This window comes from Maylandia zebra, linkage group LG6, assembly GCF_041146795.1.
Source record: "Maylandia zebra isolate NMK-2024a linkage group LG6, Mzebra_GT3a, whole genome shotgun sequence".
NCBI lineage: Eukaryota > Metazoa > Chordata > Actinopteri > Cichliformes > Cichlidae > Maylandia > Maylandia zebra.
In genome coordinates this window covers 17,339,889-17,484,067 of record NC_135172.1, presented here as the reverse complement: position 1 = coordinate 17,484,067, position 144,179 = coordinate 17,339,889, and the positions used below count along the sequence as shown (strand labels likewise).

Here is a 144,179-nt window from a genome sequence, read left to right as displayed (position 1 = left end):
TTCAAAGATGTGGGCTGTTCTCCAGTGATAACAGATATTGGTGGAATAATATTATCTCTCCCCTTTGTATTTGAATTTAAATGTATTTGAATCACAATGGAAAGTATGAAATCCTGTTTCCAAAAGATATAAAGTGCATTTCAAAACATTCAGATTTGTGTTTGTTAGCTTCATCTAATTTATGCACGTATTTCAGTGAGTGATTGAACTTTTTTAAATGGTTGGCTTCAATTCGTCTGTCACTCACTTTTTGTATTTTCAATAACACATTTTTTTTTATCAGTCATGTCTTTTTTTTTCCTTTTACAGTGCCTCAAATTCTTTCAAGCCAAACAATTGTGAATTTAATTAAGTTCTTGTTATCATACTGCTTTTAATGTTGTCTTTGAGGTTTTGCACTATTTTTATTGGAGGAATAGCCTGCTGCGAAAGCTGATGATCACTAGGCTAAGCTTGCATAGCGTTAAACTTACCCATCAAAGCCTACTCAGTGTAAAAAGATGGGCTCTAGGGTCACTTTTAAAGCATAATAACAACTTTCTAAGAGAATCAAGCTTTAGTGTTAAGTGTATGGAGGGATATTGCATCTATAGGACAACAAAATAAATACATTGTATATTTAAAGGAAAGGTTTAGTGCACTTTCTGTTGAACTGTTTGCATTGCAGTACTTGGAAGTTCCTGGTCTCAACTCAGAATCGAGTTCAATCCAGTTCTGTCGTTCAGATCCATCCATTATCAGTGTTGACTGGTTGCTGTCCTGAACTGAGCTGCATGAGTACGAGAACAAAGGGGAAATGTTACATGCAAAATGGTGTACAGAAGTAAACAAACAGGTAGTCATGTGCAGAGATAATAATGAGTATAAGGATAAGGTGTAAGAGAGCCAGCCTATTCATTTATGGTCTTTTGGGAAGAAATGGCGGCTTCATATGGACGTGTGTACGGATGCAGAACAAGAGCTGTGACATAGATTGAATCCAAAATTTCAGGATGTCAAGGGCTATTTTTAGTCGCAGCTGCCAACATCACAATTCTTGTGATAAGGCACGTGAGTGACATTGACTTGACCATTCAGACTGAGGTAGCATTGCAAAAAACAAGACCTGAAGTCTTGTCTTTAAAAAAGAAAAAATCTGGGACTGTTTCACCTAGCACCATTTATGTGACTGCATCTAACACAGTCTTCAGTAAATGCATAACTTCACTCGTTTTTTATTTGTTTTCTGCTGTAAATGTTCTAAGCCTGTCTACAAAAAAGTGAACGTGGACGAGAGAAAAAGAAGCTGTCTGGAAGGGGATGTCAGCCAAATCTGCTGTAATAAAAGTCTAAACCACACAGACTGTATCTGCAAACCATTGTTCAAAAGAACACAAGACGCAATATGTAATTTCTTAACACTTACATCACTTAATCAGCTTTCAGCAAATACCGTCAAACCTTTATAGCCACTTATAAATAAAAAATACTGTTAAGTGTGAGAGATGGTGAAAAAAAAAACTAGTTAGAAATTGCTATCTATCTACAGTTCTGGTCAAAGGTTTTCATCCACTCATCGTGGGCACGAATGTAATGGTAATTTTTGAGATTTTAATGATTTCCAGGGTGGAATTAAATGTCTCTTAGCAAGTTGCATCTCATGCTTTTGGTAGCCATCAACAAGTGTCTGGCATTATTCTGGCTGGATTTTTCAATGCTTATCTTGGCACAACTGGTAGAGTTCATTTTAAATTTGCTAGTTTTCTGCCATAAACCTAGCTTTTAAACATATTCATAAAATCCCTAAATTACCATTACGTTCATTCCATCATGACTGTATGAAAATTTCTGACCATAACTGTATCTCTGCACCAAAACTCTTCTAACAACTTTTGGCCTTCAGTCAAAGAGAATTAGAAAATATCAGCCAAACTACCAAGAGTATATTTTGTATATATAGTAGCGCTTTCTATTTTTTTAGGTGTCTACGTGCATGAACTATCTAATAAAGATCAAATATATCAAGCAATGTTAAACGCAATACTGAATTTGTGAGTGGGTACGAGGGAGTGTGGTGAACAATACCTAGTTTTTTGGGTTCTGTTTTCTTATTGTTGTTTTTTAGGTATTGTTTTTGTTGGCTTGTTTGTTTGCTTATGATACAGTATAACAAGACACATCACTTATGTAAAATGTTTCTGTGGTCGCCAGCTAAGTTAGTTGAATTAAACCCAGTCACCTTTAGCTGCTGCTTGTTTGCAGTCTTTGTGCATTCAGTGTTAAATTTAATAACAAAAAATCATGCTGTGTTGAGTTGAGATCAGGTGACTGGTTTAGTTATTGAAGATTATCCCATTTATTTGCCTTGAGAAACTCTTGGGTTGCTTTTGCAGTATGCTTTGGGTCAGTATTCATTTGTACTGTGAAGCACCATCAGATCAGTTATGCAGCACTGAATTTGAGGAGGGAGAATTCATCCTGCTGCTTCTATCAGACATCATATCATCAATAAACTATGGTGACCTTATTCCTCTGATAGTCATACATGCTATAACATTGCCTCCACCATGTTTGACTGATAATGTGGTATGCTTGGGATCATTGTTCACCAAGAAGATGTGCCAACATAACATATGATTGACTTAAACCTTTAAAGATGCCTTACATTATTGACACCAGCCCCCAAAATTCAGAATGTGTATGTGTATGCTTCTGTGTAGGTGTGGGCTTTAAATCCTATATGTGGACATATTTTATTCCACCCAAATAAAGTCCATACTGATGCTGCTACATGTGTTCCAGCTGTGGACAACAAAAGTGATTGCCTGCGAAGGTTACATTTAACCAACACTAAAACTTCAAAGAAAAAAGGCAGGCAGGAAACAAGCAGCTATCTGTGAGGCAGTCAGCGCAATGAGTTTCTAACTATGTAGCCAGCTTTTTTTATGAGCTGGAGTGAAAAATAGAGTAGGAAGAGGGAGGTAAAAAGCACCAGCACTTGGACAGACTGAAGGAAATAAATGAGAAAGTAGAGCAAAGAACGAAGGTACACACGAAGAAGAGAACCCGATAATGCCTTATCTCACTGCAGTCAAGGGTACTTTGACCACGAAAACACATACACTGCAAATAATCCCAGCTGGTGACTTTTAAAGTTTCAGTTCTTATCCATGAAACTTTATTTTACAGTCTATGTTATTTACATAGACATTCTTGAAACTGACCTTGCAGTTTTGGCTGTGAGCTCTGTGATGAAATTGGAATTGATTTTATCGATCTGCGGTCCATATGCATCTTGGTTTCACTCTGTTGGAGTTAATATGGACTGCGTTGCAGTTTCTGATTCAGACTGCAGAGCATTTTGCAGGTAATGATCATAATATAGATCTACTGATGAGCATGGGGCTTACAGTAAATGGCCTGTATTTGTATAGCGCTTTACTAGTCCCTAAGGACCCCAAAGTGCTTTACACAACCAGTCATCCACCCATTCACACACTGGTGATGGCAAGCTACATTGTAGCCACAGCCACCCTGGGGCGCACTGACAGAGGCGAGGCTGCCGGACACTGGCTCCACCGGGCCCTCTGACCACCACCAGTGGTCCCCAAGGACACAACGACAGAGACTGTCCAAGCCGGGGCTCAAACCAGCAACCTTCCAATTACAAGCCGAACTCCCAACTTTTGAGCCACGATCGCCCCAGTAATTGAAGACATTACCCTTTCAGTGGTTTAATATGCTGTGCAACAAAAATCTTGTTCCCCTTTTTATAAGGCGATGCTTGTAATGCGATGTGGCTTGTGCAGCAACGTTAGTCTAACAGAGAAACTTTGAAGACATTTCAGCTTGTATCCATATGTGTTATTACATAGGAGAAGCATGTTCATCATTCTCCTCGCTATTAAAAAACGCACTATTTGATCATCAGCAAGACTGACCATCTCTTCTACTTTTCTTAAAGCCTTCACCTCTTCTAAAAACAGAAGTTTGCCCAGTTTGCTGGTCTGGAGCATTCAGGTGTGTGTTAGTTAACACAACTCTACAATCTTCCCAAGAGTGGAAGCCCCAGCAAATTCATCCCAAGGTCAGGCCATGCAAAGCTCAAAGAAAGCATAAAACTGCAAGAGGAACAAACTCTAAGTGCCTCAGTTCAGTCCAGATAATACTTTCCGTGTTCGGGAGTTCGCTAGAGTCCATTCTGGTATCCTCAGGTGGGAGTGATGTAAATTTTGAATTTATCTTAGTCTAACAGGAATGTCTACTTAGCCGCCAGGTCTCCAGCTGTCTATGTCTATGTCTGCAATAGAGTATAATCTAGGCCTAGCATGTATGCGATATAGTTTTAAAAAGGCTGAATGAGTATGGCTGGTTTGGAGAAGTTGCCAGGAGACACGCAGCAACACAGCATAGATTTGCAAAGTTGCAACGTATAAGTAAACCACAAGACTTCTTTTAGACATTCAAGACCAAACTGGAGATGTTGGCCGTAATGCACTGCACTAAATTCGGTCAAAACAAAACACAGCATATCAGCACAAACACCTCAAACCAACTGTTAACCACAGTGGTGGAGAAGTGATGATTTGGGCTTGTTTTACAGCCACAGGACCTGGCTACCTTGTAGTCATTAAGTCAAATAGGAAATCTTCTGCATATAGAAGCATTTTACAATCAAATGTCAGTTTATCTGTCCAATAGCTAAAGTTTAGCTGATACAGGGCCTTGCAACTGGACAATGACTCCAAGCACAGCAGCAGACCTGCAGCAGAATGATTGAAAAAGAAGAAAATCAAGGTGCTGCAACAGCCCAGTCAAAGTCCAAGCCTAACTGACTGAAATGATGTGAAGGAACTTTAAGAGAGCTGTGCATAAATGAATGCCTAGAAACCTCAATGAACTGAAGCAATGTTGTAAAGAAGAAAGGAACAAAATTCCTCCACAACAATGTGAGAGACTGTAAAAGTCACAAAGACAACAATTACTTCAAGTTATTGCCCCTAAAGGTGGTTCTACAAGTCACTGAATCATGGGACGCACTTAGCTTTTCACAGGACTGCACAGAGTCCCTCTTTTTTCACATGAATGTGAGTCCAGGAGACATATGTATGAATGAAGGAATCACAATTGATTGTTCTCTTCACAGACCATCTATCCATCTTTAATGAGACTTAAATGAATCAGCTGTAATGAAGATCCCACTTTACTGAAGAGCCATTCTTTATCTACTTCTGTACTCCTTGAATTTAAATGAATTTACGGCCCAATATTCAGCCCAGCTAGTCTTGTACATTATTGAGGAAAACTGAGGGGGGGAATGAATGAAAAAAAGAACAAAATTTTACTCCCTAATTAAAGTCTGGTTTGTTCTGAAATCTGAGTGTTATCTATTATTAATTTTCAAAAGATCTGTAGGATTTTTATACAGTATTTTAACTGCATGTCACAGAAGAGCTTCTAAAAATAGATTTTTATTTTTTATATACATTAAAGTGAATATTTCCCATATTACCATAGCCCTCATGCCTGACTAGGTCTTTGCTTTGGTGCCCAGGAATGCTTCACAAATCAGTTGAATCTGTCTGTTCATCTGCCTGTATGCCCCTACCCAAACCGTTTGCATGTCCTCACACCCACACACTCACTTTTTTTCCATCAGCTATGAGATACCAAGATCACATATAAGAGGCTCTCTGCACCCCCTCATCCCTAATAACAGCTTGCTCTGTCTCCACTTGATTCGAGTAGTCGGTGGCTGGCAGCGAGGATATTTTCTCTCAGACTGGGCTCGTGCCAGAGAATCTTTGCGGTGGGTATACCAGGCAGCCCATTAGGTCACATATTTATTACTTATGACAGACCATGAAGAGAAGAGAGACAGAAAGAGATGAAATACTTAAAAGTTCAAATTTCAAAAGTTCAAACACAGTAAAAAAGGGAAAAAACCTCAAGCGTGCTGCATCTCTACCCGGATAAACATTTCTGCTTTCTTACCAGGATGATCTGCGTGCGATTCAGCGACATCAAACCCAGTAAGATCAGTACAGGTCACGGCAAAGTTCTGCATCAAATGACATTTATGTTCCACATTGCACATTTTGCGCGCAGACACTCGCTTATTTATACATCCTGCGACACGCAGAGCAACATTAGCTTTTACAGGGAGCCGCGTCTCTGCCCATCTGCTGAAAACTGCTTCCAGCTGTTCAAAATACCAATGATGCAGGCAGCGAGTGTGAATTAAAAACAGTAAAGTTCTTGATCTTAAAAAATCAAGAGAAATGCTTTTTTTTAAAAATGCAAAAAGAAGTCTTCCCTAAAGCTGAGAGGATCCTCGGAGGTGGTAATCATTTTTTGAGGTTTCGTCAGTTGTAACACTATCCCATTGTTAACAGAAAAGGATTCATTTGAGCTTCTTTTAAGATGATGTTGAACTTTGGGCCCGCTGTGTGCTATCAGTAGTTTACAAGGCTACAATGGCTTCAACCCACACAACTCATTATTTTTAATTAGCCTTTCCTCTTTTGGTCATTAGAGCTGACCTTTGCCAATGCCTGTGTCAGCAACTGTTTGTGCTGCCAATAATATGACATCCATGGTTTCATAATCACAGCAGTGGCCTGTTTTGATGTAATAGGCCCAGCCTTTAACTTTTGTTATAAGATATAATGGTTCATAGTAATCTGACTGAAAACTACTGTGGACTGCTATCAGGGTAAATTTGGTTTGCCACCTATAACTTAACTTTTAATGTGTAGTCCAGGATATCCCCCAAGAGTACTTATACTAATATAAATTCTAATTTGCTCTATATGTTGCATGTTTCATGTTTTTAAAATATTAAAATGTGGTACAATGTACGTATCATTTTAACTTGTTCATCCAGCTGTCCACTCACACAAACCAAACATTACATCTACTTGTGAAGATTACATCCATGGACTACAACAATATAAACATGAATAGTAGTGATTAGAGGAATTTTGCTGTGGGTATACCAGGTATACAAGCCAAAAACTGGTTGAAGTACCATTGTTTTTAATTCCAATATATTTGGTGTCCATTACCACAAATGATATGTCAAGAGTGTCAGAGGTTGTCTGGAACAAATACGCAGCAGCAGAGATTATAGTGCAATCAGTGTAATGACAAGGTTTATTTTCCCCAAAGTTTTGTTTGGTCTGTTGTATGACATTGACTCATGCAATGGGACGATGACCCCAAGAAGAACTGTAAATCTACACTGAATAGCTGAATTAGAAAAGAGTCAAAGGTATAGGAGTAGATGTTTGAATGATAAAGCAGTACAGATAGAGGTTAGGATAAACAACCTTTGAATTTGTGAAGTTTGATTTGACCACAATAGAAAATTTGCTATGTAAGTTTGAAACATCAAAAACTTCTCAGTTGATATTTATTTTCAAAAAAAAGAAAGAAAAATAGAGAACACAACACATAGTGAAAAATGGCATTTTGACAAATGTTTTGCTGTTCTAATTTGTCCTCAGACATGGTGCTATACAGTGGACTCGACAGCTTCCTGTCGAGCCACTTGGCCATTTGATACACCAGTGAGGAGTTCAAACATTCCTAAATGTTTATGGAGGCAGAGAGGAAATGTGAAGAACTCATTAGGTTTAAACCCAGGGCAGGGAGCAAGGGAGAGAAAAAGAAGAAAAGAACAGGAGAAAGTGGAGGAGGAATGGGGGGGCAGGGAGGGGGGACAGACTTTATAGTTTCCCTGTGACAGGAAAAAATGATCCAAGAGGGAGTGGGAATGGAGAAGCAGGCAGTGAAACTTCCTAGGGGGGAGAGAGATGATTATGGTAAATGATAGACAGCTGCAGGGGTTGGATGAGCTGAAATGATAAACGATACATAATCCGAGGCACATGAAAATCATGGGGCCAATTGATTGACAGATAGGCCAATTGGTGGCGGACGAGTGGGGAAGGCAAGCTACAAGTCATGACTAAGTCAGAGTCCATCATTACGGTTCCAGATTTATTTGTCAGAGATAAATCTGTGTGCTCAGTATGACAGACAGAGTGGGCTGTGTGCAGCTCTCAGAGTGGATAGAGATGGAGGGCACTGACTCGGAAATGTCCACACAGGAGTCTAATTCATAGGTGTAAGTGGGAATTATAGTGATAAACACTTTCCTTGGCAGCCTGTGCCTCTTTTATCAGTAAAGCGGGCCTTTAAGACACATATAATACAGCCATTTCAAATAGTGCTAAAACAAAGATTACTTGTACTAAACACAGACCTGTTTTAGAGATGAAGTGCCTTTTAAGTCATGTAATACAATAAGTGAATGTTATTACAGCTGCTGAATAAAACTAAACATATCATACTTCTAGGGATTAATGGAAGCACTTCAGGTCTGATGTTCCCGATAAAGCCTTTATTAACACAGTGACTCTAAATGTTTTTCATATTAAACTGGGCCAACAGATGCAAGGTGTGCACTTCACACTCCATTCACACGTCCCAGCGTTTTAAGCTTTTATTTTGAATCCATTCACTAAAGGTTTGCACATTAAAAAAAGAAACATTCAATTTGCAGTGGGATGCTGGGGAATTAATCACAAGCTACAGCAATGTCAGCTATATACTTACTCACCACTTTATTAGGTATGCCTGTTCAGCTGCTTGTTAACACAAATATCTAATCAGCCAATCACATGGCAGCAAACCAATTCATTTAGGCATATAGACATGGTCAAGACGATCCCTTGAAGTTCAAACTGAGGATCAGAATGGAGAAGAAAGGCGTGGTTGTTAGCATAACAATGGCTGGTCTGAGTATTTCAGAAAACTCAAAGGTCTAACCCAGTACTAGCAAGTTGTGCCTAATAGCGTTTCCAGTGAGTGTACATACACATAAACAATCCATTCATTGACAGTAGTATACTAGTGATTGTTCCAAGGATGCTTTCTTTGTCAGTATGCCTGATTACTTTGGGGTTGCTTTTTGATGTTCTTAATTTATGTATTTGGCAAGCTGGAAGTGCATTACATGCTGAATGCATCAGTGATATATTCATTAATTACATTTTACAAAATATCTTTTTCTGCCCTACAGTTATTATTGCAGCATTGCTACCATTTCAACATTAGGTTTAAGCTCACAGTGTTTGTCAGAGATCATGGTCTGATTTAAAAGTCCTCACACACAGCATGCTTATTCAAATTTAATCAAAACACAAATCTTTCCCTAACATTAACCTGGTGTGAAAGTTGTGTGCCATCCATTCCAATCACTGCCTGAAAACTCCAATTCACCTCATAAATATGAAGCTGCTTTTTGTTTAAAGGAAATGTTGCCTATGAACATTACACAGCCAGAATTTACACTGCGATCGCAGCTGTGATCAAGAGAGCAGTTTAGATATGAGTATAATTGTAATCATCAATTGTAACTGAGGCAGTGGTCATTTTATTTCTATGGGTCATTTAAACACTATTTAAAATGATTTATGCTTTTTGGTTTCGTCTCTCTAATGGGGGTTGGAATTTTTTTTTTCACATGTTGGAAATGTTTAACAGTGTGTTGCTGTGAGCTGTTAATACGGACCTTATGAAATGGATTACATGTCCAATGACAAAGTGTGCTTAAAAGGTACCTGTCGTTTACCTCTGTTTTTTCCAAGAGTAGGTCCTGGCTTCAATAGTCTGCAAATAGTGGCACACTATTGATCAACAGATGCTCGAACACATTAACAAATGCAGTAAGGCACCAACAAAGACAGCCAAGACAAAGCAGACTGCTACTCAGTGGTTTTAAAATACTAATAACGCTTTAAAAACAGCTTTGATGTTCATAGGAATGTAGAAACAGAGCACAGGTTCATATGAGGTTCAGAAGAAAATGAAGTCTGAAGAGGCTAAAGCTCCTGCAACACTTGTTTTTTGCTTGACCGATTTTACAGATAACACTCTAATTCACATATGCGTGCTAATTATTGGCCTTATAATGCATCACCATCCAGTCATGCATTATAAAGCCAATAATTGTCCCTGGACATGAGAAATGCCCAGCAGAAAATGTGTGTGATAGTATAGTGGAATGAGGATAAGGCCTATGTGGCCCAGACGCGAACAGGGAACTGTTGGAAGGCTACTATACATGTAACCCCAGTGAAAGTGGTCACATCTAGACTAACAAACAAACAACTAGTTGCTCTGTGAGTCTATGGAATGGGAAAAACAACATCTGGGCAATCAACACCCAAGCACTGCCGGTCATCAAATACCCTGCTGGGATAATAAGCTTGCCAAAGGAGGAGATAGAAGCCACTGACTGAGGCAGAAGCACTTCAGGACAAGCTTATCATGGGTTTCACCCCAAAGCAGCAGCCTGAGACTTTATGCTATACAGAAGAAGGGAGGCCAAGGATTTGTGAGTGTTAGAACCACTGTCCAGGAAGAAACAACAAAGATCTGTGAGTACATCAGGAAGATGGCCACAACTGATCGTGTGCTTACTGAATCTCTCAGGCAGCAAAAATCCAAGAAAAACCAAGGAGCAAAAAGAGGAACTGTGCACGGCACATACCACCGGCAGATGGAAGGAGAAAAAAATCCTACCAATGGCTGGACAAAGCTGGACTGAAAAACAGCACTAATCATGGCAGCACATGAACATCAATAGACAATATCAGTAGAGACTGTGGTCTACCACACCAGGAAAGACCCAAGGTGGAGGCTGTGCAAAGATGCCCCTGAGGCAATCCAGCAGAGTGCATGATGCTAGCAAGTAGGGCATACAAGGAACACCATAGTCAAGTGGCTGGCATAGTAAACAGGAACATCAGGGCTAAATATTGCAGTATGACCAAGCTAAGATTCTTTGGGACTTCTAAATATATACGGAATAACTGTGGTTGGAAAAGCAGAGGAAGAAGGCCATTGTATTACATGCAGCTATACCAAGTGATAGCAACAACAGAAGGAACATAAGAAGCTTAACAAATACCAAAGGCTGAGAGAGGATCTACAGAAGATGTGGAAGGTAAAGGGAACAGGGGTCGCTGTGATCCCAGCAGATCCCAGGAACGAAATCTGAGATGTCTGTCCAGAAGAGCGAAGTCCTAGGAACAGCAAAGACTTTGTGCAGAACTCTCAAGTTCCCAGGCCTCTGATAGAGGACCAGAACTTGAAGGATAAACTGTCCGCAGGATGAGTGGGGTTTTATACACAAACGATAGATAGATAGATAGATAGATAGATAGATAGATAGATAGATAGATAGATAGATAGATAGATAGATAGATAGATAGATAGATAGATAGATAGATAGATAGATAGATAGATAGATAGATAGATAGATAGATAGATAGATAGATAGATACATACATACATACATACATACATACATACATACATACATACATACATAGACATAAATTTAAAAAAATGCTAAGCTCAAGGATTAACACAGTGAATAAAACTGAAAATAACTATAACTTCTTTACAAGAAAATGGGACAGAGAGCCTTTAACTTGTAATTTTTAATTAACTACCTCCTGTGAATGATGAATGTGTGTCTTGCTTTTCAACCTACGGCTTACAAAAGTTTTAATGTTGAACATATTGTGAAAACTCTGTAAGAACAAAAGAAGGATTAACAAGAAAAACATTGCTATTGTTTAATATCCTAAATATTTGTCTGCAATATAATCTTTCAATTAATCCTTATGACCTGGGATTATAAGGTGGTTATAGATCACTCCAAACCACAAAAATAAATCAATGTGCTTGCCAACTGTGCTCCAGGAAACTAATCCAGCATTGTTAGTACTTTACTCCAGAACTTAAAATAATTAAAATACTTGTTTAAAATATATATTAATTTTAATAAGTCTTGTTACCATAAGAATTTATATTCCTGTCCACCAACACTGGTGGTAATACAAATAAAGAGACCGACAATGTCCTTATGTTGATAAAACCAACTACTGCTGCTCCTGCTATACTATCAGTGCTGTACTGTGGTACAGTAGTGGAAATGGGCCTTTCCTTGCTTTTTTAGGTGCTGAGTAAACCTTTAACCCTTCCCGTAGTGTGAAAGCAGCTGTGGTCACTGCTGTACAAACAAAACACCCAAAGTCATTAATCAAGCGAAGCATAGTGTAGCAGTGTGATGTCACTGATCATAAATGCGCTTCCTACTATGTTACTGGGTAACACCATAGTCATGCATAGTTAACATGCAAAAGAATAATCCATACTTGTGATGTCAGAGCATTAATTAAGCTACTGATACTGGGAAGTGTGGAATCTCTTTGAGTAAGACATCAAACATCTACACAAAAAAAAATCCATTGTACTCCTGATTTTTTTTTTTTTTAAAGGCTATTGCCTCTGTAAGTAATAGCCTCACCTCTTCAAATTGTCCCTGCCCAAAAGGTGAGGCCCGATTCTTATCAGAGAAGAGAAGAAACTCTAAAGCCTTTCTTACGGGTGACTTGTACTGTTATTTGATTTCTGTGGAAGACTAAATGAACTGTGAAGGTGAGGTAAGAAAAGAGAAGGATTGACACCTTTCTGACCATGGAGATGTGTTTACACTACCCCCCAGCCCCCACTCGTCCAATTCCCCCTCCCCTACCTCCCCGTACATAAGTCAGCAACTGGGCAGGCCACGCAACACACACCCGAGCACGCGCACACTCCTTAGCAGATGGAGACTTCATTATTCTAGAGGAGAAGCAAGGCTTTGTTTCGAGCACAAGCACAGCAATTTCAGGTTACAGTGTAGAGCTGGCAGTCAATTTCCAACAGTAAATTAAGTCAGTACACGCCATGCAGGCTCCCTTTTGTGACATAGATGTGATCAATAGAATGCAAAATTATTATTTTATAGCGGGGGTTTTTTGTTAGTTTGTTTTGTCATTTTGGAAGAAAATGAAACATTTGCATGTGATAGAAACATATCATAGCTTTCTCTGCTTGCAGTGGTATTGTTTGCTAAAAAGAAATCACAAAACGGCTTGAAAAGCATGTGTTTGTGTATTTCCCAGCCTATCCACAGCTACACTATCACGTACAGCTGACAGTCCCTTGGCAGGTGGAGTAGCATGCAGCTCTGGGATTCTGTTGAGATGTTGTTAACTGGAAATCGGTGCCTACAAGCAAGAAACAGCAAGGAAATAGATTTGCTCCTCGTTCAGCACACCGGGATATACAGCGCTGGTGGCTGTGTGTGACCATATAGATCATATTTTAGTAGAGCCATACAGGTTCTGTTGCAGCGCCTCGGTGTAGCCAGACCTGAATTCAGACGTTCAGTATTCAGGAGCAGCTTAGAAATGCAGTGGCGCAGGTGTAAATTAGGTGTAATTATCAGTTAGTTCAGCACAACGTCAGGAATAAATTAACTACTATATAATATAAGCTTTTATCATGCAATGTAATGAGCATGGGTGCGATCAAACCTGTGATTAAGCATTAATGTGTTGTCTGTAATTCTCAAAATTAAGGGAAAAAAATCTTCAAAGTGTAGTTTGTCATTCATTTACTTTGACGTGAACAAGGAAACCTTTGGTGAGATCTAAAAAGATCTAAGCTCAAAAAGGAGAGAACTCCTCGCATTCATCACGCGCATCAGCATTGTTTACATGTTCTCACCCTCTGCATGTCGGAATCTGCACCAGCCGCCTCCACGAGCCTACAAAGGAATGAATGTGGAGGGAATAATGCATAATAATATCCCTTTCTCAGCATATTCATAATCATTCAAATACAGCCAGTCGTGGCATGGCAAGAAGAGACAAGCATATTTATGAATTACAGGCAAATTTAAACCCAAAGTGCATTAAAATACTAAACATGAAACCAAGCGTTAAAGGGATAGAGCAACAAAAAAGAAAAACGGAGCAAATTATCAAAAGCGAAGGGTTAAGAAGACAGCGAGGAGCACAAATAGATTTTATTTTTAGTTAAGATTCAAAGCTCCGTGAAGGCATCTTCATTATTTTTCCATGAACTTGGAGTAGTAAATAAAACTCCTCTTCATCTCCTTTGGTACTAAAAATGCTTATTTCAGCTTGACGTTTCGCTGGAGGCATATAAGAATATTCATTTGTTCAATTCACTTGAGATAAAAGGCAATGGGGTTGTTGACATTGCTGTAGAGCAGTTGCAAATGCAATATAAATATACTGTATGTATAGTAAGTATCATTGAAAAGCATGTGACAGTAGTTATACATCAGAGAGGAGCCCACAGGTTTTACACTCAATGACACCATACTGACCAAAATCCACCTTAAGTGAATCATACAGGGGAATGTCAATGTCTCTGTTAAACTGACTGAGATGCATAAGGGACATTTCCACATAGCGGCTGTATGACTCTGGCTCCTGTAAGTAATATAGTGGTGGTGATAAAGGCCAGAGACACCTGCCAGTAGAAACTTCCACACAACATATTTCTATCAGAGCCAAACAGCAGGAAACCTTCAGAGCTAAATGTTCCCCCTGAAAGTCTCACTTTAAGTCTGAAGTGAGGCGGTTTTTGCGCTGACGGTAAGTCTGATCCATTTACCCTTGGTATATTTTTAAGATTAGATTGCCAGAGTGTGGAAGCTACGCTAAAAATAATCCTCCTTTCTAGCCCAGTGATAAAATATGAAGCTGCTTTTTACCCAGTACACAAGGAATGGTCCCTACCCTCAGTAACCCTAACTAGGTATAAGAGGGAACGCGGATTGATGGATGGATGAACAAACAAAGAACACACAGCTAAACAGATGGAGACCAGAAATAGTTATGTTGGAGTTGACAGACAGAAGGATAGATACAGGTGGATATATATGAGTGGCTGGCTGGCTGGATAGACAGATGAATAGAAGGACGGATTGATGGGCAAGTAATGGAGGCATGGATGAATAGACAGAGGAATGAAGGGACAGTTGTACAAATAGATGAATGGGTGGATGGAAGGTGAACTGATGAATGAGTTAGTGAATGGAAGGATGGACCAATATAAATGGACTGGCAGACAGATGATGGACAGATTCGTGAGAGGTGCCTGTACAGGTGAATGAATAAATTGATGCAGTAATCCAATCTCAAATATCACTGTGGCTTTTTGCAGCAGGGATGCAGTGCCACGGGTGTGTGTACTGGGTGTGTTTAGCCCTCTCGAGAACCACTGTATCTTAACAAACCTCCCTTCAGAGGCAAACAAGTGATTATGCAGCTAACTAAGCTTACAGGCAGGATGAAGAAGAAGAGTCTCTGAGGATGTGCGTCTCAACACACAGAGCAAAGCTTTTGCGGTTTCAACACGAACGACACAAATGGAAGAGGGTTTTGTTATAATAGAACAGCGTAATAAAAGCTCGGAGAAAACGGCCACGCACATTTTTCTGATCACATTATTTTTAACAGATATGCTGGCGCACTTTTGTATAATACTGCCCGCTGAAGTATTTTGGATCTTCTGGGCTTTTTTTCTCATTTTTTAAAAAAATTTTTGCAATGGCAATAAACAAAAAAACAACAACCGATAACTATACACCGCAGTGTTGTTATCTATTTCTTCACATTTACTAGTGCAAGATAGATGCAGTGAGCTTAATGGTTCAGTGGAAGTAGAGATTCAAAGAGGTCACCAGCAATGCCCTCTGATTGTTTTTCAACCTCCTTCGCAGCATACACATGCCAACAAGCCACGCCAGCTGCTCTCTGCCAGGACTACTCGGGGATTCTTTTGTGTGAGAGTGTGTGCGTGTGTGTATATCTATAAGTGTGTGGGCAATGTGTGTAGTTTACTACTACATTCAAGGTAAACAACTGTATTTGATCTTAGCTTGATGTTGTAATATGCAGAATCTTTCCAGAATGGGATTGGTTTTAACAGCAAAAGCCTTAAAAGTGTGTATGAGTGTGTATGTGCATAAAGAGTCTACTGTGTGTGTTGCTGAAAAGCAACAATACATAAATCTTCTCATCCTAATTGGCTCTTTTACAAAAGGAAATTGGATAGTCTTGAAAACTGTTCGCAAAAGTAGTTGTTGAAATAAATTTACTACTCATGGAAAAAAAAAAAAGTCCGTCTGAATAACTGTGTTGTTTTTTTTTCGTTTTAATAAATTAAATGTTTCCAAGATGTGCAGCAACAAATATGTGACATATTGTTATACTAATAACAACAGCTAATAATTCCAAATGTTGCAAGGCAGCTGGCTAGTTCTGCGGATGAATAATATAAACAGACTGTCAAAGTCAACATGCATTAGGACTGTCCTTTGATGTTGTGCCCTTCAGCTGTGATTCTGTGGTCCCCGCGGCTCAGCCACAATCATAATTCATTACATTTTTTTTTTTTGTAAGTTGAACATGTTTTTGATCATATGATATTTATAACTTGTGAGTTGAAAGCACTGAAAATAAATTTCACCTTGCCTCCTTTTGAGTTTAAAAAGCCAAGATGAAATAGTCCTTTTGATTTAAAAGAGAAAAACACTTTAGTAAACAAACTCTGGCTATTTAATGGCAAGATCATATTCCAATAAAATCCAGAAATAAATTGATTTTACTAAGTCAGAAGGTTTTAGTCCCCTGTGCAACAGAGTCCTCACACACTGTTTCACTGGGTGGTATATTCCTAAATTAAGCTGAAGATCAGTTTTCCACAAACAACCTACAAACACCATAAAGAACTGGTGCTGACTGGTAAGTAAGCATCTATGAATGAAAATAGTCTTCAACAAGCTTCATCTGATTTGCTAAAAAACTACTTACATGTACACTTTTTGGTCTGTTTTTAAAACTTTGTCTTTTAAGTAAAAGAATACGCTTCTTACATCTGTGCCCACAAAGCAAACTGACTGACCTGGTTGGGTTAAAAAGAGAGTGTCCTGTTTAAATGGCAGTTTTGGTCATTGCACAGGTGTCTCATGAAACAATATTTTGTATGCAAATCTGAATTTCAAATGCACATCCAAGTCTTTTTTTGGATTTAAAAAGACTGTCTTACCACAGTAATGTATTCAGAACATTGTGTAGCCTTGATAGAGATATGCAGTGTTTCACATTCTGTGCTCATGGTCTTATTGGCTTAAAGGGGACCCATTATGCTCATTCTTGGACACTACTACAGTAGCCGTGTATGATTCACAGTTCATAAAATCCTTTGTTTATCCCATCCAGGTCTTATGGAGCCGCTGACTCCAATCTCCATTTGCAAGCTCTTTTTGCTGGGGTCTCATAGATCCACCCTGCCCATCAAAAGTCCACTTTTTATTCTGATTGAATGTCTCTAATCTGGCTTCTGTAAACAGGATCTGGTGGTTGTAGGCATTAGCTGCTCTGCTTGTTCTTGATGATGTTCTAAAAGTAGATTGAAAACCTATTTAAAAACACTAAAACACAGCAACTCCAGTACATTTTCAACCTGAATGAAAGATCCTATAGGCAAAACTGGGGTGCTTGAATGTGAGTTAAGCAAATATGGCCTCATTAGCTTGTTACACTTAAATACATTTACACAATGTTGCTAATGAAATGCATTAATACAAGACAAATTTCAGAGATATGTTACCTACAGTTGACTGGCCGTTTTTAACACCTCAGTATTGCTCTTCTTATCAATGGAATATTTATTTTAGCATTAACCTAGTTAATATTGTGATCATTGATTTATTTATTTTAGGGCATTCGGAGCCTTTTTAAACTTGCATATACTGACCTTATTATTTGAAACTTGCAAAATTATGATCGAAATTAATACAGTTTTTCTTTGAAAACTGTTAGGGAGTTTTTATTGTTTTATTTGCTTATGCTTCAAAAGTTATGTTATACAGTGGGGCAAAAAAGTATTTAGTCAGCCACCGATTGTGCAAGTTCCCCCACCTAAAATGATGACAGAGGTCAGTAATTTGCACCAGAGGTACACTTCAACTGTGAGAGACAGAATGTGAAAAAAAAATCCATGAATCCACATGGTAGGATTTGTAAAGAATTTATTCGTAAATCAGGGTGGAAAATAAGTATTTGGTCAATAACAAAAATACAACTCAATACTTTGTAACATAACCTTTGTTGGCAATAACAGAGATCAAACGTTTACTATAGGTCTTTACCAGGTTTGCACACACAGTAGCTGGTATTTTGGCCCATTCCTCCATGCAGATCTTCTCGAGAGCAGTGATGTTTTGGGGCTGTCGCCGAGCAACACGGACTTTCAACTCCCGCCACAGATTTTCTATGGGGTTGAGGTCTGGAGACTGGCTAGGCCACTCCAGGACTTTCAAATGCTTCTTACGGAGCCACTCCTTTGTTGCCCGGGCGGTGTGTTTTGGATCATTGTCATGTTGGAAGACCCAGCCTCGTTTCATCTTCAAAGTTCTCACTGATGGAAGGAGGTTTTGGCTCAAAATCTCACGATACATGGCCCCATTCATTCTGTCCTTAACACGGATCAGTCGTCCTGTCCCCTTGGCAGAAAAACAGCCCCATAGCATGATGTTTCCACCCCCATGCTTCACAGTAGGTATGGTGTTCTTGGGATGCAACTCAGTATTCTTCTTCCTCCAAACACGACGAGTTGAGTTTATACCAAAAAGTTCTACTTTGGTTTCATCTGACCACATGACATTCTCCCAATCCTCTGCTGTATCATCCATGTGCTCTCTGGCAAACTTCAGACGGGCCTGGACATGCACTGGCTTCAGCAGCGGAACACGTCTGGCACTGCGGGATTTGATTCCCTGCCGTTGTAGTGTGTTACTGATGGTGACCTTTGTTACTTTGGTCCCAGCTCTCTGCAGGTCATTCACCAGGTCCCCCCGTGTGGTTCTGGGATCTTTGCTCACCGTTCTCATGATCATTTTGACCCCACGGGATGAGATCTTGCGTGGAGCCCCAGATCGAGGGAGATTATCAGTGGTCTTGTATGTCTTCCATTTTCTGATGATTGCTCCCACAGTTGATTTTTTCACACCAAGCTGCTTGCCTATTGTAGATTCACTCTTCCCAGTCTGGTGCAGGTCTACAATACTTTTCCTGGTGTCCTTCGAAAGCTCTTTGGTCTTGGCCATGGCGGAGTTTGGAGTCTGACTGTTTGAGGCTGTGGACAGGTGTCTTTTATACAGATGATGAGTTCAAACAGGTGCCATTCATACAGGTAACGAGTGGGGGACAGAAAAGCTTCTTACAGAAGACGTTACAGGTCTGTGAGAGCCAGAGATTTTCCTTGTTTGAGGTGACCAAATACTTATTTTCCACCCTAATTTACGAATAAATTCTTTACAAATCCTACCATGTGGATTCATGGATTTTTTTTTCACATTCTGTCTCTCACAGTTGAAGTGTACCTCTGGTGCAAATTACTGACCTCTGTCATCATTTTAAGTGGGGCAACTTGCACAATCGGTGGCTGACTAAATACTTTTTTGCCCCACTGTACATATTTCACCAGACAGTTTTCTGTAGAAACAGGAAGCTGACCCTGTGACACTGACAAGAGACCAGCACAGAAATACATATCCGCAGAAGTTGACTTGCATTATATTATTCTTAGAAATTGACCTGCAACACACATACTCTGTGACACACACACACACACAGCTTGCATGCAGACAGACATCAGGACCTGCGTGACAGGAAATGTGATTATATTTGCATATTGACGATGTAACCTATAAAAATAAACGAATACTGCAGTTCGGTGTGATTTGCTCTGAGCTTTTCACCCGTGCAGCACGTTAACCTACACAAGTGTCTCATTGTTGTTTATTCACCTGACTGTTTGTTAACTGTATATCTCTGACAAAAACACAATGACAAACTACTACTGCACAATCCCATAATGGCCTTTAGCCAGAGAGCAACTCCTTGGGGAGATTAAGAATTAAGTTGCTATCAATATTCTGGCTGTGGGGTGCACTTGACAATCAAATATGATTACTGCTGCTCAGATTTAGAATCACTGTCCCACCCCTCTCATTTTTCCCATCATCCCCTGGCACCACCATCAACCCCATGCACTCAATACATATTATGTCCCTTAAGTCATAAACCACCAAGGCTAATTTAATGTCTCTGCATGGCGGTTTAAGATCAGGTCTATCAAGTCAAGTTGTAAAATAATGGCCTAAAGGAAAGTCCTGATGTGCATTCCCGTAAAAGATATGAATGTCCAGCTGATATATCTGTGGGATGTAAGATTATAGTACACGCATACACATGTAGGTAACCATGACCGGCACAATTACAGCAGCAATCAAGTGCAGTGGGGTGTAACACTGCGCTTCTCATAGTGTAATAGTGTACAGGATGCAGGATGCACCAAATGGCCAATGCTTAATTTTCTCTAATAATAACCAGCACGTGTGTGTCATAGTCCCAACCAGTCTGACTAAGCATGCATGCATGCATGCACACACATGCTCACATGCAAACACATGCACAAATACAGAACATACACTGAACAGCTGTCTTACGGTTTCACACTCCCTCCAGGCTTGTAGACTGATACATGTAAGCAGAATGTAGCCTTACTCAGAAAGCAAACACCATTATCTAGATGTGGAAAGTCTGACGTTTTCACACTCTTAACCTTAATCTTTTAATGTTTCTTTTAAGCATGATGTCAGCATCACTTTCAAGATGTATTACTAACACTGTCTAAACAATGGATATGAGGCTTGACACATTTTGTAAGAAACTGTGAGTATGTTTAGGTTAGTTTTTAGGGTTGATAAAACTAATTCTATCCTTTCATCTCACAAACCGGGTTTCACTGTGAGTTTACATTTTGGTGACAAAGAAGGATAAAATTAAAACCTTATGCTACATAAATGCTTTGCAAAAAAGAAGTGTTAAGGTTTTTTTGGGGGGGGGGGTTAAATTTCTGACAGAAAAGAACACAAATTAGAATTTAGCATCTTGATTTTGCTGGAAGAGAAACTCAAACCTGTCAATCAAACTAAAGTAAATCAAATCCCACATCACCACATGATGTGTGGAATCAAATTCAATCAAGCTTTACAGCACACCGAATGGATTTTTTTCCATAGATCCTTATTAATCTCCTTTAATTAAAATTTTTCTATCATGCATTTGGGTTTTTTTTACCTTTTTCTTCCATCTACTGTGTAGTCTTTTTGTGTCTGTAAGGCCAACATCCACACCAAAGGTAGGTCACTGCTGGTGAACTGTGTGAAAACTCCTTGTTTGTAGCCCATGCTTTGCTTTCCGTTTCATATCTAGGTCACTATGTAACACACTGGCATAATGCCCACGTCAAAGAACGACTGAGCAGCTGCCACAACTAAATCCAGATGCAGCCAGCTGCCTCAGAGTCGGCTTTTACTTTCCTTGCTAGCATTGACTCTAAAATGTCTCAGCTATGTGAAATGTTCTCTTATTAACTGGAAGAGCAACAAATAAAAATAAGTCAAAAGTTGATATTTTCTCGACTGAGATGTGGCCACAACAACAAATCTTTTTATGTTAAGTATTAGCACTACGCACAGCTAATGTAGCTAACATTAACTAATGTTGCTTCTTGACTACTCTCTGGGCTATTATATATATATATATATTTTTAATACTGCTGAATTTCTAATAAAGGAGTTCTTATTAATTTAAGTTTTTGTTACTTTTGTAAGACATCAAAACAATCTTGAAAAGTGACACAAACAGGCTAAGGCTATGGTAAACTAGATACTTTAGCCTTTTAGCTAATTTTCCACTCACTGTCCCGAATTGCCAAAACCCAGTGCACTGTTGATAGTTTTTCTAATTTTTTAATAGCTTTTCACAAGAATATTATAGTTTTTCATTTCATTTTTACCAATTATAATAGATATAACTTCTCAGGCAGGCCCATATGGCGCTAAAATACTCAGTTTTAGCTCCTGTTTCAGAGCACAGACAGATGGTGATTAGATGCGGGGCTGCAATGCACAATATAACATGATATAATAATATTACTAATAGCATTAGGGATCAAGCAGGAAAAATGTGGTGTTTTGAATTCTGAAACAGTATGATTTTCTTTAATTCATCTTTTTATCTGCACCTATTCCTTCAGTATTCTTGCTAATGGTTCTGCTATTAATGATAACTAGCAAGCCCACTGAGCTGATACTGCTGTATTCTTTATAGGATAGCTTTAAAGAGCTGATCAAGGGATCAGAGCACCGAGTACACATTAGAATGAATTGATAATTAATTACGTTTGTTTGTCATTGCCATGAATGTACTTGTTGAATTTGGTAGCTGCAGCTGTGGGGGTATCCGATTTCCCCAGAGTGTCCATGTGGTGCAGCCAGGCTGAGAAAAGAGTGAGTGTCTGGTGGCTGCGGCGCAGACAGACCCGGCCTGCTGACCTTTGAGCCAGTTGCTGATTCTGCGGGTGGCGGCATGAGGCCTGTCACCTCAGGGTACAACTGCTCAGAAGTTTTGGGGGGATGAAGTTGTCATAAATCCACCAGGGGCCAGATTGGGTGGTCTGTAGGCTCAGCTAAACAGCATTTACATTTGTTTGCAGTAGAAGCTTAATGAACTGAAAGCAATGACAGGAAAAGTACAGAGCATTTTTGTTCATTAAACATAGCTGCTGCGATAGCAAATAGATTGGCAGACTAAAGTCCAGTGGCCTCCAGGGAACTCACTTGAACAAACTGCATACGTTCTCATTTCATTTTTTTCTGTCATTATCTGAAGTTCAATGAACCAATATATTTTATATCAACTCTGGATTTCATTATTAGGGGTTAGTGGTGGAAAAACAAATAACACTCAGCTGTGCAGGTTTTGGAGGTTTTGCCTTTTTCAAGCTCATTGTTTTGCTTTTAGTGCATGGTTGGGTCACAATGTTATCATCAAATCCATTTTTCAGCAGCAACAGGCAGCTATTTTCAGTAAACAAGCTCCTATAAAGCCAAACTACAAGGTGGACAAGTAAGGCTGGAAGCTTGGTGCAGAAGGAGACATTAATCATATGTACAGTCATACAAATCATACAGCACACTGTGTACATCTAGAACATCTGCATTCTATCAAAGTGAAGAAAGACGGTCAGTTTGAGACCACCAAGGCAGACATTCAATATTGCAGGTTTTGCTCTATACCCTCCATAAATACCTGTTATTCGGAAAATCAATGTAGTTCATTTGTCTCGTTCTACTCTTAGAATGGTCCCAGCACCAAAATGCTACTTAGCAACTTAAGGGATCAATAGAAAATAAAAGCCTGACAAGGATTTATGGTGGAAGCACCATTTTCAGAATAAATGAGCCACAGGAAGGAAAAAAAATTAAAATGAACCGTGTGCCTTTTGTTCACAGATGTGACCAGTGTATGGGAAATATATCAGCTTCTGGTGACAATATAATTATATTGTGGCAAGCAAATAATTTATTTTTCTCATATCAGTGGAAACTCGAAGTTGTAATTTCAGATTCTTACCACTGAGATGGCTGAAGTGGTGTTTCTAATTATATGACTTTTATATATATATATATATATATATATATATATATATACTTTAGCTGATGTAATCTTAATAAACACTGATAAGAAAAAAATCAGTTCTCAGCATCCACAGCAGTTTACGTAAAAGGCACATTACTGGTGTGGAGTACAGCAAGATTTAGTGCTACTTATTTAGGGTGAGTGGGCTACTACGGTTTATTGCTGATAGAACAGCTGATGACCTCACCTTTTAGGGTGCTATTATTTCCCACAATGGGGGCTAGTAGACAAATATGTGGCTAGAAGCCAAACCTATTAATGGTTTCTGGACATTTTAACTTTTATTGTGCATAAATACTAACCTACTGAGAGTTTTAGTGGTATATGGTTACAGTCCTTTAAAAACCTGTTAAATCAAACCCCAGGTTGCATTGATGGTCTTGATTTACAAAAAAAAAAATGTAATTCCTTGTTCTATTTGGAAGGTTTTATTGAAAGTAAAAACTTATCCAAGGAAGCTTATCTAATTCAGGGTTGCAAAAGGACGGGGAACCTACCCAGCTATCATAGAGTTAGAGTTAGAGTTGAGGTATATCCAGCACAAGTCGTTATTACGGTTTAAGTTAACGCTATAATATTCTTCTTTTCCATACTGTATGTTGCTCTTGACAGTTTAACTTTACATTAAAATATTTCTGAAGAAACAAATGGAGTTTTTATTATTCAGTATTCACCAGATGTTAAACCAACTTTGATTAGCAATGACAGTGGTTGTTGGTTAAAAACACGCATCTATATTTTCCTTCTAAATGTGTTCCACATCATTTGATCAACAGTGAGCCAATTAATCAACTTTCTGAGGTCAAATATTTAGGTCTAAAGTGGGGATTTTAACTGACATTATATATATATATATATATATATATATATATATATATATATATATATATATATATAATAAAGATGTGTCATAATTTCAGCTAATGACATATCTGCTTTGCAAAAATGGATGACCATCAGTTAGAAAGGTTATAAAAGTATGTAATCGAACTAAAGTTTATGCAGGTTGTCCAACTGTCATGGCTGAGAAATGTGAACCTGAACTGTTTTATCTTAAAGGCCCTTTAAGGTGGAAAAACACAAAGAATTTGAATTAATGCTACGTCATTTATCTTCTTCAGAACTGCATTTGATGTGCAGTTATCAATTCATACTGCGTCTGCTCCTATCAAATAAAAATTAATTACCCTCCCACCATAAGTAATCTGCTGAGTTTGCGCTTCACAGTGCAAACGTGAAAATAAATAAATAAACATATCAAATTTATTGTGGCTCCGGAGGGAACCACCAGGCAAAATCTGAGAATGATTTAAGCGATGTCATTTGAGTCCGTTTAGCAATGAAAAACATCTGGGTGTGTGCAGTTGGGAATGAGTGAGATTACCAGTCCTTTATTAATGCATTTTATTAAATAGTCCCAGAGACGTGTAGCATTTAAATGTGCTGTTTTTGTATAAGGAACCCAAAGAAACATAATACCATATGGCCAAACATCGTGCCCTGATGTCATCACAGAAGCGTTCCCCTCCATTTGACTTATGGGTCACAACATCAGCATCTGCGAAATGAATAAATGTATAAATATGCTTTATGCGCAAAAGTGCGCATCATGTGACATGGCTTGGTGAATGAGACCCAGCTATGTCTGTAGTCTTTAGAAAAGACTGAAGACATTAATATGCCGGGGATGTTAAGAGGTTGAAGGCTGGACTGTATGTGTCATGGTCTCCGTGCCTGCCCGGTCGGCCCCACAAGGCTACAATTGCTGTTGCTGTTTTCTCCCTCTCTGCCTGGGCGGAGCTCACTGTGGGCTCCCGCCCTTGGCCCACACACACACCTGACAACACTCACCCATCATCACCGGGAGCACTATTTGAGGCTGGAACACAGATCCTCTCGTCGCTGGATGATTGTACCCCTAACGTTAGTGTTCTCACAGCTCTTGTGCTTCATATCCGTGACTTGTGATTTGTTGGTGACCTGCCTTCTCGTCTGCTTCAGATCTCCCCCCCGGACCTGCGACCTCCCTGCTACGGGAAAGTGTGTGAGTGTGAGCGGAGAAGACGTGAGCGAGTTACCCTGTGATTCCCCCCGGAGTTTTTGGATCCCTTCACTGTACATATATTGCACTGCACTGTAAATAAACCACACCTTGGAGATACCTTACCGCTCTGCGTTGAATCCCTGTACCAGATCGTGACAGAATCATCGAGCCACGGAAATGGATTCAGCAGACCCAGCGGTCTCGACTCCCACCCTCGCCACTTTGGCCGCGATGCTGGCACGCCACGAGCAGATGTTCATTCACCTTCGAGCAGAGCTCGCGAACCTCACACAGGCCGTGGCTCAGCTAACACCGCTACCGGCCGCTCCTCTGGTCGCCGCTCCTCCGTTGGAGGCGCCAGTTCCAGCTGTAAGTGTCGCGCCACCTGTTCCCTCACCTGTTCACGTTGACAGATTCCTCCCTACTCCCAGGGCTTTCACGGGAGAGATTGATAAATGTGCTGGTTTTCTCACTCAGTGTACCCTTCAGTTTCGCCAGCAACCGCAAGCCTTTTCTACTGATGGTGCTAAAATCGCTTATATCGTCCAGTTACTCCAGGACCGTGCTCTAACCTGGGCTCAAGCTGCGCTTCAGGCGGAGCCGGACATCACCTTTTCTGACTTTCTGACTAAGTTTAAAGGTGTGTTTGACAGGAAAGCCACAACTGCCACCGCCGGCCAGCGCTTGCTTGCGCTTAAACAAGGTAAACGCAGCATGGCTGATTTTTCTATTGACTTTTCTACCTTGGCTGAACAGGCGAAATGGGGGGAAGAGGCCCTTAAAAGTGCATTGCTCACTAATATTAATGAGGAAATAAGGAATGAACTTATGCTCCGAGAACTACCTTCCTCCCTGGATGCGCTTTTGGTTTTGTGTATGCGGGTGGACGATCAGGTGCGCGCACATCGGAGCGCACGCGCGCGTTCGGGGCATGCCCCGCTGGACTTTTGTGGGACCCCTACTGCGGCCCATGGGTTGTGTGACGCCGACGCCGGGGATGGGGAAAAGCCCATGCAGCTTGGGCGCTCGCGGCTGTCGCCCACGGAGCGCCAGCGCCGCCTTGCCTCCGGTGAGTGCGTTTACTGCAGCCGTAAAGGCCACTCTGTCTCCTCCTGCCCAACGCTGGCAAAAGGGCGCGCTCACCAGTGATCGTGAGGGTGCTGGTGGGCGATCTGTCGAGTGAAAGCCCTCTCCCCAGACTTCTTTTACCGGCTACTCTGCGTGTTCGGACTGTTTCTCATTCTCTCTCCGTTCTCATTGACTCTGGGGCTGAGCAGAACTTTATTGACACCTCACTCGCCGCCAAACTGAACATCGCCTTGGAGCCTCTGTCACGCCCCCTCCGCGTTCACGCACTGTCGGGCCAGCGCCTGCCTGACATCACTCATGTTTCTGAATTCCTTTCATTATCTCTCTCTGGCAATCACACAGAAAGGATTTGTTTTTTTTCGTTTAAGGCTCCTCTCGCTGGTTCTGGGTCACCCCTGGCTTGTCCTCCACAACCCGCATATCGACTGGGAGAAGGGTGCCGTACTAGGTTGGAGTGTGGCCTGCCATATGAACTGCCTCCGGGCTGCGGCTTCCCCCGTTTCGCTCCCACCCACGGCCTCGCCGTCGGACGCCCCGGACCTCTCGATGGTTCCGCGGGTTTATCATGATCTGCGGGATGTTTTTTGTAAGGATCGGGCGCGGTCCCTTCCCCCGCACCGCCCGTACGATTGTGCCGTCGATCTTCTTCCTGGAGCTCCGCTGCCGTCTAGCCGCCTGTACAGCCTCTCCCGGCCTGAGAGGGATGCTATGGAGCGCTACATCTCGGAGTCGCTGGCGGCGGGGTTGATTCGCCCCTCCTCTTCCCCTGTCGCGGCTGGGGTTTTTTTTGTGGATAAGAAGGATGGTTCGCTGCGGCCGTGTATTGACTTTCGGGGCCTTAATCAGATCACTGTTAAGAACAAATACCCTTTGCCGTTGCTTTTCTCCGCCTTTGAACTGCTTCAGGGCATGACCGTCTTTACCAAGCTGGATCTGCGCAACGCTTACCACCTGGTGCGCATCAGGGAGGGGGATGAGTGGAAGACCGCGTTCAATACGCATCGGGGCCACTTTGAGTATCTCGTGATGCCGTTTGGGCTGACTAACGCCCCCGCGGTGTTTCAGGCGATGGTTAATGATGTCCTTCGTGATTTTGTTAACCGTTGTGTGTTTGTGTACTTAGATGACATCTTGGTCTTTTCTAAGACGCTCGAGGAGCACAAGGTCCATGTCCGGCAGGTCCTGCTACGCCTTCTGGAGAACCGGCTCTTTGTGAAGGGGGAGAAGTGCGACTTCCACGTGTCGTCTGTGAGTTTTCTGGGCCACATTATCGAGAAGGGGGACTTGCGGACAGATCCGGAGAAAGTGCGAGCTGTGGTGGAATGGCCTACTCCTCCTGATCGCCGCCAAGTGCAACGTTTTTTGGGATTCGCCAACTTTTACAGACGGTTCATTCGTGATTTCAGCAGAATCGCTCTCCCTCTCACTAAACTCACCTCTCCCAAGGTTCCCTTCCAGTGGGATTCTGCCGCTCAGCGAGCCTTCGCCCTGCTCAAGGACAGGTTCACCACCGCTCCCATACTCCGGCAACCGGACCTTACACGGCAGTTCGTTGTGGAAGTGGACGCGTCGGACTCCGGGGTTGGGGCAGTTCTGTCGCAACAGATGGACGGTAAGCTGCACCCGTGTGCCTTTTATTCTCGCCGTCTCTCCCCAGCAGAGTGTAACTATGACATCGGGGACCGGGAGCTTCTGGCCGTCAAGCTGGCCCTGGAGGAGTGGAGACATTGGTTGGAGGGAGCAGCACAACCATTCATCGTCTGGACGGATCACAAGAATCTGGAGTACCTGCGCTCGGCTAGACGTCTCAATTCCCGGCAAGCCAGGTGGGCACTGTTTTTCGCTCGTTTTGACTTCACTATCACCTACAGGCCAGGAACACGGAACGTAAAGCCAGACGCCCTGTCCAGGCAATTCTCCATCACTGGGGAGGACTCGGACCCTGAGCCTGTCCTCCCGGCCGCCTGCGTAATTGGAGCCATCTCCTGGGAGATCGAGGGGCTCATCCAAGAGGCGCTGGAGACCGAACCGGATCCTGGCACTGGTCCACCTGGTCGCCTCTTCGTTCCTTCAGCCGTCCGCTCTCAGGTTCTCCAGTGGGCTCACACCGCCCGCTTTTCATGCCATCCTGGGGTCCTCCGCACCTGCTCGTTCCTCCGACGTTACTTCTGGTGGCCTGCTATGACTAGGGATGCCAAGGAGTATGTAGCCGCCTGTTCGACCTGCGCCCGGAATAAGCTTTCGAACCGCCCTCCACCGGGTCTTCTGCAGCCTCTCCCTACACCAGCTCGACCATGGTCCCATGTTTCTTTGGACTTTGTCACGGGCCTGCCGCCCTCCGCTGGTAACACCACCATACTTACCATTATCGATCGTTTCTCCAAAGCTGCACACTTCGTCGCCCTCCCGAAGCTCCCCTCGGCCTTGGAGACGGCCCGGCTCCTCACCTCCCATGTGTTCCGTCTTCACGGGATCCCCGAGGACATCGTCTCGGATAGGGGGCCGCAATTCACGTCCCGTGTTTGGAGGGAGTTCTGCTCCGCACTGGGGGCCAAGGTCAGTCTGTCTTCCGGTTTCCATCCACAGAGTAACGGGCAATCGGAGCGGGCCAACCAGGAGCTGGAAGCTGCCCTCCGCTGTGTCACTTCGCACAACCAATCGACCTGGAGTGAACAGCTTCCATGGATCGAATACGCCCACAACAGCCATACATCCTCTGCCACGGGCAAGTCTCCCTTCGAAGCGTCCCTGGGCTATCAACCACCTTTGCTCCCGGCCATCGAAGGTGAGCACTCCGTTCCTTCTGTACAGGCTCACCTCCGCGGGTGCCGTCGTGCCTGGCGGACGACTCGGGCTGCCCTGCTCCGTACTAAGGAGCGGAACAAGACCCTCGCTGACCGTCGCCGGACACCGGCCCCCGTGTACACCATCGGTCAACAAGTATGGCTGGCTACCCGTTTTGTGCCGCTACGGACTGAGTCGAAGAAGCTGTCTCCTCAGTTTATTGGCCCTTTTCCCGTTGAGGCCATTGTGAACCCTGTGTCTGTCCGCCTCAAGCTGCCGCGCAACATGCGCATTCACAATGTCTTTCATGTGTCTCAGGTCAAGCCGGTGCTCTCCAGCCCGTTGTGCCCTCCCTCCAGAGCCCCGCCGCCCCCCCGGCTCGTGGATGGTCAGCTGGTCTACAATATCACCCGCATCATGGACTCCCGGCGCCGGGGTCGGGGTTTTCAGTACCTGGTTGACTGGGAGGGCTACGGGATAGAGGAACGCTCCTGGGTGCCTCGAGCTGCTGTCCTGGATGTTGCCATGCTCCGGGACTTCCACCGCAGGCATCCAGGTAAGCCTGGTGGGTCACCGGGAGGCTCCCGTTGAGGGGGGGGTACTGTCATGGTCTCCGTGCCTGCCCGGTCGGCCCCACAAGGCTACAATTGCTATTGCTGTTTTCTCCCTCTCTGCCTGGGCGGAGCTCACTGTGGGCTCCCGCCCTTGGCCCACACACACACCTGACAACACTCACCCATCATCACCGGGAGCACTATTTGAGGCTGGAACACAGATCCTCTCGTCGCTGGATGATTGTACCCCTAACGTTAGTGTTCTCACAGCTCTTGTGCTTCATATCCGTGACTTGTGATTTGTTGGTGACCTGCCTTCTCGTCTCCTGCGACCTCCCTGCTACGGGAAAGTGTGTGAGTGTGAGCGGAGAAGACGTGAGCGAGTTACCCTGTGATTCCCCCCGGAGTTTTTGGATCCCTTCACTGTACATATATTGCACTGCACTGTAAATAAACCACACCTTGGAGATACCTTACCGCTCTGCGTTGAATCCCTGTACCAGATCGTGACAGTATGTCTCTCTAGCCAGGGGCAGTTTTCAGGCTGGAACAAAATGATGATGATAATATTGTTCCAGGTCATCCCCGGAGTTGCGTAAAATATTTCTGTCCTATCTAATGCATTTTTGATTCTCCGGTATCAGCCATGTCCACGGGCTCGTTAGTCACTGGTGCCCGGTTTACTTTATATTGTCAGGCTGTGATGAAATGTGATGAAATGAAAGAAGGGAATATTCACTTTAATTTCACTGACTTTGAAAAGATGGAGCAATTTTCATGATTTCTTTACTGCTTATGATAAAATAGTCATATTATTCTTTATCAATATTTTACTTCCTTCTGATGATTTTCCATGCTTTTTGCAAAGAGATTAAGATTCACATGCTGCACACATTATTTTAAGATTATTATTCCTTTAGGCTGAGCACATAGACGTTATTGCATTGTGTACTAATGACCGTGTGGGTGAAATAAAATCCATTCATTAATTCTGACAGTTTAATACAATATATAACTGCAATGATTCTGGACCGCACTACATTATGTGTGCACCCCATTATCCGAGTATAAAGATGACTTCTTGTCTCCCTCTTTTTGGTTCGGATCTCCTCAGTTTGTCTTCAGTCTCAGAGGAGTTGGGAGATAACTCGGACTGATCAAAGAATTTGAAAGAATCATTCTGTAGTCTGTGGGCCTTTAGCTCCATGGAGAGTCACAGCCTGATTGGATTTTCCACTTTCAGGAGCAATCCTATGTAATGTCACTGACACCTCACTAAAGCAACACTGTCATAGTGCGTTATCTGGTTCAATATTCTCCTATTGGCATTTTCCTGTCTGTGAAGATTGCGGAGCATACCAAGAAAATGAGACAAGTGATGGAATATTCTCCTTGTTATTTCCAGCTGGTAAGAAAGGAAGGAGAAGAAGGAGGAAAAGAAAAGTGTTTTTTAACCTTGACAGAAATACGAAGTGGCCTTTCTCTGCAGGGAACCGACTGTAACGGCATTTTGATACAGGGAACATTACTGAGAGCCATATAAAACAGTTAAATCCACAAATACAACAGCTCTTCATCAGTTATCCTCAGAGGCTAAGCATGTAGACTCACTGACTCATGGGAGAACTGCCTGTTCGGTTAGTTTGTGTATTTGTGCTTAAAGTAGAATATTATACAGTTGACTGCAGGTTCATGAGTATTTGGACAGTGGTGTAATGGCTGTAATCTTACTTTTGTATGTCTGTGGATTTTAACTTGTAACTGTAATTCAAGGGGTTTAACAAACAACTGCATGAGCTGTTTAGGAATTATAGTCATATTGCTACATAGTCCCTGTTATCAGTGGATCAAATTGGACAATTGATTGACAAGCAGTTTCGTGGCAGGTGGATTGCTCCACGACAAATTAAGCAGATAAAAGCTCTTAAGTCAGTTTGAAGTGTTGGACATGCATTGGCAGCATTTCATGGACCTCTCAATATGAGGCCCAAAGTCAAACCTATGAAAGAGATAGAAATCTCTAAGAGCAAAACACCAAAACAATAATCTAGTACATAAAAAAAAAAAATTACATTTTTTAGCACAGCAACACCAAAAGGCCAAAAAGACCACAAAAGTAAACTAAAGTGGATGATCGCAGAATTATTTCTGTGTTTAAGAAAAACTGCTTCATAACATTTAAGTCAAGGAGGTGCATATCATTTTTAAAGTTAACAATCAAGAGATGGGTTTCATCCAATTAGTAAAACCAAGCCTTAATTTTCCATAATGATCATAGCATATGCGTGTATATATTTCTGCCTTTGTTAATATATATATATATATATATATATATATATAAAACACCCAGCACGCCCCTGCGGGCGGTTTATCCTTCAAGCTCGGGTCCTCTACCAGAGGCCTGGGAGCTTGAGGGTCCTGCGCAGTTTCTTAGCTGTTCCCAGGACTGCGCTCTTCTGGACAGAGATCTCCGATGTTATTCCCGGGATCTGCTGGAGCCACTCACCTAGCTTGGGAGTCACCGCACCTAGTGCTCCGATTACCACGGGGACCACCGTTACCTTCACCCTCCACATCCTCTCGAGCTCTTCTCTGAGCCCTTGGTATTTCTCCAGCTTCTCGTGTTCCTTCTTCCTGATATTGCTGTCATTCGGAACCGCTACATCGATCACTACGGCCGTCTTCTTCTGTTTGTCTACCACCACTATGTCCGGTTGGTTAGCCACCACCATTTTGTCCGTCTGTATCGGGAAGTCCCACAGGCTCTTAGCTCGGTCATTCTCCACCACCCTTGGGGGCATCTCCCATTTTGACCTCGGGACTTCCAGGTTATACTCGGCACAGATGTTCCTGTACACTATGCCGGCCACTTGGTTATGGCGTTCCATGTATGCCTTGCCTGCTAGCATCTTGCACCCTGCTGTTATGTGCTGGATTGTCTCTGGGGCATCTTTACACAGCCTGCACCTGGGGTCTTGCCTGGTGTGATAGACCCCAGCCTCTATGGATCTTGTGCTCAGAGCTTGTTCTTGTGCTGCCATGATTAGTGCCTCTGTGCTGTCTTTCAGTCCAGCTTTGTCCAGCCACTGGTAGGATTTCTGGATATCAGCCACCTCCTCTATCTGCCGGTGGTACATACCGTGCAGGGGCCTGTCCTTCCATGATGGTTCCTCGTCTCCCTCCTCTTTCTTGGGTTTCTGCTGCCTGAGGTATTCACTGAGCACTCGGTCAGTTGGGGCCATCTTCCCAATGTATTCTTGGATGTTCGTTGTCTCATCCTGGACTGTGGTGCTGACACTCACCAGTCCCCGGCCCCCTTCCTTCCGCTTAGCCTATATATATATATATATATATAATCTAACTATATATACTATATCATTACATATGTTATAGAAAACTTGGCAAACTATGTCAATAGAGAAACACTTTGGGGTGGAGAATGGACAAACTACCAGATCATCTTTTGTCTCCAAAGCAGATGGTACTGTAAATAAGTTGTATTTTTCTCTTTCCTGAATTTGTTCATCTGAAATGTACTGCAAGTTTAATGAAAATAATAATGAAAATATTGAATTCTGCAATCTCAGAGGGCAACATCTCTTTGCTGTAGCTATGAGTGCACTTCTTGTGGGCGATTTTAGAATACAGTGAACATGGCTTTTTCATTTCCCAAGGAACATCACTGAAACTTATCAATGGAGGACAAAAGTGACTTTGTTTATATTTCAACCACACCAACAACAAAGTAAGTTCTTCATGTGTGATTGAATGGTATTTTTACTTCATTGCAGCACTGTGCAAAAGTCTTGAGCCACACTTCATTTCTTTATATTTTGCTAAGTGGGAAATGTGCAAACGTACTGGGAAATACAGCATATCAGGCAAAAGCAGACTCTGTACAACTTTAAAGAGCTTTAAACGCTATATTTGATATGACCACTATTATTCTTCAACACAGCCTGAACTCTCTTAGGAAAGCTATCCTCGAATTTTTTGTGGTAGTTTTCAGGAACAATTCTCACTCAATAGAACCTGTTGCAACTGATTTTCAGTCAAATTCCTATGTAGTCTAGCATTCCTCAGCCTCTTCTCCCAGTTTCCCTTCCTTAATGGATCAACTGAAGGGCCAGATGCAGCTCCAGTGTATTTGTTTTTGCTTTGAACTTCTTTTCCTATTTCTTAAGGATATTAGATTCTGTTCATCTGGTTTTTTTTACACCTTCTGCTTTTTTCCTCCACTTGTCCAGTCCCCCTCACACACCCCACCCACATCCCCATACTATGCCAAAAGATGCCAAGCTCTTTGTGAATCGTCTTATTGGTCCTAAAAAACTTCTATTTCTTTGTTGTCAAACTATCTTTGTCCTTTTGTTTTTGAAGATTCAACTAAACAAATGGGGAAAATTAGTTTTTGTGATTAGCTGCTAGTACAAAAAAGTGATCAAAGTAACCGTTTAAATGTGTTTCTTTGCTAATTTGTCTGTTATGCGTAGACACAACACTGCTTCTTCCCTTGAGTTAGGAGCATTTTTATGTTTGAATGATTCATTACGGTACAAGGAATGGACTTCGCTTTGGCTAAATTAAGTAGTTGGCCTTTGTTTGAGAAAGGGACTTCTCTGGATTGCTACATGGAGTCACAGCTAAGACAATGTTAGGTGTAAACATCGAATCACTGAATGTTTCTTAGTGAAACATAACCAAGATTCTGCATAAATTTTGTATCCTTTACAGATGTGTGATGAACAATGGTTGCTAAGCAATACCTGATAATGTCCAATGATATATAGAGAACGAGTAATTGACTGAATAGAAGCAGGCGTTTATGCTTATATTATCAGTCATAAAATTTGCTCTATTAGACATCTATATTAAGATGCTGAAATGATGTGAAAAGCACATTTAACAGCTTTATTTTTTATAATATCTTCTCAGCTTCTTGATATTACAAAGAGCAGGCTGGACTCTGGCAATTTCACAAAATGAGCATAATTTCTTATAATGTTATTTTTTTCCCCCTAAAAAAAAAGAATCACTTTTTCCAATCCTAATACGATGTCACAACAGTGCTGCATTTTGCAAAAAATCTGAAAGTGGAACAGAGTGGTACAAAGTAAGGATAACTGATGATTTCAGTAATACATTCTATACATATAGTTGAAAGAAAAAGTTTGAAAACCCTGAGGAATTTTCCCGTCTGCCTCGATTAATCATAGTATGCAGTCTGACTTCCATCTATATACGCAACAACCTCCAGATGTTTCCTGTAGCTCTTTGTGAGACTTGAATGATGATTAGGAGAAATTGTGGACCGTTTTTTCCTACAAAACTGTATTAGCTCATCAATATTGCTGGGATGTCTTGATTGAACAGCTCTTTAGGTCATGACATTAAATCTCAATTTAAGGTCAAGGTTTAAAGCTCTTCTTCCCGTTTGCTGGTAAGAAGAGCAGTGACAATTTCACACATGCTTGGTGGAGTTAATGGACATTAAAATGTGACTTGGGTCACCAAGACTAATTGTATAGGTAATGTAAACAGTCTCTTCCAAACATTTTTTCACAGAATATTGTTTCAAAAATGCGATGGACCAATGTTTGTTTGTATGTTGATTCATGATTCATGATGATTTGCTCTCTAACTCGTTCACTTCCTTTAGAAATGATTTTCAGTTTTTCTAACTTTCAGCTTCTCTATAATGCTTCACATCTGAGACAGAGTTGTGTTTCCTATTTTCAAGCATGGTGCACTTGCACAGAGCCCCACATACACGCCGAGGACAAAATTAGCAATGCTCAGACCCCTGCATATACAAAGACAGGAAGGCATGACACCTGTGGAAGTGTCCTGTGAACAAGGCATGGTTTACACCCACCTCACAGATTCATCTCTTTAGCCCTCTCAGGCTCAAATTAGGTTTATGTTGCTAATGCACAAAAGAATACCTGCAGTGGTACTTCTGAGTAAAAAACTCATAAAATATGCATGTGGAGTAATCAGGTTGTTAGCTTTTAACTGTTGCAAATCTGCAACGCCTGCCTTGAGAGGGTTAATTGGCACACCTGACTCCGAGTTAAGTTTGGAAAAGTTTTTACCTCAGAGGATAGTTACTTTGTCTCGTTTGCACAGACAGTAATAACTCACCGTGTTCATTGAAGTGAAAGTGCTCAGACCACATTTTGTGGCACACATACATTATTTAAACAGTACAGAAAAACAGAAGTTACAAAGTTTCTCAAGCTGCAGATATATATATTTTTCTTTTTAATTAATTCATGAAACTATTTTGTAATAACAGTTTCTTGTACATTTTGCAGTTTAGCTTCATTTCTCCTATTCTAATGAGACTTTGTGGACTCACAGTAGGCTACAGCTCCTGGACTCAGGAGAAACAGCACAGAACAGCCTGTTCCCAGGTGCAGTCATATCAAGGCTCACACAGGACAGCAATGTTTGAACACCCTAATCCTCAGCCTTCATTCTTCCCAAACTTCAATAGCTGCCGCTGTTGCCACTTCCCCCACAACAACTGCCTCTGTAATGTTTTGCACACAAACTCAAAGAGGGCCCCGACTGGAAGAAAAATTCGTTAGACCTTCAAAGGGGAGTCAAACCTGCTTGATGATAAAACACTGTTTTGACCTATCTCTTTGAAGAGTGTTTCAGTACATGAACTGTACCAAAATCCTGCGCACACAGACTTTGTACAAACTCTCCTGTCCATGCGCAGAAACACGCACACGGCTGCATGGCCTTACATACAGAACGACAGAGAGAAGATGGATAGCAGGAGCGAGTATAGTCCATTTTGTGGGAACCCTTCAGATCAATCCAAAAAGGAAAGGGCAGGGTTCTCGCCCCATCAGAATAACAGAGTCCGTTGACCTTTTTAAATGACTGAAAGATACGCTAAGGTAAAGTAAACAGTGGTTTGCTTGCAGCATCATGGCAAGCCGTATTGATCCCGCTTCTCAGAAAAGGTCATGCACATGAGAGGTGATTGTTATTAGATAAGCAAAAAACAGACTGTGAACTTTTCAGTTTTGCACGCACAAAGACAGACAATCCATGTAATTTTGTTAGCTCGGTATTATTTCAGCGCTGGAAGTTTGTTCATGCACAGAGCTGTGTTATGTGTGGCGCAGCACTTTAGCTTGGCTTTGGTTGGACATCTGTGCAGAATCAGCAGCCGAGCCGTGTGTGGCAGGTCATTAGCTAACGAGGGCCAGTCTAATGTCTGTTAAATAGCTAATAACTGCAGTTAGAGGGAAGGCAGCCAGAAGGCTTGCCTTGGATGTACTTTCAGCAGTCTCCATGAGAACCTTTTTTAAGTCTATCATTTTTTATAGTCCCTTTGGTGATCGGGTCAGGGTTTCATAAAATAAAATAAAATAAATAGTTGAGGGGGGTCTGAAAGTTCCTTTTCAAAAAAAAAAAAACTGTCAGCATCTTTCATCTATCTATATGGCATCTATCTACCCCCCTGCCTGCTTCTCTCTTTCATCTTGTCTTTTCTTTTCAGAAGTGGAGCTCAAAAACCATAAATAATTCATGAGTGCGAAATTGTTCAATAGACATGTTAAGGTACCCAGAGTTACGCTGTATCTTCTATTCAGCAGACGCCCTCAGGTCTTGCTCGGTCTTTGTACTAAAATGCAATTGGTGATCCTGTCTCAGGTGTATACGTCTATGCATACTTTTCAGTCATGTGACCTGCACAGTGTCCGGGACGGCAAAAAGACAGTTAAAACATATCAAACACTGGGAACTCCACATGTTGGGATTTGTGAAAAAATTCCAAGTTTGGGGACTTTCAATACACAGCTCCCACTACAGAATTTTATTTATTAAAAACTCCAAAATTCCCGCCAGAATTATATGCTTTCTTGGCAGTTCTGAACAGACTAAGCGAATGGTTCACAACTGCCTGAATAGATCTAATAAAAAAAAAACCTAGCATGCAGCAGAAGAAAGCCTCACCTCCCAGTCTGGTTAAGTGTTCTTATAATGGGAAATCAGTGTGTACAAACTCCTTGTATACAAAGCATCAAGAACTCGTATTCAATTACCTTGGGCTTCTATTACTTATTTTAACTTTAGGCGTGCTTATTATGTCAACTATTGCTCCAAAAAGAAGATAATATGATTTCCAAGTATCTCTCTCTCTATCACACATCGGTTTGGTACTTGTCCTTATTACTAAATTTTCATTTTCAGACTTTCACTGCCAAAATGATGGCAACTGCATCAACTTGAGTGCGAAGCATCTGTTCACAAAGATGCATTAGCTATCACAGATCCTGAGTTTTATCATGTGTTTGACATAAGACACATTGTCACACCACATGTGAGCAGCTGTCCCCGTCAGCTGGATCTGAGCATAATCTTGATACAAGCCGTGGGAGGGCCACCGTATATCTTCATATACGATTGTGCATTTCAGCAATGTTAAGGATATTGGTTTTCATCATCATATTATGACTCAAAGAACTTCTGCATTTGAAGAGGTCGAATTTCATTATTTTCCAGGCTTTAAAATTCTATTTGTTTTACCAACAAATCAAGAGCTTCAGATTAAAACTGGACTTTAAAAGCGACAAGTCATTTCTGCAACAGGTGTCAAAATATCAGCAAGTCTTGTATGTGAAGTCATTCTTCGAAGGACCAGAGGGTGGAAATTGATGTCTCAAAAATAACCCTGAGCATTGCAAGCAGGCACATTTTGCCCCATTATATTTAATTGAATGACAGACAGCAAAAAAAAAAGGGCTTTCACTCACAGAGGAGCAGACAGCTGCTTCCACGGCGACAAAGACATTTATGAAAATGGATTGATTTATTCTTTGCAGGTCTTTTTATTCTTTTAAATGTTTACTACATATGGAATATTGATTTAGATGGAACGGGATGTGATAATGAGCCTCTGTGTTGGGCTTCGACTGTGCACATTTGCCTCTTCTCGATTGCTCTGTGCCGCGTGAGATCACCAAACTGCCACTAAGACAGATAGAAGCCCATCAAACATTGATGGATGCCACTCTCTGCCTCGTTCTCCACAGCTTTGCATCTCTGGTCTGGCACTGATTGTAATCGCTTGGCCTTGCAGAGGGGACTTAAACACAGAAATGTATCCCATTTAGAACAAACTGAGCAGCTGATTCATATAAAGTGTTATCCTTTTAAAGCAACCCCCCCCCCACACACACACACACACACACACACACACACACACACACACAGACACACAGAGGAACATATTGCCTTATTATAATAGCAGCACAGCTAGGGCTAACTCTCCGTACATATCCTAAGGGCAGAATATTTGCCACAGAAGCACTTTACAATTTTCCTCCTGTGAGTCAGTGAGGACAGGCAGAACTGATGTCAATCTCACACTGTCAGTTTCAAGCACATAATACACCGTGAGCATACATCTTTCATGTCCCCTGAATGTTTGTAATTCTGGGGAGCAGGAGAAGCGAGCATGAAATAGCATTTTGCCTCTGTGGAAATCAAAAACCAACCACAAGTTAATGTAAAAATAACTGAATAACTGTGATGGTTCGCTTAACCCTGCCCCACTTAGCTACTGCTGCCACACCTGTCTAATCCCCGATCTCGCATGCAGAATGATAACGGGAACAGATTTGCCCATGAAACATTTATCAAAAATGGCTGGTTGATTTCAGGCCAGCAGCGGGGAGAATTATTCTTTTTGGCGGGCAGATTCATGATGATTTGCTCTCTAACTCGTTCACTTCCTATCTGCATAAGCAGTGTTAAGCAGTAAGATGAGTATCACCAGTAAGTCAAGTGAGGCGGCGGTCCCTCGTTTAGTGATGGCCACGAGCTGGAGGGCCCTTCTCTGAGTCTCTCCTTAACTCACTAACCGTACTTGGTCACTCACCAGGTGACTCCTTCAGCGCTGCTGTCTCATTAAAGTCTTGTTCAGCAGGCGTATATGCTCAATCCCAATTAGTTTCCAGCTAATCCACTTACAGCACGTCACCACATGTGCCACTGACTCACTGGCCTTCGTTGGGGAGAAAAACAGCTTTTAAAGTCTGATGAGACAAAGAGACTTGAAAGACATTCAAAGCTCTTCTTTGGATGCAGGCTGCCGTTTTTGTTCTGTTCTCTGTCAAAGATGATCCCACACTGCTTCAATAATCTTGAGGTTCAAGCTCTGGGGAGGCCAATCCACAACTGATTGTGTGTTTTTTCTATCCAAGTATGCTTTTACTCCATTGGCAGTGTGTTTGGAATTATTAATGAAGTTGTTGCCACACAGATACTTCCCAAATGGTTTTACACAGTGGATCAAAGTCTGACAGTACTGACAGTACTCTATATTTATGATTTGATTAATTCTGAAAAGATCCCCAACATCACACATGACAGACCCTCCACAGTGTTTTACAGATGGCTGTACAGACTCACTGTTGTACCTCTCTCTTGATTTAATCCGGACTTACTAATGACACTTTGGAACAAAAACTTTCAAATTTGGATTCATCACTCCACCGGACCTGTTGCTGCTGATTTTCAATCCAGTTCTTGTGTAAATATGCATACCTCAGCCTTTTTCCCAGTTTCCCTTGCTTAAGAATAGTTTTTTGACAGCCAACCTTCCACTGAGACCATTTCTGATGAGGCTTGAACTGCCAGTTGATCAGGTCCAGTGTCAAGTCTGTGCTCTACAGGAGTCTTCATATTTCTTAACGACATGACTTTCAGATACTGTTTGCCACAGATCGTTTTTTAGGCCTGTCCCATTTCCTCAATGTTCTGGCTCTACGACTCCACCCTCCCATTTCTGATGAGACTTCAGCTGATGGGCTAGATGCCTCGCTCAGGTCCTGTGTCTGGTCTTTGTGGATTATTGTCTTGTTTCTTAAAGAAAGCATGGAGAACTGTTGCTCAAGGCTGGTTGAATTTAATTACACTAAAGTCTGACTCTTTGGAAGGAAAATACAAATAAATGATAAGTGGATAAATACTATTGCATTAGATTATATATAGGACAAACACAGGCTACTCCAATGTACCCTAGGAAGGTGATAATTGTTTGCTAGCTAGCTGTCTACTTTTTTTTTCATTACAATTGTAGCTGTGTTTAACAAATGCTAACACTTGCTAAGGTAACAATAGATCTTGGGTGCCGACATCACCTTCCAAAATCCCAGCAGGAGCCCGAAAGGCTTCATTCCAAACCGCATGCCACATTCCGGGCATATTTTAGGTGGATGTACCATTCCTAAAATGTCTTTCCCAACTGAATAGTTTGAAAGTGTAAAAGTGACCCACAGTTTTGGGTTATATGCAACAAGGAACTGGTGATTCACAGATTTTAGCAACAAAACCTGTAATTACACGTTTAATTTGTACCCGCTGCGAAAAAGGATACGGTCTGAACATGGTGGGTTGCCTGTTTGCCACAGATGTGATTACTCAAAATAGTGTCTGCAGGCATAGACCAGGCACAGATTTTTGGCTCTGACTGTGCCAAGGCATACACACATTATTCCAGCACTTAGTCACACAAATGTTCTCTGTTTGGTACACAAGATGGGAGAAACAAGAACGGGAGAAACTTTGGTCGTTATATTGTTAAATATGGTCCTTTTATTTGCTCCCGGTAGTGATTTGACATCCCCCAAAACGTGGGATTATAAAGCAGCATGAGGACCTTAGAGCATTTCCTAAGCTGTATAAATCTGAGACACGATATGGCTCTTATTAGATAAGCAAATGTGTATGTAAATACATAATACATGACTGCCGGTGTCTTGTGGTGCCTAAATGAGTGTAAGCAGTAAGCACTTAATGGTTTTGTTTTATTTGCAATTTTCTGTTTTATGAACACCAGCTTGTTCAAGAGAAAATGGGGGCTGAGTGACAGTAAAAGGCAGCATCATCCTCAGGGGTTCAAAGCACTCCCAATCCTCTGTATCACTGTCTGAAAGCCCTTAGCTACAAATGAACACATAACATTTGGTGTCTGTTGTTTTGAGTGGCTTGTTGACGTGTGAAACTGTCCTTGTGAAGCCGAATATTTCTGACTTGGGCATCTGCTTCTTGCTGATACATACAAACTCCCAACTTTTACAGCAATGAGAAATTATCTGGTCTCCCAGGGCAGGAGATGAGTAATGTGTGTTAACATAAAGTGGAGCCCCGCATCGTTTTAATGTGCAACAGCAACACGAAGACGGAGGTTTCTCTACCAACACGAGCCTCCATTACAAGGCCTTACTAATCCATCCATGCAAATCCATGTCCAAAATGCGCCTTTTGTGTATAATCCCGACACAATTTCTGTGGGATTAGGATTTAGCAAGGAAAGGGGGGCAAAAAAACTGACTGGTGGAATGCAGTACATCAAAAATATCAGTGAGTTGTGTTCAGTTTGTTTATCCCTCGCTGCTTTTACATGTTACACCACATCAAAGACCTGGCGCCTTGGAGGAGGACATCTGCGTCAGACGTATTTCGACCAACTTCTGTTTGTTACTGTGCGGCTTGTCTGTGTGATAAATAACGTGTGCGCCGCAGAACCCGAGTGGTGTCCTGCGTTTACAGATTATTTTACTGACTGTATCGCAAGAGTTTACCCTACTTCAGCCCCCGCTCCGCCAATTCACTGCCTTGTTTAGTACCCTTCAAAGATTTTATCTTCAAAGCCATCTGTACTATAGTCGGTCAAAAAGCACACCCAAACTCGGCCTCTCTGGAGGAGAGGAGGTGAGGGGTTTTCAATAAAAAAAAAAAAGATGTTTCTGTGCATCTAAATGCAGCTTTGTCTTCAATTCGTCACCAAACAGTTGATTGTTTTTTGTGATAGACTTAAAGTGACCATTTGATATGGCATTTGCACTTTTTCTTAGTTTTCTGTTATGAATAGCTTTCTTTAAAATCTGCTGTTACTGCAGCCAATTAGCTTAGCTTAGCTTAGCTTAGCATAAAGGTATGACTGTCTCTCAGCATCCAAATAGCCCCTTTAGTGAAAATTAGGTTTTTCTACTTTCCTGTGGTTTTCAAGCTGATGTTACTGATATTTACAGCTGGAGTTTGGAAGCAGACTGATAGTATGACAAAAATGTAAGAAAATATTTTTGAAAGCACTTTTATTCATTCTCTTGTGGTGAGTTGGTTAAGCATGTAAAGACTCCTAACCACCTGTAAAACCACAACAGCATTTTTGTTTTTTATACAAAAACCTAGAGCCTATTACTTAAGAAAGATGTAAAGATTCTTGCAAGCTAATTGATGTGTTTTCAGAAAGCCAGACTAGCTGTTAACATCTTTCTGAGGGGTATAATACAAACAGATTAATGGATTTGCTTTTTTGAGTATAAAGTTAGGATTAGCTTTTCATCCAGGCTAAATCATCACAGTGATTCATGCCGAATTTATAACCTAGGTGGGAGCAGGTTATGTTCAGAGTTTCCGTTTGAAGGTGGAATCACCACATTTTCACTAATTTCACGTATTGTGCTTGTTTTACTGCATGGTACACTAAATCCTAAAATTAATTGTTTTCTGCAATATTGTTCGCTTGTTTTATTTGCAAAAGTGTTGCATTTTACTCTAAAAGTTTTTGGTTGTTTATGGATTTTTTAACATTTTATTATCCTTTTCTCAAATTGTCTCCAGTTGGAGTTGGTGGCACTCGTAGGGATCATTTTGTGTGGAAAAAGAGTTGTGTGATGCTTTTTGTGAGTCTGCACAGAGGCTGAAACAGAAACCCCAGCAAAGCAGAAAAAATTTGATAACTACCAGCATGAAAAGTGTTACCTTTGACTTACCTCAGACAGTTTTCTCAAGCCAGCTAACGCAGTGAAAGCCCAGTTGTGCTGAATTTCATTCATAGTATACTCCTCAGGTCTTTATGCTAAGCTACGCATGATGCTCATGGAAGATTTTCACTGTACATTTCTTCAATTACAACCAAAGATATATTATAACAAACTAACATTATTAAGATGTTTAGAATTGTTCTTCATTAAAATAACACATTGTTTTGATATGAAATACAGTTATTTTAAAACTCAGTCTGAATCAAAGGAGTGGTTCATTGTGTTCTGTGAGGATTTATAGCCAATCAGTCACATCAGACAGAAGGCAAGACCATCCCAACCCAACCCAACCATCAGCATCGCTCTGGCTTTCAGCTATGTTCTCAGTGCAGATGTGGCAGATAGCCTGTTTACAATACACCTAGAATATGATCCACCTGGTGACAACTCAAGGAATGACCATCTTCTTTGGATTATGACCCAGTGGATAACAAAAAGCTGCAAAGTGCAACACAGTCTGAAGTTTATAAGCAGGAAAAGCCAGCCTGTTGATTTCCCCAAGGACACGGTACAGCTCTTCCTGGTAGCCGTGCATGAGGAAAGAGGCACACTAATCTATTTCACACTTTCCATTTTATTTTTCACTTGCATGTTCTCCTGAAGCAACGACGCCAATAAATAATGCAGTAATGTTAACTCCCCAAACAGGTTGCCCCAGAAATAGCACAGTGTATTCTTGTGTCATTTTAGGTTATTAAGGAAGCTTCTACAACCAGTGGGCTTTGCTGAGATAATCTCCTGCTTTGCTTGAGGCAGCAGAAGACTTTATTTTCAGACCAAAGCCGTTTGTCTCTCGCTTCAGGGGAAATGTCAATTGTTTATTATTACTATTTCCCCTCATATCTCATGTAGTACTTTTTAAACTCCTTACATCACCATGTAACACAGCAAAGCTTAATAGGGGAGTTACTGCTCTTTGTGCATTAATAATGCAGTCTCTTGTTGCACAGAGGGTCATCTTAAGTACACCGGCACCAGCTGTGGGAGGGTCAATGCCTTTACTGGAGAACACTCTGGCAGGATTGATATTGAATTATTCTAATCTGTTTTACAGTTAAGCTGCGCCTCAGGATCCAGATTCTACACCGATTGGGTGGCAAGAGAAACAGATACCTGGGTGCTCTATTGCTGCAGGCGCACTACAAATCATCTGTATCTCTTCCTGATCTCGATCCAGTTTCAAGTTGCAGGGAACCACAGCTTAGGACATTAGTCACAGGAAAAGAAGAAGTAACTCGCTCAGCAAGCTACAGTGCGCCTGCTCCTAGCTCCTCTCTGAGACACGGGGAGAATCTGCGGCAGATTAGTGTGGTTTTAAAAGGAAATGGAGCCTGCAGTGTGCTACTCTGGAGAAAATATGTGGAATTTGGTGAAATCTGTCATAGTGAGGCATTGAGACAGAAGACTGTGTCTTTCATGCCGGTAGAGCACAGGATGCAGAGGCGCGAGTCACTCATCAAGCTTTCATACTGTATGCAGAGTGGCAAAGAAAGAAAGAACAAAAGTGCAGCGTCATTCCTTTGTGTACTTTAAAGCTAGTACTGTTTTTGGTGTATTTAAACAGATTAGCTTTATTAGGCCGTGTCATTTTTAAGTACTTAAAACTTGATACGTTCACTTTTTATATTTGTGTCATATTAAAATTCTGAAAGTTGTTATAAGCCTGAATTGGAACATAAATTGGATAAAAACGAGATGGATGAATGGATGCAAACATTCTAGGACACACTATTTATGACACAGGTTAGGATACTATACTATCTAATACAACATAAATTAGTCATAAATCATAATAATGTCCTATCGTTTGCATGAACAGGAAAATTAGCTAAAGAGGATAAAACCTTTATATATACCACACTGTAAACATGTTTGTTTCTGCATTTTATCACGAAGATTGTTGGAGATTGATTCTTTGAAACTGGTTCCTCAAGTGGTCTTGAGAAGAAGTGTGGAGTTTGGGATTTCAGCAGCCCATTCCTGCATGTGTCAAACATATAGTTAGCTAAGAATAAACAGCATACCTCTGCTGTACAGAGCTTTCAGCTACAGAGATAACAACCCTTTAAAAAAAACTTCAATCTATAATCTGCTCAGTTTTAAAAGTTAATCCCTTACATTAGCCTACTCATGTGCTTACTTGTGTGGGCTGCGCATAATTTTGTGTGGCTGTTTTTTCAAACATTCGTATGTTTACATTTGCATTTGTCTCATTTTTTACTTCCCAAGGCTCCTAATACCTGAACAATCGGATCAACTTCCTTGAAGCACAGGTGCGCGTGTCCTCTGCTGCATACTATCTGTATCGTCCAGTTACCCATAACGCCTCACTCTGCTTATGTTTGCAAAGATGTTTGTGTGTCTGGAGAGGCACAATCCCCTCCCTGCATGCCTACTGACTTCCAGTTTATCTAAAAGTCTCTATGTGTTTGTTATTTTGTTAGGGTTAAGGGTTAGAGAGCTCCACCAGTGCTAACACTGCATCTATAAGGTCTATAAGGCACGAATACCTGCCCCCAAGCAAGCCGGACTGCAAACAGTTTTGTGAGATCAAAGCAGAGGAACCAGGCCTGGACATCACCTGACCTGAATTCAATTAAAGCTTTACAGGCAGATGAGAGGGGAGGCTAAACGAGATGGGGCTGTTTCACAACATTGTTTCAGACAAAACCGATGGAGAGAGAGCGGAAAGACAAGCAGAAGGAAGTCAGATGACACTTGCTCTTTGGGGAGAAATCTCAATCTTTTTTCCTCCATTCTCTCTCTTTCTCTCTGTACACTGGCAGACACACACTAGGCCCATAGGTCTCATTCGTTTACTCAGCCTGTGGGCATATGCGACTTTAATGAGCCGGTGCTGAATGGACATTAGGCAGAGATTCTCATGCTGGACCGCTCTCTGCTCGGGCATTTTTTTTTTTTGGCAGCCACTTCACAGCATGGTGTCGAGTTCAGTTGTTAACCACATGTTCAGAGACATTTGCCTCGTTTTAAACGCGTGTTCGCGAAGGTCACGAGAACACAATTAATAAACAGGACGAGCTGAGGAGGTGGACGCTCACACTGTGGACAGAATAAACACCGCAACGCTCCGCTGTGCATGCACTGAATAGGAGAGGAGTCCATGACGTCAGAGCTGAAGGTGGCAAGGTCAGGTCCTGGGTGCCCTCGCGGAGAGCTGATGTCCTTACTGGAAATGCTTCAAATGCTATGTTTGTTTGTTTTTTATTGTAAGGAACTGTGCTCGATCAGGAAATCTGCAACAGACAATTTGAATTAAATCATTACGCTAAGTTGGATTTATGTGCGTAACAAATAACTAGATAAGCACAGAGCCCAAAACAAACAAACTGAGAATCACACAGACATCACTTTCACCGTCAGCTGTTGTTGGTGTGTGATCCCCCCACCCCACTCTCGTCTAGCTCGTACCGCTACTTTTCCGAAGGGGAGAGCAGCAGGCAAGAAAATCGCCAGTCATTTCTCTTCTCGTGCGCTCTTCTATAAGATTGCGATTTTTCCCGATATCACCTGAAGGCATCAGCAGCATGCCGGCACCTGAACCGTTGTGGAGTGGAGCAGCGAGGCAAACCATAGCCCATAGCTTTTTTCTTTTCTTTTCTCCTGCAATAAGCCACCATGTGTGATGCCTCCGAGCATATCGGAGCTGAAGGCAATAAAACTGTGAGAATAAGCTGAAGAGGAGAAAAGTAGCGGATTGCCATCAGCAGAAGCTCCCTCCCGCCTCATCTGAGAGATCCTCGCAAACGAGATTTAGAAAGAAAAAAAGGAAAAAAAACGAACAGATTTATGTGAAGGGAAGTTTGGGAACGACAACCAGCGCTGGTTAAGCTGGTCTGGTGAGTAGTCTCGAATCGTATTTCAAGAGCATGGCACATGGTTTGATTTGATTTTTTCTTTCTTTCAAGCGACTCTTGAAACTTTGGACTGAACTCAAAGCACTTTTCTTTTAGTAAGCGCTAAAAAAGTGAGTATTTTGTCTGACTTGTGCCAAAAAAAGAACCAAACGCGCAATTACGCACGCTCACAATCGCGCGCATTGGGTAGTAGTAGTAAGTAGGTTGCATGTTGACAAGTTGTCAAGCTCCATGCAGCACAGGCTTTTTTTTCCTGCAGGCGCACCAGCTGGAGCTCTGCAGTCCGGGCAAGAGCAGTGAGACAGCGCCATCAATCGCATGGCAGCCACACTCCTCTGTGCGTAAAGTGCAGCTTTGGTCTGAGAGGAGCAACGTGTGTGATGATGAGAGGGGTGGTGGTGGCGGGGGTGGGGGTGATAGGATCAGCGCCTTCGTAGCCAGTGTACCAACACTATCAGTCACCCTGCTCTAATGCCCAAACACAGACCCCGGGACGCACTGCTGGCCACTTTATTTCCAGCCGTACCCGGGATATTAAAAAAAACAATAACACTAGTGAGAGTAATGAGAAGATCATCTCAAGAACTGATGTTTAAAATGCAATAACACACGCGAGGATTATTATTATTATTTATTTATTTATATTTTTTGCATTTGCACGTTTTATTAGCTCATTTGTCATCATCTGGGAATACCTGAACTGAGATTTCATTACCAAAATAAGGTTTGTCCACATTCTTACGCTGACAGCTGGATTATGATATAAAGGCTAAGTCAGATTCTACAGCAGAAAGTGAATATGAAACATTTGTTTGTTAATCATTAGCCAGAAGGCCATGCACAAAATAACCTGTAACCTAATAAGGCTTGGTCCTTTATAAGGATGTCTCCCACCTCTTTAAAAAAAAAAAAGCAAAAAAAAGGGGGTGGGGGGCATTAATTTGTCTTGCTGTAAATAAAAGGAGAATACAGAAACGAGGGGGGTGGGATCCATTAGGACTCACACCTCATGAGCCCAGTAGCCTTAATGCTTCCAAACAGCAATTTGGGATAAATTATATAATTATACTGGGATTTGATTTTCTACTCGTGTAGCCACAATCAGAACACCGTGGAAAGTGAACGTTTGGGGGTTGGAAAGTTTTGAATAATTTTAGCTGAAAGGAATAAGAATACTACAAAAAAGGGGGGGGGGCAGGTTACCTTGGGGCTGAAGTGGTAGCTGCTGAATGAAAATTAAAGCGATTCCGCGGAAAGGACCAGGGTTCAGCCTTTCTGGAAATATTTCATATGAGAATACAAGGCGAACCGCATTAAATCAAATCAAATCAAAAGGGTCGCGGGTTCAGAGCGGAAAAGGTCCTATCCTGCTGCCAGCCCGGTAAGTAGATCCGGACGTGCGCAGCGCGGAGAGATACCAGGCAAGTGGAGTGTGGGAGAGAAAGGAAAGGAAAGCAGTGAGGGAAAAGAGTGAGCTTGCCTGCTGGTGGCAGATGGGGTAACGGAGAGGAGAAAAGTCCACGTAATACCATGCCGAGATTTGGACTACATAAACTACATGCAAAACCCCCAAATCTCCGAATTTAATATTAAAAGAGGTACGTAAGTTGTTGTGTTTTTACTCAGTGGGCTTTTTTTGATGGTCAGCGATGTTTAAGCGTCTGCATCTCTGTAACGTGGAAAAAAAAAGTTAGGTCTGCTATTGTGAGGTGCGAAAGAAAAGCAACCGCTGGCTACTTTGGGTGATTCTTTGGAGAACTTTTCGATACAAAGTGAATGTCGAACGTCGTTTTTGATGACGTACGCAGACACTTTGTGCTGTTTTGTGTTGGGAATACGTATCTTTTTTCCTACTAACCCCCCAGCAAATCTCTGCTAAGTGCACGTCTGCCATCGTTTCGAAGTGAATGGCTGTAGTTGGGGGATGGGGTTAGACGTGAAATAGTCTCGAGGCACCTAACTCATTTTTTTTGAAACATTTGAACTTTTTTTTTTTCAAAATGAAAAACGGCTCGCTGCCGAGAGCATTCAGAGAAACGGAATTTAAACAAATGGATACTCTTCTGTATCGTAAAGAAAAAGGGGAAAAAAGAGCCAGAATTTTAAGTTTTAGTTACAGTTTCTTTTTTTTTTTGCAGCAGTTGTCTGCAAGCAGATGGTTCTTTTGTACCTGCGGGTTATAGTTTTAGATTAAAGGTGATTGGGGCTCAAACCCTGTCATTTATTAACCCCGCATAAAACATTAATAATTAAACTAGTGGGGCTGTTTTGTCACGCCAAAAGTAAATATATATATATATATATTTGTTTTTTTACAACGTGCGCACACATAGCAGCGTCTTGCTTTTTATTTGTCTTTGTGGACTCCCACACGGAGCCGGGGACGTTGTAAAGCAGTTGTAAACGAATGAATGCGCAATTTGAAAGCACTTTCTCAGTCATCTGGCCTTCGAGTTTAATTCTGATTGTACTTCGACGAGATTATACAGAGATTATTTTATTTACCACACACCTTTGCCATCATCATCTTTTTTTGCTGCATTTCTGCACGAGTGAAAGTCCAGCATCATTTTGTAGTTACGAGATTGTTCGTAGTGCTCGTGTAGTAATATGTTAATGAGTATAATCAGATTTCTATATGTCTAATGTGCAACCCAAAAATGTAAATTATAGCACTGCAGTTTTCAAAGAAGCCCGAGCTTTTTTCTTTTTTCTTTAGCTCATTATGAGGAGGTTTTGTGACATTTGCGTGTTCAGAAGGGCACCCATGGAAGGCATCTGGCATTGTCACCTGACTGACTGATCTGCTTCATCTTATTTCCACATGAAACCTGTTTAGTCTTTGTCACACTTATCATCACTTGTCATGATATTTAAAGGAGTCTGGGAAAAAAATTGTGCCACAAATAATGTTGTTTTCAGCATTATAGCGGTTTTCCAGCCTACTTAGATGAAGACTGATGGTTGAAAATAAAAATTTCCCCTTAAATGTTATTGTAGGATCCCAATGAAATGTTTCTGCAGGATTATCGGTCTAAAATCCTTTTTTTCTCTCCCTCTCAGGTGGTTCGGTGAAGATCACGGTACGATAATGGGGAAGCACTGGGTTCCACTGCTTGTGCTGCTCCAGCAGCTCCTCTGTGGCTGTGCAGGGAACCAAAGGATGGCGAGGGCCACCTCCATGCAGTTCACACATTCTCTTTACAATGCCACCATATATGAGAACTCTGCTGCTAAGACTTACTTAGAAAGTCACACCAAAATGGGAATCTTTATCACAGACCCAGAGTGGGACATACGGTACAAAATCATCTCTGGAGACAATGAGAACCTATTCAAAGCAGAGGACTATCTGCTGGGAGATTTCAGTTTTTTGCGAATAAGGACCAAAGGAGGCAGCACTGCCATTCTGAACCGGGAGGTTAAAGACCACTACGTGCTGACTATTAAAGCTTCTGAGAGAAACACCAATTTGGAGTGTCGCACTCGAGTGAAGGTACAGGTACTGGACACCAATGACCTCAGGCCTCTCTTCTCACCCACGTCCTATAGCATCGCTCTGCCAGAGAACACGGCAATCCGCACAAGCGTGGCCAAAGTCACGGCAACTGATGCAGACATCGGTACAAATGGAGAATACTACTATAGTTTCCGGGAATGGACAGACATGTTTGCAGTACATCCAACCAGCGGTGTGGTGACACTGACGGGCAAACTAGATTACTCTGAGACGAAGCTGTACGAGTTGGAGATCCTTGCCGTGGACAGAGGGATGAAGCTGTACGGGAGCAGTGGTTTCAGTAGCATGGCCAGACTTACAGTCAGGGTGGAGCAGGCCAATGAGCACGCACCTGTAATTACTGCAGTAACCTTGGCCCCCTCTGATGCAGACCATGACCCCACTTATGCCATTGTGACAGTGGAGGACAAAGATCAAGGACCAAATGGAGAAATAGCATCACTGAGCATTGTGGCTGGTGACCCTCTTCAACAGTTCAAGGCTGTAAGAACCAACCCCGGGAGCAGGGAGTATAAAATAAAAGCAGTCAAAGATGTCGACTGGGATAGCCAACCTTTTGGATACAACCTCACTTTACAGGCAAAGGACAAAGGCAGCCCCCCTCAATTTTCATCAGCTAAATTGGTACATGTCACTTCTCCACAGTTCAAAGTGGGCCCTGCTGTATTTGAAAAGGCCATTTACAGAGTCAATCTGAGTGAATTCGCCCCCCTTCACACACCTGTCACTATGGTAACAGCTGTGCCAAAGTATCCACAACTAAAATATGCTTTTAGGCACAAATCTGACAAGAACAGATTCACCATCAATCCAGATACTGGCTTAATCAGCACCGCAGGGCCAATCAATGCTGATATTTCCTCACAATTTCAGTTGGATGTGATTACAAGTGACAAAAAAGCAACAACCAAAGTGATTGTTGATGTGATTGATGTAAATAACAATGCACCTGAATTCCAGCAGACATCTTACAAAGCCAGTGTTGATGAGAATGTACCCATAGGGACTAGTGTGGTGACTGTTAAAGCCACTGATCTAGACAAAGGGGAGAATGGCTATGTGACCTACAGCATTACCAATGTGAATCCTCAGCCGTTTGTCATTGACTACTTCTCTGGTGTCATCAGTACCTCGGAGGTCCTAGATTATGAGCTCATGCCCAGGATTTACAATCTTAAAGTCAGAGCATCAGACTGGGGATCCCCATTCCGGAGAGAGGTGGAAGCATCAGTCATTATAACGTTAAACAACCTGAATGACAATAAGCCTTTGTTTGAAAATGTGGACTGTGAAGTGACTGTGCCGAGAGATCACGGCGTGGGAGAGCAGATAACAACAGCATCTGCCATTGATGCTGATGAACTGCAGCTAGTACGGTACAATATTAAAGCTGGGAATGATCTTGACCTGTTTGAGCTGAACCCAAACTCTGGCATGCTTTCACTGAAGCACTCACTGAGCGAGGGAGAGGCAGCTAAGGTCTCGTTTCATAGTTTACAAATCGTTGCATCTGATGGCGAACATGAGACTCAGCCAATGATTATGAACATAACTGTCATCACGGCGCGCAAGCCCGTCCAGTTAAAGTGCGTGGAAACCGGAGTCGCTACTATGCTGGCTGAAAAGCTGCTTCAGGGCAGCAAAATCCACACGCAGAATGAGCCGGATGACAACTTCATGGACTTTCACTCAGTCAACCGGTACACTCCTCAGTTCTCAGAGTCTTTTCCAAGTGTTATTGAAGTCAAAGAAGATCTCCCTGTCGGGGCCCGGATTGTCCATTTAAATGCCACAGACTCAGATAGTGGCTTTAATGGGAAGCTAGTGTATGTTATTTCAGGAGGAGATGCAGAAAGCCACTTCATAGTAGATATGGAAACTGGTTGGCTTTTGGTTTACTCTCCTCTTGACCGGGAAACAGCAGATCACTACACCCTCAACATTACAGTTTATGATCTCGGGATACCACAGAAATCCTCATCGCGTCTCTTGGATGTTAAAATCTTAGACACCAATGACAATAGCCCCCAGTTTTTGCAAGAATCTTATTCTGTTGAAATAACTGAGAGTACACCTGTTGGGACTGAAATCATCCAGGTGGATTCAACAGATAAGGATCGAGGTGACAATGGAATCGTCAAGTACTCAATTTTGGGAGGCACAGATCATTTTGCAATCAATGAAAATACCGGTGTGGTGACAGTGACAAAGCCACTGGATCGCGAGCTCCATCCATTTTATGTCTTGAAGATTGCGGCACGTGACCAGGCAGGAAATGAGCCTCAGCTGGTGTCCACAGTTCCCCTCAAAATCACCTTGGAAGATGTGAATGATAATCCACCCAAATTCTTCCCTCCTAATTACCGTGTAAAAGTGAGGGAGGACCTTCCAATCGGTACAGTAATCATGTGGCTGGAGGCTCATGACCCCGATATTGGGCCTTCCAGTCAGGTACGATACAGCCTTATTGATAATGGAGACGGGAATTTCGAAGTAGACAAACTCAGCGGTGCGCTGCGAATTGTTCAGAATCTAGATTATGAGACAAAACAGGTGTATAATCTTACTGCAAAAGCTAAAGACAAAGGGAAGCCCATATCTTTGTCATCAACCTGCTTTATCGAGGTGGACGTGGTGGACGTGAATGAGAATCTTTACAGGCCTATGTTCCGATCGTTTGTGGAAAAGGGATTTATAAAAGAGGATGCGGTCATTGGGACTTCAGTGATGAGTGTAACAGCTGAAGATGAAGACAGAGGCCGAGATGGAGAGATTCGATACTCCATCCGAGATGGGTCTGGCCTGGGGGTATTCTCCATTGATGAGGAAACTGGTGAGTCTCTTTATTCGCTAGATCTATGTGAAGCTTGTGTTGAAAGACCTGCATAAGGAAAGTATTATGCAGCTACAGTTTATTCAGTCATGTTCCACTGTGTGGAATAATGAACTAAGGGAGTCTTCTAAGAGACGGGTGAAGTTCCCTTTTTCAGTCATTTTTCTTCTTTTGGAGATTTTATGGCAGGAACAGATGGACTAGCTCTCTCTTAGACCTGTGTGGACATTCAGAAGTAGGTGCTGGTGTACAAGGAACACACATGGATTCATAATAAAATGGGTTGCATTTGGAAAACGGTCAAATCTGTTTGACCCAAATCTAAAATGTTAAGCATATATATTTTCAGTATAGTACCAATGGCACGGATTTGCTTGTGGATTTCCTATCATGCTGCAGAAAATATGTTAATACACTCTCAGCTGCCCAGAATGAGTCCAACAGCTGACTCAAATTAGCACAAAATAAGCAGTCTGGGATTCTTGGAGTTCCTACCCCAAACACAGCAATCACCTGGGTTGGATGTTTGTGCCTGGCTTCTCTGCATTCCTTTTAAAAGTTAGTAACAACATTTTTGACTTGCTTAATGTGACTTAAATCCCCATTTGAAATTACATTTCTCTCTGCACTTTACATATTTAATGACTAAATGAGGCAGTGAAACGTAATGCATAATGCAGCGATTTTCCTTGGCACATGTAACCTCAAAAGTTTATAGGTTTCTTAAGAAAGCTGGAAACGTGATCTATCAGTCTGCTGCTGACTTTTACTGTTGAGAAAGAGGTTTATATCTTTAGGTTAATGTTTAGTAAGAATTAGATATATGTGAAGTATTCAGTGAGCTGACAGGAAGTCTCCACAGTGAACCTGTTGGGAAATACCTTCGTCTGCCTCGTAAATTTAGCATGAGAAGATGAGCCGTTATGAAGGATGCAACCTTCAGGGCAGTTTGTCAGTTGCTGTGTTTGCGATTGTTTCTGAGGTAGTGGTTGGATGTCTCATTTTAATAAGATTTTTCCTTTATGAAGACAGATGCTGGGATATTTAAAGCTTGAACTAGTGACTGTGCACTTTCATGGATGCATGAAGGAGTTTTCATTGAGTTACTTCCTGTTTTGGTACTTCTATATTAAATGAATCTGGATGCATATCATGGATTTTAAATGGGTTAATGCCTTACCAGCTTTTCACCAGAGTGTACGGTCTGTGAGAATATTTAACAAATATAGCAAGAAAAGTCATTCATGAGCATGCATACATTCTCTAATACCAATTACTTGGACATTTGTTTAGTGATTTCATGCTGTAAGAAAAAACATTGCACAATGATCAGGCCATCAGTCATTAGTACATCCAAATTACTCCTCTCCTATTGTAATAATGGTCATATAAAGGCAGTTTTGTGGGAATTTTGCAGGATCGTTTATATGATTTGAACTTTTTTTAGGTGTAAAATGTCATCACTTTATCATTATTCAGTTCGACATATGCATTGAATTTCATCACATTTATTGTATGAATTTTCTGAATATAGCAAAAAAAGTTTTTGTGAAGTTAAGGTAACATCAACTTTTAACCACCAGCTTTTAATCATTTCAGTACATTGAATTTAAATCTAAAACTGTGCGTCCATGAGTTGAGTCATGTTCTGAAACTTCAGAGATCACAGTGACCTTGACCTTTAACTGCTGGCATCTAATCTGTTCATTGCTGAGTCCAAGGCAGTTTTTGTGCCAAATCTGAAAGAAATCCCTCCATCCATCCCACCGAAAAGGCCCTACACCTTAGTACTGTGATACTACTAATATTACTGTTGATGGCGCCGCATGCAGACCTGTGACTGGCGTCTACGTCTGCCTTTAAAATCCCATGTAGGGCACAGATTCTGGGAGCCTGGTTTGATCTTCTACTTAATCCCTGAGGCCTATATTAAGTGATTATCAGGAGGTGCAATGATAGGATTGTCCTGGGCTGGGTCCTGTTATTATGGATTACATCTGAGGTCAGTAGACAACTAAATAGAGCCAAGGTGGTAATGCCGCTCCTATGATTTCACTAGATGAAGGGTGTGGTGTGCTAAAGCTACCATATGCGTTTAAAATATTGTGCCTCCAAAAGGAAAATATAAGCACGGGTGCGTCCCCACTATATACTCTTCTGCAGCTGCATGTTGTGAATTTTAACCAGGCTGTTTTAAAATCGTTTAAAATTAGAAAACAAGTGAAAAAGTGGTGTGGGGAAAACTGCCAGGAGCCGCACACCTCTAGTTTTGAAATTTGTTTTTCTCAGTGGGAAGTAGTGAAGGCAGAAGTGTTTTTGCGTTTTACTTGATGCTTGTGTTGCTGAACTTGGGCATGTGTTTGTTAAGAGTACATCAATCACAGTCTTGATCTGCATTGCATTGTTTTGCTCGTTCCATCACCACATGTGTAAAACCCAATGATTTTTTCTTATAGTAACATCCACAGGAAGACTGTTATGTGGGTCACATAGTGTTGCTGTGTAAAGCATAGCACTCTGTAGTGGTTGAGCTAGTCGACAGTGAGTGACTCTTGAAGAGTAGGAGTATCTAACAAATCCAAACAAAGGATGTATTGAGACTTTGAGAGTGACATTCATAAACCATCCAAGGAACAAACAAATTATTTGTTTCAGGCACAGATAAAGTAAAAAAAAAAAAGCTGTCCATTGTTGCTGTTTATTGAACACCATCTTGTCCTCATTTACATCAACTCAAAGTAGGAGGAAACCTCCCATGCAAGCCACGTCGTCTTCTTCTATTATGGTTGCTTTCCGTTGGACTGAGGGAGTCCATGGCAACTGTTTGTCCAGACATTCTCTGTGTTATTAAAAGCTCTGTGGTCACTGGATGAGTGCCATCTTAATTTAAACATACCCTCATGAAGGCTCATTCCTGGGTCTTTTCCCATTCTGCACAACAAATCCATTGCTCATCAGTTTAACTGGAAACTTTGCTGATAGTGACGTGATTTTTAACTAGAAAGGACTAAGAGCAAAATAACTCAGCTTTAGGGCTGTGGGATATGACCAAAATCTCATATACATATAGACATTTATCGTCCTGACAACGGTATCACAAAAATTTTACATTTTCTGTAAATTCTGTGAATCTTGGGCAGCTTGACTTGCGTGAAGTGTTTTCAGCTGTTGGAGTTTTCTTGAAAAAGGTGGCTAGCTACTGTTTTACATGTTGTGGCTCCAGAGGCCAGCTGGTATTACAATTTTGTGGCAAATGGCTCATGCAGTGACTTAGTTTTTTATGTATTTTACAGGTTTGTCTTTAAAAAGGCTTTGCAGTTAGTACTCTAAAAAGACTGAAAGCAATTTGAAGAGAGGCTGCCACTCCTGAGCTTTAATTCCTCAGCTGATAATATGGCTGTGGAGAAATCCACTGGGGAAGTGCGTGTGTGTCATAGGAATTTGTTAGGATTATACCTCTTCAAATTTCACACTCATCACAAATTGATGAGTTTCCAAATAAGCCTGTGCCTTTTATAGAGCAAACCTAGATGGCACTTCTGTCCTTAAGAAAGGCTAACAATCATTATAATCTTCATACAAGCAGCTGTAGAAACAGTTACATACTGTTGAGGTGAAAAGACATATAAATTCATATGAGGTCAACTTCCAGTCCTAGTTCAAACAGACTAGCAATAAAGCTATGCTTATCTTGATGAACCTGTGCAAGTCTCCACTCCTCCAAGCACACCTGACTCAACCTGACACACCTAGGCAAGGGTTTTTTTTTTATTGCCAGTGAGTAATCGTCTTAATTTTCCTCTGTCTGCAACAATCGAAGAAGAAGGCAGTTTCAGAAAAGACAGAGGTAAATGAGTAATGAGCAATCTTCACAGGAGTCCTTTTCCAGCACCTTTAATGAACCACTGTGTAACTGAGTCTCATGCTGTGGGATTCAGTATTTATTGGTGAAAGTCTTTATGATGGTTTGAATGTAAGAGTTTGGAAGAAGTGACTAGCACAACTTTGGAATCTGCAGTCACTTCTGTGAGCGCTAAGTCGACATCTGTGACATTTGTGCTATTTTGAAAACTCAGGGTTATGGTAGGCGTTTTGACTTCTGATAACTTAGGCCCTGGAGGGTAAAGGTTACCAAACAGGGTGAATAAAGTAGCCTGAGACAATTGAATTGAGTTAGTCTAATACGGAGAAAATTGTAACCTTTCAGAATAGATCTACTGATTCTGGCATTGGGAGCGACAGGCTACCTGTGGAAAACAGGGGGTTTTAAAAACACCCCTGCATTTTCATAACTTTGGCATTGCCCGGCTTAATGATGACTGCTAGCTTAATTAATGTTTACATTTACTGAACTCTCACTCAGAGCCGGCTCCAGACTGATTGACAGTATGCTGAAGAAGTTGTTCTTGTGCCTGCTTTTTGTTAAAACGGAGGCAATGACTTTAGTTCAGCAAAGTTTTCTGTTTTTTAATAGCTTATGCAGCAGGGAGGGATTATGTACCAGGTCAAGTCTAAATAATTGAAAAGGAACATGCTTGCAACAGGCTAAGACGGCTATAGTTAAAGCTATACTAAGAACCCTATATAATAATCACTATTTATCTCCTGTAGATAGCCAGTGTCTTTAGTGGTAGTATGTATTTTGGGCCATGTATTTTGGGAATATAGATGGAAGATGGAAGTGAACATTTTGATAGGGTAATATAGTTAATAATAACAAAAATTTAAATATTTTACTCCTTTCATTTAAAGTGGACTCTGTCACTGTATGCAGGCATGTAAGAGTTAAACTTTCTTTAAACATAACGCCTTTTTTTGTGCATTGTCAATGTGTTAGTAAACCAAACCATAACCCAAAAGGAACTGTGATTGAAGAGTGTGTCTTTGGTGGCTTTGATGAAGCTCTAGACAGGCCTTACCTTGAAAATCTACTCCAAGGAAGATGTGTCTCTGCTTGAAGTTAAATTGTGCAATGTACAAGTTAACCGAAGCAGTGTGTTGAGTCTACATGAGGCGCAGATGCTGATTGTATAATGTATGCATTGCCCTTTCTTGTTGGATAAAATATGCATTGCCCTTTCACTTGAAGCTGTTTGCAGCCTGTACTGTGAAAGGGTTCTTTGTGAAGGCAAATGAAACAGTTTGATGCATAATGACAAAGTCCTGTTCCATTAGCACAAAAAGTTGCCAGCGCTTCACTTCTTTTTCCATCATGATAAAATAAACAGGTCCTTAACCAGAATAAAAAGATCTACTCTTGTACGTGTTTATGCTCTGGATTTTGGCTTCTAGTTTAGTTTTAAAAGTGCAAACTGTTACCCTCTCACACCTTTAAAAAAAAAAACTTTTTAAAGCCTATATGTTTGAGATAAAAGTTAGACTGCTAAGTGGCACATGATCCCAAATAGTCTTTGCTTGAGTGCTGTTACTCTGGAGATGGGACCAAGAATGTGCAGCGGGACAAAGTTGATTGTAGGTTACTAAATGAAAAACACACTTTCCCTCGTTAAAAGTATGTTGTTCTCTCAGTCCATTAAATCTTTTTAAAGAAACCTTGAGCTGCCTTGCGCACAGGACATGCTTCATTGTGTGTTTATTCATGTCACGCTAAGACTCGTGAATTAGATCTTTACTTTAGACCTTTTGATGTATTTTAGTTTTCACATTTTGAGGCTTTGTCTTTAAATAGTGGCCCCCATGGTATACTTTGAAGTCCAGCACAACACCAGTATTGCATTTGTTCAATTTAATAAAAAGTAATGGATTTCCTTGTATGGGTATAGCTACTTTAAAGTCACAGATGCTGAACACAACCACTGTTCCAAAGATCAGTGTAAAGCATAAAGGACTACGAAAACGAGCGATATTTTGAAGCCGTTTGCATCCTTCCTGCAGACACATGTGAACATTTTCAGCATCAGGCTTGCTGTGCTAAATTATTCAAATGCTCTTAGACTTTTTTAAGTTTTAGTATCTGTTTTAGGCCTTTATAGCCAATTTGATTCTACCTGACAAGACCGACCATTAGGGCTGCACGATTAATCGTTAGAAAATTGCGATCTCGATTCATACTTATGTGCGATCTCATTTCCAAATGACAACGATTTTTAAAAAAAGGAAAAAAAAGATGACGATTGTACCGCATTTTGATCCGGGACGTGATCTGCATGAAAACAAGCTCTCACTCTTCCTGCTCAACAAATGACAAGGGCGGAGCCTTATACCACGTGATACAGAAGCTGTGCCGTGTGATGCTAAAATTAGCAGGGAAAAAACAACGGAGAGCACGTCAGGGATGACGAGAAAGTGACAGGAGAAAATCCGTCCCGGTCTCCACCCAAACATCAATAACGGGAACCTTATACAGCGCTTCCCTATACACGTCGAACTCCCGCAGGCACAAAGAAATTACGGAGGCTATCACTTATCACCTGACCAAAGATATGGCTCCCATCAACACTGAGCAAAACGAGGGATTTAGGAAAATGATCAACACCCTAGACAAACGCTACACAGTGCCGTTCCGCAACTATTTTTCTATTGTTGCACTACCTGCTCTATACACGCAGTGTCGAGCAACGGTGGAGACAGAATTTCAAGCAGTACAACATTTTGCGGCAACAACAAAACGTGAGACATTTGTTGTTTTTATGTTTATTTATTGTTTTTATGTTCAGTCTCAACTCTTACGAAGTTGATGTGCAGTTAATAAGTGCAATAAATATTTATACTGGAAAAGAAAATCGTGAGAGAATCGTGATCTCAATTCTAAGCAAGAAAATCGTGATTCTCATTTTATGCAAAATCGTGCAGCCCTACCGACCATTGATATACTTGAGTTTAGGGAATTGGGGCTTACAACAGGACTTTAACATTCTCAATAAAGTTTGTAAGGTCATTTTTTGGTCTGACAATTTATTTGACTATTACATATAATTATAGTGCTGACTATCATTTTTGTATTGATTGCCAGCACAGAAATGAGAAGAAATATATAACTGTAGGAGCTGCAGGCGTGAATCATCAGTCATTCTTTGAGGTGTAGTTACCAACACACAGATGCAGCCTTGCGAAGGGCGGCTGTTAAAAGGTATATGGATAGGAGGATGTGCTCATGTTTCACTCTAACAGCTATCCAAATAGGGCAGGGAGCCTTGTAGGAAAGGAAATAAAGGCTTGGTTCATGCAGTATTAGTACATTGTGTCTCTCAGATTTCCCATTATCACTGCAGAGTTGTTCCAAGCTAAAGATCCAGACATTTAGAAGGAAATGCAAGGAGACAGTGGCATAACTTTGTTGTTGTTAAAACCATAAGAAGGCACTGATTTTTCTTTTTAGGTTAGGTTATGTAAAATGAAAATATGGGAAACTAGTTGCTGTGATAGCATATACAATGATAATCTGGGTAGAAATAGATAAATACACCTCCACAGATGTAGATGTAGAGCCTCGTGATGTATAGAAATGAATGGAGATGGTGTCATTGTTATCAAAGGAACAGGCAGATAGCTAGTAGGTATAGTAGCTGATCCTAAACAATACTGTGATATTGAATCAAGGAATATTGCTCTGAGGTCTTTTTGAAAGGCCTTTGAAATAACAATGTTCCCACTAACAATGAAAGCTTTATATCATCTGCTACATCCCAAAAGCTATCTCAGCTGGAATTAATAGACATTTTTTTTAAATGGGAAGAGAAAAATCAATTCAGGTACATATTGCAGATATATAACAAAAGTATCAAAAGATTTTCCCCATCTTAAACATACAACTGAATGATTTTCATGTTTTCTTGATGATTTTTCTTTAGACAATGTTTTCTTTTTTTCTATTTTTACGTCTAAAGAAGTTCTGAAGTCATACCGTCTCCTATATAAAACCATATCCGTCTAACAAACTTCTCCTTAAGCCAGCTGTGGGCAGGAATTTTTCGAGTTCTACAAGTAATTGCACCTTCAGTGATGCATGAAGTAAAATGAATCGGTTCCTCAATAGGTTGTATTAGTTTGTCTGGTATGTTGAATGAGATAAAAAGCATATATTATTTATGTGATGATGTGACACCCTGATAAGCTGTGAGACATTTCGCAATTATGATGACTGAGAATCTTTGTGAGTCATGTCTGCTTATAACAATGTTATGTAAATGTATTTTATGTGTGCAATTATTGGAAAGATTAGCATGTCAAAGTTTTAACCACAGTCGCTTATTTCTTATTGAATTTAACTATGAACTGCAAGAAAAGTTAGTATTATTATAGTATACATGATAAAATTGTGATAAAATAGTTTAGTAGGTAATAGGTTACATCTTACTATGCAGTAATAATAGAATAGGTAATTTTAGTAAACCACAACTATGAACTATAAGTCAAACTAAACTCTGACTTACAGAACTTTGACGTTTTTCATATTTCAGGCATTTTTAGCATTAAGGCTTAGCATCCTTAAAACAGATCTTGACTACAGATGTCTGGGAACTTTGGGATGATCTGATATCAAGAGAAAGCTTAGTTTGGGACTCTTTTATTACTCTAGACCCAACAAGGAGGTAGTGGAATTTGAAGCATTTTGCCAGGACTGTGGAAAGAGAAGGGATGGTGGGGGTAGGGGGCACTGTGAAAGTTTATGTAAGCTTGGGAGCTCAAGGCCTGAGAAGGCTGAGGAATGTGGGGTAGAGGTGAGACAAATTAATGTATCTAGTTCAAAGCAAACCCCGACTTTTCAGCTGCAGAATAAACGAGGAAGTGGTTCCTGTTTGCTGTTCACAACAAACATTTCAGGTCGTTGATGGTCAAATGCAAACTACAAGAGTCAGGTCAAACATGTGCGAAGAAATCAGCAGTTTCCAACAGCTTTTCCAAAGCAGATTACTCCCCTCTTCATTCAGTGGCTAGCTCTGTCTTTTCAGAGAATTCTTATTGAATAGATTCATCGGGTATCTGCACAGGATGTTGATTTAGCAGTGATTTCGATACACAAAATACCCGCTGGTCTCGATAGCTGAAAGTCTTTTGGCTGTCTCAACACTCGACCACACTGCCACTGTGCTCAGATAGCTTTGAAGAACAAAGCCAGAGGTAAGAGAAAAGAGCAAGGGGAAAAAAAGCGGAAAGCAAATCTGGCAGAGGCTGTTGCACAGTCTGTTTTCTTTCTTGTGGCCCAAGGGCAGGTTTTACTTCTGCCTTACTGGGTATGTCAGGTATATGGAATGGGTGTGGCGACTAAATTCTTCAGATTCATTTTTCATGTGCTTTGTTTGAAGCTTTTCACCCAAGGCCATAGCAGAGAACGTTCTTTATCTGCTGTTTCAGAAATTAAAGGTCAAGCCTAGTCAGTTTTCTTTTTAAATAAATACGAAGAAAAACTGTTTACTGTTGCAGTAACTGTAAAAGTGTGGCCTCTAACCCTTGCAGGATCCTCTTTAAAGTTTGTTTATCTTCTAAATATGATGTTAGATTGTGTTTGCTGGTAACTACAAGGTGAAGATCTGGGAGCAAAATGTATGACCCGGGTGAAAGTGGAATTGCTCTGTTACTTTTTTGTCTGCCACTTGTATAGATAGGCAATCACCCATGGGCATCTCTTTGGCTCAAGTACAAAAGATGGCTCATACTTTCCCAATTGTCTGTTCTTTTCTCTGCTGCTTTGTCTTTTGATGTTCATGTGCATGTGCAAACATGACTACCTTTCCTCTGCCACACCTCCTCTCCTCACACCAACCTCTTTTTCATTTTACTCTTTAACATTTGCTTTGTAATGTTTTCCTTTCTATTACTGTCCTTAGCAGATGTCTAAAGCATGCATCCCACTATGCTTTGGCGTTTCTGCTCAGGATGCCTCACATAAGTGTTCGCATTTCTTATTTATGGCAAACATTTGCAATTTCCTGCATGTTTTCTTCAAGTAGCGGTGCATTGACATTTCTGAGCTTTAGTGCTCTTATAAATTAGTCATTCATGGTATTTTAATAAATTATGTACTAATTTATTATAATCATTTTACATCTGTTTTTAGGGTATTGTTTAATTTTTCAAAAAGTTTCCCTCCTCTGTGTTGTCAGCTTTAAGTCATTATATATGCTACAATGGGCTCATCTACTTTGCATTCTAGATTTGCTGCCCAAAGTTGTCTTTGCCTGGATTCTCAGCTTTGGGAGCTACCTATTTTCCCTTGCCTGAATACCCCTTCTTATTACAAGCCTTAAGCTGAGAGAGCTGTAATGATGACTAATGACAAGAGAGGATCCCAGAAGGAAAAGGCAGGGAAGCTAAAGTAAAGCGGGGCGTGAGAATAAATTAGCTGTACACCCCCAAACTCCCCGCCCATGGTAAATTTGGGAGTTTTTGTGACAAGTCATTTTGGGTATTATCTCTATTTGGAGGTATCTTATATTACCCAAGGTAAGAAATATGTCTGCTCTCAGTAACACTTACTTCACCAGCACATTGTGTGTGAAGAAAGGCAACAGCAGCACAGAGAGAGCCTATTTAAACTACTTCATAGCGCTGGGTGATGTTTACTTTAAGTTATAATGTGTACATTGAAGGCTTTCAGTAGAAAGCAACATTAGTGTGGTGTTAGTGAGATGTGGGAGGGGATTAATGATCAAGGCTCTGGCCTCAACATCTTGATGGGCATCCGGCAATGACCAAACCGTTTGAACCTTTGAAATTTGCATTTATGATTATATGGAGGCTTCTTATCGGGACCACCAGGAAGTGTAGTCCAAAATGAGTAACCAACCTGATAATGATACAGCCATGATTCACTTTTATTAGCTTCATATAACTGAATCAGAGAAGAACGATAAATCCTCATTGACGTTATCAAGGTTATTGCAAATAATACAGAGACTTAAATAGCTGCTGGTATAAAGGTTTCCATTGTTTGAAAAACATTCTGGTATTCTTTTGCCCTTCAAATATGGTGCTTGTTGATAATAATGGGAGTTCACATGTGCAAGATATCCAGATAATTTACTGTTGCAACATTATTGGCAGGCAGTGATTCATTCCCTGTGCTCTTTGTTTTGGATTTACGGTTCTTAAGAATGTTTGATGTTGATGAAGGAACAGAAAGGTGAAAAAATATCACAATGTAGCCTCAGGATGCATTTACATTGTGTGACTAACCAAAGTGTCTGCTATTAAATGGAATTCACAATGTTTGGAGTAAAGTGATTTGTTTGATTATAAGCGAGTAATCTAAAAAGATGCATTATGCTCACAAAGAACTGCATTACAAAAAACTAATGGTGAAAACTAATGGAAAATAAATTGAAAGCAAAAGCAGTAAGAAAATGGAAAAATTAGTTACACAATCGTTATTTGTAAATGCGGTCATGTTGCACTCGAGAGTCCGGTCATATGTTGGTGTATTAAGCAGGTGTTGTCAAAGATGCATTTAGATCCAGTCTCTGAGGCCACTTTCGGAGGTGCTATTGGCCACGCTTGGCTGCATTCTTCCAGGGGCATTATGTGTCCTGGGTCACACTTAGGACCACCTACTCACCTCGCTACCCTGATGTGCCCACCGCTGGCAAAAAAAAGTTGGATACCATTCATTGTATTAATTGCACAAGTCATTTTAAAGCACTTTTAAATGACTGTAGACTACCTGTGTGTTTTATTTTGTTCAGGTCGTGAGAATTATATGAACAGATTGAGTCGGTGTAGATTTAAATTTGAGGTTATTGTGGAAAACAGGTCAGTTCTGTTAGCCTGCTCAGCTATGTGGGCCTCTGGCATATGGGGCTGGCAAACAGAAATAATGTGGGCTACGTGTTTAATTGCGTATAATCCTAGGAAGTCAGATCTCACAAGGAGTTGACATATTTACAGCTAACTACTTGAGATAACCCAGGACATATGTTAATGCCAGGTGGAAACAGGGTCCATAATCTGTATTTCTTTTCACCAGTAAACTAACACTTAGTCACAAGCACATGTCCTCTCCCCCAAACTGAGACACCTGCCCATACTGAAAGGCTCACACAATAACTTATCCTTTGTTACGGTACATACTGAGAACTTGTGAAGTCAGATGGGGATGAAAAGCTCTGAAGTATATTCACTCATTTAAATGTTGCTGCTAGCATTTTCAGCAAGAACTTTCACACTGCCACTCTGTTTCAGGCATGTTAACATATTAAAACACATGAGGATTTATTGAGTCAAGCAGTTCATTGTTCAAAACATAAGAGATGCACTGTTTATGAAACCAGTGTCACGAAACTAGCTACATAGCATATACACTGTTAGCGTTTTCACAGTGCAGAATCTGTCGATCTGCCATTCTTCAATTAACAGTTGTAAACATGTATAACTCATACATGTCTCAAAGCTCTTTTGTGTTTGCTCAGCTGAAGGTTACAGCCTCCACATGGCAATGAAATGTAAACAGGAGAGCGCTGACTGTTGTAAATATGCCATCCTGACATGTGTCAGGCAGAGTCCTTTCAATCAGCCCTTACATTTGGCTGTTCAGGGGCAGCTGGTGTTTACGCTCCTGTTCTGTTCATCACCCCAAATCGCTTTCAGAGATCACTGATAGCGCCGACAGCAATGTGAGATTCAGGGTCATGTGTTGCATATAAAAATGTTCTGCAACATAATGAAGACTTACCAGTTTCCGTCTTTTTATTTTTGCAGGTATTATCCGAACGCAGGAACTGCTGGATCGTGAGACAACATCGCACTACTGGTTAACAGTCTACGCGATGGATCGCGGTGTGGTGCCCCTCTCTGCTTTTGTGGAGATCTACATTGAGGTGCAGGATGTCAACGACAACGCACCTCAAACCTCTGAGCCTGTCTACTACCCCTCTGTTATGGAGAACTCCGCTAAAGATGTGTCAATCATCCAGATCAATGCAGTCGATCCGGACGCCAAAGCCAGCGATAAACTCACCTACAAGATCACCAGCGGGAATCCCCAGGGTTTCTTTGCTATTAACACCAAGACAGGTAAGATTGCTTTTGCTGGGATAGAAATTCGAGCCACTACAGATTGCATTATTAGAGCAGGAGATCCCTGCTGTTGAGTCATGAGCTTATATTGTGTTTCAGAACAAATTATAACCCTGAATTACAGCTGCTAGCAGACTACTACAAGCGCATCAGCTCATAGGGTAAAAAATATAGACAGCAGCACTGTCTTACCTGGATTACAGTGAGATGATTTTCCTGTAAACGGTGAATGATAAGTGATGAACAGGAAATAGCCTAAAACGCCACGTGCATTTTCCTCATCTAAACACGTCTGCTTTAAAGGCCAACTATAAATGTAGCAAACACAAAGTATTAACTTATCCTTTGATTTTGAGACATACTGTGGTGTACTGCCGACAAGGTGGCGAGCTTCTGTGAGGTGTCCTGTTTCCTTTCTTGTGAAAAGGAAGAGCAGTGTGAACACACTCACCCAGAACAGGAGTGGGTTGAGCCTACTGGGGTTTTTCCACTCTAACACTCTAAAGTGTGTACTCATATGGCACTCTGGAAATGGTGTGATGATTAATATTTCATTGGGCTCTTTTAAAGTTGCCCGAGCAGGCTATGTTTAGTTGAATAGCACAAAATATACTTGTAATAGGTGCAAAGTGAAGCTCATGTACAGACAGGGCTCTTCTCTAAATCTGCATTTTTATTGATATTAATCAGACTCTGAATTCAAACACTCAGAAAGTGCGATCTAGGTTTGTGCTAATATGTTGATGCTGCCTTTAAAAAATGTCAAATTAATCAACTGACATCAGTGTAAAGTTTTAGTAATGGGATGGTTACTTCTGGATGTCTTGGAGAAAATGCTTTTTCTTTCTTGCTTAGTCTGCACACAAGTGTGCTATTGATCATTGCATGCTAATGATCATTAGACTGAAAGAGGAACGGATAGGGCAGCAGTTGCTCCAGTTTGTCCTCACTGACGTGTGTGGTCTTGTTTCCCAAGGTAGCCACATCAACAAACTGGAGGTATTTTTGTTGGAAGTGGCAATGTGAGTTTTCTGACCAAATAAGGATTCATCATGTAGCGTGCCTCCCAAACAAGCCTCACAGCAATATGCCGGGCACTCCCCGCTGCACAGGAAGAGAATGAAAAAATAAATGATGCAACAAAAGGATAACTTACGAACATATGGTCAGTGTTTTGTCTGCATGCATGACAGAAATCAGCTTACACCCGCTGATAAAAAGTCTGGGACGGTGAAATAGAAGTGCTGGGAGGCTGAATATTTATCTTGCAACAAAGTCTAACACTGTTTTTATAGTAGATTTTAGGCAGTAGAGAATTTTTTTTTAAAATCTGTTATGCCTTTGATATATTTTAACAAGGCAGCATGTTTTATTTATTTATTTCTTCCTCACTGAAGATGACCTTTCTTGATTCAAGCTTCGATATATTTTGGTTTCTGGATTTGTATAAATGCTCATGGTAAAACTTGCAGTGCATCACTTATTTAGCAGTTGAAAAGTCTTCTTAGCCCACATATCTGAACTAAATATTTCCTGCTCCGAGGATTACAGCGTGTTTATGAAGCTTATGGCCAAATCCACTGTGGACACAACGTTTTTTACAGTATAATTTGCAGCATCATTTTGTGGTTCGTTCTTGTGACTGTCAGAAGAGCTCCTGAAGAAGAAAAAAATGGTTACACTGAAGCAAAAGGATGAGACCCGTTCATGCATATCAAAGCATGTTAAAACTTTTATCAGTGGGACACCAGAGCTCTGTGCGTCAGGTTCAACACAGAGTGGTTTGGACACGGAAAACCTTGAATCACTGCTCTGTGTCTCTGATTTACTTCGTCCTCTCTGTATTTGAAGATGGCAGCACTCAGTGGAAGTGGCGCGGTAGGTGGGCAGTGAGAACATGAGAAAACAGGGAGCCCAGTATAGCTGAGTACTAGAGAGGAAAGCCGTTTTCCCACATGAATCGGATTTTTGTGACATTGTTCAGAGTTGCTTGTTCTCACATGTAGAAACAGGAGGCTGTCTGCATCAGGCGTGCTCTTGCTACTAGAAATCCTCCGTGGTTTAGGCTGAGGTGGCACCCGGTCAGAGTCTGCAAGAGGCAGGACACGTGATGCACACTCAGTTGCCATGAATTCTCCCGAGAATTACCTGCACTATTTATACATTTATACATTATCCAGACATTGCACTAGGGAGCTTGTGATGTGAGGTCCTTTCTTTGTCCGGTTTAACTGATTTGGACATTTGCATTCTCACTTGCAACTGCTCCAAGTAATGTCAGAAAAGCTCAGAGCTGTAGTGCATGTGTGAAAATGACTTGACTCATATAGGGTGCAATTTTAAGTGAAAGACTAGAATAACCGGGCATTCTTTGTAGAAAACCTGGAGCTGTTTTATTTATTTATGCCTGTGGTATTAAACAAAGATCCAAAATAGCCTGATATCGCTCTATATTATCAACTCAGTATGACATTCTAACCGCATATTACAGGTTTTTGAAAATGTTTAAATTTATGCATGCACGTCTCTGTAATTACATGTTCTAAACTTGCATTGGAAGCATAGGCCCTGTCTTGGCACATCTACAAAGCTCTACAAAGGGGAGGGAGAAAGGAAAAGACGTTAAGGCCTGTGTTTTTTGTGTGGGTTTCCAAACTTCATAGGCATGTGTTCCAAGCTAACTATCTAGCCTTCTATCATGGGCTAGGCCTTACGCTGCTTCCAAGCAGCCCTGTCGGATTCAAGCAAATATGATGGCCTCACTTGACGCCTTGTATGGCGTTGGTTGTCCTTTTTTCACACAGACCCACACTGGCTCAGCAAAGCTCAGGATGAAAGGCTTAGGTCTACTTTATTTCTGCCAAGTAAACAAGTCCTGCTGTTTTGGACAATCCCTGACTTTAGTTTGTCATTAAAGTGCAAGGCCAGCTCTTCTCTATAGCAGACAGTATTGCAGTCCCAACATCTGAAAGCTAAGAACTTAACCGCCTGACACAGGCTCACTTTTGAAAGGATTGAAAAAGAGAGAAAGCAGAAACGAGGCAGATCTGCATGGGGAGAAAATTGTGTCAGTCAGCTGGTTGTGAATTATGTCTTCTGTCTATGTCTAAATCAGTATGAGATCAGTGAATTTAAATAATGCTGTGCGGGTCTAAAATATTGAAAAGACGAACCAGCGCTCAGTTGTGTGGTGGCACAGATCTCATCCCTCCCACGGACATGACCACAGTTGTTCCAGGCTCTCCAGGCTTTATTTGGCAGCTAAGAAGAATTGAATTTCCAGGATGAAGACTGTGGGCTTGGAGTGCGCAGATCGCAGCAGAACGTGAGACACATACGTGTGCGCACACATGTTGTTTGTGTAGAATTCCACTTGGTTGTATTACACAGTCAAGCTGTTTATTACGTGGTTGTACATCTAGCATCGTGATAGTTTGTCTACGTATACTGCACTTGAGACAGCCAGCCCACTTGCTGTCTACTTTTATTTTCTCTGCTCAAAGGATTTGTCAGTACTGTGAGCTAGTTCATCAGAGGTTGTTGACACGAGTTGCCCACCTATTCTGTGGGAGAGTAAGCAGCGTTCATTACCTGGTGAATCACTCTCTCTCTTCTCTGAAATGCTGCTGCTGTGCTCTGACTTAGTGGACTTTGAATGAGGGTCTTATGCCAGAACATGCATTTGTTAGAAAAGGGCAGCCAAGCAGAACTTGTAGTCAGAACACACACTGCATGCTCATAAACACACACACAGGAAGATTTACATGTCTAAGCAGAGGAAAGAGTGCCGGAGTAAAGATTGCTATGATAGCCATCTTATCTTGCTGAATGCTCATTACTCCACTTCCTGTTGTACCCATGCAGCCTTTCTTTGTGTAGCCTTGGTACTTTCTAACACGTCCTTAATTGCCCTAGTGTTGTCATCGACATTTTAGAGTAGATTATTATCGGTGTGTGCTAACAGATAGCAAGGCTGCTATCTTGATATTTCTGGTTAATGTTGTAATTTCGATTAGTTAACACAAAGATTTTCTGACTGGGAGCCGAAAAATAAATGCGATTAAGAGGTGAGGGGTGTGTGGGACATAGGAGTTTTAACCTCAAACTAAGTGTGTGAGTGCAGACGGGTGAGAAGAGAGTCCCGGGGAGCAGGACTCTCACATGCCTTTGGGAGGCCTGCTTGGTAGGCACAGGGAGTGTGACAGAGAGCTGAAGCCAGCAGCCAGAGATCACGCGCTGCAAAAAGCTGACCGCATGAAAGAGCGCGCTGGAGAAAAAGGCAGCTTGCAGGCAGCCCTTAAAAATCCTTCCACGGGGTGACCGACAGAAGCTTTGTGAGTTTTACTGCTCTTGTTGACCAAAGACTGCCTTTGAGTTATCAGCTGCACTAAACAAGTTGAAACCTTTAAAGAAAGTACACTGGTGTAAAGAAATGAACGAGATTTATGACACATGAAAAACAGAGAGCTTTGTAGTGAAAATGAAGGGAAAAGTTTTAACCTTATGATTTTGTTTTCATAATCATTTGAAGTCAAAAAATTAATATATATGAGATTTATGGTCATCACGCTTAAACTTCAATCTATGATAATGGCATCTTATGCCTTGATTATACTCCGTTGCGGATACGGACAGCTGGAGACCCGCTGGCCAAATAGCGATTCCTGTTGTAATTCTTTGAAGTCCGCTTGAAGTCTGCTGCCTGGGGCACATGCATAGTTGGTGCATTGTAATGTAAATTCTCCATGGACAAGTCTGCACAGTCACAAAAAACAGGCAGGCACATGGATGTACACATGAACCCCTGCACTCACCGTCTGATGATGAAATTCACATCACTTGGACCTGAGTGGACTCGTGGATGCAGAAAGTAGAATTGAGGCTTAACAAAATTTGCCACCAGACGGTGGAAGCAACAGCTGACTGACAGCTAATATAATATGGCTACCTATGCATGACTGTTTTTACCCTTCATCCCAGTTGTTAAACCCCAATGAAGAGCGATACGCCCAGGTGAATTCTCATTATTGAAATTGTATTGAACAGTTCCAGCCCTTTTCTTCTTCTGAAGCTAGAAGCTCATTGCTAACAACTGAAAGATATACTATAGGTGATGCTTTGGCAAGCTTGGATGCCATGGACCCAGGGGATGAACTTAAAGGTCAGGGAAACAGTCGCTGAGATTTGCTGCTGTGTATCACTCACTTTTTGTGCCACTCATGTCAACTTTCAATAACGCCTGGGATGAGAAGAGAAAACACACATGATGTTATCTATTGTACTTTTTATATTTTACATTTATATTTATTATTTATCTTGCACCAAGGGAGTGGCACTCCAATTTCGTTGTACTCTGTACAATGATAATAAAGGCTATTCTATTCTATTCTTTTCTATTCTATTCTATTCTATTCTATTCTATTCCATTTTTTTCTATTCTATTCTATTCTATTCTATTCTATTCTATTCTATTCTATTCTGTGGTTTACCAAAGGCCCAACCACTATCAGGGGAAGTGAGATAGGAAATGGTTACTTCCAACAACTTCCTGATTATTTCCTGCGATTCGAGGTCAAACAATTGTCACTGCTTTCAAAGGACAATATGAGAAACAAATCGTGAAAAAGGAGATTTTCCACCTAAAGTGTTTTGGTGAGCTAAGATTTAGATATTTAAAATAAATCCAATCTGGAACCTTTGTGGTATATCTCTGTTCTCACTGTGAAAGTCATTGTCTTTTTTTTTTGCAAATAGTATCAAATGCCATAACCTTGGATTTTCAGAGAAAACAGATTTGAAAATGAAATTGGAAGAAAATTGACTTTGTATGGAAATTTTTGTGAAAGTAGAGCAGAAATGGATGGATGAAAACACCCGAAGAGAACTTCGATTGACTCGGTGCAAAGTGAATAAACAAACTAATGAATGCCAGATGAGCAACCCCATGACCTAAATGCAAGGGAAAAAAAACATGTCGCTGTAAAATGAAGCACACTAACTATCCTCCTGACTACCAGGAAAAAAAATGTTGTCCAATCAAAAAAATTTTTAAATCCCCCAATGTTTGTAAAGTAATTAGAAGACTGAAATAATTTTTGGGGGAAAAAAAGTTTACATTTTTTAGATATCACATGTCCACTGCAGAGGACATTGGAAGACCGAACGTGTAAAAATGAACTTTGATGGCAAACATTTGCTTCAACTCTTCACCAAGGAGAAGTTTGAACTCAAGGAACTGTAGTGGTTTCTTCCCCCAAAACTGCAAGTCACTGCTATACTGAAGCCACGAGTTGGTGATTGCCAGATCAAAAAGTAGAAAACTGCACATACTGTCAATTTCTGAGTGTGAGAGACCATCCTGTAGAAACTTAACATTCAATATGGTCCACGTCACCTATATTGGTAGTGTACTCAGCAATTGCCAGTGGACTTGGCACATGGACAAACCTTTTGTTTTTCTTAAACCATCTTGTGCGTCTGTCCTGAGGTTGATTGCCATAGGCAGAGGATGCCATGACAACTGTCCAACCACTTAATGACAGCAAGTTCAGGTCTGAGTACCATCCCTGATGCTCCTCCTTCTTTCTTCTTCAAGGGCTTATTCCCTATGATCTTCTTCATCAGACAACTCAAGATCTGAGTTTCCCTCATCAAACTGCAATAAATCTCTTTCTGCTTCTAAAAAGGACTCCTTTTCTGGTTATTTAAAAAAACAGAACAAAATGGAAGAAATGACTACAAATGTCCACTACGGAGGACATTTTTTTAAACACTTCAATACTATACTAAAATGAAGTTAGAATTAAGCATACTATGTTTTAATGTGTTATTAAGAGACTTATTTAAAATATGCTAACAACATTTATAGCTAAAAATTGCTCAATAAGAAGTTTTATGCACTTACTTTTCTTCTTCCCATAAAATGTGCTTGCAGCAAATTTGCATTGCTGGTAGTCAGGAGGCTATGACAACCACCCGTGTCATTAACACAGATCAGGTGATATCTTTGATTTAATCTTTGAGTGATTTGGGTTTGCAGAAGGCAGCTGAGTAGATAAAATGCTATTCCTGACATTACAGTCGCACAGTCAGCTTAATGTGCATTGTTTTGGTTTGTTGAGTTTGCTTCATTTATATCACATATTTCTTAAGTTAACTGTATAGATGTGGAAGTAAACTTGTAAAAAGCTTAGACATGTGTTACCTCGGGAAGCTCCTGTCCTGTCATAAGGTGATGTGATATAGGACTGCTTTACTTTCTCCCTACATGCATTCACTATCTCAGCTGTGATGTTAAACTGTAACAGCATCATCTTCACTGTTGGTGTGTTATCAGTGTTTTTGTTCAGAAAAACTGAACCTGGTCAGGCTGAATCTGGCTATACTTTATATTCGAACATGTTCTGCTGAACACAGTGTGCGTGTGTCTGTTGTTTGGTCGTAAATGTGAATAAAATGGTCGAGCTGTTAAGTCCTGTACTGCTAGCATCACCTTTATCCTGCTGCCGTCCTCTTTCCTCCTGTGACCTGTGTTTTCTATGCCGAAAACAGTCTTAAGAATCTTTTCATGACAGCAACCTCAGATGCTTCCTTTACTTAAAAGCATTCCTCCAAAGGCAGGGAAAAAATATTTGCCGGTGAGGTTTACCTCAGCCAGTTTGCTTTACAGGTTAAGTCATTGTGATTGGTGGCTACCGGCCCGAGCGGTTACCTGTATGTGTTCTGCCTTGCAGATCTAATTCTTATTAGCCTGAACATTGATTATGTCTATACATTTCACAATTGACCTGTCTTAGTTTCTCTGTTGCATCCTTGACAAAAATTTGGAAACCTTAACCGCCAAATTTTACACAATATGTTTTCAGATTAGAACTACGCCCTGCTGCTAAAAGGTGCTGAGAAATCGCAATCCACACCCTCTTAATCAATTTGACTAAATTAAACAAAGCTCTTATGTTTGTGTCAGTGTGCTTTCATTAGCTTACGTGGCTTCTCTTGGTTGTATTTGTTAAATTCTGCCTGGTGAGGAGATTTGTTGAACTATAGCTGCTTTTAAGGAGCATGCCTCGAGAAGAGAATTTTCAAGATATCTTATTCGGCAGCATTTTCCAGACTTTTCTATTAAAAGTGAACAAGGAGTTCCTGTTTTGATGTAACCTTCCTTTATAAACTCACAGTCTGGTTTTGGTTTTTAGTATCAGTGTACCCGAGTTTTCTGTCACGGGCTGCATGGCAGACCGTGGGGATGAGGAAAATAGGACCTAAAATGCAGGACTCTTCACTGCAAACAGTGTGTTTATTTACAGTGCGAAAACAGACAATAAATCCACATGCTCTCCCTTCACTCCCGTGTCGTGTCTTCTCTGAAAAGTCCGTGTCTTTGTGCTCTCGGCTCCCGTGTCTCAGCACTCCCCGTGCTGGCTGCTGTCTGGCGCTCCACACGTCTCCTGGGGAAACAACAGAAGCAGCCGTCAGGACACTTTACAACTGCGGGCATACACACACTAACTTAACTGAGCTGAAGACTAACGTGGAGTCTCACGCAATGATGCCACACCATTAAGTAACTCCCTCCGCCGACGCTGATCTGCTGCAGGTGTGTGGCATCCTCCTCGGGCGTGGCCCGTCATCCACAGGCCTGACGGTGCTGGTAGCCTCCTGGTTACAGCCACAACCACGCACACACATACACACACACACCTCCCTATACATAGACACGTGGAACAAAACCCCAGACAGCGAAACAGTGCACACCCATACACCAAATAATAATAATAATGATAGTAATAATAATAACAACAACGACAGTCCACACTGCTCACGGACCCCGAGTCCTCCAGAGCTGGGTCTGTGACATTTACACTGTTTTTCTTTTTTAGTAGTACTGATTGCCACATGAGTAGTGGAAACAGATGTGAAGTTTTAGGCTTAAATGACACACACTTAAATCTTAATGAAGTTGAGAATATTGATACGCTTGTCTGGGTTCTTACATTGAGTTTGTAGATAACCAATAATGCAGTCTCTGTTTGTTATTTTCTTCACAAGAGAAAAATTGTAAGCATTTAATTGAGGAAGCAGGCAGCTCACAAGTTTTTTTTCCCATCTCTTCATATCCAGATATAAAAATATTTTTTTTGGGGGGGGGGGGGGGGGGGGGGTGGGGGTGGTAGGGGTAACAGATCAATCTTCTTAACAACAACTTCTGGAGTGTATTTCTGTCACGCAAGAGAAACTAGTGCAACCCTAAATGAAAGAAAAACACGGTACACACACCAACAGTGAGCTAAAATGAAATAAGTGAGCATAAATTAGGCAAAAAGCACACAATGTTTTGTTTTTAAAATTAGTTTTTTCCCCTTTGCTTTGTTGGAAAGATGAGGGTCTCGTTAGGGAGGCAGCCACTGTGATGGTAAGGGAAACAATAATGTGCTACATGCCTTATGTGCACAAACGAAATTAGTAATGGCAGCAGGGGCGTGCATGCCTCATTGGCCACTGTCAGTCAGACATCGACAAACAAAAGGAGACCAAAATCATAACAACAAAAAGTTTATTAATAGAACTTCTAGGCATTTGTGACATGGCGGTGTCATATTACGCTCTTACCCTTTTTTATCCTTGGCTAGCTCTTTTTTTTCTCTTTCGGCCAGAGCTCAGCGTCAGTTCATCAGCGATACTAAATGTCTCCAGCCACTGCAGACACCCAGCACATTCCTGATTGTCTGGAGTCACGGCTAAATGGATGTCACATAAATATGTGTGTCACTCTCAAGACTGCTAATCTCAACAGCAATTAACCACCCTAACAATGCCCTGGACTCCTTTACTCCCTTCAGGCCACCATTTTGGAGCAGTGGTTGTAGAGCTCAAGGCCATGGTTGAGAGTGCCACTGCTGCCTTTCTGTTGTTTTTCTACCCCTCTCAAAACAGCATGGCTATAATTACTGTCGGCCCAGCTCAGCCCATGCCTGAGGATGGCTTTTCTGTGTGTAAGTGTGTATGAGAGTGTGTGTGTGTTGTGACAAAGGTTGCGGGTTGAACGTGCAGACGTCGTTGGTCAGCTCTGGCTTACTAACTAACCATTTTACAGTTCTTTAACATTTAAGTAGTGACAGAGTGGAGGTTTGTGGAGGTAAGGCCTGCATACAGGGACCACTCCTGGCAAACAGGTTGAGATTTACTGAACATTCAAAGTTTTTAGGGGAAAAAGTTAGAATTATTTTCTGCAAGTGATATCAGCAGCAGAGTATTAGAGTGGGCGGCAAGTCCCTCGGTCAGAGATCTGCCGGCACGCTGGCAGCATGTCAGACATAAATGGAACAGAAGCAAACAAAAGCTTTTTAAACCACAACACAACTTGCATCAAACAGCTTTTCTCGTCCGCACCAGATGCTACATATTTTTCACATTTAATGTTTGATTCCACTCTCAGACCTCAGAAAGAGCGCTGGTTTCACGCTCCATCAAAATTCTAAAATACTTAGACCTTAAACATTTGAGAAAGACCTGAAGTTTTTGGCTTAACCCAAAGCTTCAAGTCTGTCCACTTCATTGATTTACCAGATTTGTCTGGTATTGTGACACGGGAAAGTGGTTTCTAAACTGGTCCAGTGAACCGTGGAAGGATGAACAATTAGCCATTTAGCTTCCCGGGCGGGGCTAGCATTGTTGTTGAGCTGTTTTCAAGCTGTGTGCTAGAACTAAGGAGGAGTAATACAATAGAAGAAGACAAAGTAAAAGAAACAATGCTGACTGTATGCACCAACGGCACTGTAGTTTGGTTTTTGTGCTTTGCTTTGCTCTTAAACCCTGCTTCGCCAGCTCCTCTGCATGGCTACACATTATCGACTTAAAGTTAGATATAGCTAGTCCACTGTGATCGATCAGGAAAACCAAACACCCTCACACACAGAAATCTGTTACATTTAAGACCAAGTATTGACAGCTCAGGAAACTCGAGATGAGCTTGTAGTTTAAACACTTTCATTAAGATACATTGCCCTGAAACCGCCTTTGTATTGGAGAGCTGAATTCACTGATTACTCCATTAGCATTAAAAGTAAAGCATCTGCTTTGAGAGCAAATAGTTTCTTTAAAGTCATTTTACTGAAGAAAAAAAATGTAAAAGCATCTTTTCAATGTGACAGTTTTCTGATTTGCCTTTTGTTGACACTAAATTGAATGACTTTGAATTTGTGGCTCACACTGAGGTCTGAAAAACACGAGCATTTAATCAATTAACTGAAAAAAGATTGAATGTTAATAAAAATAATCATTAGGTAAAATCCTACGCACCAGAAAATCTTTGTAAAAGGGCACGAGGTCATACTAAATGATTAAGGGGATTTGTTTACTGTGTGAAAAGGCTTTTTCAATGCAACCTGCTACTGAATGTGTCACCCTGCAGTTCCAGCTTAGTTCAGAAAAGATTGACATTACAGATCATATAAGTTCTTTGTTTTATGTTGAGGTCGACAGAGTCTTTACCACGTGAACCATTTTAGCTCATTTTTTAAACAAAACTTCCATCCCCTCTTATTTTTTCAAAGCAGATTTGGCAGTGCTGCCGGAAAAAAAAGGAAGGGATTATAATAGAACAAAAATATGCACCATTTTTGAAAATGCGCTCGTACAAAAAAGGAAACCAGCAACTGTGCTAAATTTGTGTCATTAAGTTATCATCTTGTGTGCCCGCTGCTGCTGAGTCAATGTTTGTGAGACGGTAGCTCTGGACGGTCTCTACAAAGCAGGACTGAAACTCGGAGCGGGATTGGGATGAAGGCCAGGTCCTTGTTCTTTTCATTGTATTTGGTTTTGCTTTGTTTGTTGCGGCACCGACACATACGTTTACATCACAGGCTGGATTTTTTTGATACCTTGCTCTGGTTCGATCAGGCAGCTGATTTGCAGAGAAATTATAACTTACACATCCAGACGTAATGTGGTTAATGATGCCATCTGTATTCAGCGGTACAATACATACTTAGAGAGAATAGTTACCTAACTCAAGCACGCAGGGGAGCTTAAAAACATTACCATCCATCATCTCCGGCCTCGCCGAAGCACATGAATAATTAGTCAGCGTGGCCTGCTTTGATGATAATAATCTTACAGCATGCAAACCCATCTAACCCATGCTGATTCTGTGCTCTTTTGCAGAAGTCATGCAAGAGTAATCCCAGCAGCTCATATAAATTTACCAAACTTAATTTGTTTTGTCAGTGCTAGTGATGTCATATCTTACACTGGTGAGCAGAGGGGGGGGGGGGGGGGGGGGGTTAAAAGAGGTGTTAATTTAGAGCCCTCATTCATATGTGCATGTTCAAGATTTTGCTTTAAAGTAAAATCTAAATTGGTTGCCCATTAATATGTATCCACGTGAGGTAAGCAGAGCAAAATATGGGTTGCAGCTTGAGGAAAGGTGTTATTGCACTTACTTTTTTCCCTGACCAGATATCAGTAGACGTATATCTCTACAGCTCACTGTGAAGATTAAATAAAGCCTAAGAAGAAGAGGATAAAAAGAGGGAGCAGGAGCAGCACTCACTTATATCCACGAATCGCAGAGCTAGGGAGGGCTATTTCAGGAGCTGTAAGTTGTGGCCTGCTATTCTTGTTGCAGGCATATGTGCCATTGATGGGTTTGGGTTTCGGAAATCCTTTGCTTTATGCTAATCAGGCGCAGTGTGGCAAGCAGGCAGCTATGGTGCGGTCGAAGTTGGCATGTCTACTCTATACTCAGTGTCCTTACAAAGTTGCAATTACATTGGGAGTGAGAACAGAATGCTGCCTATAATGTAGCAATACCCTTCCCCCCTTCTTCCTCTTCTCTTTGCTTCTCTTGTTTGTGAACTTGATTGAAAATTGGATTCGTCAGGAACTCAAGATTCCAGCTTGTTTTATTTTTACTTTTGTCAAAGCTCGGCGTAACAAGGTTTCCCTCGTGTGATTGATGTCACACATCATCAATCGTCCTACTTAAACTGAGTGATAGTGCTCGACAAAACTGTTGAAAGGCTTTAAATAGCAGTAGGATCTCACTTTTGCCTCTTGTATAAAAGTGCTCAGACCTGCGGGTGATGTCTTACTGGCTGTCTATTATTCAGCTTGTGGAAAAACTAAAAGTAGGGTGTCAAGCCTGTGCTGCTGTTGGGGTACTATTTTCAGGTCAATGTGATATTTCCCATACACAAGACAGTATACTGGGCTGTCTGGCAACAGGATAGGCCAGGAACAAGGAAGACCACAGGGAAAGCACTTATCCAGACGCAGTCTTTACTCACGGGTGACTGATGACATATCACCAGGGTTCAGAGTATGTCACCCAACAATGAGTGGCAGGATTGTTTTTTTCTTTGGTCAGTCAAACGTTTGCTTTGCTGAGAACTTTGGCGTGTTTATAATTTAAAAAGCAGACATTGAGACCAATCTGGCTGATTAGCATGCGGCACATTTTGGACACGGCTCTGTTCATGGTTATTGGTTAAGAATATATATATATATATATATATATATGTATATGTATATGTATATATATATATATATATATATATATATATATATATATATATATATATATATATATATATATATATATATAAACACTTGCAATAACAGTAGTGATAATGATATTATCCTGACAGAATTTGAAGGGGTTTTTTTGTCTTTTTCTGACAAATGAATTAAACTCAATATGTTATCATAACTCCAAACAATATGAAGTTACACTCAGATCACAATGAAAAGTCCGCCAGATCAACTGGTTAACTTTACTTACTTTACTTCTGCTGTCATCATTAAGTTCCAGTGTTGAGCACCAACCAAATAATTGCAGGTGTTCGATTATTTGTGTGCACACTGCCATGCTGCTTTTTAAATGTCACAGTTGTGGTCTTATCTTATCTATGGCATAATCTTTAATTTTGTATTTAAAAAAAAAAAGTGGCAAAATCTGAGCAATGCTTGTTTTCCCTTAATTTTATCGTTATGTCGTTTATGTAGTTTTATGTATAATTAATGCTGTTTTTGCCGATTGTCTTTTCCAGGTTTGGTTACAACAACTTCCAGGAAACTCGACAGAGAGCAGCAGGACGAGCACATCCTCGAGGTGAGCACTGCATTTCAGCTCATTTTCAATTCTAAAGAAACCGTCTTTAATTCATGTGAAAATGAATGAGCAGCATGATAATTAGAAACCTTTAAGGTCAACGTGCTCCAGTTTAAAGAAAAAAAAATCACACTAGAGAGCTGGGCATTTTCCCTTCTCTGTGGTTTGGCATTTGCAGTCAACTTTGGCTGCCTGCCACATGTTGCCAACAAAAACGATCTTCTTGGATATGCAAGAGAGCTCTTTCAGAATAATTTCTCCTTGTAGTGATTTCCGGACGGGGTAGGAGGGAGAGGTAGGAGGCGTGTGGGAGATCCTGGTGACTGTTGCTTTGTTCCTTCCCACTGTTCCATCTCGTGGATGGAGCGAGCTGGAACAGGAAGCTGCTGTCAGACCAACAGGCCGACGTCTAAACTTGCGGGTTTTAATTGAGCGCGGCTCCATGCGCTCCCTCCCTCGCGCTCCCTCCCTCGCGCTCTCTCACCACAGAGCCGAGGCTGATAATAGCTCTTTTAATTGTGTTTCCGGTGGTGGCAGGGAGCAGATCTGACGCCTTTTAATTATTGTTAGAAGTTACACAATTCAGTGAGCTCTGGGTGACATTTAATGTGCTGGTGTATCTGGTGCCTAAGCAGTGTCGTATTTCATACTCCGATTGTACACTACACTGCACTAATTGCATTACATGACTGAGAGTAAATGATAGGGATAAAAGTGGGGGAATAAGGGAGGACTGTATTCCTTTAGGGAGCTGGCGAGTGAACTGAATGTAAGAGAAAAAAAATGCTTTGCACTATATTTGTTGAATGTGGGTGGACTATATGTTATCAAGGTCGAAAACACACAACTCCTGCAGCCATTGTTTTCCGGTAAAAGCTAAATTGCTGCTTCCAACATTTGGGTTTTGGAATTAGGAAGTTCGAGAACCTGTCTGGTGCAAAAAACAAACAAACCCAGAGCCGTGTAACTATAGCAACTTAAGAAGTTTGTGCATGTTGGTTGCAGGTTATTATGAATTCAGCAGGAAGCTCTTTATTGGTGCAGCAGCACAAACCCTTAAACCCTACAATTTGGCATCCGGGCGCAAGCAGAGCAAATCAAATTGAAGTCCTAACTAGTGAAGTTTTTTTGTGCTAGCCTGTTGTAGGAGAAGAAACCAAACATGTGGGACCATGTGGAACATGTGGAGCAATTAGGGTGGGGGCTGTGTCAGCATTGTTTGCTCCAAATGCCAAGAAGAGTTGGAGGGAGCACAGGGGGCCTTCAGCTTTTATGATGAGATGGATGGGGGTTGGTTGTTGTCGTGTGCCTGTGTGTGAAAGAGAGACAGAGAGAGAGAGAGAACTAAAAGCAGAAAGGCAGTGGGGGAATTTGAGAAAAGGCAAAGCTGCTCTTGATAGATCTGAGTGTGGGCTCTAGCGGCAGGATCACAGGCCTTCATCCTAGGAAGGAGGGGGTGGGTAAATAGCAAAAGTGGGACATGCCAGGACATGCCGAGGATTTAGGCCTGGGACTGTAGAGAGCACATTATAATGTAAAAGCAGAGGTGAATGGACTGCTTGCATCAGTTGTTTGTGGCATGTTTAACAAAGTTGTCAAACATGCCACAAACAACTGATGCAAAAAAACTTGTCCTGATTAATCTGTAAATGTATTAAATGTCAATGAAAGAACAAAAACAAAATTCACATCATATATTTTCAAAATACATTATTTATAAATAACCAGCTATTGTGGTGTTAAAATAGGTAATTTAAAGCTTAAATCCATCTTAAAGCAACAATGTGTAACATTAGTTGAGCAGTGGCAGTCACTGGGGTTCCATCTTCAAGGTGGCAAACTTACTAATACAGGACACGTCAGTGGCTCATCTCCATACAAAACATTAATCGTGGTACGTGTGGGTCAGCCAATTAGAACCTTAATCGTTTACATATGATCGCTTCACTTTTTGCCGTTTACTCTCTTCAGGAAATTGAATCCAGGCCACAAACTGTCAAAATGGACTGCCTTGGTCTATGATAAAAGTCACTAAGCTGTTTTCACATATGAGCTTCAGAAACCGTCGGGAGAATCAGCTCCAGACATTTTCTTAAGTTATGTTTTCTCAGATGTAGCACACAGCAGGAGATGGTTTTGTTCATTCCCATTCTCACTAATGGAACCATTTGGTTTTGGTGATGGTGGTGCCTGAGCAAAGAGTGCACAAAGGAGGTCAGATGACAGCCACTCACCAGCTGTGGATAGCTGGTACCTGCTTTATTCTCAAATCAGAGATCACACAAAATCCGAGAACACACAGCCTTGGGGGAAGAATAGGCAGATATGTAAAAAACTGTTTAATGTCAGATGTCTCCTCTCCTTTTTTGGCTCCATCTAAGCTAGAGCAGAGTTCTTTTCTATCCACCAACACAACTTGGAAAAGGAATAGCTGACCCGGTTGTAATAACCTTTAACTTAGCAGCCCGGCTCGCTTGCCCCTCGTGTGCTTTCTTGCACAGTGCTTACTCATGACTTTCTGCAAGATGGAGCTTGTTACACCAGATTCGTGCTGCAGCAGCTTGTGCCCCCTATAGCTGTAATCTGCTGAAGTCTGCTCTGAGTGTCTTTGGCAATTAGGTTTTCTCAGAAGATTGTATCACCCAAGTTACAAACTGTCAGAAGAGGCGTTAATGGGGTCGGGAGTGAGAATTTAAGGAAATGCTGATCTTTCTGCGATTTAAAGGATTTATTTAAATACTTCTAAGATGAAGACAATATACATCTTGTTTTCTACTTACTTTATTTTTATTTATGTAGCGCCAAAACGATGTGACCCTACTACAATACATAAAGAACCCCAAGAATCAAACAACCCTTTATGAGCGAGCATTTGGCAACAGTGGGGAGGAAGAACTTGCTTTTAACAGGAAGAAAGCTCCAGTAGCACCAGTCTCAGGGAGGGCAGATATCTGCTGCGATCGGTTGGGGGTGACGGGAGGAAGACAGGACAAAAGACACAGTAAAAGAGTGAGATTTAGAGAGAAGAGAGAACTTTAACTCATTGTGTACCGGTACATTGTCTTCTATGAATGCTTCAGTTTTTCAAGTTGCAGCTTCACAGCAGTGCTGGATTTGTGCTGTGAACAGACTGCCCCCGGTCTAACGTCTCAGTCTTTTGTCTGCTCGCCTAATTATCAGACAAAGGCTTTTCATGTAAATTTCCCAAAGAGATGCACATTGTGATGGATAGCTGGGTAGCTATAGCTATAGGGTAGCACTTCATTTGACTATTTGAAATGGCACTTAACATAAACAAAGCGCCTTGTTTATGTTTATCCATCACACTCTGGTATTCACGCTCTGGTATCTTGTCATCCACTTTCATAAATTCTGCTCATTTCAGTAGCACGGACAGCTGCAGACAGTGAGGGGAAAACAAAAACACATTTCTTTAGTAATTGAGTCTATGGTACCAAATGGTATGTCTCTGACCCTGGACTCCTGACTGCTCTTAGTAAAGTACTTAGCAGATGGTTTTAAATGACTGTGACATTTGTTCTGCCCTTCTACAGCGTTTTGCAGCTTGAAGACAGAAATGGTCACTTCTCCTCCAGTGCTCAGATGCAAAGCTCTCAAGCCCATTTTCTGGGACTTTCTAAAAATTGTGCTTGTTTAGGTCAGCCTGTTGCTGTTTGTTTTCAATTAAGCTCCTCAGACTGTGCGCATTAACGTCCAAAGTCATACTGATGTGTTAAGTCACGGCAGAAGTGACAAAGCCTTAGTGTGCCACCAGTAACACTTGATGCAGGGACTTAAATTAGAGCCATGTTAATGATGTAGTTGTTTAACACTGACTTTTATACTGAATGCTTCTGGGGTTTAATAAAACCTCCTGCCTTTAGTTGAGAGTATTTAGACTTAATGTTTATTAGCAGTTCAGAATCTTTGTGTGCATACTTGACACACAGCAGCAGAGTCGGTGCGGCGGGTGCTACCAGACTGAATAGGTGCAGCTAATTAAAAATAATTTTTATCTCACAAGCCAATCTTACCATGATTACAAGGACACATATGAATTTTTTTTTTTTTTTTTTTTAAGAAATCATGTTTATCTAAACCTAGTAACTCCACACAATAATTTCAAAAATGTTTCTCTGAAGTAATTTACGACCGGAGTGTTGGACTAACCCATCTCCAGCAATAGAAGAATGCCAAACAACTTGTTCCTGCTGGATAATTGGTTTCCTTTTTAGAATAGACTTTCTGACAGCGAATCACAGGGGGAATTGGTTTTAAAAGAATAGTTTGGTTTCTTTGAAATGTGGTTGTATGGGGGTATGTATTGGTAGTCAGCAGATGGTTGTCGCTACACCCACCCTAGTTTGGAGAAACAGACAGGAGTCCATGCACTCAGGCTGTACTGCTGTAGGCGAGGTTAGCAGAAACATATTTTAGCCACTTAGCCACAAATCAGTATGCATTTATCTTGTTTTTCACATTACTACTTTGCTGTCAACTGTCCTTTCCAGCTGGAAACTAAAGCGGCTGTAATCAGAGCCACCAGACTCAGCAGAACATGCGTATTTGTGATGCGCTGTGGTATGACTGAGGTATTTCAATACGCCACTTTGGGTCTAAAATAACCTTTTAAAGCACCGAAATCACAGAAAAACTCAAACATAACGGCTCAAGACAGGAGCAGACCAGCAACTGATTGTTTTGATTGTATTTGATCATAATAATATTTATTTTCTAGTGGTGAAAATTTGAAAACTATTTTTTAGGTCACTGCTGTTTGCTTCTCTAAACTGCAGGCTACTTTAGACGATTCACTGACTAAAAGTACCTCATAAAAGTCCACCTCAAAGAAACCAAAGTATCCCTTTAGTTCTGCTTGCCAGTTCACTCACTAAAAAGGAAGTGGAAGAAAAGGATAATAAAGTGAAAAAGCATGCCTCTTTCTTTTTTCTTTGTTAATTATTTGGGGCTGCAGTATGATTGTTTTGTAACAGAGTGTCTTAATCTTTACAAATTCCCAGGATACTTACTGTTCTGTTATTGATGCTGATATAATTCACTGCCTTCAGTTTGGGCTGTTGTGACTTGAAGAGATAAGCTCTGTTGGGGGTGATTTAAAGTTCACCTCATCAAATTATACTTTTTCTTTCCTTTCAGGTAACCATCACCGACCACGGCGTTCCTCCAAAATCCACCACTGTTCGCATCATCGTGCAGGTCCTCGACGAGAATGACAACAGGCCGTTGTTCCTGGAGAAAATCTACAAGATCCAACTCCCTGAGCGGGAGAGGCCTGAGAATGAGAGAGCCATGAAGAGGTACCCGGTGTATCGGGTGATTGCGTCAGACCGTGATGACGGACCTAATGCTGAGATCTCATACAGCATCGAGGATGGAGATGAACATGGAAAATTCTTCATCGAGCCCAAGACGGGCCTGGTGTCGTCCAAGAAGTTCTCCTCTGCAGGAGAATACGACATACTTACAGTGAGTATCTATAATCGCAGGCTACCTCTCCGTCCTCAGCTTCAGAGTCTCTCAGCGAGCACTGCGCTTTTACAACAGATGCTTGTTTGTTGCTTTATTGTTGTGCTCTCCTCATCCCCTCAAGTTTTATTTGTCTCCACGGTTCTTTAGTTGTTGTTTTGCGTCTTTGTGTTTAAAGCTGCAGTGTAGTATCTGTAAGAGACACTGAATGCTAATTGGTGCACACACTGCTGGATTTAACTCTTCTTAAAGAAAAAATAATTTATATATGCAATTTTTGGGAGCTTGTTCCATACACTAGCAATAACAGTGAGAAGATATTCTTAGGATTTATGTTTTCTTTTCTTTTTTTTGCTGTGATTCAACAGCTGTGTTTGTAAAGATCCAAATTTTTCAGCCACTGATGTGACATCGAACTTTGGCTGTTGACAGTTTTATCAGTGTCAGAGCATTATGACAGTTGTTTTGTTGAAGAGTATCTTAAGATTTGGTTGAAAAAAAGTGTTATGTGTTTGAAAATGAACGCTGCCTGTCAATCTTCCGCCTGCAAGGTAAACAAAAAAAACCCAAAACAGGATCTTCATGAACACTGTTAGCTGTAAACATTTCATTTGGTAGTGATACTAATTTTCTAATATGCAGACTCAAGTCTCCAAAAGTTGCTCACTGTAGCTTTATAGTACAAAACACAGAATCACCAAAGAAGTCCAGACACAAGGCGTTGCTTATCCTGATGCAGACATCTCAGTGAACTTTGAAGGGTTTCAGGGAGATGAACTCCTCTGGAGCTACACAGAAAGTAATTTGGAGGAAAACCATCACATAACAGTTTGTAACACAGACTTCGATTGTCTGCCTCTCTTAGATTAAAGCTGTCGACAATGGACGACCTCAGAAATCCTCCACTTGTCGTCTGCACATTGAGTGGATTCCCAAACCACAACTGCCAGCCGACGCAGCTTCCCTGGCTTTTGAGGAGTCCCCCTTCACCTTTTCTGTCATGGAAAGCGATCCTGTGGCACACATGGTGGGCGTCGTGGCCACTGAATCCTCCGATGTTCCCGTGTGGTTTGAAATCACAGGTAGGGTCTCCTTTACATTCATATTTCATGTTGAGTGCATGCATGCTGTATAAATGCTCAATTACTGCTTTATAGATAGAGAAACACTTTAGTACTAACACAGTGTATGTGTGTAGTGTGGCTGAGCGGATGATTAGAAACAGTAACTTTAAATAGAGATATTTTATAGTGCATTAAGGCTTTAAGTTGTTTCTTATATAAGATTGCATTTGATAACTCATTTGAGCAGCCGGCATTAATCCTTTCGTAGCGATGTTAGCTGTCTTACACACCCAAAATGCAAATAAATAAACTTTTTAAAAATCTTTCTCTATATTTTTCTCCATATTAAAGACACTTTTCCATTAAATGTACACCATATAAAGATGCAACCATCAGGTACATTATGACAGAGAATTCCGGTGTAAATGGTCAGTCATAATAGCGAATAATGCCCGATGTCCTCTTTGATTGCTACTTTGTCTTAGCAACGTAGCAGTGACTGACATTTTGGCTTTCAGCACAAGTTCTGTCTGCCCACTTTTTAACATATGGAAAATGATGTTAGTAGGCATGCAGAAATGAGCAAAACAAGCACATAAACCCCCCCATTTGGACTGTAAATAATCTCAAACAAACAAGCAAAAAGAAAGGTGAATACAAATGTTTCAGCTGAAGATTAGAGATCTTATGTAAGCTCCGTGGCAGCTGTGGTTTCTTAATCAGCCTAAATATGCCTAAAAGGTGTTAGAGCCTGTATTTCTTTAAAGCAGTTTATTCGCCAGTGTGAAAACTTGAGGCCATTTTTCTCCGTTTTATTGCTCGTGCAGTTACAGCTCCCTGTCTTTTGTAAAGCTGTTGGTTGAAATAACCGAATTGCATCATGAATCAGTCGGCCATAATCGATAAATATTGATACTCCTCCTAGCTTCTTTTGTGTGAGGCGGCTGACATGTAGTATATTTCCTTACAGTTTTAATTAGCAGCTGTGTTTTGAAGTGTTAAAACATGATTCATCTTTGTTTGCTTTTGTTTTTTGTATTGTAGGCACTGTGTGCATGAGAAGATTTAAAAAGGCTGTGTTTGGAAATGCCTGCCTCTTCTCCCTTCCTCCCAGCCTGTCTTTCCTCTAATCAATGTCTGACTGACACATCTCTTTTTCTTCTCTTCTTTCTCCGTGCTCTTTCACTGCTTTCCCTTTTTTCTCTGGAATGTTCTGTTTGGTTGGATATTTGCAAGACGGCATAGAGGATACTGAGATGTTTTACATCCTTCAGATGGCTTGTGACCACAACTGTACAGCAGAAGGTATCTGCTGAGATCTCCTAATAGGCTGTGCTATATTAAGAGATCATCCTGCATTGTCTGTTGGTGCTGCCCGTTGGCTGTGGTTGACTTGTGTTGTGTTATGGGATTGATGTTGTGCCACATTTTTCCACTAAAACCTGTGACCTGATTAAAAGTCTCACAGGGGTTAGGAAACCCTCCTCCTCATTCTATGTGTGAATTAGAGCTTCAATTTGTAGCAAGGTTCACCATTACAGTTCAGAAGTCTTTTTTATAAATGTCTGTCGTGTTGTTATCCAATCATCACTTTGCCTTTTTGTACCCATACTTTCAGCGTTTTGGTTAATTGCATGAAATGGCTATTATGTGGGGAATGTTTAGCTAGAACAGGAAATCTGCATCGATAGCTAATGACATCAGCGTAAGCGTATCTGTTCATTATCTTCGACTCCAGCAGAGCAGAAAATTGATGTTTATGTGTCCATCTCTGTGCCCCCATCTAGTGTTTATATAACCTTGCTACATGCACAGAACTAAGCAGTGATATGTCTCTAATCTTCAGTCTTTCCATGTTTGTGCAAAAAACATGTTCTTCCACAGGTGGTAATTATGACAGCCGCTTTGACGTGGGCAAGGCCAGCGGAACCTTGATTGTAGCGCGGCCCCTGGACGCAGAGCAGAAATCAAATTACAACCTGACAGTGGAAGCCACGGATGGGACACGAACTGTCAGCACCCAGGTAATTGAAACACTAATGAAGCGGTTGGAGGCTGATGAGGCAGTTGTCATGATTCTGTTTTCCTCATGGGAAATTGCACGAGTAAAGAGGAGGGTAATGAGTGAAGCGGGCGCTAAACTGTCTTGTTTGTTGGGATATGTTGATGTCCTCTCATTGCATTCAGCTGAGCAGGAAAAATGGCGTTTTGTATGTGTGAACCTCATTATATACCTAAATGACTTGAGACACAAAACCAATGAGACGATATGGGATGTGTTGTGGCGAAGCTGTGAGGTTTTTCCATTATATGGCGCTGCCTGTGTTTATGCATGAGGATTTTTTACTTTTTTGTTTATCAGATATGAAGACAGATGTTTCAACAACAGCAAGAACAAACATTTTAGTAAAGTGGGCTTTAGTCACTTAGCAAGAGTTGAATAAAGGGGATCGATACCCTTCTGGTAACTGCTTACTTAGGGTCTTATGTGGGAATATTATATTTGCTCAGTGAATTTTTAATTTTCTTTTGTTGGCAACTAGTAACTCTGTGACTCCCTTTAATACAGAGGTGAGTGTAGGTGAACTTTTAACCTTTTGCCCGAGCAGCCAGATGTTTTTGTTGCTTCTTTGCTGCTGAAAAGCTTCTGCTAACCATATCCTGGTTGTAAATTTGTATTTCCTGGGGGTTATCTTTTTGGGTTATATATATATATATATGTACATCCCAAAAAGACAAAAAAAAACTTGAGAAAGAAAGTTTTTGTAATCCACTTTAAAGTCGTCATAGGGGTAGGCGGCATTCCTCTTCTTCCTCTGTTCTCCCCCTTCACAGTTGCGCACTGAGCACCAGGAATCTTCCATTGTCTCATTCCTGATGCGGAGCTGCTGTGATGATGGTGCTGTCTAGCCAAAGTCTTTTTTTTTTGTCTTTATTTTTTTTCAAGTGTGCATTCTTGAGCCCGCTCAACTCCTCCCCTCTGCTGTGTCTCTCCCTGAACCTGTGGACCTTCTCTTTCTTTTTTCCGAGAGGAACAAATTGCCTCGGCCTTTTCTGAATGGAATGAATAACTAAATATGCAACAGATACAGTATGCTGCTCCCTGGCTGATACCAAAGCTGAGCTGCCATGATAAAAGCTTTTGAGCATGCAAGTTGTCTTTGTGCAGACGGTCATGCCTTGTCCATGAGATTTTGAACATTTTTACATGGTAGTTTGGGTCATGTGTGATGGCAGCATTCACGATGTTTTGTCCTTTGTCCTCAAAGGGGAGCATCAGAGGACTGTAGCTGGAAAAGAATCTATTTGTTGTCACTCTGTATGAATAAAGCCTTTCATCATCTGGCTACTGTGCTCCACTGAGCCTTGGATGAAGCGCTTCTTTCACTGGCATTTTGCAGCTCATCCACGGAAGCAGCACGTCCTTTAGTTTAGTGCAAAACCTTAAAAAACACTCACAAAGTTGCTGTTTTCTGCATCCGCCTGCAAAGCACTTTCTTAAAAGCCCTGGCAACAGACACTTATTTAAAAGCCTCTCAGTGATATTGTATGCAGTGACATTTTAAGTCAATTAATCACATTCAAAGGTTAACCTATTCAAAAGGTCTAATTCTCACTGTAGCCTGATTTTCAGCAGGACCTTCTGTACTTGCAGCCCTTTTACAAGTGTAGGGGATGGATTCATTTATGCTTTATATAGAAAACCCCACAAAATCTCAGTTTTTGTATATAATTGTACGAATTCCAAGCATCTAGACTTTTGCTAATGCCATGACATTTTTTAAAAGCATATTGCATAAAAGTATATCAGAAAAATATTGTATTCATCAACTTTTAGTGTTTTTAAGTCGTGCAGTAAAAACTGAACTCTTGGAATGGAAGTCCAGTATATAGTCTCATTTTAATGTGCCGTCCTTCACAAAATCTGAAAAATTTCATGTGCAGCTCGCAGAATATTGAGTGATGATGACTTTGAAGGATGCTCAGCTGTATGATTTATTCCATATTAGCCATGAGTTTCTTTATTTGAAACAGGTTAAAGGAGCATCACTTGTATATCAGAACACACATTTTCTCATTGGCTGCAGGTTTTAAATGTGTTTATTTATGTAAATGCTATTGAAGCTGTGACTTATTTGCTCTCTTGCATATGAGTGTTGTGTATGATATTGTATACCCAGCTGGCCACTGTACGTCAGCTGTTTTCTGTTGAGGGATAGGATTTACAGAATTTGTGCGCTCCATAAACCACATTTGTAGGTGGGTCAGCTGCTTTAGATATGCTGACAGGCAAACGGTGACTGAAAGAGGTAGACTGTCTGTAAAGAATATTGTTACCAGAGTTTGGCTGTATACTAAAAATAGTTGGATCCATATATGTTTCCAGACTGATGCTTTTTTTAAAAAATGTGTATAGAGACATATTAAGTTACAGTGATATTATGAATATGAGAGTAAAGTGGAGACTCTCTTTTTTAATTTGAGAGATTGAACAAAAGTACTCCATTAACTGCATTAACTGCCATTTTTTGCACAGTTTATCAGGGATTTGTGTTTTTAGAAATGTAATTTCAAAGATGTGGGCTACTCGATTATGTAGGGTCAGAATTTGACCCTATGAATTTGGAAGCTGTTGCAGTAAAACATCAACATGTGGTTAAAGGAGCACTGCTTGAGCTGCAGAATCCAAGCAAATTTATCTTAGAGAGAGCAGAAACATTACAAATTGCTAAATCATCAGAATACGGTGGTAGAGTGGAGTTGGCTAAATCAAAAGATCCTGGACATTCATAAAGACAACAGTGGTGGATGATCGTAGGATACTTTTGCATGATAAAGAAAAATTCATTCACACTTCCACCAACAGCAGAACACACTCCATATGGTAGCTATGTTTTTATTTGAGTCCACTATAACGAGGTAGTGTAAGCTTAAGAATAGGCAGCAGCTGTACTTTCTGCCCATTCATTTATTTTTTCAAATGCAGCAAAGTGGTTTAATGGTTTAACCTGATCTCAATCTCATCAAACCAGATTTACTTGCTGAAAACTAAACTAAAGGCAGGAATAGCAAAGAACAAACAATTCATTTGATATCTTAAAAAGCAGGGAAAATATCGAAAATTGAACCAACAGTTCAAAAATATAGATCACAGTGAAAACGAGCAATTATTTTTACTGAATGTTTCTCACACAAAAAGAAGAACAAAAAAACCCCCAAATCATTATAAACAAGACTTGTGTTTGCCTCCGTGTTTTTTTTTTTTATATTATTGCTATTAAAAAGAACCGCAGGTCCTTGGGATAGGATCAAGTTTTGACATGAGTTAATGAATGAATGCCGGTTGACTGTCCCGTATTATTGGGAATGTTGTAAAGGCCCTGAAGATTTGGAACACTGTGTGATCTGAGTGTTTTGGCTACCACCTTGTTTTGTCATGGCATTCACGCCATTTGCTCTGGCGTCAGGGGATAGTTCTCTTTCACTGTCAGCTCTACTCTTACTGGGAAGTGAATGGTTTTTGTAGCTGTTTTATATAATCGTGTTCGATTTTTAAAATAATGTGTCAGGCTACAGTGAAATGTATTAATTTACGCCTGAAGGCAGGTTTGCTTGCTTTTGATGGCCTAGTAATGTAAATCCCCCGGCTAATCATCCCGATTGTACAATGTTGGGATTAAACAGTAATGAATTTGCTCACCTCTGTGCTCGCAACAGTAAAATCAGTCCAAGAAGACAGGATTTCAGCAGGAAAACGTGCAAATGAGTTGTTAATTGTTGAGTATGACTTTGTTTTCTTTGGGGATAATATGTTGCTTATTTCCAAAACAACTCCCACAGAATTTCACTGCAAATTAGATCTGCTCACACACACACACACACACACACACACACACACACACACACACACACACACACACACACACACACACAGCACCTTATGAAACCTCAAAAGTCGGACTTACCGGTATATATTCCTCAAATCAAAGTCATGTGGAAGCTGTGCTGCCAGACGTGCTGGCCTATTTTCTTTCTCCTAGGAATGTTTTTTTCCTTTTCTTTTTGTTCTCCATCTTTTTCTAGCCCCCTTTTGTCTTTCTTTCTGTTTTTTTCAGGGTTTTTTTTCCAGAAATCTTTATCTTTCTTGGCTATGCCTTCAGAGATGATGATAATTCTGTTTGGGTAGAATAAAGTGCAAACAGGAGTGCTGGACCTGTGTGGATAGTGGCCTCTGTTAATCCTGTTTTGGGAACATGTTTGAGTACTCGGTGCCAGCGGCCCCCCTTTGCCCAGAACCTGCCACCTGGCAGGGGGGCTTCCTCTCCTACGCATGGCACAGGAGGACAATGAGCACAATGAAAAGCCCCCCCGTGTCCTGTTCTGAATACCTCACAAAAAAGGTGTTTTGTAATTCAGGAGGCACTGTTTTAAATACGCTTTTGTTCTTGTACATCTTTTTTTTTTCAAATTAAAATGACATGATGAAAATTGAAAATGATTTTTAATCCAGCCCACTGGGGACTCCAGTGGTAATATCAGTATGAGGGCCTCTGGTTTGTGGGAGGTCTTTGGAAAACAGTGGGCCAGTCTGTCGTTCTTTCCGTATGACCGTTGTAGATCTATGAAGGCGTCGCTGAAGTATCAGCTGATGTAGACGAGGGGTGCCGCATTCCAGCTCGGGCACCTCATAGCCAGGAGCTGCGCCAACAAGGCAGCCTCGGCATGCAGCCCAGTCCCCCCACCCCGTCTCCAGCTATATGGCATCCTCCTTTGGCCGTGCAGAAGTACCTCAAGCTGTTCTGCTCACAATCTGTTCCTGGTCTCCTGTTTCTTCTGTTATCTCAGTCCACATTACAAAGACTCTCTTTATGTCTCACTCGACTGTTGAGTTTATTTACTCATGCTTTTTTTTCTCATAGATTTTTTTTTACCTTATTAAGTATCAAAGCTCATTATTGTATCACTTTTTTCACTCATTTTTTTTCAGTCACATCTTTTATTTGTATTTTTCCCCCCTTCCGCAACCTGGTTTCTAAATTTGACCATTTCCCTTAGCCGCCTTTAGATTTTCACTGTCACTTATCTTCTTTACCATCATCTTACTTAGAGCAGGGCGATATGGCCAAAAATATTTATCACGATATATATTTGAAAATTTGCGATAACGATATAACCGACGATATAATTGATGCGAGACAAAATACAACTCCACAACATTACTAGCGCAAAAAGACAACCTTCCATTTATTTTCACTTAAACAAGAAGCTGGTTTTTATGTACATTAAAAGCTTTATAAAAATGTAACAGTGCAAATGCAAATTCCTTGCTGAAAGTTTAACCAAAAGGCATTTCCAGTAGAAATGTGCTGACATATCCTGAGCATAACCATGTATAATATCCACTGAAGTTAAAAAGAGGTGCTTTGCAACATTAAACTGCAGTGTGCAGTACGCATTTTTCGGACCATAAGGTGCACAGGATTATAAGGCACATTAAGCGAAACAAAGCAGTCAGATAAATCAAACTTTATTAAACTCATTCTTCTTGCTTCCTCCACTTCTGTACCATTGATTCATTAATGTTGAATTCTCTGGCAGCTGCTCTATTCCCATGTTGTTGCAGTATATTAATGACTAACCTCGCATTGTGGATGGATTATCTCAGTTGTTCTCCTGACTGAAGTTTGGTCCGTTTACAGCATCCTGCCATGCGATTGCATTTGTCTCTAACCATGAAGAACCTTCACGTTAACTTTTATAAGTGGAAAAGTGTTAGCGTTCGTCCTCCAGCTTCACTGTTTATGTTATGCTAACATAGCTGTGTCGCTAGCGATCACGTAGCACATCATTATATACCAGCTAGCCCAACTTCAGTAACCCTACAAACATCACTGCTGTTTAGTTTCCTGTCTTCATTTATGTTGGAAGTGATAGCAGAGCTGTACGTTTGATTTTTTTCAGAAATCTCTCAGTCAGAACATGCAATATCATGCTTAGGTAACTAGCGAAACTAGCGAGCTAACTTCCGCTAGCTTCCTGCTAACTTCTAACTCCGTTAAATGTAATAACTTTTGTTTTCATGGATGCCTGGAAGTTAAACTTTATAGTTACACCTGGTAAAGCAGCAATGCTGATCGTTTTATTAAAGATGAAAGAATTTAGACAGTTTTTAACTCTAAGTGATGCTGCAGTGTTGTTTGACCTGAAGAATTTGGAGTTTAGGACCCAGATTACTCCCAGATTTAAGAGCATCTTAGTCCGACAAATATGACAATAACAACGGCCGCTTGCATGTTCTGCAAAAAAATGTGCTTTGTTGTGTATCTGACGGACAAACACCAAACCAGTTCCACATCACTGAAGTTGCACCATTTTTACAAACCAATTCTGGTTCATCTGTTTCACTCAACAATCGGCCATGTGCGTATGAAAACAAAGGCACCGCGCATGCGCGTTTTACTCCCATTCTATCGCGATATTTCATTTTCCTATCGTTGCCTAACATTATACCGGTATTACCGTGAACGGTATAATATGGCCCAGCCCTAATCTTACTGTCACAGCACTTTTTCCTCTTTAGTATCTCCATCTATCACGCCTGTGTCTCAGTCCCAATCGTGTTCCTTCTCAGCTTTCCCAGGGGAAGCCATATACAAAGACTACAGAGTTCCCTTGTACACCAGCGTTTCTGCTGCGGTCAGGCTGTATCGTGCTACGTTTGTGATGTTTGGGGGCAAAGTCCCTTTGAAGTGCTGTGGCGCTTTCTTGCAAAGGGAGAAGGAGAGGGAAGTTTGTGCGCATATAGGGGTGTGAGGTGGGTGTGAATAGCTTTTTGTGGGCATTTTAAATGGTATAGATTTGTACACTGTGTATAGATGCAGATACCACTGACCAGATTCCATCCTTTCTCCTTCTCGACGGCGCTATCAGTTCTCGCCACCTTACTCACTCTTCACAAGGCGTGTTATCTGACGCTGGCCAGATTGAGACACATTGGGCAGCCTCTTTGTGTGCATGTACGTGTGGAAGTGTGCAACTTAGGAGCCTCTCCTGGTGTGTGTGCGTGAGTACGTGCAAGCGTTTGCGTCAGAGTATGTAAAAGGTGGATTAGAAGGCATCTGCAATCTTATTCTATATGATGTCTGTGTTTACATGAGAACACATGTTTACAGTGAGATAGTTTGTCATGTTGCTGAGCATGCAACATGCACCACAGGCCTAGATTGATACTTTTTTATACTTTTTTTTTAGATTTGATGTCGCATTAAAAATGATTTTTATTTATTTTTTACCTTCGTTTTTATTAACAGTGTGATATGGATTGCCTATGACACATGACTTGTGGCAAGATTACTGCACTAACAAACAGCAAGCAGCCCAATGCTCCCCCTGCAAGATGACATCTGTGAGCCTCAGCAGCATTGCCAGCATCACAGCACAGAGCAGATTGTAAATGTTATCAGTCCTGTCAGGTTGAGTCTATATTTGTCTCTGATATAGGCTCACAGTGCTTAGCAAACAGTATTATGACAACAGACAACAGCGGGCAGTTGTTTTGACCAGAGATCTGACAAACCCCAGTCAGTTGTGAGCCGTTACCTGGTCAGAGCTTTTGTGATTTAAGCCCCCTTCAGTCTTCCTGCACCAAACAGGTCAGCATCGACTGCTTTCCTTACGGGACATCACCCCCTGGTGTCTGGTATGCAGGTGTCTAATCTGGGCTGATCCCTTTGTTCACCATGTTTGGCAACGGTAGAAGTCCCTCGCTGGTCTGGGAAACAGAGATCGCATTCCAGCAGCTCTCCATAATCCTCTGTCGGAAGTCCAGTAGACGAGTGGCTGGTGTTGATAAAACACGCTCCCAGTGGAATTTTACAGTTTGGGATGTTAGATTCTTTGTTGTTTGTGCGTGTGTTGGGGGAAAAGCACAGTAAACTACACTTTGCACATTATCCAAAGAAAGAAGCGTGCATGTGCAAAAATTAGTTTCATAAAGCTTTGAAAATATTAGGAGGGGTAGCAATATTAGCACAAAAGTAACACTCAGCATATCCTCAAAGTTATATTTGTTTCAGACTTTCTAATACGGAAGCATAGTGGGATCACTGGACTTACTTCAGCACTCCCCGATCATTTGATTTCTCACACATGCACTCTCTCTTTCATGAACTGCTCATGTGTGTAGCTCAGAATTCATTTAGATTCATTGCGGTTATTCAGCATTGATTGACTGTTAGCAGTATCAAGTGGCCATTCAGATAAATTATTGCTTTTGCCATCGCATGGATCGATCGAGTCTGTGTCAACACACTACTGCTTATTTTTGCAGAGATCAGGAAAGTGATTTGAAAATAATATAGTGTATATGTGTGAATGTGTGCAGACCAAAGTGAGAGAAATGGTTAAAATAAAGATAAAAGTGTTACTTGCATATCTTTGGACCATAGTACTGAGCAGTGTTGAAGCATGCACCAGAGCTGTGATATCTAATCATTTACCAGAAGCTTTATTGTTTGGAAATCATTATTTGGTTCTAGACAATCAAATACATTTACAAGCACACAATCGTTTCACCACTGATCAGTTGGTTATTGAAATATAATTTTGAATATGTAAACTTATCCCTGACCCTTGTCATTTGGTTGCTTTAGAAATATCCTCTTGGTGCTTTTTATTGAGTAATGGCTCACAGCACTTTTTGACAAAACCTAAAAAGCCTTACATAACAGCCACTAAAATATTTTTGCATGTATCCTTTGTGATATGAATTAAGTCAAGTGTATAAATGTAACTTTGCATGCAATTTATTTTTCTCCTGTAGGTGCTTATCCGTGTCATTGACACCAACAACCACCGGCCGGAGTTTTCTGAGAATGTTTATGTCGTGAATGTCCCTGAAGACAAACCAGCGGGGAGTGAGGTCCTGCAGATCAGTGCTGTGGACAGGGACGAGAAGAACAAACTGACCTTTACTCTCCTGAGCAGCACTGATCCGTTCAGCCTGAGGAAGTTCCGACTAGACCCAGGAACCGGCACCCTGTATACCACTGAGCGACTGGATCATGAGACCATGCATCGTCACATCCTGACTGTCATGGTATGAATTGGTAGAAACAGACTGAACTTTGTTGAATTCCGAGAAGTTCTAGCATATTGTTTAACAGAGTTCATGTTCAAATTGATTTCACTGTTTTAAAGTTAAACATTCAAGAAATTAGTGTAAGGTTGAACACTAATCGCTGCTCTTTCTCCTCCCCCTGTGTGTCCTCTTTCATAAAAAAATGACCTTTATAGGTTCGAGATCAGGACATTCCTGTTAAGAGGAACCTTGTGCGCGTTATTGTCAATGTGGACGACACCAATGACAATGCACCCTGGTTCATAGGCACACCATACTCCGGTCGAGTGTTTGAATCTGCTGCCGTAGGCACAGCGGTGCTCCAGGTTACAGCTCTTGACAAAGACAAGGGCTCTAATGCAGAGGTTGTCTACCACATTGAATCAGGTGAATGCACGCTAAGTTACAATGCTACTCTTTTTAACCCCCATTTTTTTCCCCTCATAGCAAAAATCTTTCATTGCAAAATGAAATCATCTCATAAAAATGTATGAGTCATCAGTACAGCTGCCCTCTGGATATGAATGAAATACTCTGAGAATATTGAATATTTTGTTTAGGGGATCTTCAAATATGTAGGAGATGGGCACATCCCACTGAGAATCTCTCCTACAATAATCTGTTATGTGAAAACAAGAGACATGCTTCAGTTAGACTTTGCGTTTGTATATGTGCATATTTGAAGTAGCTGAGATGGGAATATGATGCATTGTTGCTCCTTCTGTTTTCAGCCAGTTTTATGACTTAGATTGATAAACTGCTAGTACAATCCAGTGCTCATTAAACACATCTTTCCAGTACAACATACAGAAAAATCTATTCTTCTTTTGTCTTTTCTCTCACAGGAAATGTTGCCAACTCATTTGCTATTGACCCTGTCCTCGGGACAATTACAGTAGCCAAAGAGCTTGATCGCAACAGCAAGACAACATTTGAACTCACTGTTAAGGCATCAGATAACGGAGTACCTCCGCTGTCAAATACAACCACCGTACACGTTCTGGTAACGGTTTCTGACAATGCAGTCCCCAGATTTACCGGAGAGGCGTTTTCTGCAGAAGTGAGCGAATCAGCCCTTCCTGGAAGTTTCGTGACCTCGGTCACAGCCATCAGCCAGTCGTCTGTTTTCTATCAAATAAAAGGGGGCAACATCAACAATGCGTTTGATATAAATCCAAACTCGGGAGTGGTTGTAACACAAAAATCTTTAGATTATGAAACCATCGCTGAATACAAGCTTATCATACAGGGCACCAACATGGCTGGACTTGCCAGCAACACAACACTTACGATTCATCTAAAGGATGAAAACGACAACGCTCCAGTCTTTGACCAGAGGGAATTTCAGGGTGTAATCAGCGAGTCGGCCCTCATCAATAGTGTTGTACTGACCCGTGAAAACACACCTTTTGTCATTCACGCCACTGATGCCGATTCTGACCAGAATGCTATGCTCATCTATCAAATTGTTGAACCATTTGCACATAACTATTTCGCCATTGACTCGAGCACTGGAGCCATCCGAATTACATCACCTTTGGATTACGAACAGAGGAGTGTTTTCCGCTTCACAGTCCAGGTCCATGATCTAGGAATGCCACGGCTGTTTGCAGAGACCACAGCCAATGTGACCATTGAAGTAATTGATGTTAATGATTGCGCACCAGTTTTAAGCCAAGAGCAGTATGAGGCAACTGTTGTAGTGCCAACATACAAAGGGGTAGAAGTCATTCAAGTCAGTGCTACAGATGCAGACTCTGGGCCTAACTCCAAACTTCTCTTCTCCATCTCTGAGGGAAATATTGGTGATAAATTTAAAATGGATCCCATCACTGGAATAATCTCCATTCAGAATGTCACACAGCTTCGGAGCAGATATGAGTTAAAGGTCAGGGTTTCTGATGGTAGATTTGCCAGTGTTGCTGTAGTGAAGATCAGTGTACAGGAAAACAAGGAGAGCAAGCTGAAGTTCACCCGGGAATCTTACAAAGCCTACATCCGAGAAAATTCCTCTGAGAAGAAGACTCTAGCGGTCATTGCTGCTGTTGGGAATCAGGTGAATGAGCCTTTGTTCTATAAAATATTAAACCCTGACAGCAGATTTGAAATCAGCCGCACATCTGGAGTCGTTTCAACCACCGGAATCCCATTTGATCGTGAAGTACAGGACACATTTGATGTAGTTGTTGAGGTCACAAGAGAAGACAAATCTGAAGATAAGGCTCATGTTTTAGTAACTGTGACTGTGGAGGACGAAAATGACAACACACCTATGTTCATGAACCTTCCCTATCACGCCTTGGTTCAGATGGATGCAGAGGAAGGCCAGGTCATTCGGCAGGTGACGGGAGTGGATAAAGACTTCGGCCCGAATGCAAACATCCAGTATCAGCTGAAGGAGCAGCATGATCACTTTCAAATTAGCCCATCTGGTGAAATCTCACTTAAAAAGAAATTTGAGAAAGAAGCCCTTAACACAAACTTTGTTATTGTTGTTATGGCAAAGGACAGTGGACAACCAGCTCTGTCAGCAGAAATAGAAGTGCCAGTAAGAGTTGTGAACAAAGCAATGCCTGTGTTTGAGAAACCATTTTACAGCATTGAAGTCCCTGAGAACATTCAGTTGCGCTCCCCTGTGCTTCACGTACAGGCCAACGATTCTGAAGGCCCTCGTATTGTGTACACCATCTCTGAGGGAGATCCTTTCAAACAGTTCTCAATTGATTTCAACACAGGCGTCATTCATGTGATTCAGCCTTTGGACTTTGAGATGCATCCTGCCTATAAATTAAATGTAAGAGCCACAGACTCTCTAACTGGAGCACACTCCGAGGTCTTTGTTGATATCATTCTGGAAGATGTCAATGACAACGCTCCTGTGTTCCTGTCAAAGACCTACTATGCCAATATTTCGGAAGCCTCTGTTATCGGCACATCTGTTTTGCAAGTTGATGCCAAAGATTCCGATACTGGTAATAACCAAGAAGTATTTTTTCAGTTGGTTGAGGAACGGGGGAAGAGTTCTGATTATTTTACCATTGACCGCAACACAGGAATCATTTCTACAGCTCAAGTTCTCGATCATGAAGAGATCCAGCAACACAAGCTGAGAGTGCGTGTGGTTGATGGAGGAGTTCCAGCACTTTCTAGTGACATCATCGTGACAATAGATGTTACTGATCTGAACGACAACGCTCCAGTTTTTACCGAGCATACTTACAGAACTACCATCAGCGAACTGGCGCCACGTGGGCACTTTGTCAGTCAAGTCCAAGCATCTGATCCTGACAGCTCAGACACAAATAAGTTGGAGTTTTCGATAATATCTGGAAATGAAGATCAGAACTTTGCCATTAACAAACACACCGGTGACATCACCATTTCCAACCACCGCAGGCCACATATGCAACCTCTTTACAATCTTAATGTATCGGTGTCGGATGGTGTATTCAGAAGCTCAGCCCTAGTCACCGTAAAAGTTATTGGTGCCAACTTCCACAGCCCCACCTTTTCTCAGGTGGACTATTTGGCAGAGCTTGTTGAGAATTCCCCTGTTGGTACCTTGGTAGCAGAGGCAAAGGCAACCGATGACGATGAAGGCATTTATGGGCAAATAACATATCAGATTATCAATGACTTTGCAAAGGACAAGTTTTCTATTAATGAAAATGGAGAGATTTTCACTTTGGAGAGCCTCGATCGTGAAAATACAGAAGAGAAGGTTATTCCTATTTCTCTCATGGCTAGAGATGGTGGTGCAAAAGTAGGCTTCAGTGTTGTCAATGTAATTCTTACTGATGCCAATGATAATGCCCCACAATTCAGGGCAGGTGAGTACAAAGCCACCATTGCATCAGACGTCCCAAGAGGAACCTCTGTGGTTAAAGTTGCTGCTTCAGACACGGATGAAGGAAGCAATGCTGACATCGAATATTCAATTGAGGCAGATGCTGAAAATGTTGAGGAAAACTTTGAAATCCACCCAACCTCTGGGATCATTGTAACCAAAGAAAGCCTCATTGGCCTTGAAAATGATATGTATGCGTTTTTTGTGAGGGCAAAGGATACCGGAAACCCACCCAAATATTCTGTTGTACAGGTTTACATCAAGATTGTTGCACCAGAGACGCCAATTCCCAAATTTGCCGAACCACATTATCGTTACACAATATCTGAAGACCTTCCTATTGGCACAGAGATAGATGTGATTCAGGCTGTGAGTGAGCAACCAGTTCTTTACAGCCTAGTAAAGGGCAACAATCCTGAGAGCAATGAAGGTGAAATGTTTGTTGTAGATCGAGATAGTGGAGCGCTGAAGCTTCAGAAGAACCTCGATCATGAGACAACCAAATGGTACCAGCTCACTCTGGTTGCCCAAACCAACTATGAAAATTATGAGATAGTTACATCTGTAAATGTAAACATCCAGGTGAAGGATGTGAATGATAACACACCAGTCTTTGAGGCAAACCCTTATGAGGCTGTCGTTGTGGAAAACCTTCCAAGTGGGACCCAGGTTATCCAGGTCAAAGCCATCGACCAAGACTCTGGAACCAACGGCCGGATCATTTACAGCCTTGACCCCAAACAGAACTCGCCCGAGATCCCTGAGCTGTTTGCAGTCAATAGTGAGACTGGATGGGTGACCACCCTAAAAGAGCTTGACCGTGAAAAGACTGACAAATACAAAATTTCCATCTTAGCAACGGACCAAGGGGAGAAAGTCCAACTAATTACTGGAACCACAGTGGAGGTAACAGTTGGTGATGTGAATGACAACCCACCCCGCTTCACTGCGGAGATCTACAAAGGCACAGTCAGCGAAGACGACCCTCCTCCGAGTGGAGTGATCGCTATCCTCAGCACCACAGATGATGATTCTGAAGACATTAATAAACAAGTCGACTTCTTCATCACAGGTGGGCATTTATTATTTTGTGAAACTGATAATTAGTAAGCCAGGAGTTTACTCTCTACTCTTTTGTGTAGCAGTTTTTCATAAACAGAGCTTAGGGGGGGATTATGGATTCACGCCACTTAATATCATGATAATATCTCATCTTTGAGACATTACACAGTCCCGTTATCTGTTAGGAGTTATTGCTAATCTGCTCAAGCTCTAAACAAATATTTAGGTCATTATACTACAGAAATGTATAATTATCTGAATAGTGCTTTGAAATAGACTGGGCAAAAGTACTTCCTGTGGTGCTAATTAGAAACTGTGAATATGTATGTGAAGTCAAGAGGAATCAGAAACCAGCATGATAATTAGCCAATGTATATTTTCCTCTCCTTAGTTTGCAGATTGCTTGCCTACCAATAATAATATTTGGTGTAAAAATTGGAAATTATTCTGTGAAAGAGCAGAGAATATTCCGATTATGATTGCAGGAATAATTAACTGAGGATAAATCACGTAGCCATGTTTCTTTTTAACAAGTTAGGTTGCTTTCTGCTTCTTGGTTGCTGTTCATGCTAAAGTGGAATATTTGTCTTTAACCCCAAATAGGAGGAGACCCACTAGGCCAATTTGCCATTGAACATATTCAGAATGAATGGAAGGTCTCTGTCAGGAAGCCCCTGGACCGTGAAGAAAAGGACAATTACCTCCTTAACATTACTGCCAGTGATGGCATCTTCACTGCCAAAGCTGTTGTAGAGGTCAAGGTGCTGGATGCCAATGACAACAGCCCAGTATGCGAAAAGGTAAAGTCCTCTTTGCTCTGGTTCTGCTCTTAATTTCAGTTTGCTGTCTTGTGAGTTTTCTTGGTTTTCACTTTGATTTCTTCCCCGCTTCCGTTTTCCTCCTCCTGTACCTGCCTTCCAGTCTGTGTATAGTGAAAGCGTCCCAGAGGACTCCCCTGCAGGCAGGCTTATTTTGCAGGTTTCTGCCACAGACGCTGACATCCGCTCAAACGCCCAAATCTCTTATGAGCTCCAGGGAGTTGGATCGGAATTGTTCATCATTGACTTTGTCACAGGTGTGTATCTGTGGGGTAAAAGACATTTGCTTAACTACTGCTCTGTGGAAAAAAAGAGAGCGTTGATCGTGCGGTGTTCTAAACTCGGTGGAAAAGCATGTGCTCTGTTTATATTTTATGTGAGTAATTTGTCTCTTCTTTCTTTATGAGTCCATCTGTGTCCGCAGTCATTGAGTTAGATTGCTTTCCAGCTGTGTTGAATGCATTTATGATTATTATGGGAACAGTATGCAGGACACTCATGCTAAAGCCACTCATGAAACACGCTTAGCCCTCTGCTTGGAACAACACGATCCGAAAGACAGCTCAGCGTGACAGTAGTTTTATGTTTTACATGAGAGTTGTCGGGGAAAAAAGTTATTGTTTGTGTGTCTGCGTGTGCGAGTTTCAGTGGATGCAAATTACTGTATTGTCAGCATTGGAAGAAGCAAGATGGTTTTCTTGTGCCCTGTTGTTATTTACTTATTCAAGAGCCAAGAACATTTCCCTGCAGGGCAACTGATAGACCCACAGTGGCACTAAAGTACACAGTTGCAATACTTAAGATTGAATTTATGGCCACTATACTTCTTTCCTGCAAATAATTTCTTCTGGTAGACCCTCTAAATCAGAGATTCACTCTGACTGCTGTGTTGAAAAAAGAAACCACAAAAGAGGAAAAAAGAAAAACCACAGTGCAGGTTAACCAAAGAAGTATGCAAACAAAACCACTTGGTTTGAACAGCTATACAGCACATCTGCTGTTTCACAGAATCCTTGAGTATTCTGCCTTAATATGCGGAGGCTGACACCAGAGCAGACAATAAGGCAACAATGTCATCCCGCTGTCTTTTGGCAGCCCTCAATTTCGAGTTTTCCAGCAGCAGGGCTACTGTTATACAGCGGGAGTGTGATTTTTTTTTTTTTTTTCAGTGCAGACAAGTAGGATTATTGCTGATGAGACCCGCCAAGAGGCTCTGGAGTTTTCCAGAGCAGTTGTGGTAATGTTGGCTGCTTGGTATCTCAAGACACTTCCAGGCTGCTTTTAGCTGCCAACTCTGATGTTTTCCTTCATCATCCCGCTCCCTTCGCTATCCTCTTCGTCCTCTCTTGCTTCAATTACTTATTTATTCTCCTCTCTACGCGCTTGAAAGCCTTCAGTTGTTCGGATGGTTTTCACTTGGTTAGTAAACAGTAGACAAGAGGGTTACATTTCTTTAAAATGCCTCAGGTTTGTCCACTCATACATAAACTTAGCATTTTGATTGATTTTTTTCTCTTTTTTTCTTGTACACATTTGACTTTTATGTTGTTCTGACACGACTCTTCCCCAAGAGCCCGTGTCTGCACTTTTGCATTTCTTCTCAAAACCTTCCTGTCTTACCTTCAGGGGAGCTGAAGACCTCGCAGCCCCTGGACCGAGAAGAGAAAGACGAGTACAGGTTTAAAGTGCGTGTGGTGGACGGAGGAGGGCGATACTGTGAATCTGACATTCATATTATTGTGGAAGACGTCAATGACAACCCACCGCAGTTCTCAACTGACCCCTACAGCATCACCGTCTTTGAAAACACAGAGACGGGCACTTTTGTGGCAAAGCTGTCAGCGAACGATTTGGATACTGGTGAGTTTTATTCTCTGGCACATTCTAGGTAGAGGGCAGCTGTTATTTACAGTGAGGTGGAAAATCATAAGAACGATCTTGCGCAACTGTAAAATTAATGCAAGTCTTTATTGATAGAGATGTGCAGCAATAAAGCGATAATTACCCATAGACAAATTTCATTTGAACACAGCAACTATCAGACACTGCTGCTGTAAGTGCCGAACTTTATTGCACACATGAAAGCCATAATTTGACAGATTTAACACTGAAACAGCAGGTCCTTAAGTTTAGACCGTGATTAGTTTGTCATTACACCACTTTGCTGGACCAAAGGATGACGTATAAAAACCCAGCAACTCATGAAGCTAATTTTAGCATCCTGTATTGGTTGATATTTTAAAACTAAAACCCCTGAAAAGGCTGTTTGATATGAAAAAAGTCCCAAGCCAAAAAAATTCACCATTTTCATTTCTACTGATCTATGAAGAAGACGCGGGTCATCACTTCCTGTCGCTTCACACTTGGAGAGATTTAAAAAAATAATTGAAAAAAAAAGAAAAGAAAAGAGAAGCAGCCTTTAAACTCCGAGTTGCTGAGTATCAGTCTTTTCACACTCCTTGCCTCACACACGTTCATGCAAGACTTCAGATCCTTCTATTCTTTCTCATACAGAATTAAGGGAAGAATACATTATATTGAGAATGCTTTAAAAAAAACCTTCATAACAAATCTCTCTGATTAAACCAGCCTATTGGACCAGAACTCAGTAATAAAATGTGTTTTAGGCAAACATTTAAGCTTCCAAAAATGCAATAATCTCAGGAAGCTGGTAAAATGTGCTTAAAATGCAATTAATGGCAACATATTGCATTGCTCACGATCACAATAAAAAAAGCATATGCACATGTGATACGGGACTGTGCTTCTGAAATACCCTTTAATGGGTTGGAATAAGCAGTGCTGACTTGCTATGAACAGGTTATTATCTCACCATTGTGGAACAGCATCGCACTAAATGGCAAGAGGGAGGGATAACAAATGTGAATTTTCATGAATGATCAACCCCTCAAATTAAAAGCTCTATTACACTCTAATGAAATTCTTCTCTCTTCAAGTCGAATTCTCAAAAGAGATGATTGCAATTTTCCATTCGCCTGGTGCAAAGCCACGGGGCCACATATTTATCTCAGGCGTCTCCTCCTTTCAGCAAACATTGCCAATCACTAAGAGGCTCACACTCGGGTAGGCCGGAGAGCTTGAAGCGTGCAGTTTAAGTCTTTTTTTCTTTCTCAGGAAACTAGTGGACCTTCCGTTCCAGATTGCACCTTGGGTTTAATGAAGCAGAACACTCTAACTTGAAAAACCATTTCAGCCTGTTAGCTGACTATCGACACCGTCTCTTTTTGTTTCCCTCCCCTTTTTTTGGTGGGGGGCCGGAGTGACAGCTTGACAGAATGAAAAGGATGCTAAAACTGACTCCCTCAAGGAGAAATGTTAAATGAAAGAAAAGCGAGGGGAAAAAAGCTGCCATTAAGACATTTTTCCCTGGAGGCTTTGATGGCAAAAAATTTACTTTGCATTTGGTACATCTGGGCTAAGGGTACTTGAAGGAAGGGTGGAGGAAAGAACAGTGCTCCCTGCAGTTTAGCCGGGAGCAATAATTATTTAGACATACACTGCATGAGCACAGAGAGGCATTTGATCAGTATTTCTCCTGCATATGGGTGTTTCACACATTTCTTTCCTCTCTGTGTGTCGGCCTAGTATATTTGATTTAGTTGCAAGCTTGAAGCACAGCTGGCAAATCCCAACCAGACACACAGGGTGTACAAAAAAAATAGGCTCCATAGCTGACCCAATTCACTCCAGCTTCAGTCAACTGTCTTTGTGGCCGACGCTTAAAATGCAAAGCCTAATGTAACCCTCTTCCCACGAGGAAAGAGTTGCTTTATCTTTTTATATTTTTCACTGAGTGGACTCATTCTTGGCATTTGCTGCTATGTGCCATGGCCTTCGTGATCGCTGTGCGATGTTTGATATTTACCCACATTGCCAAGCCACTATTCGACCCACTGTTACAATCTCTGAGAGGCCGCACTTATCAGTGTGGGATGATTATGAAGCAGACAAAGATTAAGACCCAGACTGATGCCCTTGATCTGTGATAAACTTTGGAATTTCTTCTCTGATTTTGCTTTGTCCTTTTATCACTCTACCTTGGTCAGAGTGTGTCTCTCTCTTTGCTCTCTGCATTGCCCCGTCAGTTGTTTCAGTGTGGGGGCATTTAATTATATTCTGCTTTGCCCACCTTGTTGCTGTGTAAGATTCAGACACGCTCTTCAAGTTTGTTACTAAAATCATTTAGAAAAATAAGAAAATTCCAGGGCAAAGCTAAGGAAACACACAAACACACACAAAACAGCTCAAGTTGAGTCAGATGATTTGTATTTATTAAGCACATTTAAAAACAAGAGTTGACCCAAAGTGCTTTCTAGTCAAGACAGATGAATTTAACAGTCCCGTTGTATGTGAATACAAATAGATGAATACAAGATTTTAAAAAAGATAAATAAAACATGGCACATAAATGAATAAAAGCACATTAAAATGAAGCAAATAGACAAAATTAAGTGCAAATCACACTAAATGGTTGTCTTTCTGACTATATTAGTTCTGAATGTCTGGACCTGTTCAGCATGTGACAGCTGTGATGCTGCAAAATGGCAGGATTGCTCAGCAACCTTGATTTTATATAGGAATATAGCCAGAACACAGCTAGATGACAAACAGAACTGAAATCCTTGTTGTAAAAGAAAATAAGTCGTGGTCATCAGCACAGAGTCACTCAGACTGATTGTAACATGTTGGCACATGTTTGCGTTTCTAAATTAGACACAAATTATTTGCAAGCCTTCACTAGCTTATCTGAGAGTGACTGCATTTGTTTGGAGACAGGTTGCTTACCTGTAAGATCAAATGTGGTCACCTGGAGCTGACCTCCTTCCAACTGGTTGCTGAACATGAAAAAAATCAGTGTAATCACCAGGCAAACACGGATTTCTTTCCGAGTTGCACAGAAGTCTATTTCGCTCTGCCACGACTGAGCCGTAAAACAGATTTATGTGGGTAAAAGTCAGCATTAATGATAACACAAGAAGCAAAATAAAGTCTAAAAATAGAAAGGTAGTGCATGTAATATAAGAAAGTTCACCCGTGATTTAATATACAAATTATACATTTGGTTTGGTTTGGCTTTGGTCAGTGAGCTATATCCAAGCTGCTGTGCAACACATAAACATGCACATCTGTTTAACTGGCCTCAGTAAACAAAACACAGAAAGCACAAACTTCTTGGTCTCTCTGTAAAACAGAGCGGTCATAATACTTGTTAGATTGTCAGCGGTTGGGTGGAGGCGAGGAAGAAGGAACCCAAACGCAGGACTCGCAGGTAGGTGACGATTTATTATAAGGAGTGGATTAACAGAACAAAGGGAGAAAATGGCTGGCTGGACGACTGACTGAAGCACTGACTGACTAACTGAACATACAGACGGAGAGACAACATCACAATAACATCAATGACACGACATTGGACTGGTTGAACTGAGGGACATAAATACACAGGCTGAGTGATGAGAGATTAGAACCTGGTGAGTACACAGCTGAACATAATGAACTAATGATAAACGGGAAGAGGACGGAACATAATGCACATGGACCAAGGCTAACACAATAAAACAGGAAGTGGAACAGGCAGAAGATAAACAGTGAACGTGAACTGAAAATACTGGGTCACCGACCCAGGAACCCTGACATAGATATTTACTTTCAAATGCTTGAAATAGCACCAACAGCTCAAACCCCCAATCGCGAGCTCCAGCTTTCTGACTCGAGTTAGCAACAATGAGGCCTGTTGCACAGCAGTCAGCCACAGCTGCCTGTTAGCACACCTGTGAACCTGCATGTGCTAACCATTTGAAAACAGGTTAGCAGTATAAAGAGCAAACTCCAACCGTACAGTTATTATGAAGGCTTAGTGACCACACCAGCTTTTTGCTCTGGGCTATAAGCATGTTTGTTGGCTCACTTTTGGAGCCAGACTCATGAGACCATTCAAGGAACGTTTCAGTTTTTACCATTGAAGTGTTGCCTCTCTTTTCACCCTGCTTGTTGCTACTTGTTCACGAGGCCACTAATTAATAAGTTCCACTTCTGGTTTCATATGAAACATTTCTGCTGTGTGACCCACATAAACCCACGATCATAAACATCGGCGGATACAACAAGATAGCCAATAATAATTTAACACAGTTCACTTAACCACTGTAAAGCAATTGTCCTAAAGATGATCAGAGCAGATGAAGGTGATGAGAAATTATATAAGCAGGGTTCCCCTTGGCACTCGCTCCAGCATGGTAATGAGATCTACAGAGGATGGGGGCACTTACCTGATAAATGGGAATATAATAGCATATTGAAAATGGGGGCCACCTGCAGTAAAGCATTACGATTATTATTGTGATCCGTCTCTGTCTTGTTTCTGGGACCGTCTTGCTTGTGGGAGGACATGAGTTATGACTACTGCATGGATTAGAGATTCAGAGCTCCTGTTTATCAGAGGCTGTGTGAAAGATGGATGTTTTAGAAGGGCATAAGAACGTGACATTTAACTATTCAACAATCAATACGTCTATGTAGAAATCAATATGCTTGTTTATGTCCTCCATTTAAGAGTGTTTCTCTTTATGTGACCATCAGTTTTATGGTGCGTAGCATTTGGCTCATCAGCTCAGATGTGTGGAAGTGAAAGCAGCATGAGCTCAAAGGAGTTGTAACTGAGAAGTGTTGTATGATGACTAATAGGAGTGATTGCCATTGTAATGCAATTTTTAAAAAAAGCATCATCTTTTTTGTCACCCCAGGCCTGAATAGCAACATCCTCTACTCACTGGTTGAGTCCGCTGATGGATTTTTCTCAGTTGACGAGTCCACTGGTGTAATAACCCTGGAGCGTCCCTTGGACCGCGAAGTGCAGTCAGTATATGAGCTGAAGGCCCGTGCCAGTGACCAGGGCTCGCCGCGTCTGTCCTCGCTCTGCCAGGTGGTGATCTCCGTCCTGGACATCAACGACAATCCGCCGGTGTTTGAGCACCGTGAATACACAGCCACTATGTCTGAGGATGTGGCCGTGGGTACTCAGGCGCTCAGAGTGCACGCAGCCAGCCGAGACGCCGACGCCAACGGCGAGATCACTTACAGCATCATCAGCGGGAACGAGCATGGCATGTTCAGCGTGGACCCAAAGACTGGTATGTGGTAGTTTTTTTTTATATTTGTTTTTTGAATTCCTGCACCGGCGTTGTAGGCTTGAAAATGAAATCATCTTTGTTGCAACGTGACAGATGTTGTTGCATTTAACCCTTTAATTCAGTCCCAAACCCCTGGGCTGGTCCATGAGTCGTTTGGTACCGGGCTGCCAGAGTTGAGGCTCGGCTGTGAAATTTATGGTTTTTGGGGTTTTTATTGTTTTTAGCATTAACTTGGTTTTCCTGGGTCTTTCCTGTGTGTTGTGAATAAATCTTCTGTTTACTGGTTTTATTTTGTTGTATTTATCCACGACACCTTAAAGACCGGTCCGTGAAAATGTTGTTGGACATAAACCGGTCTGTGGTGCAAAAAAGGTTGGGGACCGCTGCTTTAATTGTCCTGGGATTGCAATGGCCCATTTGCCAAATGGGTCATTTTGACCATAGGACAGAAGAGTTAAATAGATTTTGCATTTTCTTCCTAACCTTTGTAAATAATTTTGCTGTGGATTTAATATACAAAAAAACCCTTGGTTTGTTTCCAAATGGGCTGTGATTGGCTAGTTTCATGATTACAGTGAAACACCAAAGTAAGAAAATCCCTGGTTATGTTTTAACTCAGTGTAGCTGAACAGGATTTAGTTTTTGAATGCCAACTCAGTGCCAGTGATGGATGATGTTTTGACTTAAGGTGTATTTAAGCTGAAAATGTTTGCATGTGAAAGTATAAACCCACTTTAAAAAATGACAACATGCAACAAAAAAAAGAACTTACCTGCTAGATCCTCTCTACATGTGCAATATTAAACATTAAAACACTGTGGTTGCTGCGAGACAAATATGTGTTTTGTAATATTTAGATGATAAACAAAAATACATTTTGGAGTCTTTTTAACAGCTAGATACATTTCTGGTTTTGTGCCTCAGGTGACGTCTTCGTGATTGAGCCGCTGGACTATGAGGCCTCTCATGAATACTACATTACAATAGAGGCTACAGATGGCGGTTCGCCACCGCTCAGCGACATGGCTACTGTGAACATCAACCTGACAGATGTCAACGACAACAGACCCGTCTTTAGCCAGGACGTCTATACGGCCGTCATCAGCGAGGACGCCGAGCTGGGAAAGACTGTGATGGCGGTAAGAGCGCACGCACTGTCTTTGGTATACAGCAGGTGCTCGTTGTGGGGAAACAACTGTAAAGGTACACACAGGGTGAGAGACATTTTTCATCTCTCGCTCTGGACTTTCCTCCAGCAAAATCTGTCATCTTGTTCACCTTCTCACTCTGTTGCTCATTTTCTCCCTCGCAGCCTTTCTCTTCTCTGCCCATTACTCACTGAATACTATCATATATCTGCACCTGTGGCAAATCACCATCTGGTGGAACGGCTAAATTAGGACCAATGCTCTTCATGCTCACTGCATCCCTGTTCTCGTGCACTATCTGACACACATGCTCGGCGAGTTTAATTAAAAGCATTTGACTCATTAAGCCCTTATCCTAGATAAGCCATTTGCTGCCTTTTGCAAGTTAAATTCTCACTCCCATCGATTTCTGTCTACCTCTGCTGCTCACCCATTCTTTCTCCCCTCATAAAAGATCTCTGCTTGTGGCCATTTATCTGTGTGTAATGTACCTGAATATAAATTATCCATCAGAGAATTTTAATGCCTGCCATTGTCTCATTCTTGTAAATCTTTACTGTCTGCTGATTTCCCCGGAGATGTGACGCTTGGTCGGTTTTAAGACTTAAGCATGTGTTGATCTTTTTGTGTGTGCGAGTGTAGCAGTGGTGTGAATGGAAGATGTGTAAGTTTGTATGCCCTAGTGTTACATCAGTGGAGACTACAGCTAGCTTCTGTTTTTTAGATTACACAGCACTCTCCCATTAAATATGCTAAAACATGAATGAAAATCACAGCAACTAATCGAATCATTTCAGTGATTTGCTTGAAAGCCCCTTATTTTAAATGTAAACAATGTAAACTCTTTAACAATAAATAAACTAATATAATGTTTACTAAACAGGTTAGCACACCGGTTAATTGTTCATTAGGAGTATCTAATCTTTAGATTTTATTCAAATATTGATAAAACCTGATCATTGGACACCTTTTTTCTACATGTAGACTTGGCCTTTCTGAACTCCCAGGCCAGCGATTGAAACAACTGCAATTGAGTGCAGAGGACACCGCTGATTGACATTTGACCCTGTAGTACATACATTAGAGTTTTATCTGATTATTCTCATCTGATTATTGCTGATCATTCTTTGAAAATGAGTTTTATTTCACCTCTTTCTGCCACTTTCAACCACTTCAAGACACTGTAGTGTTTGAGCACAGAAAGAAATGCAAATATAATTATCATGTTTTTTTAATGCAGCGGGTAATTGTTTAAAGCTGATTGAGAAACAAGGTTTTCAGAGGTCATGTTAGAATAACATGTACAAGCAGCCTCTTTTCAAGGGCTGTTGATTGATCGATTGTGGTGTTCATGTTTGATTGATTCAAAGGTGATGGCTGAGGATTTTGACGGACCTTCATACAACCACGTGCGGTACTCCATTGTGGCCGGTAACCAAGGCAGCCCATTCACCATTGATCCGGTCAGAGGGGAGCTTAAAGTTGCTCGCCAGCTGGACAGAGAGAGAGTAAGAGAAACCGCAGATACAATGCTGACTGTTCATACACAGTTTAATCCACCTAGGAACTAATTGCAGTCTATGCAGAATCCAATCAAAAGTCATGTCAGGTCTAATAAGGAAGCTTGTTTACCGATTTCTGCTTTATTGCATGCAAAAGCAGCTTCGTCTGTCTATGGTAATTCTCCCTCTCTTTCTTTCTCTCAGACATCGGGGTATACTCTAACAGTGGTAGCCTCAGACAATGGGGCACCCCCTCTTTCCAGCAGCGCCATGATCAACATTGACATCTCCGACATCAACGATAACCCTCCCCTTTTCTCCCAGGCCAACTACAGCCTCATCATCCAGGTGAGAGGGGGAAAGGGGTCAATGCGGATAACTGATTAGAGTTGGAAAGGAAGAAAAAGAGGAGGAGGCGTGGTGGGAGGGGAAGAGGGGTGCAGTGGACACAGAGAGAGGGATTAACAGGGAGTAATAATAGAAGACTGCACGACTAGAATGTCAAGAAGCAAGTTGGAGGATGGAGCAAGAACAGAGATGAGGAGGGGGATAAAGAGGAGGGTGAGGGAATTGAAAGACACAGGCTGCATTTTAAGTATAAACTGGCAGATGGGGATGGAAGAAAGGGAGGAGTGATGGACAGTGGGAATATGGAAGATACTAAGCTAATAAAGCACGACTGACTGAACTGAGGGAGGTGCCTGTAATTCAGTTTTTGAGATTAAAAAGGAGAAGATTCAAAAGACAGGGGAAAAGAAGACTCATTTCTAGTTTTTCTCTCTATTTAGAAGCCTAAAAAAGATAAATTTGGGAGATATCATGAAGAGGCAAAATATATATTCCAAACAGATCAAGCACTTCAGGATAGGATCTTTATTTTACTTACACCGGAGCCTTGATCAAAGTATGGTACAAAATCCCACAAAAACAGAACAAGAAAAAAAACCCTAGTGTGCAGATACTGTACGAACAATAAAAAGATCCGTAGTTTTTTGCCTATTTTTTTCCCTCAAGAAGAAAAAGTCTAGTTTTCACTCAGGGCTTGAAAGAGTCAACAGAAAGACAGATTTGAAGCTCATTCAAGGACAGAAAACAAGAATTCTGCCTATAAAACTGTCATCTTCCTTTTTATTGTTACTCATGAGAAGCCTACCCGCAAGTTTGTGGACAGGCTCTTAGACCGGGACGATTGCCAGATAAATAAAAATAGAGCTAAGCGTCTACAGCCTCAAATCTTTAGTTAAGCCCAGCAGTACTTGGAGCTAAACGCTAGCATGTATAGTGTAATGTTTAAAATGTTTATCGCCACAGCTGCGAAAGTTAGCTGGTGGCTTTGGAGCTGAGGTTGGTGGGAACTGTTTGGCTGTAAACCAAAAGCATTTTTCAGATACAAGTTTTGACTTTGTGAAGGCGGTCAGAAGGATTTATGGACGCCGAGTCAGCTTCAGTGTTGCAGCACAGTTGCGTTTTCTGAGCAAATATCTAACACGTTTGAAGTTAAACATCACAGCTTCGCCATAACCACGTCTTCTCAGCACAGTGTTAAACACACCTCTGCTGCTTCCCACAGGAGAACCGTCCAACAGGCACGAGTGTTCTTCAGCTCACTGTAACCGATCGGGACGCTTCTCACAACGGGCCACCTTTCACGTTTGCCATCGTCGCTGGGAACGACGGCGACGTTTTCCACATCAATCAGCAGGGAGCTCTAGTGGCCATGGGGGTGCTGAATAGAAAACATAAAGAAAACTACCTACTGCAAGCACAGGTGAGTCGAGGAGTCCAAGGAGAAACCGGAGTTGAGAGGTTGTATCGATTTAACCATAGAGCCACAACAATCTGATCTATCTGTCTTCTCTCTTTTTCCTCTCTGTACCTTTACTGTCACGCTCCCACATTTTGCCAACTACTCAGTGTTCCACCCTGCATCTCCTTCCTTTAAAGCTTTTAAATGTATTCTAAATTCAGCTTTTATAGGGTGGTGTAAGGTGCATAAGGCAGCAGCATCAGAGTGCATCTCACAGGAGAATAGATTTTTTTTGATTTAGCTCGATCACGTGTCACGTCAGAGGAAGGAACAGAGAAGAAATGTGTGGGCAGAAAGGACATGAAATGTGTGATGTCTTGTTACACACAAGATGCACACTCAGATGTGAGTCATCGTTGTTTTTCTCTCACAGAGCTGATGACCATCTCTGTGAAAGTGTGAATGCTAAAATGTATGATGTTGATGGCTTTAAAATGGGTTACACCTACAGTATGGAGATGCAGTGAGATTAGGGATGTGAGCAGCACAAGAGCTTGATTGCCCTCTGCTGTTGGAATAAAGATTAAACTCGGATGCTCTCTCTGTTTTTTTCTTTCTCATACTCAGGTGTCAGACAGTGGCAAGCCACAGCTCTTGTCCACCACCTTCATCAGCGTGCGTATAATTGAAGAAAGCGTCTACCCTCCCGCCGTTCTTCCTCTCGACATTTTTGTGTCGACCGCCGGCGATGAATACCCCGGAGGAGTCCTGGGCAAGATTCACGCCACCGACCAAGACATCTACGACACTCTCACCTACAGCCTCGCTCCTTCATCCTCCTCGGATGAGAGCAGCGGCTTGTTTTCTGTGTCGCCCTCTGACGGCAAAATTATCGCCCTGGGTCCTCTCGATGTGGGGCACTACCCTCTTAACGTGACGGTGACTGACGGACGCTTCACCACGCCGGCTGACGTCACCGTGCATGTCAGACAAGCAGCTCGTCAGGCCTTGGATAACTCCATCGATGTGCGCTTTGCGAATATCGCGCCCGAGGAGTTTATTGGGGACTACTGGCGCAACTTCCAGCGAGCGTTGAGAAACATTGCCGGAGTTAGGAGGAGCGAGGTTCAGTTAGTCAGCCTGCAGCCTTCTGAGCAAGGAGATCTGGATGTTCTGTTGACTCTAGAGAGAGCTGGCAGTCCCTATCAATCTCAGGAGGTAAGACTAGGAAGTAGTCTAACATATTTGCACCGATAACAGTTAATCTGTCATATATGCCCTCGGCTCGATAGATTTTTTTTCCATTGCGGCCATGTTGACACAGAATGGGAGGTAAACACAGGTGATACCATTAATGAGGTACAAGTGACAGGTAACACCTGTGTTTACATACTGTTTCGTGTCAAAATGGTTACTCTAAAAAGGCGCTACTACTTGAAACCGAATCCAAATGATATTAAAAAAAGGGACTTCTAGATCGACACATTAGATCTTGATGAATGCAATATGCTCAAGTTTAAACACTGTGTAAGTTACTGGGATCAAAAGGGCTGATTGAGCTTCAAGAATGTTGTGCTACTTTTGAAAGACTGACTCAAGAATCCAGAAATTCAGTATTTCGTCAGGTCAAGTCCGTTGTACTCGAAGCTTTTGGGTTCTTCTTTTACAGTGAGAATTAATGATCAAACACGCCTTTCTTTCAAACAGCTCCTTGAGAAGTTTGAACTAACTGTGACTTGTTTTAAAAATGACTAACATGTATCCAATTTTTTTGCTAATTAATGTTGCCAGTTAGGCAGGTGATAGTCACAAGTTCAGCCCCGGCCTTTAACCCTTTAAAACCGGTCGGAGCGGGCAAGCTCCGTTTTGCGTAACTATGTTTAAATCCCGGTAGCTCTGCAACCACGTAAGCTAGCGCAATCATTTTTTTTGCATATGAAACCGTCAGCTTGTTCTCGGTCACGGTTTCCTTCCACATATAGCTTTGCAAAAACTGCATAAAAAGCGCTTGCAGCAACAAAAACATAATATTCCAGAAACACGCTTTGCCGATCCGATCAGCTGATCTTAACACTTCCTACGTTGGAATAGACGTCAGCGCGAACCATCACATGTCCGCCATGACCTGCCCGAAACCGGAAGTGACGTCATTTTTGCGAAAATGTAGTTTTTTACCTTCAGGGCCTATACAAGCATATACTGGTGTTTTTAAAGGTTATGTTTGACTTTATGACTTTATGTGTCGTTTCTGAGATGCTTAGGACTCATATTGCACTGCTGGAAATAGTTTATTTTGATGCATATGCTGTTTTTTTTTGGAAATTTGCACTATAAGATTTATTTTCGTTTTTCCTGCAGTGTATAAAAATTGGTGTATTTAAAAAAATAAAACTATGAAGACACTGAAAATAAATTTCCTGTGGTGGGAAACTAGTTTTTGCAACTTTTTTGTATTTACAGTTTTGAGGGATAAGCCTCTTAAATTTCTCTAACTAGAAATATATGTTAAAAAAGCAAAAACATTTTCAATTTTTTTGTAGTTTATTGCACTTTTTTGCAATTTATGTAATTACTATGCACCTAATGCAGACATATTATTAAAATTTGGGCTATAATGGTTGTATTGATGTATATCAACTTGAAATGCTCCCAAAAATGGCACTACAACATGTAAAAATATAATATAAGCTCTGGTGGACTTGGTTCTATGGTAGGTCTTAAAGGGTTAAATGACTTCAGCTATTAATCACATATCAGAACTGATTAATTTTCCATTGACTAGTGAATAATTAGAGCACTCATTTGAACAGTTTATCGAGTGTTTTGTTTTTTCCAATTTTCCTCAGGTTGTCTTCCGGAAGCTGAACTCCTCTGCGGCTGTGATTGAGGAGATGACGGGCATCCGCATCGTGCGGGTGGCGCAGAAGCTGTGCGCGGGCCTGGACTGTCCATTACACTTCTGTGATGAGGTCATCTCCCTGGATAAAAACGCCATGTCCACTTACAGCACGGCCCGCCTCAGCTTCGTCACCCCACGATACCAGAGAACCGCGACCTGCCAGTGCGAAGGTTCCTGATTACACCTCATGCACCTACGTATTTGCTCATATATGGTTTGGTAGATTTCCTAATCTTACCTGCGCTATTTTGGCATTTAGGTGGCAGATGCCCCGTGTTGAACAACCTGTGTGAGAACAACCCCTGTCCTGAGGGTATGGAGTGTGTGGCAGATCCCAGAGACACTGAGTACAGTTGTGTGTGTCCTGAAGGCAAAAAAAGCAAATGCTCCGGTAAGACTATCTGTGATTTGGATATTCTGTCTAACATTTTCTGCATTTACACTGCTGTTATGTCTTACTTGTACATTTGTTCATCCTGTGCCAGATGGCCACTCGCTCACATTCAGTGGAAATGGTTATGTGAAATACCATCTGATGGAGAATGAGAACAAGGAGCTGATGAAGCTATCCTTGCGACTCCGAACTTTCTCCAGCCACGCTACCGTCATGTATGCTAAAGGCACAGACTACAGCATCCTTGAGGTGTGTGCAAACCTATTTTCCAGCCCCATATTTCACTCATGGGTGTTTTTCCCCCTTCTGTCATTTTTAAAACTGAATGGAAAACCTTGCTAATCTTGAATAAGCCTTTGCATTTCTTAGCCCATCTCTGTATTACTGCTCAGCATTTCCATATCAGAAGGGTCTAAAAAACCCATGACTGACCCGACTTCTCTCGAGACCAGCCAGCCATGTGTACCAACCAAGTATGCTGAAGGGTTCAAGAAAGCCATTTTAAACCTTCTTTCACATGAGGGACTATGGGAATGTGGTGGTGGGTTGAAAAACACACACACAAGAGCTATTTTAGTAGTGGGAGGGAAACAGAAAGCAGTTTTCCACACATTCCTTTTTCGAGTCTGTCTGGTATAGCCGTCAACATGCCAGACTTCAGAGGAAGAACTGGGCTGGCTTAGACACAGATTTAGTTTAACAGGCTGCGAGCTGTTTTTTTTGGGGGTTTTTTCAGAGGCTTGAGCAGAAGTTTAATTGTTTTATAAAGCTGTTGTTTTTCTGTAAAGCTCTTCGAAAGCCAGTAAAGTGGAAGTGTCCTGTGTGAAAAACTGATTTAAAACAGTGACTCAGTGGCTTTTGAGTCTCAGTGTTGAGATGAATGACCTGGTGTGATATGTGCAGGATGTGTAGCATATTCTAAAGCTATATTTTCTGTCCATGAAACAGATCGTGAACGGCCGTCTGCAATACAAGTTTGACTGTGGCAGCGGCCCCGGGCTGGTGTCGGTCCACAGCGCTCAGGTTAGCGATGGCGAGTGGCACTCCGTTTCCCTGGAGGTGGACGGTAATTATGCTAAACTCGTGCTGGACCGGGTGCACGCTGCCTCCGGCACAGCCCCGGGCACTCTGCGGACCCTCAATCTTGACAACAGCATTTACTTTGGGGGTCACGTACGCCAGCACGCCTCCCCTCGCCACGGACGCAGCCTGCCTGTCACCAACGGGCTGCGTGGCTGCATGGAGGCCATCACCCTGAATGGCCAGGAGCTGCCTCTGAACACAAGGGCTCGCTGGGCCCACGCTGTGCTGGAGGACATCGTGGACGTGGCTCCAGGCTGCGCGCTCACACCTGCCGAGAGCTGTTCTAGCAACCCCTGCACTAATGGAGGGAGCTGCACCTCGCTGCCTAATGGAGGTAGGTGGAGTCCTGCTTGGCTCATTGCACTCACTTATTTTCAAGTCCTTGTGCATTTCCTTGAGTCTGGTTTTCATTGAGAAGTTTATCTGATTATGTATCGCTGCCTTTCAGACATATTAAATTCCATTTACCGGCATCCAAGGAATAGCACAGATTTTCAAATTAAGACACGAACCGTGATTTTAATCTGGAGCAGCTGTTAGGTCTGTTACCTGTCCTAATTCAGATGTTCTCTGCTTAATAAGGAAAAATCTACTAAATACTAAAATCATGTTTTAGTGTAAACGCTTCATTCTGATGTACGCCTGTTGATGTGGATTCAACACTTCTGCATCTGTTTCACAAAAAAAACCTGCCAGTGGTTCAGGGGCATAATTACAGTCTTGCCATTACTAGAAGGCTTTTGGTAAAACATCTGCAGGATGTTTTAAAATCACACCAGCCTATTTTAGAAAAAAGAAATAGATTTATGATGACAAAAAACGTCAGTTTGTTATTTTGCTCATTGACCTGTTTTTCTAAACTCTTCAGGCTACTTCTGCAAATGCCCCACTTCGTTCATGGGCACACACTGTGAGATCCCCATAAGTCCTTGTGCCTCCAACCCCTGCCTGTATGGTGGCACCTGTGTGACCCGAGGAGGTGAATTCTACTGCCAGTGCAGAGGGCAGTACTCAGGACCGAGGTACTGCACTGTTTTATGTTTAATCTTGATAATATGAACATTGTGCGCAACATACGGGATGATGTTACTGGCTTGCTTCACATCAGCTAATGCAATTTTAATATTAGTTGTTACTGTAGGATTTGTGCACATCTAATTTGGAATTTGAGGCTTCATGCTGGAGTAATCTTGTTGTGAATGCAGGTGCCAGTTGGGGCCGTACTGCAGAGACAACCCTTGTAAAAACAGCGGAAAGTGTATCGACAGCTTGGACGGTCCCGTATGTGAGTGTGAAGCAGGCTTCCAGGGAGACAGGTATGTCAGTGTGGAGCTCAAATAAGCAGTAACACCAGTTATTTGAATTCTCCTAGTAGGTAGATCTTGTGTTTTGCAACAACTGTTAGAAAAAGCGTCTTTTTTGCCCACAAACAAACCTCAGTTGAAATTCATACATGTTGTCCAGGTGCCTGAGTGATGTTGATGAGTGCATCAAGAACCCGTGTGCCAACGGAGGACAGTGCCAGAATACGTACGGCTCATATAAGTGCAACTGCTCGCAGGGTTTCAGTGGAGCAGTGTGTGAACTCCAGGACGTTCACAGCAATAATTTGGTCTCCAACTCCTGGAACATCGGTTTGGAGGAGGTGATAGGCATTGTTGTCTTTGTGTCTAGTATCTTCATACTGGTCCTCCTCTTTATTATCATCCGCAAGAAGGCCTGCCGCAGAAGGTCAAAGAGCGAAGATGACGACAAACATCCTGGAGGTTCGAACGTGCCTCACTCCTTCCTCCAGAGACCTTACTTTGATGCCAAATTCAACAAAAACATCTACTCAGACATCCCTCCTCAGGTGCCCGTGCGGCCTATCTCCTACACTCCCAGTATTCCAAGCGACTCAAGAAATAACTTGGATAGGAATTCATTCGAGGGCTCCACCATACCAGAGCATCCCGAATTCAGCACCTTCAACCCAGATTCTGTGCACGGGCACCGCAAAACCGTGGCCGTGTGCAGCGTAGCGCCCAATCTCCCTCCTCCCCCTCCATCCAACTCTGTCTCAGACAGCGACTCCATCCAGAAGCCAAACTGGGATTATGATTACGATGGTAAGTTTGATTCCAGCTGTTTTTTCCCAGGAGTTGCACTGAGCTTCAAATGAGTATGATTAGTGTCTCATTATGCTTAAAACATGGGTTATTTAGCAAGTTTCGGATTCCTTAAGTCTCCAGAGTTGTTGAGTAGTAAAAGTAAACTAGACTTGGTCACTTAACGTCTAAATGGTGATATTTGACTTTGTATAAAGCTGCCGCACATGTTCCAGTCAGCACTGGCTATTTTCACTCCTGTGAATGCATCGCTGACTGTCTGTAGATGCATGTGAAACTGGACGTCTGTGGAAAAAAACCCGATATCTGGATTCTCATGAATTCATCAGCTTGTGTTAAATACACTAGCAGAGCATTCAGCACTGGTGCACTGCCAAGTAAACAATTTTTATCAAATATCTGTAAAACTATAAAAATCCTTCTGGCAAAAAGCATAAAGGCCAGCGTATATGAGCACAAAGTTATTTTGGAAATCCAAACTACTTATTATAAAGTATAAAGTATAAATATTATAAAGTCATTAGTTTGATTCTTTTAAAACTACACTTACTACATTCAGTGTAAAACTTGAGCGAGAAGGAAAAACTCTCTTTTCACAGTAAGAAACCTCCAGCAGGTCCAGACTCAAACACACAACAAGAACAACAAACGACAACAAAAATCTGCCAGGGGCACGTTCTATATTTAAAATGTGTGATTAAGATCATACTTCGCCTTCTGTTCCAGCTAAAGTTGTGGATTTGGATCCGTGCCTGACCAAGAAGCCTGTGGAGGACAGTGCCTGTCACCCCTACAACACCAGAGGCAGCATGTCTGAGGTCCAGTCCCTCAGCTCCTTCCAGTCTGAGTCTTGTGATGATAACGGTATGCTGCCATGTTTAATTTGCTCCTCTGTAGCATTTAGAAAAAAAAAGAAAAACTAACAAGACAGCGCAGTTTGAACGTTTCTGGCACATGAATCTATGAGATGCATTGTTTTTGTTTTCTGTTTGTTGCTTTTTGTTCCTTTTCTCTGATCGGCCTGCAGGATTTTGCAACATTTGCCTTTGTCTTGTTGATTTGAGCGCTAACACTTTTCTCTCTGCATGTACAGAATGGATGACCCAGTAGTGGCTCTAAGGGTCATTTGTCCTGTTTCTTTTGTTTTTGTTTTTTCTCTTTCTTTTTTGCTGCGGGGCTTCAGCTCCCATATGGATCAAATCAGTCCACAGATCCAGAACAAGGTTTTAAATAGGGGTTCCGGCCTGTAAGTCCTCGATCACTACCGGTACAGACAGAAGTAATCACTGCAACTCGTGTTGTGCTATTCTCTGGGGATTATTCACACACACAAAAATAAATACAAATTTGACCTTGTTTCCTGTTCTTCTGGCCCCAAGTTCACCTGTGTTTAGCTTCAAAAGGAGTTTGATGACTTACTTAAACGGCAGTTATATTCTGTTTGTTCACACATCTGCGCTTTGTTTTATTTTATTTTTTATTTACAAGCATGCCTTTTTCTTCCTTTTGTCCCTCCTTTTTTGTTTCCTCATATTTTCAAAAAATAGCTCCAAACGGATGTTTCAAGCAAACATCAAGGAACATATCAAAAGGGTATACAAGCACATTTTATGTTCTCCCATTTCTTTCCCATGTCATACTTAATTACTTTTCATCATCGCTTAGATATCACGCCGGGCACTGTGCTGCTCATAAGTCATCAAACCCTTCATCCGCGCCTTCGAAAGTGACAGCAAATCCAAATTTGAATTAGAAACGGAGCGTGTGCAAAATAGGTAATTTCTGCTTTCCTGCTGAATGTGTGTGAGTGTTTTCCACACGCACACACATTCAGCTTTTCTCTTAGCTGGAAATGGGTTTCGATCTCTGGGGAATTTCACTGATTCTTCCATCTGTACTGTCAGTGGCACCCAGTAGCATCTCAGTTTGTTGTTGTTGTTGTGTGTTATCCTGCACAAACAAAACTAGACCCTCCTATCCTCTCCCCCACTACACACAAACACCACCGCTACCATCGCTCTATTCCCACCATTGTGCTGTGCCGAACCATTAACACCGCCCTCATTCCCCCAAACATTCAGCATCAATGCATAAAAAAAGCAAACGAGGACGACGTTTGTGGGACATGTTGCTTGTGTTGGCCTCTCTCCCACCCCTGTGCATTCCATATGTGTTTTTATTTGTCTTTGATAAATGATAAAGAGCGTTTGTACTAATGCTAAGATCTCTTCCACCCACTCTCCCCCCTGTCCCCTGCCTCTCACAAGCCTCCATTGTGACAGTTATCCACCTTGTCAACTCTGCTGTTGACACGGTGGAAGGAGAAGGTACTCTTCCAGCTTCCATCTGCCGCTGGTTTTTGTCCTCTGTGTTGGGATGTGAAGTGTAGGCTGTTAGAGCTGCCATTATCTTCCACTGACAAAACCTCACCGACTAGAACGTCTCCTTTTTTTGTGATTCAGAAGCTAATTAAAAAGATATGCACAAATCAAATTAAACAAGCAGCTCAAGTGTTGCGTCCTCGATTCAGCGCTGAGCTCTTGTGCACCTCGAGAAGTCGGTCTAAGAAAATGGCAGAGCTGTTGTGCACTCACTGAACTGTTGCTGCCTCAGTCATTATTTGCCCTTCAGTGTTCGCTGTCCTCATTTCATTCATGTTCCAAGGCCGATGTTCTTTCCACGTAGATTTTAATGCGACTTGTTCTTTCTCTTTTTCTCCCCCTTCTCGCCTCATGTAAAGAGTCTTTTTTGGCTCATGATCTCAAGAACCCAAGAGGTGACTTGTGTTTTTTTTCTTCTTTGCTTGCCTGGTGTTGCCCTGATCCCATCCTCTGCAGTTTAACCACTAACCCTGAACCCTAATGAGGAGAGTTTAACCTCCTCTCTAACGTGGCTCTGGAGCTTTGTGGCCTGATAAGGTGTTATTGTTTGCATTGTAAGGTTATATATATGTTTCTACTCCTTCAACCCCCCTGAAAAAATCCTTTGCATGACATACATGAGTATATGTTATATGATCAAAAGTGTTGCTCAGTAACTAACTGGAAGTATTCACAGTTTTTTATGTTTGTCTGTCTGTGTTACTGTTGTGTGAGCTTTCTGAAAGCCATGGCATCTGTTTTAAAACAGGTTTTTTTTTAGCTTTGAAATAAGAGGAAAATCACACAGTCGGACTTGAGACTTGGGGCTGTAATGTACACGTGGGTGAGCCGTAATAATTAGGATTATTTAAAGCATATCTTTTAATTTAATTACAAGATTTAATAGAAACGCTCAGAAGCAGGGCTGACTCTTTGGGAATCGCTCCCATAGACAGGCGAAAAGATGGCTGTACCCTCGGTGATGTCATCCAGATTCAACTGAAAACAAATAATGGAGTCAGAACACCATCCTCCCGTACACTTCAGACAGCCTTCAGAGGGGATGCAGGTTTTTAGGCACTTCCACATTGGCTTCATTTTTATGTTCAGCTCTGTATTTTGCTGCTTTGTCAGCTATACACCCATGACACAGTGATAATGCCCTCCTGGCCACTTGGAGTTAGTTCATTGCCCTCAGTGATCTTTGATTAGATAAATGTATGCATGCATCCCTGAGATCAGGATGACTCACCAGCAACAGTTTAAAGTTGTAAAGGAAGAAAAAGAAATCACATTATAATCTTATAACAAAAGATAACTAAACAAAAACACAGGGAGACAGACTATTTTTGTTGTGTATTTTATTGTGTGTGTTAACTTGTGAATCATGTCTGCTGAGTGTGTCTGATCACAGAGCGTTGTGCAGTTTGTTTAAGCTCATTGTGGTGCGTGACTTTGACCTGTGTTCCTCCTGCATGGTGTGGGTTTTTAATATTAACCTGAGAGCATCTGTGCAGCTTTTGCGAGAGAGCAGTGATATAATGTGTGTGCTGTGGTCTCTCCTCCTCAAACAGGATATCACTGGGACACATCTGATTGGATGCCAAGTGTTCAACTTCCTGGAATCCAGGAGTTTCCACAGTATGAGGTTGTGGAGTCACCCGCCCCTCTGTACAGCGACCCGAGTGCCATCGACACCGACTATTATCCCGGCGGCTTTGACATTGAGAGCGATTTCCCTCCGCCGCCAGAGGACTTCCCTGTAAACGACGACCTCCCGCCGCCACCATTGCCAGAGTACAGCGACCGCTGCGACACCCTGCGGCCCCTCGGCAGAGACTTGGACCTGCCTATGACCGGTCCGGGCAGCTCAGGCGCCATCCGCCAGCGCCCAGCCCTGCCCGAGCTTTACAGCCTTAACCAGTACCTGCCGCAGCACTCCTTCCCAAGTGACGGCGGCGATACCGAGGGCCTGGGCACCACTTCAGCCTCCGCCACCCCAGCCTCCACCTTGGGTAACAGCGGTTACAGAGGAGGCTACCCTTTAGGTTGCAGTCGGGACTTTGACTCCTCTGCTCTGGACAACATGTCCATGTCTCTGTACACGTCCACAGCCTCTTGCTCGGACATGTCGGCGTGCTGCGAGGAGTCCGAGGTGATGATAAGCGACTACGAGAGCGGTGACGAGGGCCACTTTGAGCGGCTGTCCATCCCGGCGCTGGACTCCCAGCAGCACACTGAAGTCTGACACTGGATCCAAACAAAAGTGCCTAAACCCACAGCTACACCTTATGTTCGCCCCTGACCACCACAGACACTAAACACGCACAGAATCTGGACCCACACACACACAGACACACACTGACACATAAACACAGGGGTTTGTTGAGACCGGCTGAGAAGGCCGTTCAGCTGAGAAGATCTGAAGAAGTTATAGGAAACTCTCTGTAGCCGCTTTGCATCTGCTCAGCCCAGCCCAGCCCCCCTCGCTTTAAGTAGCTGCCATCATACACAGGAAGTGGATTGTGCTAAGGATCGACATCTCAACGTGCAACAGGAAAAACATCACGACAAAAAAAAAGAAAGTAAATGTCTTTGTTTCTATAAACAAAACCAAGCAAGATGTTTTTATACAAGTCTTCATTTTCAGTGTAAATTTAAATGTACAGTTTTGATTTCAAAGTTTACTAGGTTTTGTAGATATTCTATGCTTTTATTTTCAACAAAAAAAGTTAAATGGTGTGACATTATCAGCCTTACTGTGCGTACATTCATTAAGAAAAAAAAGAAGTGTTTAAAAAGAGAGATAAAGAGAAGAGCGTGACTTTTCTGAACACAGTGTACTCGTAAAGTTTGTTGTCTCTTGCTCATTTCAAAAAGGGTCTTCAATGAACGACTGCATATTCTTGTGTTGTTTATTTTTTATTTGTTTGTTTGTACATTTTGACTTTGGAACCTCTTTATTTTTCCACCAAGAAAATGGGACCCAATATATTTATAGTGCAGAGTTATCCATGGACACGTGACTTTTTCAGGTGTCTGTGTGTGTCTGAGCAATGCTATGGTCTTGTTAAGGTTTTTATTGAATACTGCCACAAGCTCACGCTTTCCTACTGGCAATAAATTATTCCTAAAAAATACTCTGATGTCTGCGTCTGCCTTATTTTCTCAGCGTGTTTACAAGGTAACTACGATGCATCACTCTGTTACAGTACTGGGGATATAAATGTATTTAGAAAGGGGAACTCTTACAAACCGCTCTACACTTTATATCTTAGTTGTTTGGATGGATGATTTCAAACAAAACTTAAACGATCACTCAGCAGAAAAATTAATCTGAAACAGTTCAATCATTCAAATCAATTTTTTTGCAACTTTTTTTTGGCAAACATGATTACATTTGTGTGCCGTGGCAACCGCCCGTGCACACTTGATGATTTTCTTGGTCTCGTGAGAGCTAGTACAGCTAGCGGAGCGTTTACCCCGGTGATGCTGGGTTGGATTAGTGAAATTTTAAATGGGTAATATATATATATATATATATATATATATATATATATATATATATATATATGTGTGTGTGTGTATATACAGACACAAGGAGGAGATAAGAAGTACAAAAATACAAGTTACAGATGTCTTAAGAAACTATACAAATTATAGCTACAAATGGGCCTGAATGATAGATATAAATAGGCTGAACATGGTACAAACTGAATGAACCTTAGATATTAGGATGGATTGTTCCTCCTTCATCCAATAAATATCTCCTTGAGTATTTGTTAAACTCTTCACAGACTAATGATGAATTAAACTGATCTTATAATCACAGGCAGTTCAGCTCTTTCCCAGACCTGAACTGGGAAAGAAGGCTTTTACTTATGCTGCCCCTTTTACATGGAACATGATGCAAAAAGACTGGAAGATAGCAGATCTTATTTCATTAAATGCTTTTAAGTCCAAATTGAGAGAGCCAGAGAAAAATGTTTTTTAAAATGTAATTGTTACTTATAACATGTATGTAACTTTGTCATTTTAACATGTTGTCGCCTCTTGGCCAGGACTCCCTTGAAAAAGAGGTTTTTAATCTCAATGGGACTTTTCCTGGTAAAATAAAGGTTAATAATACAGGCAGTCCAACACTAAAACTTAAAAGCTGGCTTTAGGCCTTAAACTCTTGACTGCGTTGCGTCACCTCCCTCCTCCTGTCTCCCAGCAGCTGTTTGTATCAATAAACCCCAGCTGCCTCGCATGAGGCTGATAAAATAACATGACCCTGATACCTCCAGCGCTGGCCGGTCACTGCAGGCAGCCTGTGCTTTGTGAGGGCTTTTTTCCCCACTGGCTTTCTCTGCAAAGTGCTGACCTGGTCACAACTTCACACAGGATTGACTGTGCTCCCTCCTGGGCCCTGTGGTGGAAGAATGACCTTTTAACCTTCGGTGAGGACAGCAGAGCGACGCCACATCGGCTGTAATGGGCTGACTCCTGTCAAGACACATCCTCTTCTCTGCCATCGCTTTATGAATCACATCGTGCCACCAGAATCAGACTGTTTGTATGAGAGCAATGTGACACTGCGCAGCCCCTGCCTGATTGTAGAAAAACTTCACTTTTTGCTTTATTCTCAGGACCACAGCAAACACCACACTTATACTGAGGTTCATTATACAGTCTAAAAACAAAACTAATCAAAGTGCACCCTCTATCAGCTGTAAGGCTTTACAAGACGTAAGAAAAGATAATGGAGGACAATAGAAATCAGTATAACACAGAAATATTTAAAGTATATTAAAACTGTGCTTCAAAAGAGTACTTGAGCAAATGTGCTAATTTACACACCACCAGTTGAGCTACACATGCCCTCATCCAAAGGCATGAAGGTCAAATTAATACACAACCCTGGATTTAAAGTGTAAATGGGTTCTTATTGTAATTTTGTGAGGTCAATTTAAAACATCACTAGTTATTTTAATGTCTTGTGTGATATTTAAATGAATATAAATATAAATGTATTTATATATGAAGTGATTATTAAATGAAACCCCCTTTATAGCAATTTCGCTTACAACAATGACTGAAACATTTTTTGTAATGGATATATTAAAAATGCAGTTGGAATTATTTACAAATAATTGCATTCTGTTTTTGCACAGCATCCTAACTTTTAAAGAGGTGTGCATCCCAAATCCTAGCAGTCGCTCATGTGCTCCTTAATCTCATGCTCCACAAATCCAATTAACTGTGGAAAAAGCACCAGGCGTTTTTTCTTGTGTTGAATAAATTAACACCTCCTTACCTATTAATGCATTATTCATTAGTGAAGAATCGGGTGAGCAGTTCTTTGAGAAAGGTGGATTTCGAGGTTTGTGGGTTTCCACTTGTGCGCAACTTTGAGCATGTAGTATCAGCTGACAACCACAAGATGGCAGCATATGGTAATTGATGAAAGCTACAGGAAGCAAAGAAGATGGTTTGTACGCCAAAAAGCAGTGAAGCAGTCCACAGGCAGAGCTCAGTGGTTCCTTCTTGCTGGATGAAGGAACACAAACCAGCCAAACTGGCATCAGCTGGTATGAAAACTTTCACCCTGCGTGATTTCCCCTTCACAGCTCAGTTTGCCATTGATAACTCTCCACCATCCTTGAAGGACATGTTTAGACTTTTACAAGTCTGATGAGCGCACTTGTGCATGAGAGTACTGTACGTATTCATTGTGCAGAATTAGACTAAAAATGCTCTTCAAACCTCAGTCGAGGCCTCTTGAGACATAAAGATGTTGGAATACAGTTACATTAAGTTGTGATTTTATCCAAAATGAAGAAAAAACATCATATAATTATAAATAAAGTGACAAAAGCAGTTCATTTACAGCAGTGCCATTTTCACTCGGTCCACAGAAGTATTTAACCTTGTGCTGTGTTCTTGATTAGCTTTGTAATAAGCTGGACCTGGCATTTTTAGGATTATACATCATTATAATCCTGTTCCATATGTCATGACATTCATAATGTAGGGGGAATTAAACAGTTTAAAATCGTGTAATCAAAGTTTATGAAAGCAAGAGCAGATTTCCATCAATCACAAGTCAAATTACAGTTCAGTTTTTGCACAGGAAGCGATTGTGGAAGAAAGGGATTGACATTTACTCGTGTGGTGTGTAAACATGTCGCACAGTCCTGAAACTCTGGGGGGAAAAACAGCCCCCAAGTGGGCCTGAAAATCTGCCCAGTCATTCGTGAGAAATGAAATCAAAGTCTGAGACCGTGTCCTTTTCTCAGACACAAAATTGCCTGATCTACTCAGAGACTCAGTCCCTATCATTCTACTGTTGGGTTCTAATTGCCAATATTTCTTATTGAACCATTCATCGGCTAGACAGAAACGTGAATGAGCTGTAAATGTGTCTGACAGTGTTCCTACGACCCGAATCCTTGCTGTTAGTTTAGGAGGTGCACTCAGCTTTGCTTTCATTAAAAAGATTTGTATGAATTACTGCTGTTTTATCCCCCACCCCACTGTACTAAAAACGACACCCTATATGAGAGTGAGATGCATTCTAGTGAAAAAATTAAAAAATCCAGTTAAAACCACTGTGCAGTCACTGGAGAGCAACCAGGAAACTGGATTTAGAGCTTTGTTATGGTGCTGAGAAAATACCACTACCACTCAGCTATGTAAACGCTTTAGAAGCATGTTATATGGCGGTCTTATCACAACCAGTTCACAAGTAAACAAGTCTTGACTCACTTCTGTTTTTTGCCAGGAAAATAAGAAGTAGATGCAGGAAATACAGTATATGAGGCAAAAACAGAGTTTGCACAACTATGACAAACCTCTTATTCTTCAACACAGCCTCAACTCTCCTAGTCAAGCTTTCTTCTCATTTCTTTAAGTAGGCTTAAGTAGGCTTTTTCCAGGAAGAACTTTCAAAGCTCTTCTTTCGATGTTGGCTGCCTTTTCCTTTATTCTCTGCCAAGATGATGATTGTTAATCAGACACTTTCCGAATGGTAATGCATGACGGATCGAATGCATCAGTGCCATTTGTTGGATTACGGGAAATGTAGGATTTAGCTGTGCTAAAACCTGACCCATACAGAAAAGTAACAAACATAATGATGATGGGAGCCTCTCTCATCAGCTTCCATTCTGTTCCTTATTTTTTTCTTTACTTTATAGAAGTGCAACACTTAATCACCCTGACCTCGAGTTTATTACAGAACATTAAAAAGTTCCACAAAAACAGCCCCCATAAATTTTTCAATAACAATGCTAATCACAAAAACAACATAATGACTAACCCATAAAACTTCGCTCCAGGGGGCTGATTAATTAAATAAACAACAGACAACAAAAACGCTAATTGTCTGGCTTCATTCCTGTTAAATACTCAGTCACTGTATTGTTATGTGTAAGTGCACAATCGCACTCTGTGAGAAAGCTTGCGTGTGAATGTGCGTGAGAGGGAGAGAGAGAGAGAGACAAACACACACACACACTCGCAGAGACCACTGACCCCAATAATCCTCTTTCTCCCAGCATACACATCTCTTTCCTGGGTGGAGCTCCGCAGTTGTCATGGCAACCGGCTGAGAGGAGGAGGAGGAGGGGGGAACGAGAGCAGATAAAAGCAAACACTCTTGTTTCTCTGTGGGATGTAGTCATGACCAGTGAAGCGGCAGAGACATGCCGGGCCTGTGTCGAGACCGCACTCATTACATTACTTATGTCTCCTCTCCTTCATTTTGCTGACAGCTCTCTCAAATGAGTGACTCGGGCAGCAGTGTGTGTGTGTGTTTGTCTGTGTGTGTCTGTGCACGCCTGTCTGTACAGAGGGGGGGTCCTCTTGGCACCCTCCTGTCCTCATCACGGGTGCATCTGCCCTATCCCTCCCCCACACGTGGTACTTCTCTCCCACTCTCATCTTTCTCCTTTCACCCTTCCCCATCTCTCCCAACCAACTCATGACAGCTCTCTCGAACCTGTTTCTCTGTTTTGGGACGATGAGACCACGCCACTGATCACCTTCCCGTTCCCTCGCTGTTTTTACTCCCTTTTAAAAACTTCTTTAATTGTGCTGTTAAAGTTAAAAAGCTCCCCAGACATTGCATTTTAAGAACATTGCAATAATTCCTTTTTTTTCTTGCTTCAGTTCATTTGATCATTTAAAACTCAAAGGTGCTCCTTTGGCACCGAATACAACCAGTGCCTCTGAGTCATCTTCATACCCCTGATGATCTCTGAAGACTAATCAAATGTTCAAACAGTAGGTACACACGATAGAACGATCCCACTGACTCGTCTTAAAGGCCATTTTAATAAAAGTAAATGTGTTTCCTAAAACAAATTCCCTGCCTAAACAAAACACAGTTCCCCTGCAGATATGTCCTCCTCCCTTCTAAATGCCTGCTCATTATTTGCCTTGGGTGGGCTTGCTCCTCAGCCACCAATATTACTTATTTGTACACCACTTCAATTATACATTAGATAAAAGTCTCCTTGCTCTGGATAATTACTGGTTCGCAGCGGGAGACAGTGATTCAGGGGCTCGAACAAAATAGAGGGAGATAAACACAAAAGCGCTTAGCAGCTGATTTGTAGGAAGAAACTGATTTATAGGCATGAATTATTTCTTTAGAATCTCTATAAGTAGAAATGATCATGTTTGGCATCACCTTTTGTGATCTCTACATTTGTTTTCTTCTGAAAATGATGTATCTTTAGTTTTTACTACTGACTCATTCCTGTTAATACTAATTTGAGTACCTGTAGTATGATTGACAGTATATGTCGCTTCACTCCAGTAGAAAGGCAGAACTAGGCTGTTTGTATAGTAACGCTAGGGGTTGAATCTTTGGACCTATTTTATACAGAAGCTACATAAATACCTTTATCCTACCGAAACTCTAGATCAGTGTGCACATACTCCACTATGCCACCCCACACACAACATGCTGTGATGCTGTGTCATTATACCAACTCTGCACCCTGGACAGGCAAACCTGTCACACAATAAAGAAAGACTCACACAGGTGCCAGTTGCCCTGAACTTCAGTGTGCAAATTCTATTCATCACTATAACCACACCAGAGACTGATAAAAAGCTAATAAATATATTAAAGGACCATGTTCAGTTTGAAATCCGTGTTTTTATGCGTGGCCTCTGCTTGAAGCAACTGTTGTTGGGATTTGGAAAGTATTTAAGTAAAAGTGAATTGAAATGAACTGAATCACTAGATTATAATTTGGCTATTGTTGTGAGACTGAACATAAATAGTTTGCCCGTCTCTCTGCGTTGGCCCTGTATCCTGTTTCTCTGTTCATTATTCTTCTGATTGGCTGTTGCTTGTGAAAAGAAAGTTTGAAAAGCAGATGTGCGGGGATTCTGTGCCAGATGTGTCTGCCTGAAATAACCACATGGTTTCATTCTTTTAAACTTTGGGTGTACTCTATGTGATACCCCTGAGTTTAGATCAGAGGACTGAAGCTGCTGTGGGATCAATGTAAAATTTTGTTTTTATTGTAAGTTACTTTGATTTTAACATACAGTTTAGTTAGGACTACAGCAAGTTGACACAAACACTCCTGGGATGGGAAAAGACCCTGGTTAGTACTAACCATCACATGTCACAAATCTCCAGTCTCTAAATGTGCAGGTTGCTGAGTTCCACCCTTTACCCAGATTGTGACACCAATGCACATTATAAAGGTTTTTAGATCTCTACAGAGATGCTTATTTGGGTTCAAGTCTTGACTTGCATACACAGAGTGGACCTGAAGCCACTCCTTTGTTGTCTCAGCTCTGTGCTTAGGATTGTTATCCTGTTGGAAGATGACCCTTCGCTGCAGTCCGATGTCCACAGTGCTCTGGAGCAGGTTATCATCAAGGACTGTAGATTCAGCTTTCCTTTGACCTTGACTAGTTTCCTAGATCCTGCTGCTGAAAAACACCCTCACAGCATGATGCTGCCACCACCATGCTTCACTGTAGGGATGGTATTGGCATTCAAGCCAAAGAGTTCAATCTTTTTTTTGTTTCCTATGGTCTGAAACTCTTTCAGGTGCCTTTTGGCAAAGTCCATTTGGGCTGTCATGCACCTTTTACTGGGGAATGGCTTGAGCTTGGCCACTCTACCATACAGGCCTGATTGGTGGAGTGCTTCAAAAATGGTTGTCCTTCTAGAAGTGAAGTGAAGCTCAGTCAGAGTGACCATCAGGTTCTTGGACACATCCATGACTATGGCCCTTCTACTCCAACTGCTCAGATTGGCCGGGTGGCCAACTCTAAGAAGAGTCCTGGTGGTTCCAAACTTGGATGATGGAGGCCATTATGGTCACTCAAACCTTCAATGTAATAGACGTTTTTTTCTGTACAATTTCCCAGATCGCTTCCTCAATACAATCAAGTCTTTGGGGTCTACAGACAATTCGTTGGACTTCATGGCTTGGTTTGTGCTCTGACATGCTGACTGAATTTACCACAGGTGGACTCCAATGAAGTTCTAGAAACATCTGACAGATGATCACAGGATGTACCGGAGCCCAGTCTCGAGTGTCTCAGTAAAGGCTGTGAAATCATGTTATATTTTTGTTTTTTATGTCTAATAAATTTGCAAGAGTTTCAAGCACATATTTTTAAATTGTTTTTATGGGCCACTGTGTGTAGAATTTTGAGATAAAAAAATGAATTGAATCCATTTGATTAAATGCTGTAAGATGATAAACGGGGAACAAGTTAAACAGTGAGAATACTTTGTGGATGCACTGTATTTTTACCTGCTCCCTTATTTCCCAAGGTAAATAAATCGCTGCAGTGGATGGCTCAGCATGGTTGCCATAGATTTTATGCCAGCTGCCATTCCTGAAACAAACCTCCCATTTTCACTGGCCTTGGTGCCAGCCTGTTCAGAGAGGTCATTCTGTTATGTTAGTAGAAAAACAAATACTTTGTGAGATTATAAGTAAAAAATCTAGAAATTTAACAAGTCAAAGTGTGAAATTACTTTTAGTGTGCTAAGCTAGGTTAATAATAATAATAATAATAATGGATTGGATTTATATAGCGCTTTTCAAGGCACCCAAAGCGCTTTACAATGCCGCTATTCATTCACTCTCGCATTCACACACTGGTGGATTAGGTTAGCCAGTTTCTTTATTTAAATTCTAAATTGAAAGAGCAATTGGTTCCTGCTAAGGGTGGGTTATAGCAGACTTAGGTTGTGTGATGTCCTACATAACCAAAAATATGCCTCCTATTTCTTCTTCTTCTTCTTCATAGAAAAAAAAAGTGTATTAGTATCATATTCTGCAGTCAGTGCATGAGGTAGGTGGCAGTGTGCCTGAAAGACCCACCCAAAACCCAGAAACTTGTGCTGTTTCAACAAAAAAGTCCAAAAAACGAGGCTTTATCTTCTTTTGAAAAGGGATTAATGTATGAACAATCACAGCAGTGTCCTTGTGGATTTGTCCTTAGAGAAAAAAGTTTGGAGAAGATAAAAAAATAATTGTGTAAAGCCGAGATTGCTGTAAGCCTGCTCAATGAGATCATCACATAAAATAAGAGGGTGGTTAAGGACTCCCAAAACTCCTGACTTGCATTGAGTGGAAATGAGTCTAACTTTAGAGACTAACAGATCAGACTTAACCCTCTGGGCTTGTTGATACCCTTTCAGCTTGTTCGTGGCCAAAAGTGGCCACCAAAAGATTAGGTCTGCAATTTTTCATTATTTTTATGGGGTTTTTTGCCATTTTTTCTGCATAAAGCTTTTAACTAACTTCAGTTCTTTTCATAAATATAAAATAGTTATTACTTTTTACATTTTAACCCTTTAAACACCAGTTTGTTTGTCCATTGCACTAGCTGGAAGACAACCTCAAAATCTCGCAATTTTATATAATTGCATTGCTACTGAAATTTCTTGTATTATTAATAGTAGAGTCTGGGGCATGTAATTGATTCACATCAACGTTGATTATAATGCATTGTTATTTTTGTGCAGAGAGAGCAAAAACATAAAAACTCCCTCTCAGCTTGTTCGTGTCCAAAAATGGCCACCCGTTGTTTACGTTTACGAAATGCTATCAAATATTAAATATGCTATATTAAGAAAATATTCCACTTTTTTTGACTTGATTTTTTTAGATTAGCATCAGTGCTGTTCATGAAAATCAAAATTTCATTCAAATTCAGAATTTTAACCCTTTAAATACCAGTTAGATCACATAATCCTAGGAACTCGTAAATGGAAAAAATCATAAAAACCTCAATTTTTTTCCAAATAAAACATGCCATCTGATTTATTTTCTAACCATGGTGGAGGTTAGATGTATAGCAATAATTAACAGTATCAATGAGTTTTATGCATCTGTGTTCTTTTGTGCAGTAACAGAAAAACAAAAAAACTCCCTCTCAGCTTGTTCGTGGCCAAAAATGGCCACCCCCTCTTTATGTTTACAAAATACTATAAAATTAATATATATTAAAACATTTTTCTACTTTCATTGACTTGATTTTTTAAATTAGCACTGCTCCTAGTCATGAAAGCCAAAATATAATTCAAATTCAGATATCAAAACTCTTGAATACCAGTCAGATTATGTATTATTATAGTAAAAATAGTAATAAAGTATAGTAATAGTAATAAAGTTCACATTTTTAGCATATGAATGATGAAACCTAATATTTCTTTTTATCATCATTGCAGGTCAGTAACTGTAACAATGATTTATTTATTTTTTTATTTTTACTTTTTTGGGGGGGGGGGGGGGGGGGGGGGGCGCTGGCTTTTGCACCTTCTTCTCATTTTGTTGGTGGGGTGTGGGTCACACTCTGGTTCAGACTACTGTATCTTGAGATCAGTGGCAGAAGTGGCTGAGAATAAGGGACATGGGTGTCTTGCAGTTGTTGAGGTCACCAGCATGTGTCCCAGCTCTCCCAGGATCACTCTTCATCTGTAGGTTGTAGAGGACTCCCCCACTTCAGTGAGGTTGTTCCGGCCGGACAAAGACATCGTTTCCCAAGACATCCAGGAGATTGGAGAAAAGAGCCAGCAGCCATCAGTTAGTTTTCCTTCTACAACTCGAGGTGCCAACATCCTCTCTAAGTTATCCAAGCAATATTTGTGCCTATTGTAGTCCAGGATTGCTTCTTGCTTTCACGCATCCTTTATTCCCCATCACTGACTGCTGGTTCCTTGTGTGTTGCTGTCAAAAGAAGCACATTCCTCCGTTGCTTTGGCATGTGGGATATCGCCGTGGTAGTTTTGGTGAAGCCAAAGACAGACAACAAAATCTTCCTCTGTTGCAACTGGAGGAGCTGGGGAGGAAGCTCTGGGTTGTTTCCCCTGTGCCAGTTTTCATCTGAGGCGTTCCTCTGCCAAGGTGCCCGAAGGAAAGACGTTGTCCTCGGAGCTCCTCCGTCAGTTGGAGTCTGAACCCCATGCCTTTTTTTACTTCCTGAGAACTTCCAGTGTTGTCATCCAACGTGCTATGTATTGCTTTATTCTGGTTTAGGCTCACATCTCCACTTCATCCTCTAATCCTCACACCTTCGCCTCCCGTGCAGGTTTGTAAGGGTGCACAGCAGCTAAAAGATCTCCTTTGTTATAAAAAAGTCACTCTGTATGCAGGGAACTGCATACAGGGTGACCCCTGGTATGATACCAGTAGGTACTGGATTGTAGAGCAGTCTCTCTTCAGTGGTGGGACCCACATGGTTTTCCTTTCATGAGGGATCCAATCAGTCGCCGGCTCCTCGGTCTCAGAAAATGCTCCTTTGTTCTTTTCCATCAGCTGCTCGGCCTCCACCTCCATGCCCCCCCCAACCCCAATCCTCCCCCAAAGAAGAGGATTCAGGCCCTGGCTAGTACTCATCATCAGTGGTGATGCAGTCAGCCTCTTTGGAGATTGTCCCCTCATCTTCTGGAGAGGAAGTTTCTTCATCTTGGGCAGATGTATTTTCTTCAAGGGCAGAGGACTGCTTGCTGTCTTTGCTCTCTGACCAGATCATATAGACAGTGCTTGAAGCAGTGATGATCTTCTTGCCATATAGTCAGAATAAATGATCTGGAAGCTGTTAGGCTGACTTATAGCAGTAGCTCTGTCTGCACCTGCATAAACTCCAGGACACGTTTACAAACAGTGTTTGTTGTTGTTTGTGCTGCAGCTGCAGGTTTGAACTCTGCAAAATGTCCTGTGATTGGGTTTTTTTGTTTTGTTTTTGTTTTTGTTTCTAGAGTTAATATTTTGGGCATGGTATCTTTTTATGAAAAATATAAGAGTAAAAGTGCTTTTAACATGTGCTTCAAAGCTACGTTTGACTGGGAACCTCAAAGCTCAATAACCTGCATCCACAGAAATTCACTGCAGCCTATGTAATGTTTGATGTGTCATTATTTATTCCAGTCCATCTTGCAAATACATGTTTGTGCTGCAATGCCATGCACAAACACAAACTATTAGATCCTTAAGATCAAACCTATGTCAAAATTGTTTCATTATTTTGGTCCATTGGAGTGTGGTAAGCCATCAAAGGCCGCTACTAGGAACTCGGAATATTACATGAAATCGCTTGCTTGGCCAAAAATGGGTAAATGATGTAATTTGGTAAAAAACATTAAAAACTACAATTTTCATGTGTTGAGTTTAGAATGAAAGCAATTTTACCTAAATCGCATGATATAGTACTGTCAATAACAAGGAATCAAAAAGGTGGTTATAATGGGTTACAATTGGCCAAAAATGGCCACGATAGAGTCAAGAGGAACAATTTGGTGTATAGTGAATATTATTGACATTATTAAGGAGCTGATTTGAAAATTAAAAAATCTGAAAAAAATACACACCTTAGGGAAGTTTCATTCCACTTGCATTAACAGAACGAAAATGGTTGAAAAAAGAAAAGTGAAGTGGCCACAAATGGCCAGGATAGAGCAAATCAAAAAAAAAAACTTTGGTAACTTTCAGCAAAACAGAGCAATACTTTCTCCAGCTATGAAGCAGTCAGTTCAAAGTAAGAGCTTTCATGCTGTTTTCACTTGTTCTACTAATGCATTTGAAGCTTCTTTTATCATCAGCAAAGTGACACACAAAGAGCCAGTCCTTCATCTCCCCCCACCTCCCCGTTCCCCTTTTCCCCTTTACTGTTTCTTACTGTATGCTTCTTTATCTCACTAACTGCTCTAATTATTCAAAATCACTCTTTGCCGCTTCTTTTCTTCCTCCCTTCGCTCTGTTCTGATGTACAACAGGGATTTCTGTAATGTTGCTCGGCATGAAGAATAAGCTGACCTAAAATGTAATATTGAGACAAATGGGGAGAGATAATGAATGGGTTCTGAATGAACACCAATCACAAATAATTGATAATAATGAGTTGTTTGTATTTTAGAATGATAAATGAGGATGGAGGATAAAGGAAGAGTGCAAAAGCCAGTGCAGTATTATGATGGGGCATAATCTTGTCGAGTCGTGGTATATTTATGATGGGTGGATAGTGAAGAATAACTTTGGCCTTGTCAACATAAAAGCAAACCTGAGGCCACAATGAACCGACTGATTTAAAATGATGCAAAGATGGGGATTAAAAAAAAAATGCATTGAGCTGACTGTTTCGTGATGACAGCAGGATGCACACATGGTTTTGTAAAGCCAAATAGGTCAGAGCTTTGTAGAATCTCAACAGGTCCACTTTGCAAATACTTTACAGTGGGATTTTTTTTCCTTTTGAAAATCCAAAAACTATAATCCCTCAACTATAAAAGCTATGGTCAAGTTTTCTTTGTGTCTCCTGTCACCCTGTTTGCCCGTGTGTGAGCTTCTCTATGGTAGCTTCCTGTTTTATTTTGGTAATAACGTCATCTATGCTTCTCTTTTTGCTTTGTGTCCTTTTACCTCCATGATCAACTGCCCCACCTTGTTTTCAGTTACTTTTCTGTGTATTTCCAGTCCTCCCTTTTCCCATCATGTTGGTCAGCCTGTCCCTCAACATCACTGTGGTGGGAGCACACAGCTGCTGTGTGTCTTTATTATTGCTTTGGTGGGATTCCTGTTTTTAAAAAAAATATTGTTTTTGTTAATAAAGTTACCTTTTGTTGATCACTATGACCGTACCAGACGACAGATGAATTCAGACACTTTGCTGTGGTAGTCCGGATTGAGTACAAGTTCAGGTTGTTTGCTTCATTTATCCTGCAGACGTCTAAAACTGATTGAAATCTACCCGTGACAAACTCAAGGGAGAGAGATACAGTCTAGACAAAAGTAGGGAAAAAAGTTGTTCAGCAGCACAGTGAATCAATTTATTGTGAAATGGAAGGCCCATTCCAGAAAGTGAAAACTTTTATTTTGTTAACTCTGACAAGAGAGGGAACTCAGAAAGAGAGTTAACTTAAAGTCTGAGACAGTTACCCGGGTAACCTAACCTATTTCATTGTCAGGTTTTCTTCACCAAACCCTGAGTTTCCCTCTGATTCCATCAGTCAGCTGCTCATTCACAGTTGATATCAAAGCACAAGCAGGACCACTAATTCGCACAAATAGGTCTTTAAAAAACAGGAAATCCTGGTTATTAGCATGTTCTCAGTTGCCAATATAAGGACGGAGACAGTGAGAAGTGTGCATTATGGGCTTTTTATCAGTTTAGATAAAAACCTAAATGCTACATTGTTCTAAATCTGTGACTCTGTGGGCATTAGGGTAGCTGTCAGGTTGTCAGACAGTTCCTCTCCACTCAAACATTCATTATGCATTACTGAACTACTGTACTCTCCATGCTGTAGTCAGTCACGGTTGGTAAAGCCATATTAAATGCAGTTTGATGTAAAGTTTGGAATCCAGGCTGCAGATGTCACGGATGCGTCTGGACCGCATTTTTGTGCTAAAATATGTTCCCGTGTTAATTACAGTTAATATTCAAAGGCAAAATCTGGAAGGATTCCAGCATCTGTTAAAGAAACTTCAGGGTGGGTAAATGATGACTGACTCGTCCAAACTGACATGCTTTTATATTAATCGGTCCCCTTGGATTAAAATGGAGGCTGTGCTATTCATTTATCAGCTGCCACAGTGAATCAGGGAATGGCATCACGAGTTTGTTTCTCTACTCATGCACTTAACTCAGGATGAGCATGCTCAGAGTTGACTGAACCTACTGTGATCAGATTTTCTGGGACTAAAAACTTAATGTTTTCCACCCCAGATTTAACTCCAACTCAGAGTTTAGTATTAAACTCTGAGTTTGCTTGACTTTCTTTCTGGAACACGGCCCAGGACTCTTTATAGAGTTGGCCATCTGGTTAAACCAGGCGACCATCTCGGCAGAGTTCCATTAATCAGGCCTTTGAAAGACACACGGCAGCCTGCATTTAAAGTGTCCAGGCGAAATATGAGAGCAGGAGAAAAAAAAACTGTGAGGATGAAGAGTATGAAGAGTAAAATTTAACAGGGGGGTCTTGTGGTGCTATCGATTAATCTGCTTTTATTTTCTTAATTAGGCAGTCAAATCAATAGAGAAAACGTCAGAAACAAAATCTCAGATGTCTTACTTTGCTTGACTTTGACTCTAAAACAGGGGTGGGCAACTCCAGGCCCCGAGAGCCGGTGTCCTGCAGGTTTTAGATCTCACCTTGGGTCAACACACCTGAATCACATGATTAGAGAACTTCAGGACATGTTGAGGAGCTAATTTAGCCATTTAAATCAGCTGTGTTGGTTCAAGGACACATCTAAAACCTGCAGGGACACCGCCCCCGAGGCCCGGAGTTGCCCACCCCTGCTCTAAAACCTGATATATTCAACTTAAATTACAATTTTATATTTTAATACGTTTTATAAAGCTGTGTCTTTCTACTTGAAATGTCCCCCAAAACATTAATAGATTATCCGAAAAGTTGCAGATTTGTTCTGTGGCTCCTGATGAACCCTTTCTCTCTGCTGTACATCATACTGAAAAATCATCAGTGAGCAACAAGACTATGAATGTGCGTGTTTTTTTAACACATCCCTTAAATATCCTCAAAATCAAAAACAAATATTTTTATTTATGTTTACTATTATTATTACTACTCTGACAACCCTTTTTTAATGAGATGGCTCATGAAAAGGTACTAGGGCGTGCTTGTGTGTTTGGAACGGGGTTGACCCACTTATTTTCAACATCATTAACAAACAATAGCATAATTGCTACTCTTTGTATAGAAAGCCGGCACTCTCTCAAACTATAGATGAGCGTGGACGCCAGGGGCAATCAGTATGTATGATCTAACATAATACAAACAGAGAGAGGGATTACTGCCTGCAGTGTCTGTGTTATACTATTTTATATTAATTCACTGAATTACAATCGTGTGTAAGTATTTACAGATTTTACAAAAATAAGAAGCATTATGGGAAATCTACATTTTGGATACATTAAACACTTTAAATCCAGTGCACTTGAGCATTCACGGAAAAAGTAGTGATTTTTCTGAAAGAGATCCTGGTAATATGAATGATTCTTCAAAAATAATCATGAATGGCTTCCCGAGATAAAACCAGCGAGCGACCGCAAAGGCATGAATGAACTCGCTCGATAACTAGGACGCTTCCTTAGCCGTGGAGTTGCTCTTTCACTGCTCGACCACGGAGCGACAGCATTTCTCCCTCGAAATAAAAGCGCCCTCTGCGAACTGTTTGGTCACTAGTGATGGGATTTCCGGCTCTTTTGAGAGATCCGGCTCTTTCGGTTCGGCTCACTAAAAAGAGCCGGCTCTTTCGGCTCCGAACCGGCTCTTCAGGTTGTTTTGTTGCTTTAATTAATTTATTATTAACAATAATATAAAATTATGCACAAAAGGAATTACTAACGTAAAAACAAGTGGTTTTATTTATATATGTTTATATATAAATATATGCGGTGGCCCCTAGAGACAAAACACGTACAAACTCCAAAACACATTTCTAGCATGAACTGAACTTCCAAAACAGAGCTACTAGATCACTTAAATTACACAATTGAAAGCATGTGTGTATTGTTTGTATATTTATACACAGGCACTCATATATATATTCAAATAATTTAAAAAAAAGTTCATTTACCTGTTATTACCACACACCAAATCCGGTCGTTGGTACTTGCTGGCTTGTGTAGCCACAAGATAACAAAGGCTCAACACTGCGCCCAGCATCCTGGAGCACTTCTGTTGTCTTTTGTACGTGTTTTGAGTTTTTATGTGCTTCTGAGTTTTTATATGCTTCTGAGTTTTTACGTGCTTCGGAGTTTGTACGTGTTT

At 41.4% G+C, this 144,179-nt stretch overlaps 1 protein-coding gene across 13 annotated transcripts; it reads left to right on the top strand.

Moving 5' to 3' along the window:
* Nucleotides 1-47,317: 47,317 nt before the first annotated feature.
* fat1a (FAT atypical cadherin 1a) lies at nt 47,318-128,049 on the top strand. Of its 13 annotated transcripts, XR_191135.2 has the most exons (32): nt 49,147-49,283; nt 50,749-54,038; nt 66,693-67,007; nt 81,059-81,120; nt 86,278-86,607; nt 87,473-87,689; nt 88,908-88,976; nt 89,556-89,695; nt 98,494-98,769; nt 98,967-99,177; nt 99,636-103,709; nt 104,303-104,499; nt 104,621-104,774; nt 106,144-106,377; nt 111,282-111,668; nt 112,593-112,807; nt 114,187-114,324; nt 114,523-114,666; nt 115,889-116,086; nt 116,693-117,283; nt 118,912-119,134; nt 119,224-119,355; nt 119,450-119,607; nt 120,307-120,775; nt 121,310-121,463; nt 121,647-121,757; nt 121,906-122,549; nt 123,276-123,413; nt 124,097-124,142; nt 124,817-124,876; nt 125,290-125,325; nt 126,484-126,581. XR_191135.2 is itself a non-coding variant. In XM_012918690.3 (31 exons), the coding sequence occupies exons 2-30, from the start codon at nt 50,777-50,779 to the stop codon at nt 125,306-125,308; spliced, it is 13,308 nt and encodes a 4,435-aa protein (XP_012774144.2). In that variant the 5' UTR covers nt 49,147-49,283; nt 50,749-50,776; the 3' UTR covers nt 125,309-125,325; nt 126,484-126,622. The 13 variants fall into 13 exon arrangements, 10 of the variants coding, with proteins under 10 accessions (XP_004549311.2, XP_012774144.2, XP_076740904.1 ...); XR_001167529.2 differs by lacking the exons at nt 124,097-124,142; nt 124,817-124,876 and adding an exon at nt 123,733-123,795 and having other exon boundaries at nt 126,484-126,549; XR_001167530.2 differs by lacking the exons at nt 124,097-124,142; nt 126,484-126,581 and adding an exon at nt 123,733-123,795.
* The last annotated feature ends 16,130 nt before the right edge of the window (nt 128,050-144,179 follow it).

Bases quoted from the DNA above. Each gene is read 5' to 3' on its own strand.
- fat1a (XM_004549254.6), top strand. From the start codon at position 50,777: ATGGGGAAGCACTGGGTTCCACTGCTTGTGCTGCTCCAGCAGCTCCTC. The intron at 119,356-119,449 runs GTAAGACTATCT...ATCCTGTGCCAG, and splicing joins CAAAAAAAGCAAATGCTCCG to ATGGCCACTCGCTCACATTC. The intron at 125,326-126,483 runs GTGACTTGTGTT...CTCCTCAAACAG, and splicing joins TGATCTCAAGAACCCAAGAG to GATATCACTGGGACACATCT.